The sequence below is a fragment of the Oculina patagonica genome, chromosome 13 (assembly GCF_052425735.1).
Source record: "Oculina patagonica isolate OP01 chromosome 13, crgOcupat, whole genome shotgun sequence".
In the NCBI taxonomy this organism is placed as follows: domain Eukaryota; kingdom Metazoa; phylum Cnidaria; class Anthozoa; order Scleractinia; family Oculinidae; genus Oculina; species Oculina patagonica.
The window spans coordinates 27,686,095-27,821,991 of NC_135770.1; the positions used below are offsets into that span (position 1 = coordinate 27,686,095).

General features: G+C 39.5%; 12 protein-coding genes, 3 long non-coding RNA genes and 3 other non-coding genes across 20 annotated transcripts; 10 read left to right on the forward strand and 8 right to left on the reverse strand.

Moving 5' to 3' along the window:
• The first annotated feature begins 369 nt into the window (after positions 1–369).
• On the forward strand, positions 370–9,792 carry LOC144636609 (epithelial discoidin domain-containing receptor 1-like). Its single transcript, XM_078495821.1, has 5 exons — positions 370–456; positions 1,048–1,355; positions 3,584–3,725; positions 7,565–7,903; positions 9,666–9,792. Exons 1-5 carry the CDS (start codon positions 393–395, stop codon positions 9,782–9,784), a joined length of 972 nt encoding a protein of 323 aa, XP_078351947.1. The 5' UTR covers positions 370–392; the 3' UTR covers positions 9,785–9,792.
• Positions 9,793–11,059: 1,267 nt separating this feature from the next.
• LOC144636317 (monocarboxylate transporter 13-like) lies at positions 11,060–21,454 on the forward strand. Of its 3 annotated transcripts, XR_013567504.1 has the most exons (6): positions 11,805–11,923; positions 13,235–13,536; positions 14,339–14,952; positions 15,494–15,869; positions 17,477–17,850; positions 21,050–21,454. XR_013567504.1 is itself a non-coding variant. In XM_078495496.1 (5 exons), the coding sequence occupies exons 2-5, from the start codon at positions 13,353–13,355 to the stop codon at positions 17,767–17,769; spliced, it is 1,467 nt and encodes a 488-aa protein (XP_078351622.1). In that variant the 5' UTR covers positions 11,060–11,298; positions 13,235–13,352; the 3' UTR covers positions 17,770–17,871. The 3 variants fall into 3 exon arrangements, 2 of the variants coding, with proteins under 2 accessions (XP_078351622.1, XP_078351621.1); XM_078495496.1 differs by lacking the exons at positions 11,805–11,923; positions 21,050–21,454 and adding an exon at positions 11,060–11,298 and having other exon boundaries at positions 17,477–17,871; XM_078495495.1 differs by lacking the exon at positions 21,050–21,454 and having other exon boundaries at positions 17,477–17,871.
• A 1,085-nt stretch (positions 21,455–22,539) lies between these two features.
• Positions 22,540–35,530, forward strand: LOC144636446 (epithelial discoidin domain-containing receptor 1-like). Its single transcript, XM_078495656.1, has 7 exons — positions 22,540–22,735; positions 24,718–24,809; positions 25,442–25,746; positions 28,497–28,638; positions 29,296–29,634; positions 31,586–31,736; positions 33,883–35,530. The coding sequence occupies exons 2-6, from the start codon at positions 24,746–24,748 to the stop codon at positions 31,693–31,695; spliced, it is 960 nt and encodes a 319-aa protein (XP_078351782.1). The 5' UTR covers positions 22,540–22,735; positions 24,718–24,745; the 3' UTR covers positions 31,696–31,736; positions 33,883–35,530.
• A 1,540-nt stretch (positions 35,531–37,070) lies between these two features.
• LOC144636124 (uncharacterized) lies at positions 37,071–39,577 on the forward strand. Its single transcript, XM_078495256.1, has 2 exons — positions 37,071–37,178; positions 39,133–39,577. Exons 1-2 carry the CDS (start codon positions 37,100–37,102, stop codon positions 39,468–39,470), a joined length of 417 nt encoding a protein of 138 aa, XP_078351382.1. The 5' UTR covers positions 37,071–37,099; the 3' UTR covers positions 39,471–39,577.
• A 698-nt stretch (positions 39,578–40,275) lies between these two features.
• On the reverse strand, positions 40,276–53,975 carry LOC144634818 (uncharacterized). The gene is made up of 18 exons (XM_078493851.1): positions 53,852–53,975; positions 52,772–53,008; positions 51,893–52,207; positions 50,763–51,194; positions 50,064–50,225; positions 49,299–49,511; positions 48,466–48,876; positions 47,755–47,919; positions 47,102–47,245; positions 46,226–46,387; positions 45,295–45,679; positions 44,450–44,652; positions 43,863–43,905; positions 43,608–43,679; positions 43,273–43,336; positions 42,807–42,899; positions 41,600–41,809; positions 40,276–40,871 (listed from the first exon to the last, which is right to left on the reverse strand). The coding sequence occupies exons 2-18, from the start codon at positions 52,896–52,898 to the stop codon at positions 40,683–40,685; spliced, it is 3,390 nt and encodes a 1,129-aa protein (XP_078349977.1). The 5' UTR covers positions 52,899–53,008; positions 53,852–53,975; the 3' UTR covers positions 40,276–40,682.
• Positions 53,976–58,560: 4,585 nt separating this feature from the next.
• LOC144635436 (uncharacterized) lies at positions 58,561–60,053 on the forward strand. Its single transcript, XR_013567362.1, has 3 exons — positions 58,561–58,664; positions 58,764–59,263; positions 59,840–60,053. It is a non-coding gene; the product is annotated as an uncharacterized LOC144635436 (long non-coding RNA).
• A 4,845-nt stretch (positions 60,054–64,898) lies between these two features.
• On the reverse strand, positions 64,899–67,564 carry LOC144636617 (uncharacterized). Its single transcript, XR_013567570.1, has 3 exons — positions 67,428–67,564; positions 65,431–65,467; positions 64,899–64,967 (listed from the first exon to the last, which is right to left on the reverse strand). It is a non-coding gene; the product is annotated as an uncharacterized LOC144636617 (long non-coding RNA).
• Positions 67,565–68,759: 1,195 nt separating this feature from the next.
• On the reverse strand, positions 68,760–68,831 carry Trnam-cau (transfer RNA methionine (anticodon CAU)). Its single transcript has one exon. It is a non-coding gene; the product is annotated as a tRNA-Met (tRNA).
• Positions 68,832–71,246: 2,415 nt separating this feature from the next.
• Positions 71,247–71,318, forward strand: Trnam-cau (transfer RNA methionine (anticodon CAU)). The gene has a single exon. It is a non-coding gene; the product is annotated as a tRNA-Met (tRNA).
• A 2,886-nt stretch (positions 71,319–74,204) lies between these two features.
• Trnam-cau (transfer RNA methionine (anticodon CAU)) lies at positions 74,205–74,276 on the reverse strand. The gene has a single exon. It is a non-coding gene; the product is annotated as a tRNA-Met (tRNA).
• Positions 74,277–78,846: 4,570 nt separating this feature from the next.
• On the reverse strand, positions 78,847–83,675 carry LOC144635762 (uncharacterized). Its single transcript, XM_078494846.1, has 4 exons — positions 83,450–83,675; positions 81,713–82,113; positions 81,091–81,256; positions 78,847–79,580 (listed from the first exon to the last, which is right to left on the reverse strand). The coding sequence occupies exons 1-3, from the start codon at positions 83,516–83,518 to the stop codon at positions 81,187–81,189; spliced, it is 540 nt and encodes a 179-aa protein (XP_078350972.1). The 5' UTR covers positions 83,519–83,675; the 3' UTR covers positions 78,847–79,580; positions 81,091–81,186.
• Positions 83,676–83,771: 96 nt separating this feature from the next.
• On the forward strand, positions 83,772–88,133 carry LOC144636569 (uncharacterized). The gene is made up of 4 exons (XR_013567523.1): positions 83,772–83,955; positions 84,995–85,074; positions 85,719–85,800; positions 87,143–88,133. It is a non-coding gene; the product is annotated as an uncharacterized LOC144636569 (long non-coding RNA).
• Positions 88,134–88,225: 92 nt separating this feature from the next.
• On the forward strand, positions 88,226–96,694 carry LOC144636390 (coiled-coil domain-containing protein 42 homolog). The gene is made up of 10 exons (XM_078495593.1): positions 88,226–88,585; positions 88,698–88,749; positions 89,863–90,039; positions 90,967–91,124; positions 91,653–91,735; positions 92,431–92,540; positions 92,963–93,022; positions 93,920–94,030; positions 94,564–94,680; positions 95,970–96,694. Exons 1-10 carry the CDS (start codon positions 88,515–88,517, stop codon positions 96,183–96,185), a joined length of 1,155 nt encoding a protein of 384 aa, XP_078351719.1. The 5' UTR covers positions 88,226–88,514; the 3' UTR covers positions 96,186–96,694.
• Positions 96,695–100,682: 3,988 nt separating this feature from the next.
• LOC144636289 (E3 ubiquitin-protein ligase RNF8-like) lies at positions 100,683–108,469 on the reverse strand. The gene is made up of 4 exons (XM_078495461.1): positions 108,242–108,469; positions 105,780–106,923; positions 101,341–101,706; positions 100,683–100,815 (listed from the first exon to the last, which is right to left on the reverse strand). Exons 1-4 carry the CDS (start codon positions 108,467–108,469, stop codon positions 100,772–100,774), a joined length of 1,782 nt encoding a protein of 593 aa, XP_078351587.1. The 3' UTR covers positions 100,683–100,771.
• Positions 108,470–108,849: 380 nt separating this feature from the next.
• On the forward strand, positions 108,850–112,559 carry LOC144636338 (monocarboxylate transporter 4-like). Its single transcript, XM_078495526.1, has 4 exons — positions 108,850–109,166; positions 110,060–110,676; positions 111,180–111,549; positions 112,271–112,559. The coding sequence occupies exons 1-4, from the start codon at positions 108,965–108,967 to the stop codon at positions 112,462–112,464; spliced, it is 1,383 nt and encodes a 460-aa protein (XP_078351652.1). The 5' UTR covers positions 108,850–108,964; the 3' UTR covers positions 112,465–112,559.
• Positions 112,560–118,821: 6,262 nt separating this feature from the next.
• On the forward strand, positions 118,822–122,662 carry LOC144636126 (chondroitin sulfate synthase 1-like). Its single transcript, XM_078495257.1, has 2 exons — positions 118,822–119,559; positions 121,183–122,662. The coding sequence occupies exons 1-2, from the start codon at positions 118,822–118,824 to the stop codon at positions 122,614–122,616; spliced, it is 2,172 nt and encodes a 723-aa protein (XP_078351383.1). The 3' UTR covers positions 122,617–122,662.
• Positions 122,663–125,867: 3,205 nt separating this feature from the next.
• Positions 125,868–127,832, reverse strand: LOC144634815 (uncharacterized). Its single transcript, XM_078493847.1, has 2 exons — positions 126,493–127,832; positions 125,868–126,330 (listed from the first exon to the last, which is right to left on the reverse strand). Exon 1 carries the CDS (start codon positions 127,830–127,832, stop codon positions 127,023–127,025), a length of 810 nt encoding a protein of 269 aa, XP_078349973.1. The 3' UTR covers positions 125,868–126,330; positions 126,493–127,022.
• Positions 127,833–131,048: 3,216 nt separating this feature from the next.
• Positions 131,049–132,524, reverse strand: LOC144637095 (chondroitin sulfate synthase 3-like). The gene has a single exon (XM_078496253.1). The coding sequence runs from the start codon at positions 132,522–132,524 to the stop codon at positions 131,049–131,051; it is 1,476 nt and encodes a 491-aa protein (XP_078352379.1).
• Positions 132,525–135,897: the final 3,373 nt, after the last annotated feature.

A 135,897-nucleotide genomic window follows, 5' to 3' on the forward strand; every position in this document is an offset into this window, starting at 1 on the left:
CATTATCATGTCCTGAAGAGAACCCTGAAGAGGTTGAAAGTTCTAGACGATGTAAATGTAACTTTTTCACGCTCCAAACGGTTGAAAACAAATAAATCTAGAAGAAAATGCTTACATCTGGAAACTACAAATTTACAAAAGCCAAAAATGAGCTGACTTTTAACTAGTGGCTGGCATGAGAAATCGCCGAAAATTTAACTGATAACTGAACTGGAATTCCAGCACTTCCAGCCAGACCTTTACACAGTGGTTCGCTGGACCAAACAAGACTTCAAGCCCTACTTCGAGCGCCTTTGTAGTTTATAGTTAACGTTACTTATAAACCTTTGATAAATAACTGTGGTCTGTTGGTTTTGGTTTGAAGTTGAGAGAGTTTGAAGACAACAACGAGAATGGGACACTTATCATGGTTAATAACACTAACACTTGTGCTCCTGAGTGGACGTACCGTGAGAGGTAGGAAAGTATTAATTAGCTTGATTTATTTTTACGCCTTAATAAGTGAGGATCACTTTTGATGGGGCCCACTTCGTAATCCAATTTAACTTGCAAACTACGCGCCGGACTGACGTTTATTGAGTCAGTCAGTCAATCAGTCAGTCATTCAGTCATTCAGTCAGTCAGTCAGTTAGTTAGTCAGTAAACGTTGGTAATCAATGGGAACTGGGTTTGTGAGGTAGTTAGCTAGCTAAGAATTAAGTCAGTCAGTCAGTCTGTCTGACAAGCAGTCATTCAGTCTGTCAGTCAGTCAGCAGTCAGTCAGTCAGTCAGATCAGTCAGTCAATCAGTCAAGCAGTCATTCAGTCTGTCAGTCAGTCAGTCAGTCAGTCAGTCAGCCAGTCTGTCTGACAAGCAGTCATTCAGTCTGTCTGTCTGTCTGTCAGTCAGTCAGTCAGTTTGTCTGTCAAGCAGTCATTCAGTCTGTCAGTCAGTCAGTCAGTCAGTCAGTCAGACATTTCGCTTGTTTGGTTGTTTGTTTGCTCATTGATTTCCTAAGGTGGAAATTCTGGGATTTTGCTCCAAACGCAATTGCTTTATTTTTTACAGGACAAGCATGTAACAGATTTGCCGTGGGGATAAGCAACAGAACAATAATTAGGGACGATCAGATAACCGCTTCGTCGTCTTTAGGCCCGGAAAACAGACCCTACCACGCCCGTATAGGTGCGACCAGGGGTGACGGATGGTGCGCGGCTTCTGGAGAACAAGACGGAGAATATCTTGAGATCGATTTGGAAAGAGATTATGTGTTCTGCGGTATAGACGTACAGGGTGGCTTTCATGGACACGTGGATACTTTCCAGCTGGCATTTGCTCTAAAGAGAGGAAATTCTTTTGTTCCATATAAAGGCAAGGTAAGTGATCATACTGGGAGGCGCGATGGCCTAATTGTAAGTGCGCCGGACTCCGGATCGACCGGTCCAGGTTCGAGCCCTGGTCGGGGTCATTTTGTTGTGTTCTTGGGCAAGACACTTTACTCTCATAGTGCCTCTCTCCACCCAGGTGTATAAATGGGTACCGGCAGGGGGTAATTCTGTACTAGCATCCCATTCAGGGGGGAATAGAAATATTCCTAGCCGCTCTGCCTAGCCGCTTAATGCTGCAAAATCGGATTTCCGGGATAAGCTCCGGCAGGAATGGGCCACTTAGCTCTAGGCTTCCCTTAAGTGATTATGTTAGAGCAATTTTGTTCAAGGTAATCCGGATTCATTTTTTGTTTTGCTTTTCTAAGCTAATTAACTTAAAGCATTGGTGCCTGGGTGTGTCGCTTTTCTGGTACTCACGATTAACGACCACTCGTTTCGAAATAGAATCAGTCTCCTAGTAGACTAGAACGAGTAGCGCATGTGTAGTTTTCGTCATCTAATCCACCGAGGATGAAGAGAAAACCGTAAACATGTAAACACCACACATATACGGTACAAAACCATGCATAAGTTAAGAAAACACGAGGTTATACTGGTAAGGAACGTGCACCCGTACAAAACGACATTTGTTCGGGTTATCGTGAGGTTGGAGGGTTTAAGGAATCGGAATTCAACTGTCAGTAGTACATTCTTACGCGGAGCCTGTAATAATGCGCTTTTCCCGCCAGGAACGTTTCATGCATCCCCGGGCGGGGGGAGGGGGGGGCGCTCACTTATATGGGCTCTATCGGCATGTGCGGCGGGATAGGGTATGGTTTTTTAGGTTCTCGAGCCTTAAATAGGGTGTTATTTTTGCCTCTTTTGACTTCGTTTTCCCGGGTGTGATCCTAAGATAGTGCGTAAACGTCTAGCTAAATGAATAAGAAATGCTCTGTATATAAAAAACAGAACTATCCGTTTAAGTATTAGTTTTACTTCCAATGTCACTTCACTTCACTTGTCCCCTGGCGCCAAGTTGGTGCATAGGGCCTCCACATGTGCTCTCCATCGATTCCTGTCTTGCGCTGCAGTTCGCACCTCTCTCCAGGACTGCCACCCTGCTTTGGACCTCTCCTTTTCTACTGTGCGCCGCCAGGTTGTTTTTGGCCTGCCTAGCTCTCTTTCTCTTTCCCTCTGGGGTCCATGTCAGGGCTGTAACACAGTCATTGTCAGGTTGTTGTCTGAGGATGTGTCCAATGAATCGCCATCTCCTTCTTCTTACCTCTTCACTTAACCTCTCCACGTTAGCCCTTTCCAGTAGCTCTCTATTACTAATCTTATCTTGCCATTTAATCTTCATTATCCTCCTCAGGCATCGGTTCTGAAACACATCGATTTTCTTAGCATCACCTTCGTTCATTTTCCATGTTTCGCAACCATACATGAGAACTGGTTTGACCAATGTTTTGTATAGCCTGATCTTCGTCTTCCTCGACACACTGCTGGAATTCCATACTCGATTTAGCTTCACAAACGCTCCCCTCGCTTTCCCTAGCCTAGCCTTGATGTCTTCTTCTCCGCCCCCTTGTTTACATACTGTGGCTCCTAGATAGATAAACTTCTCTACATCTTCCAACGCCAGACCATTCACTGTGATGGCTTCATTATTCTTTGCATTGACTCTCAAGACTTTGCACTTCCCGACATTTACCCGAAGGCCTGTCCTTTCTGCATTTTCTACCCGCCTGTTTGTTTTCAACTGCATGTGTCTTTGGGTTGAGGAAATTAAAGCTACATTGTCATCGTCAGTCTAGGTCCTCAAGTTTTGATGTGAATTTCCACCTCAGCCCGGTTCCCTCCTCTTTCACAGTATGCCTCATTACCCAGTCTACAATGAGCAGGAAAAGAAAGCCAGACATTGTACATCCTTGCTTGACACCATTCGTTAGTTCGAACCATTCTGAGGTTGCTTCTTCCTTTGTTCCAATGTAACAGAAACGAAATAGAGTTGACCCGTTCACGCCAATTTTAGTTTTTGTTTTTTCCTTGAATAGGGTGTCATTTTTCGAGTTTGGGCCTTAAAAAGGGTATCAATTTTCGTTTTCTTTATCCTTAAATAGACTCAGGGTTAAGAACCTTTGCAGCACACAACATCCGAAATTTACGGGAGTACACCCCCCCCCCCCCCCCCCTTACCGGGGTTTCACCTGATGCACATCGATTTTGGTTTTGTTTAGATTTTTAAAAGGAAGCTACAAGATGAGGAAGAAGAAGAATTCTATTCTCTAGTGCCGTTTCCTGTTGGAAGTGTTGTCCGGTTTTACCCTTTGTTAGTCACTGGCTTCACGTGCGCAAGAATTGAACTGTATGGGTTCCCAGGTACGGAACTACAAACGTAAAATGTGTGTAAGGAGCTATGTCACAACTTTTTAATTTTTTATGTACAAAATTTTTTTCAAAGCAAAGTAACCCCCGAAAAAAAAGTTTCCCAAATTAAAAAAAAGAAACCACTTAATAAGTAATATTATTAAATTCTCAACCTCGGATATTGCATTTCTAGCTTTGTGATTGGTTCACTGAATCCCGGTCATCAGCTCATATAACTATGTTTGACCTTATATGGGAAATGAGTGCGGCAAGTGCCGCTCAGCGTAAATTTTTCTGCGGGAAGCGACAGTTCAATCAGAAAAATGGTTGAAAAAGCAAATTTGGCGTGCTTTAGGGACCGGTCATTATTTATCGCCTGGGGGGGGGGGGGGGGGGGAAGCGGAGGATTTTGGGATAAACATGGTGAAATTTAGATGATCCCCCCTTTAGACGTTATTCCATGAAGTGATCCCCCCTCATTACTATTGATAACTTTCGTGATCCCCCCGCCGATGTCTTTGCACCCATATTCAGTTACCAGTAATGGAGCCCTGGCAAAAATACCTTCTGCCAAACCAACACTCCACGGAATTGAAGTTTTTTAACAATATTACCGTGAACAGATTTACGAGTCTGTGTTTCGTCGCAAGTAACCTGGGTTCAGGAACTAGCTGCTTGAACAATAGCAAATGCGATTGGCGCTAAACTTGTTAAGATAGAGGAGCTGTCAAACAAAGAGAATAATTTTCTAAAGAGTGAGAAATTTAATAAGTTCATTTTAGGCATAATAAAGAGTTGCATTTGAAGGCGATGAGTTCGCCTATTTAGAAAAAACACAAAGACGAATCACTGCGCTGCACACGGAACCTCAGTCCGCTCCCCGGGGGGACTCCTATATATGAAACGGACGGGGATGCTCGTCGTAAATTTTGAAAAGAACCCCTTAAAGAGACCAATCTGGGTGTGGCTCAAGCTTTTCTTGAGCCCTAAAAGATACCAGAAAACTAAGAATAGAATTTATATTTGTATATTTCTTTGTTTGTAACCCTAAACGAGACCATAATGGCTGAAAATTTAGCGTTTTGCCCGGAACACCCTAAGCGAGACCAAAAATCCGCAATTTTCAACCCCAAGCGAGACGACGAGCATCCCCGTCACTTTCATATGCGATTCCCCCCCGGGGGTCCGCACCTGTACAGGTTTACAAAAGCGCGGATCGATCCCCCCCGGAGAGGCGACAAATACTTCATGCTATTTCACAATGTTTCAGTTATCAGGAGTTATGGTTCACAATTTAGAATCAGCACCTGTCATGTTCAAAGATGAATATAAGCTAAGCATGTTTTAAAGGATAAATATAGACGTGTTAACACAAAACCTTCTCGATATAAATTGAAATGTGCACATTCCCCAGTATGACAGTTTCCGTTTTATAAAAAAAGTTGTGTTACCTTATTCTAACTTATTTTCGCGAGTACTAATTTTCGCGATTTCAAAATAATCGCGAAATTTAGTACGCGCGAAGAAAACATTGCGCGAAATTTAAACACGCGAAAATTAATACCATATTATATACGTCAACAGAACCAAAATTTTTAATGTTTGCAACTGCAACTATCTACCTCTGAAAATATCTTTCCGTCTTGTTTTTGACTATCAACCTTTCTCTGATTACTGTTTCGCTCTTGAACGTCTTAGTACAGTCACCAAAGTTTCCGTCTGCAGGCTCCTTGTAGTTACATTGAGCCAGACCTTTGTACATTTCCAGTAGTTCTTAGTCTTAGACGACTGCTCCATAAAACACTGACAAAATCGCGTAATACACTTTTTCTCTATTTTTTCTTGCAATCGCAAAATTTAATACTCGCGAAATTCGGCTCTCGAACTTTCGCGAAATTAAGTACGCGCGAAAATTAGTAAGAATAAGGTAGAACAAATTGAGACCGCAAATGCAATCATCTCCCAGTAGAAAAGGCGCGTTTATTCTGTATGCTCTTAATTAAACTTGCATTATCCAAACAGATTTGAGTGGTCCTGCATCTGAATCCTTCTAGAATTTTCAGTGATTCCCCCTTTTTGGCTCTCAAGTACGACTGATCCCCCCTCTGTTCATCTATAATTCAAGTGATCCCCCCCCCCCCCAAAAAAAAAAAAAATCCTCCGCTCCCCTTCAGGCGATAAATAATGGCCGGTCCCTTATGAACAAGAAATAAACAGCGGTTCCTACAAAAACCACAGAAATGCCATAGTAAAATTAACTACGCAAAACAAAAGGATTGATGCGAAAAGTTTAATTAATAATGCTTGTAAACACCCAAGAGCGAGTGAATAAATTACAAAAGCAGCAAATAATTTACGAAAGAACGGCAAACTGACACAGTTTCATTCAGTGTACGTCATAAAATTAGGCTTAGCACTTCTGTAAAGTTTGTTACCTTTCAATCTTGGTCTTATCCTTTTAGACTTCAATAAACCTGTTCCACTTTGAGCTCCATTTCGCTTCAAATAATATAGCAGTCTTGATGACAGCCGTGGAGCCGCGAACAAGTACAATGTAAACACTTGCTACGTTCGACTTGCACAAGACGTGTAGTTTCCAGAAAAGGTTTTGCTTCGGATCATCCCGTAAATCTTAACTGTTGTCACAATTTCCAGGATATAAAAAAAGACTTTAGAGGAGATTGTTTGATGAAAACCTTGGGAAGAAAACTCTCTCGCTCGCTTTCCTCGTGTTTCATTCAACTCAAGAAGTGAACACCGTGCCACAAATTTTCCCGCCTCCTCATACAATCACTTCGTTTACATCAAAATGAAATGTCCAGTCGATTTAAACTTAAAGAAGAATTTAATAAAACAATTATTCTATTCGCCCTTGTTGGATACAAGTCGTTATAGCTAACTCGGCGCTTCGCGCCTCGTTGGCTATTTACCACCTCGTATCCAACGCGGGCTCATAGAATAATTCTTAAATAAACACTGAACCTGCATGATAAACAAGGAAGATTAAAGATGGATTGCCAATGGCAAATGTGATAGGAGGGGCCCTGAAGGGGTAAAATGGGAACTGGGATTTGGGCAAAATCTTACAGGGAAATTAGGATTTGGATCACTGGGACTGGGAATCACAAACAAATAAACAATAGAACTGGGAATTGGATTTGGAAAATTGGGAAAACAATAGGCTGGGAAATGGTATTTGGGTAAAACGTGGGCTGGGAAATGGCCGCATTTTATACCCCCGTTCAGGACCCTATGATAATTTTATGGTCGCTCAAGTTTAATATCCCAGTTCAGGAATCTTATATGTCGCTCAGTTAGCGTCAATGGATTACGTCTGCGTTTTGGCATAATTCGCTTAGTGTGTCCCTAGTACGACTATTATCTCTGATGTTCTCACCATTGAGCTACAGAGAGACTGAGTCACGGGAAGGGAACACCCCCAAACAATTGGGTGGGGGTGTAAGGCGCGCTTCTTGCGTGTAAAACCCCTACTTTATTTACGACCAAAATATGCGATTTGCCCCATCCTATTTCAGACATGACCCAAAAACTGAAAACCTATTTCAGTCCGGTCCTGCACCCAAGAAGTACTCGGTCTGCTTAAAACTTTAAAAGGCTTTTTCGATATATTAAAATTCATCTAAGTAGCGTGGCCTAGCCGGGACACAGACAAGAGGAAATTTAACAAGAATGTGTATTCATTCTTTTTATTTGTATCCTCTAGGCCTCGCTGCCAAGTTGAATTTTAATATATCGAAAAAGCCTTTCAAAATTTTTGGAGAATGGCTTCAAATTCCCGATGTTGATGAAATCGCACATTTTGGTACAATACTAATTTGCTTTCCTTCCAGGTCCAAAGGTCACATGCGCACCTCAATACATAATTGTCGAATTCAAAAAGAGCTACTACACGGATCTTGAAGCTCCAGAGATGCATTTAATAAACACAAGCTGCTTGGCGGAGTCTGACAGCGACACTCACATTACTTTCCACATTCCTTTCCGAGGTTGTGGAACAGTGAGGATACAGACCAATGACTACCTGGAGTACAGAAATGAGATAATTCGTCACATAACAAAAGGAACAGTTACCTATAAGATGGATTTGAATTTCCCTATAACCTGCAAATATGACAGTAACGTGACCTTGAACGATGTGAATTTTGAAGCAGTTGAAGGTGAAACTACTGGTATGTAACGCTTTACTTTATAAGTCGTTATTATCCAACTCCGCTTCGGGGACCCGGGTGGGGGGTAGGCCTTTCTCGATTATGCTAGTAAAACTGGTATTTAAAAAATGCACTCCCATACATGAGCTATATAGGATGTGCCGCTGTGAAGGGTATGGTTTTCAAGGAGTTTAGTCTGGGATAGGATATAGAAATCACAGAGTTTTGGACTAGAACAGGGTAGTATTTACCGGGAAACTGATTGGTGGTATGACGAATTAAGTCCAGTTAATAGGAATAGAAACTCAGAAGAGAAAGAGGCTTTCCTAAACGTAAAAAAATCATCGCGGCATTGTTTTTGACAGATGGTTTTCCATTAAAACACTGATAGTGATACAGTTCTAAAAAAAGCAAGTCTGGGATAGGGTAGGGATTTTCGGTGTCCAGTCTAGTATAAGGTTGCAAAAATCAGCTGAACATGGTCTGGTATAGGGTAAGGGCTTCAAATTCTCAGCGGCACACCCCCACCCAAAAATATACAGGGTGCCCCCCCCCCCCCGGGTTCTTGGAGTACAGTCAAATATCTCACGATATTTGTACTCTACAAGTTCAGTTTCTCCTAACCGCATGAAATGTTCAAAAAACGGTGGAAAGACAGGATTTTGAGAAAAGAAAATGGCAATATATGAGGGTCGGGATGGTGTTATCTGCTAGGATCTTATGGCCTTGTCGAGAAATCAGATGCGTTTTCTTTAGCTGATAGCTGACATCTGAAATATGCAAAATTTATTGATGGAAATTTTATCTGATAGTTGAGATTCATTATTTGCTGTGAAAACTCAATCTCGTAAAGTCGACTTGTGGCAAGTCTATTGAGATTCCAGCACCCCCTCCAGACACTCGTATATCTCTTATTAGACATTTTGGTGTATAGTATCGCTGTAGATTTTTACTTGTCCGTGTGTTCTGACTGGCAGCCCGGCCATCCAGGCTCGTCAAAATACTTCAAGACTCCGGCGTCAAACTATACAGTGATGCTACACACCAAACATGTTAATTAACAATTAGACGGCAAGCTCGGGGTTTTTCCGGTTGTTAGTTGGGGGGGGGGGGCCCCCCCCAAACAAAAAAAAAAGGGAAGAAACAAAGGGGGGCCTTTTTTTATTTTGTACATCCCTCTTTCTCTTTTATTAAAATCTTATTTTTTTTTTATTTTTTTTTTTTTTTTTTTAAAAAAAAAAAATAAACCCACGCCCCCCCCCCCCCCCCTCCCTCTCTTATAGATACAAGCCCCCCTATCTATAAACATTAAATACAACAATAACAAAGGGGGGGGGGGGCTAATAACATATATGTTTTCTTGAAAAATTATTTAAATTTGGTCTAAAAGTTTAATTACGGTCATGTGCCGACGCCGTTTCAGTGCGTAATTCCAGTTTCTTTTAACGCCAAGTACCAGTACCATTTTGTTTCTCAACTCCTTCCAGTAGACTCACAAAAACTCGTGAAATAAGTACAGATCTGACAGATAGCCAGTGGTATCTGTACTTTATAGGAACCGGTTTAACAGGTAAATTATAGTTTTCTTAGTTCTCTTGAGCGCGCGCAGCATAAAAACCACAGATGATTAGAAATTTAGTTCCCCTTCCTCGCTAATAAAAAAACCTCCTATAATCTTAGGGTGCGTTTCTTTGGGAAAAATCCAAATCGTTTTTCCAAAAGTTTTTTTTTTTTTTACTTAGTGTAGTAATAATAACCAGAAATCCTTAATTCTTATCCACAGACGGACCAGCTGTTGCTGGTGCCCGACTGCACCCACTGCATTGTTGGCTGGTTACCCTGTGGTTATCTGGAGCTGTGCTCTACTGGGTTTCCGTTGCCAAACGTGGACAATTCTGTTGATTTGCCATTTTTTGCAATTGATTTATTAAAATCGTATACTTGTCTATGTAAACTAGCACTTGTGTTTGTTGTTTTCCACGTTTTAGCACGAGGACATTTTGCTGTCTGGAGAACGGCTGGCACAGCGAAGTGACTAAAGTGCCTCAGATACAAAGTAGTAATTTACACGGTTTTTCCACTTCTTTTGTCAAACAAGCGTTAAGCAATATATAATGCCTTTGGTTGGTCGGCAGCTGAGATTTGCAACCCATTGCATGACAGCGTTTTGCAACCCTAAAAGAGTTTTTGACGGCTAAAAATAATATTGGTGTTCACTCCTGAACATTATGAGATCAAAAACCGTAATTTGCACTCCCTAAGAGAGACGAAGATCATCCCCGTCCATACTGGAGTCCCCCTCCCCCACCCTCGGGTAAATCATCTCACCATTTTCGGCTTTGCGTTACATGCATACTACGTGACATTAGGGACGGACCATTAGTTTCTTGGGGGGGGGGGGAGGGGTGAAAAATTTTCCTCTGCAAACTTTCTTTTAGTTTATGCAACTCTGCAAACATTTTTTGTTATACATATTGTATTTGCAAACAATTTATTTTGTCTTTCTAGGCCCTGCAAACCTTTTTTTTTTTCAATATTTTTCATCCCCCCCCCCCCCTCCAAAAAATAATGGTCCGTCCCTTATAATTATTAACTGTGGCCAAAATTAAAGCGAGAAATTCGATCAGAGAAAGACATCACAGACACCTGGTGTGCTTGGGTGGGGCTGACCGATTTAAAGCTGTAAACAGTTATCAATAAGACAAACTGAAGGGACGCAAACGAAATGCTGCATCGAGGACACGAGAGATCGACAGCAAAAAAGAAAAACAAACAACGCAAGCAAGGCGACAACACGTGAAAAAGGCGCGAGACAACACCACGACGGAACCGAACAGGAGCAACCGCGGACAGCTGCGCATGGAACCACAGCGCGGTGAGCGAACAAAGACGCCAGCCCAAAGGCCAACGCAAAAAATGCCCAAAACCCGTACACTGCGCAAATGTTCGGAATGGCGTGCCACCACATGGCGGAGACCCATCGTGACACGAACGCCCCCGAAACACGTGATGTGGCAGCGCGTGAGGGGGAAGAGAAGACGGAACGATACAGTGTACGGGATGGGCAATGCGGGGGGGCGGACGCACACCCGGATGAGCCAAGAAGAAAGCGGCGGGAACGCGCGGCCAGCGTGGGGCCGCAGCCACGAGAGACAGGGCAGTGTTAGTTATCAATATTGAGCTCTGAATGAAGTCTCCAAGGTCACGAAATGAAAAATAGCGCGAATATCATCATTAACGATTACTTTTACAGTATCGAAGTTATGGGCAGACGAGACCTTTCGAGACGTGGAACCGGAATTGACCATGCCAGGTCATGCCACACACGGTGCTCGTCCGTAGCTAGCCGTCGCAGCCCACGATTACGTGACTCATTTCGTGCTCACAAGAGTTCAGCTGCAAATTATCTGTTGAAGGTCAGTAAACAATCTTTCGGTCAGTAAAACGAAAACCAGAACAGCTGGGTTCGCAAACGCTAAATAACAAGCAACAATGCAAAGTGCCCTTTTTGACCCGCATGATAAGTTTTGCGACCGCTGAAATTTTTCGACGGTGAAATTGATTGACGTTTTCGTTTTAACCCCATGGATGGAGCATTTTATTTTTTGGGGGGGAGGGGGTGGGGGGTTTGGAGGGGAGTGGAGTTGGGCATTTTTCTGAGCTTGCTGTTTTTCCGTCTTGTGTTTTTGCAAGAATTTTTTTTTACCTTGGCTTGCGCAGTTTCACCTTTGCTTGCTGTGCATGATTTTCTTCCCTATTTTTGCTGTGCAGGATTTTTTTGGGAATTGCCCGAATCCTCACCACTCGCTCCCCCCCCCCCCCCCCGAAAGTAAAATGGTCCGGCATCCCTTATTGAAATGCGACCGTGTAAACTCAAATAAATATTTGTTTCCGGTCATGCAATTTGATTTTCCAGCCGATTTTGCCAGCCAAAATAAAAGTTAGTCTGTAAAGCGCCTCGGTCTCAGTGAGGCTGGCGCTCAAATAAATCCACTGGTTTCGTTTTGGCCAAAGCTTGCTAGGAAGTTGATCCAGTCCCAGGTAAAAATTTAATTGTAACAAGGTTATTCTTAAAACGACAATAGCGTCAGTTTTGTTATATTAATAATAATTTATTCGTTTACCGTAAGGAATATTTTGTTATCGAGCGTCGGCCTTTGCCGGATCGCCTAGCGCATAATATTTCTTGTTCAAGGTTAAGGTCGGTTGCTAATCGCTGACAGAGCTCGAAATTGCAGTCGAATCCAGTGGAACACAATCGCATGATCGAGACCGATGGAACTTAAAGAGGCTAATGGTAAATTCCACTGAAGTCGTAGCTGAGGCGCTGGGTCCCTTGCATGGGAAAATCCGAGCCCGAGACTTACATGTATTGGTTTACATAAGGCATACGATCTTCTTCATAAATAGAAATTAAAACTGAACCAAGACCCTAAGCCAAAAATCTTAACAAATCCGAGACTCCACTGAAGACCTTGCGGCACGAAAACGCTCAAGTCTTCGAGAGGGACACACAGATGAAATTCCGTGACTCATCGCAAAAGCCTCTGAGATTCCGTGGTCTGATTGAAGAATATTCAGAAAACCACAATTTTACAAGTACATCTGCCAGCCCTGAACTTTAGACCCGGGATTTTAGATTCCGATTGATTGTATTTGATCGACTGTTATATTGAAACAAATACACTATTTTCTTTTTTCTATAAGAATATTGTTTTTTCGGGCCCAGGCTGAATATTCTTACTTTTTATGCCGATTTTAGACGGAAATATTGTTGTGAATATTTTTAGATTATAAGGTATGCCATTTTCGTTTGGGGTCCAAGCGTTTGGGGATTGGGGTATCAGTTACAAGTGTATATAACGAGTACGTACGTCTTGCAGGAATGTTGTTAGCATCAAACGGATAATGCTGCTTTTGTTGCTTTTAAGCTAGTTTTGTCAGTAAGAGAAAGGAAGAATTTTAACGGTTTAGTTAAAAACATATAATTGTATTTTATTTACACATTTTCAACACACAAAATTATGTTCTTTTCAAAATCTCAGCCTCGGGTTCATTCCTTAAATATTCTTAAAATTTGACAAATTTCTGCCTCAATATTTTTATTAAATATATTCTAATAGAAAAAAGAGTGTACTAGATTAAGAATGCTTGCAGTCTGTTTTTATCTCGAAAAAACGAAAGGAGAACGGGCGAAGAGCAGCGGATAAGCGGAGTGCAGGCAGTCCAGAACTGGCCTGAACAACAGAGAAAAAACTTAGCCCGAAAATGGGCTGCCATTGAGAGGTTCGACTTGATATTATGATTTTCAATTTTTTTTTCTGTTTTTTTTTTTTATTATTTTCTCTACAGTGAGTATTTTAAAGTTCCTGCTGGGATTTGCGTTCAGAGGATAAACCGCGAAAATTGCCTAAAAAGCCAAACGTGAACTTTATTCGGCTGTCAAGAATACTTTGATGCCATTCAAACCATGTGTACAGGGGAACACTGTACTAGACGAGAAATGCCACGAAAGCAAGATAGTCGTTGGTCTAATGTTGTCTGTCTGTGTGCTACATTGTCTCAAGCTCTAATTATGGGCATCGCTGTAGGCTCTTTTAGTGTGTTCTTGCCAGTTATTATGGAAGAGTTTGATTCCAGCAGGGGAGAAACAGGTGAGTATTAAAGCGGTTAAATAAATCATTCGATTCTTACATACATTCATTACCTGAGACCATTTAAAAAAACGCTTGATCGCAGGTTACCAGTTGAGGTTTATTTTATCTTCCACGGGTTGTGGTTATTTTAAATTTCATCGAGGTGAAAATGTGCGTCTTACGAAAGGGTTAAAATCCGGGATTCCCATGCACTAAACTGCCTCTTACTCCGCATGGGGTGGGGTACAAAAAAGATTTTTACATGAGTAGGCTCCGCCTCGAGGCCTAGACCCTTACCCTTTTATATACCATTTTTGACCGAAAAGTTAACCCTTTCGTATACCTTCGATAGAAAATGGTACCCCTTTCACATACCTACAGAAGAGAAATTGCATCTCTTTTCTTAATTTTTCACTTGAACAATCCCTTAAAGTTCAAAGATGAATCTACAGTTTGGTGAGTCTGTTAGAGACATTGCGAAAGGCTCTTTTACATACCTAATGACAGTTTTCCCTAGTACCCTTTTCTTACTTAAACCCGTGTACTGAATTACCTACCCTTCTATATAGCTATAGGTACAGCCTAAAAAGGGGAACTCATTCGGGCGGAGACCTCCTGTACAGTCTATGGTCTACTATGCTTAAGGCAGTATCTCCGCCCTGGAGAGGGGGGAGGGGCGGAGAACCTAAACTTTTCCACATACCGCTTCAGAGTTAGGTCCGGCACCGGAAACCGAGGTAAGCTCCGACGGTATGGAGCTTACTTTGGCCGATGTGCCCCGTTATACTTTTAAAACTGATTCAGCTTTATTCCTTAACAGCCTGGGTTGGCTCAGCAGCACTGGGACTGAGCTATTTTGCCGCTCCCTTGGCGGGACGCTTGTCAGAACGTTTCGGTTGCCGCGTCATCACCATATTTGGCGGTTTGACATGTGCAGTAAGCCTATTTATCACCTCCTTAGCCAAGACCATGATTCATATGTTCTTCTCGTACAGCCTGATGTTTGGTTTGGGGGCGGCTTGTGTTCGCACGTGCACATTCCTCATTGCAGCGAAATACTTTCATCGTCGACGTTCGTTTGCCACAGGCGTGGTATCATCTGGTCCAGGGATAGGTATGTTTGTGTATGGACCGCTCATTCAGCAGTTACTGGTTTGGATAGGTCTGCAAAACACGTATCGTGCCTTGACAGGTTTTTCGTTGCTCGTTTGCCTTCTTGCTGGAACTTTCAGTCCCAATGTCGATGAAGAAAAAGAAGAGCACAAATGTCGAATGGAAACCAGCCAAGGAGAAAACGATAGTAGTGAAAACAAGACGTCTTTTTCATGGAGGAACGTTTTAAACTGCTCAGCATGGAAAACGCCGACATTCACAATTATAACCATAACTTTTACGGTGATCGCGCTCGGAGATTATGTCCCTTTAACTCATTTGGTAAGTTGTATACATGCATGTTGGGTAACTTGAGCATTGCATTGCCAAATCTTTGTTGCTAATTAATGCAGATTTGAAGGACGCTTCTCAAATACCCCTCGCTGGATAGTAAGAAGTAAAAAAATGTACTTCAAATAACTTACAAAGAGTGGTCATGTGGTGGCCGAGTGGTTAGTTTGCGCTGGATCGGTCGGTCCGTAGTCGAGCCCTGCCCTGGGTCACTCCGTTGTGTACGATAGGCTCCGGCTGTATGGGCCACTTGGCTCGGGCACAGACTTTACCTTTTATAGTAATTTTAGTCCGAGAGTATGAGAAGATGAGCGTAAGGTTTCCCTATTTCAAACTTGTTACAGTTACAGTTACAGTACAATTGAACAATGTTTTGTTGTCGTAAAAATGTCTACCTTCGTCTTTGTGTCGGTAAAACATGTATCCGTGACTTTTTTATGAGACCTGCTTTGGTGTCCGTATTAACGGGGTTCCACTGTATTTATTATACCATAATTTATTTATTTTTTATTTGTTTCCAACATTTTTTAAGGTCAAACACTGCAAAGAACTTGGTATCCCAGGAGACAGCGCGTCCAGACTCATTATGTTCTTTGGCTTAGCCTCGTTCTCGAGTCGAATCCTAATTGGTAGACTAGGCGACTGTAAATGCGTCAACAATTTATCACTTCATGTGGTTCAGATTGGCTTGTTGACCATTGCTGTTGCCATTTTACTTCTTCCATTAGCACGGAGTTACTCAGCTTTTGTAGTTTTTTCAGTTGTTGACGGATTTTGTGACGGTGCCGTAGGTTCTCAGTTGAATCTTTTACTCTTAACAACTGTAAGTCCAAAACTGAGAGCGACTGCCTTCGGCTACGCCAATTGTTTGGTATCGTTATCTGTTGTGACGGGTCCTCCTTTGGCAGGTTTGTTTGTTTATTTGTTTGTTTTTATACATCGCTTACGTGACAAGTATGGACCGGAGATGCGGTGGCCACGTTGGACCCCGGATCGATTGCCGGGTTCGGCTTCGATTTTAACTCAGTCTTTTTCTGAGTATTTTCTCATAGGGATAACCCCAAAATTAAACGTCCTTTATAAGAGGTCTATTTTGCTCAAACCCTGGCCGAGCTGTGGCCAATTTTTTTTGTTCTTGCGCAAGGGTAGCCAGACATTTAGTCTCATAGGGCCGCCATCATCCACCCAGGAGTTTGAATGGGAACTAGCGAATGCTTGAGGGGATTTCACCGTGGTCAAACGTCTCAGGCAGCTTTCTTTTTCACTTCGACGTTTTTTGTTCATATTGAAGTGTTAGTACGAGCAAGGATAGATAAAATTGTTGCTGAGTGTAAGCATTATTCCATTTCCGCAGGTAAACAAGTGCTTTGACAAAATGGCGCCGACAAGTCCGCATATTGTTTTTTTCAAAAACGTAGAACTTTTTTTAGTAAAGCACCAAAAAATTTAGTAAACCCTTTGGATACCGGCTATGTATCGAACTTTGAACTGTGAAAATTAAAACCTTATCTGTGCAGTACTTTTCTTATTTTTTGCATATTTCTGTCGTTTGACCGCGGTCGATGAGGGGATAGGGTAACCCAACGTCCCAACCGGGGTAGACTACCTAGAGCAGTCCCTCTGCTTTTAGTCCGTCAAGCATGAGAGTGAAAAAAATGGCCAAGGGAAACCTGGAGGGGAGACGTGTCTCGCTCCCAGACTTTCTGCGGTCATTTTTTTTACGCGTCCTCTTTTTCGCTGGGAGGCGCGGTGGCCTTATTGTTAATGCACTAGACTTCAGATCGAGCTGTCTGGGTTCAAGCCTTGTAGGCCGGTGTCACTGCGTTGTGTTCTTGGGCAAAATACTTTACTCTTATAGTGCCTCTCTTCGCTCAGGTGTATACAGCTATTTCGAGAAAGGTTGTCGAAAAAAAGAACATCAAAGTGCACGCGACAAGACCGAAAGGTGGTCTGGGTATTCACTGGAATTTTGCATATTGGCCTAGAGGAAATTTACAAGTTTGTATTTTTTCACGTGGGGAATTTGTTTTTCTTCTCAGGAGGCCTATATCTGTAGCTTTATATTTACTGGCGCATGTCTTTGAGTGAGGAAAAATTCTTCTGAACTTCAGAGGGTCTAAACGTACCTTGTTTCTACATGTCTGAAAAGAAAGAAAACCTGAAAATTGCGCTTATTTTGTTGTTATATCTCATTAGTATTCAACACGTGCAGTAGCTCAATACGTCTACCCATACTACCTTTAGGGATTGGCTTGTGCAGTTTTGTGCTTTTTTCCGACAACGTTTCTCGAAATAGTTGTAAATGGGTACCGGCGAATTTAATGCTGGGGGGGAGAACCCTGCGATGCTGTAAGTAATACTTTTTTTGACGTTTTTTATAAGACGGCTGCGTAATAATTATAAGATGTCGAGACTTCCAAATATCCCACCGCGTGGCGAACGAGCTTGGATATAGCTTTCGTTAATCAATCAGTTTTCTATCTGTATATAATCCCTGTTTCTTATATTTTGACAGGTCTCATAGCAGACAAACTGGGATCTTATGCCCCTGCTTTTTACGTCGCTGGAAGTGAAGTTCTTCTTGGAACATGTATAACTGCTCTTTTGTTTTGCTTTAAATCGCCACCCGAGACTGAAGGCAAGGCAGAACTAGTTTCATTAACAACGACACATTGGAAAAATTCAGGAGAAATGGAGGTCGGTTTTAAAAGAACTGTTCGCCTAGTTGTTGAACTTCATCAAGAAGACCCAGTAGAAAAAATCTCAATTTTGCCCGCGTCTGACCACCACCGGAGTACAGATGTTTAGCACGGAACAGACACATGCAGCTTACTTCTGTTTTAATAACTGTTTAACGTGTTTCGTACCTTTTTATGCTGCTGTCCAAACGTTGTGCAAATTCTGGAAAGATTAATTCAGGACAACTCGGATAGTATTAATCGGATTAATATTAATCCTAATGATTATTATAATCCAGTAGCGGACTGGTATGCCTCAATTCTATAATTCAATGCTGCAATCCTTTCTTGAACTAAAATCCTCCAGAAACTGACTTTGGGCAAGATAGCTATTAACAATAAAATGACGAAAAGACTTTCTTTACAAATCGTGTTTAAAAAAGGAATTTTCCGTATACACGACCTCCAGAGGAAGGTCTCTCAAGTGAATTACCCAAAGTACTTAAAATGCAATTTCCTACATATCTGCAGTAGTTTCGCAACCGACGACGTGAAAAGGCAAAGCAAACTGATTAATTACTTCACCAGAACAGTCTTTCCAGCTATCACCAAAAGTGAACCAAAAAAAATTAGAGCAGATAAGGCACGAAGGATGTAGAAAAGGAAAGTTCTACTCATAAGACTGAAAGAAAAAACTATAGAGTGAGCTAGTAGAGGAGGTGCCCATCAGGTAAAAGTAATGACCCCCACTCAAATGAATGACCAATATGGAGTAGATCAAATAAGCACGTAACGGACGCTTTCTTCTTTTGCTATTAGAAAAAAGAATATTCCAAGCGTCGTCTTAATCAACAACTCAATCTAGTAAGCCAATTGATTCGATAGGCGGCCGCATTTTGACCCCTGTATCTAATATAAAATACCCTAACCCTAAAGATTTTTTTAATAAGTGCAACTGCTAAACAATTTAAATAAACGTATCCGTATAACTATTTTACACTTGCAGCTCAAATTGTATAGAAATTTGTATCACTCTCCTTTACAACAACAACAGCACCATCATCAACAGAATTTACACCGTTCATGCTTCTGATCTTCTCACTTCAAAGTCACTGAAGGCATTTTCTACTCGCTCGGCATCCCTTTCATGAACGTTAAACGCCACGCGTACTTTGGCGCCCTTGCAGGTCGACCGGAATCTCCCCTACTCCACTTTGCATCTTCAAGCACTAAGCTGGGAATAGATGAAGCTTGATGTAAACATACTTTATTGTTTGAAACAGCGGAATAGTTTTTTCGTGAACTTGACATCATAGCGGAGCTCCCAAGGCGCCCAAGGCGCCTTGTGCGGAGCCCCATAGGCAGGAAATGGTATGAAAGAAGGAACACTATCGAAATGAGTTCATGGTCAACATGGATAGCGGATGGTTCGCGGGCGCGTACGTACGGCGTACGGAGTTGCGCAACATGGCCGCCATAGTTTGATGGTAGAAATAGGAAGAAGAAGGCCGTATAAAGGCGGTGTATAAAGGCGGCCTGTAAAATTAAAGAGGTGAAAAGAAAAACAAGAAGAATGAAACAAAATGTGGCTGAAAATACGGAGAAAGTAATCGACCGCCAAAAAAGTGGACAGAGCCATAACGACGAGACTCGTGTCATCTGTAAAGCCAGCACGTACATGACGGAGACGAAAGTAAATCGGGTTGAAGAAAAACAAACCATTTTATGCTACGGGGGAAAAAAAGGAAAAAAAAAGGAAAAAAGAAAAAACAACTTGACCCTCTGGGATTTGAACTCACGACCTCCGGATCCGCAGACTGGCACCTTACCGATTGAGCTAATCCGACAGACTCTGTAAGGCACGTTGAATATATCCTATATCAATGTAATAGATATGTGGAGTCTACTAAACTGCTGCGAAACTATAACAGGATGCGAAATTTTATTGTAGAAAGAGATAATTTACTGTACTCTAAAGTAATTTTTCGTGCCATGAGTAATGATTTTGCCCCGCTTTAAGATTATTATTTCTGTCGTACTGCTGACATTCGGTTTAATGTGAGTATTTAAATTTGTCTTGAACCTATAAACCGCCATAAACATTAGTACTTTGGCCGCTTATTCACTAGAATGAAAACATTGTAAGCTCCAGTGAAAATTAAAGAGATTTGAAAAGAAAAAAAGAAGAATGAAACAAAATGTGGCTGAAAATTACGTGTAGACTGAGTAATCGACCGCCAAAAAAGTGGACATTGAGAGCCATAATCGATCGATGACTTTCGTGTCTATGTAAAGCCAGCATCGTACATGAAGGAGATGAAAGCTAAATCGGGTTGATATAATAAACAAACCATTTTATTGCTACGGGGTAAAAAAAAAAAAAAAAGAAAAGAAAAGAAAAGAAAAACTCGACCCTCTGGGACTTGAACTCACGACCTTCCGATCCGCAGACTGGCACCTTACCGATTGAGCTAATCCAACAGACTCTGCGTTACACGTTGAATATATCCTATATCAATGTAACAGATAGTGGAGTCTACTAAACTGCTGCGATATAACAGGATCGCGAAACTATTTTCTATTGCTAGAAAGAGATAATTTACTGTACTCTAAAGTAATTTTTCGTGCCATGAGTAATGATTTTGCACCGTTTAAGATTTTATTTGTGTACTGTGACATTCAGTTGTTTAACGTGAGTATTTAATTTGTCTTGAACCTATAAACCGCCATAAACATTAGTATTTGGCCGCTTATTCACTAGAATGAAAAATTGTAAGCTCCAGTGAAAATTAAATAATGGGGAGCTCCGTTTTAGGTTGTAAATTATATTTACATATGCTTACCATGTCAGTTCCAGATACTATTTTCATCAACAAAAGGCACCAAGAGAAGGAGAATTTTGTTCTAGTTGCATTGTGATATGCCGACTCTGAACCTGAAACAGTTGGTGTGTTTGGGATTGTCGCTATTTCTTCGCAGCTGGTAACGATTCCCTGTCGTTAGGTCTCCTTTTTTGTAAAAGAACATACTGACGGACGGATTCGCTGACCCAGAGGCGTTGATCCTTTTCTTTTACTTCTAGGGTCAACAACATCGTCTAATCTAGCTTTAGCATACGCAAAAGTGATCATCATGTGAGGAGTATAGCGAGTTGTGTTGTAGTCTCCAGTTTGATTGTATATACATATCTGTCAGATAGTAAATAGAATATCTGTTATCCGAACATTCACGGAATTTATCGGGATTATAATAGAGATTAATATTAATCTGATTATAATTTATAATATCTAATCCTTCCAATTTTTTGCCGTGCCTATCTTACTGGATTTTCTATTACTGATATATAATCCTTATAATCTTTATTTTTAATCGCGGATTAATATTAATCCGAGTTGTCCTGTTAATTGGAGGACGAGCGCTACTTCCAAATAAGCGTTCACGCAAATACAATACTTCCAAGTCTTTTTTCGTAGCTAGCGTGCTTTGAAGTTTTCTATTTATTTTCATGATGCCATGACATGTGATATCTAGCTTGCGTAGCTGGTGGGATTAGCGCGGGGTGTGGGCTCGACTCCTCCCCAATTTCCTCCGGCGCGGCTCCGTCTCTTCCGTTCGCTTAAAACAAAGCGACTCGCACTCGGTTCGCGAATTTCGCCAGCTACGCAGGCTATGTGATATTATGAAAACGTTAGGCTAGCTGCAAGGGTACTTAGCAACTTTTCCGTAACGAACTGTCCAATGAGAAGCGAAAATCCCGAGTAGAAAGCGGACCGCGCGGAAATTTCAGGATAACCGAGCAATTAGGGACGGACCATTATTTTCTTGGGGGAGGGGGGGGGGGGGTTTTTTTTTTTTTTTTTTTTTTTTTTTTTTTTTTTTCTTTTTTTTTTTTTTTTTTTTTTTTTTTTTTTTTTTATTTTTTTTTTTAAAATTATTTTTTTTTTTCTTCCCCCCATTTTTTTTTTTTTTTTTTTCTCCCCCCCCCCCCCCCACAAAAAAAACCCCCTTAGTTTCTCTCGAGCTTTATTAACCTTTAGATCGGTTGGTCTCTTTTTACCGCGAACACTGAGGCTTATATAAGAAAAGGCTAGGACTCATCGATTTAACAGGAATACACGTTTAACAAATGGTTGGACGACAGAAGGGGAATAAATTATGTTAAACACTTCTGCGAGCATTTAGTTAAAGCTATAAATAACTAAAAATATGCATACTTGTTTGTCATCAAGTTTTCTGTGTTTTTTTTAAGAATGTGTGCGTGTGTTGTTGCAGATTTCCACTGTGCCACTACGCTACTCATCGTCTTGCCCGTGTAAACATTTACTATTCTTGATATTTTCTTAACACACTATCTTAACGGAGAGCGAAACTTAATGTACTTGCTAAATACAATTACTCTACTTTATTCTTGTCAGACTAGTTACTTAACTACGACAAATAGAGGCAATTGATTTGAAGCAATTATGACCAACTGATAATTTCAATAGAAGGCGAACAATAACGGAAAACGAAACAATTGACAAAAGACCTTGGCATGAATGTTCGAGAGACATCGTTTGTTTATTTCTGTTGATAGCTTTCTATGACGATAACGGCTGAATGATTTTACATTTTTCACGGAAGAAGGAGCATTGGATGACTTTCAATTGATGAATATGAAATTAAGTTTGAAGTACTGCATATGTTTTGCTGCAAAACGTGTTTTTGACTTTTTTTTTACATGGCAGAAGCGATCTGAAGGAATTAAAAGTGCATTTTAAAAAACACAGTACATAAATGTACTTACTGCCTGCCGTTTAGGGTTTTATTGTTTTGTTGAGTTAATAACTGCAACTTACGTGGTCTCAGTTGGATAACCAGCCAAGCTCCAATCACGTCAACATTTCACAAGTTGATTAATTCCTATGTATTCAATTCCGCTCTGAAACCGCCTCGAGCTTGACAGGAAAGCACATATTTTGGAACTCAAATAATCCATTTTGAGAAGGAATACCGAATCGACCTTGAGGACTTTGAAAGAATCCACAAACTCCACGGTCGCCCCGTACGTGTAATAATCAGTCTTCAAAGCTCTACTTCGGTGAAGTTGAAATGCGGTGAGTTTTTGACGAGTTTGTCTTTTGAAAGTGATAAACAGTTCTAGAATTTTAAATAGCATAGTTGGGAGTTTGGTAACTGAGTTAATTTTGCTTATAAATACGGCTCAAGACAATGCAAAAGCTATCCAAAACGTTATTTCTTCCCCACTTTTCAAATGCGTGATCTTTTGAACAGTCAAACTTTTAACTTTTCGAAACATCACGCATTTGAAACTCGACAGGTAGTTGAGCATGACGAAGCTTCCCACAGAAAATGATTTCATGCGGGGTCAGTGTGAAATGATGGCATTTCGAGGCTTCTTGAGGAAACGAAAAATCTTTATTGCAAAATTTTTCATGCTTTGGGCCGGACAAATAAAAACGAAGGTTTTAGTTCTCGCTAATTCCAAGACTTCACTTACACCGAAATGCCCGTGAAGACTCTGTGAGTTGAAGCACAACACTCTTAAAATTCGTAGCTATAACACTTTAGCTTTAGCTTGAACATGACTTAAACATATTTTTAATCTTATGGTGTTCCATTTTCTTACAACCGTACACATAAATTAACATTCGAAAGATAAAACGCTAAAGCTAAATTCCATCGATACATTCTGTTCATACCATGGAGACCATTTGATGACATTTCGTATTTAATTACTTGAAACATGATTGAACATTGTTTCAAGCGAGAACGTCAACGTTTTTCGTAATCTCTTAGATGTTTCAAATCTGAGCTTATTAATACTGGGAGAATTGGATTTACAAACCCAAAATATCACTGCGGTTGTGTGTTTTGGTTGAATGCCTTCTCGTGGACACTACAAAAGACAACCTAAAAATCGGCATACAAGTGTAAAGTCTCAATTCTGTTAGATCAAATCAGTTTTTATTGCAATTCTTTTGGAAATAAAATGGAGTTTTGCAGCTGCTATACAAACAAACTATCACAAATAAAGGCTGGAAAAAATACAAACAACTCTGAAATTAATCAGTGGACCAGTTTAGCTTCGCACGTACGTATGTAAATTGCCCACTTAAGTGCATGTGGTACTCTCTAGAAAATTTTTTCCTTTATGTGTCTGAAAATTATTCATTTATTTCGACACAAATTTACTAAATTTGAAAGAAACAATTCTCAAGGATAACACCACATAGTCTGAAATGCGACAACAAACAAACAAACAACCGAGCTTATGAGGTATATTAGCCCGATCTAGGTTTTATATGCACCCACACAGCAAGCACAATCTTTACTCATCAGGGACAACAGCAGAAATTAAAAGACGTCACTGCTGAACACTTTGAAAACAAATTATTTTTAGTCGGGGTTTGTTGCGCAGTTTTCTTATCATCCATAGTAACTCAAAACTGCATGTATATGAGCCTACCGGATATTTGTACAGTAGAATCCTGTTATCTTAATCTTCAATTGCAAGCCAACATTGGCTAGAGACATCAAGGGTAAAAATGCAGTTTTGACTAACTAAACCGAAGCAAATCCAAGGAAAACGACTTTTGTTAGGTGATTCGAGAAATCAAGGCCGGGTTCGGGTTGAGATAATACAATAATTTAGCTAGCATCGAAATATTTTTGAAAGCTAACAGATTGAAAATATAAATAAAAAGTGACGTCCTACGTACGGCGTCTTATCGATGCCAATTTATGAAGAACCCCCATAAAGCGGCCACTAACAATGCACCATCATTATTTCCCCAAGAGTTGTCGCTTAACAGAGGGTCTGGGGACGGGGTTTCAACTTTCAAAAGTTTCAACTTTCAGGCTGAGAAATCGCCGACAATTTGACTGATAACTGGAATTCCAGAAACCCCCATGCAGACCCTCTACACACAGAGATTCGACTGTATTTAAATTTTTCAGCGTTTAACTTCAATGATGCAACACACAGGCCCTTTTTTGCGCGATTTTGTAGTTTATAGCTACTTATAACTTAAAAACTTTTGATAAATAATTGTGGTCCGTTGGTTTTGATTTGTAGTTGAGGGAGTTTGAAGACAACAACAAGAATGGGACATTTATCGTGGTTACTAGTACTAACAGTTGTGCTCCTGAGCGGACGTAAAGCTGAAGGTAGGCAAACAGATTGAAATTAGCTTAAGTAAATTTTATGGATCACTTTTTATGGGCTTCACTTTTCTAATTTGATTTAATTTGCAAACCGCGTGACGGTCTGACGTTTAGTTAGTTGGTTAGCCAGCCAGTTAGTCAGTCAGTCAGTCAGTCAGTCAGTCAGTCAGTCAGTCAGTCAGTCAGTCAGTCAGTCAGTCAGTAGTAGTGAGTAGTGAGTCAGTGAGTCAGTCAGTCGGTCAGTCAGTCAGTCATCCAGCCAGTCAGTCAGTCAGTTAGTCGGCCAGTCAGTCAGTCAGTCAGTCAGAAAGACAGACAGAGACCCAGCCAGTCCGTCAGTGAGTTTCGTTAGTCAGAGTATTTTAAGTATGTGAGCTTAGTATTAAAGTCAGTGATTCACTTTATTTACTTATCTAGTAAGTTGAGTTAGTTAAGTTAGTTTGGCTGACCACGGCTTTAGAGAGCGAATTTAGTTAGTAAACTTTGTAAGTCAGTTTGTTAAGTCGGAGGTTGTTAGCTAGCTAACAAGCAAGTCAGCCAGTCAGTCAGTTTGTCTGGTTGTTTTTTGTCAGTTAATTTTCAAAGACGGACATTCCGGGTTTTTTCTCTAAATGCAATTGATATATTTTTTACAGGACAAGGGTGCAGCAGATTTGCCGTGGGGATAAGCAACATAGAAAAAGTCAGGGATGATCAGATTACCGCCTCGTCGTCTTTAGGTGAGGTAAACAGACCCTGGCACGCCCGTTTAGGTGAGACCAGAGGCGACGGATGGTGTGCCGCGCAGGGAAGAGCACGCAGACAATATCTTGAGATCGATTTGGAGAAAGATTTTGTGTTCTGTGGTATAACCGTACAAGGTGGCTTCCATGGGCACGTGGATGATTTCGAGTTGGAATTTGCTCGACAGAAAGGAGGAGCTTTTACTCCCTATGGCAGGGTAAGCGGAGACCATGTTATGGAGCGGTTTTGTAAAACGTAATCCGAAATCACATTTGTATCGCTTTACCACCCTGTGTGGTTACTAAAAAAAGTCTCGCCGCTTTCTCAGCCGTGCAATCGGACGTAAAACGGTAGTGACTATTAAGCGCTAAGTTAATGTCGTGAGACTTCTTAGTTTTTTCATACACGAGGTGTAAATCACACCGGGTCGCCAGCATACCGAGCAGAAATGATATCCACTAAGCCACCGACCACCAGCTTCCAGAATCCTGATTTTTTTAGATGGAAATCCTAACCCTATTATAAAAGCTAACCGCAAGTAACCCAAGCTAAAGTAGGCTTTAGCTTACCGGAGTGCTTGGTACGATAACCAAACACTATTTAGGCTAACCGGAATGTTATTCAGGCTAACCGGAGTGCTAGTAAGGCTATCGCAGTGCTATTTAGTATTCACTTCATTGAACTTAGTGTTACGTGGAATAGACAATGATAGATATGTCATGAGGTGTCTCGCTATTGTCTCACGACATCAACTGAGTGCTAAATAGTTAGTCCTGATGTTAAACTATAATCAATCTCGACTTGACTGACACGCGTTTTCCCGCGGTGGCAGTGATCACGTGTTTCTACTTCAAGTTCTCATTGGTTCATTGTATTGTTTACCATTTGTTTGTGATTGGCTGATATTATTGCTTTGGGTTTGCTTTTAACACACTCAATGGAAAACCGCCCTATAACCGAGAATGCCTGATAAAATGCCTACTTTTTTTCCAAAAGGGATTTTTTCCGTTAAAAGTCAAACGAAAACCGACGATTTATCCCTTTTACAATGTCAGATGACGGACAATAAAGAAATCACAAACTTTTGATCAACAACATGTTAGCTTAAACAAAACAATCTAACACTAGGCGCTGAAAAACTTAATCTGAAAAAAAAAAAACAATATGACTGTTTCCTCGCCTAAGCCTTGGAAAATGTGAAATTGTGGGTTTCGTTTTATTGTTACCGTACCCAAATTCGCAAGTAGCCAATCAGAAGCACGATCTACCGTACTGATATCCTAAGATATCAAGTCACTGACCTGATATGCCACGATATCATGGCTACTTTCACGTAAAGTAGTGTTACCGTGCGATGTTACCGTGCGACGAAAAGAAAAGAGATTTTACCAATAAAACAGAACCTCGTATTTTAAGTTTAGCTGTTGTTTACCGGTCGTAACAGGAATAACTGAAACTTTCCCGCCAAACCCGGCTAAACTTGTGCGCGCTCTCCAGTTGCGCGATGTTTGCCGAAGTACTGAAACATTCAGCCTGAAGTCGAAGTTCCTAATTTTTTCGTTAAATTTTGATTATGAAACTGTACAGAATAAAACTTCAAACCAACGAGTCAAAAATTTTCAAAAGAGGAACTTGATAAAAGTTTCAAAGACACAAGAATTCTTCTCGCTGGCCACACGGGGAGACGCGTGACAGATTTCATTACCGTAACTACTAAAAATTTCACTGGATTTTTGGTTGAATTTGGGTACGGAAAATACCTAATCGTACCTCGTTTGGTCTCGCTATGGGTATTTTGGCGAGACGCAGTCGAGCCAAAATACGAGCCATGGCTCGACCAAACTTGCATGATATGCCGCCGAAGCGTACCAAAAAGGTACGATTAGGTATAAAAATCACAGTTAAAGATATACTTGTACAGTGCAGGGCCGTAACTAGCAAGAGGAAAGACGAGGCACTTGCCTCGTCTAGATTTTTTCCCAACATTAAAACAAAATATGTTTTGTTGGGAAAAGAATCCCTAGTTGAACAAGATTGATTTTTTTCCTCAAGAAATATCTCATGAAAAATGTCTTTGAAAGAAATTCAGAGCTTCTAGATTTCAATTTTTTCTGAAAGGCATGCCCCTAAACCCACAAGCAAGATCTTGCCTCGCCTATGGCAAAGGTCTGGTTACGGCCCTGCAGTGGAATCCCGATTTCTCGGTCCTCCAGGAGAATCACTGACGAGTTTGAGAAATTGGGTGTAAATATGGTGTTTATATATAGTAGCAGAATGACTCATACAGCTACGGGTTCACCCTGGCCCCTCTTGTGTCATTGTATTCGTTTACATGATACCAACACACAATTTAATACCACAATGAGTCATGAAGGTGCGAGCTCACCGCCAGGTCGCTGTACTGAGTCGTACATAAACTCGTAAAATGACGATCGACCACTCCTTTCGATATGAAATCATGTGATCAGTCTCCTGGAATTGCGGGGGGGGGGGGGGGGGGGGTGAGGGGTAGCGCATGCTTAAGTTTCGTCATTTAATCCTGGATGACGAAAAAACTGCAAACATGTAATGAAATCACCAAGTCAAACTGGTGTGACACTCGCACCAGAACGAGTTTTTAAATGTACACACCCCTTTAGTAAAGAAAACCTAACGGAAACGGCTTTTGGTTCGAGCTATCGAGAGGTTAGAAAAATCGAGGGCTTAGGCCCTGCCAGGGTAAACTCCGACAAGCGACATGGCCTTAGAAATAGCGACGGCACATAAAATAAAATTGCAATTAAAAACGACAACTCTTTTGGAGAATCTTAAATTCCGACAAGGACAAGCATTTTTTCTTCAATTCAATTACCAATAGCGACGTGAACTGCGATAAAACAGCGTCACGAAACATTTTTAAATTTAGACAAGTGACTGCGCCTCTCCCACCAGAAAGTTTTTAGGGTCATTGATGTTTGTTTTGTTTAGGTTTTTACAAGGGACCACCAAGACGAGGAAGAGGAAGAGTTCTATCCTATAGGGCCGTTTCCTGTTGGACGAATTATTCGGTTTTACCCTGTGTTAGTCACTGGCTTCACGTGCGCAAGAATCGAACTGTATGGGTTCCCAGGTATGTAACCTGCGATCAGGCGTTGATACGTAGGGAGGGAGTGCATAATCTCAGGTTACCAGGTATGGTACTATAAACGTAAAATGTTTGGTCCGTGTTTGCTGCTGCACAAATAATTTGGAGGGTCTCCCAAGGATTTTGGAAAATAAGGGGACATGATCATTTGTTTCAAGGGAAAAAGGGATATCGTTAGATTATTTTAAGGGAACACAAGTGATATCTCTAGAATCCACGAATAATTAAACTTTGGCGAAAATTTTTAATGACAGTGGAATTTAATAATGGGAAACAAGGGGGAAAATGAAACATTTTGTAAGGAATTAAGTTTCCCTTGGGAGGCCATAAATTTGAATGTAACAAACAAATTAATAATCCATTAAGACCCCGAGGGCCTCTTTCTTTTTAAGACCTCTTGATGGGGTGGTGGGGGTGGGGGTATTAGAAAGGTGGCTTTTTTCGAACCATATATCAGTTGGGGGTAAATTTTAACAATTAAAGAAAGTGGCCTCTTGAAATTTACAGTGTAGTTTGGGGCTAATTAAAAAGGGGGGGGGGGGGGGGGGGCTGTTAGAGAGGTTGGCTTAAAAGATAGGGGAACTTAATAAGAGCTTTAAAGGTGTGTGCCTCACTAAAAATATCAATCCGCTTTGTCTCCAGGTCCAAAGGTCACATGCGCACCTGAATACATGATTGCCGAATTCAAAAAGAGTTACTACCCGGATCTTGTAGCTCCAGAGATGAATCTTAAAAACACAAGCTGCTTGGCCGAGTCAGAGAATGCCACTTACATCACGTTCCACATTCCATTCCGAGCTTGTGGAACAATAAGGATACAGACCAATGACTACCTTGAGTACACAAATGAGGTCCTTCGTCACATAACAGTGGGAATAATTACCTATAAGATGAATTTGAATTTCCCTATAACTTGCAAATATGACCGAAATGTGACTTTGGACGATGTGAATTTTGAGGTCAGAGATGACGAAACCACCGGTATGTAAGCGCCGACAAAAATGGCCCTTTATGAACTTTCTGTTTTTAATTGTTCAAATCCGCTTCAGTTTATTCTAAAATGGCACTTTTTTTCTTTACGATAACGAAAAGGTAACTCCAAGATATGTTAGTTCCCAAAATTTCAGCTTTCAAAGAGTATTCAAACCCTATGAAATCCTTGTCTGAAGAAATCCGAAAATCGAGAACCGGCCGCCGCCATCTTGGAGTAACTTAGCATCCTGGCGATGTAAGCGTGCCGTCAAAGAGTTCAACCTGAAGTTTGGCGGGAAGTTTTAACATTTTTTAAATACTTGACACTCCTTGTTAATTTTGTTTTGGCTTGTTTTTCGAAATGCCTGTTTGTGCAGCATCATTTTGCACAAACTGAGCTCCAAGAGATAGTAAAAGTTGAGCTCTTTGACGTCACGTATACATTGCTAAGTTACTCCAAGATGGCGGCGGCCAGTTCTCGATTTTTGGACTACTTCATCAGGGAAGGATTTCATAGGGTTTGTCTACTCTTTGGAAGCTAAAACTTTGGTGAGTAACGTATCTTCGTCTTAACTTTTCATTGGCGTGAAAAATAGAAAGTGCCATTTTGGAATGAACTTTCCCTTTAAGGTCATTGCCCTGTATTGCATTGCGCATCCTTACTGCGCATAATTTTACGCGTAATAAGCGCGCGCGAGCGCGCGCACATAAACAAAATGGCGGCTTTTTTCTATGTGGCTTAGTCCGCGAGAGAAGTAAATTGTCGCATTCTCGTAAATGAGTCTGGTGACCTATCAATTTTTTCTCATATTTTGGGTGTAGCGATCAAATTCTTTCTGTAAAATGAAAACAGATCAATTCTTGTGTTTGAAAAATAAATTATCGCTAAAAACGTGTACTTTGCTGGTACTCACAGAGGAATTTTAAAGGAATTATATGGAATATACAAGGTCTTCCTGCTCCTAAACGAATCTGGTGACCCCCCTTTTTTATTTCAAAATTTAAGTTCCTTTAAAGTAATAAACCAGTAGGCGAAGTTTGGTAAAAAAATTGTGTTCAGTTCTATTTCAGGGCAATGACCTTAATAACTCGCAAAAAGGAAGTCAAAAATCACACGGTATTTGAACTCTACAAGAACGGTTTAACGGTGGAAAGTCAGGATTTCGTGAAAAGAAAGCGTTGGATAATAAATCTCTTGTAAAACATGTAAATGTGTAATATCACAGTGCAATTTTATTCGTTATTTGTATTTGACTTGCCATTCGGGCTCACCACAACTGCAAGACTCGTACAAATATAGAGCGGTACTACACACTGTCAAAAAAAATATCTGTACTCGCGTAAAATGGTTACTTGTTGTCTTGATAGAAATTATTATTACGGTCATTTGCAAATGCCTTTTCTACGCGTAACTCCGGTTTCTTAACATTTTTGTTGCCCAGCTCCACTCAGCGGACTCAAAACTTACTCGTGAAATAATTAACAACTATTCATCGAAGTGGAGCTGGCTAGTGGTGGATATTCACCACTAGCCAGCAACACTGAGGTGAATAGTTGTTTTAGTATATACTCAAACAGTGAGATCATATAGCCCGAAAGGATGACTTTTGATCAGTTTATTCCGTTAACGAGTGCAGTTTTTGCGTGCGAGTTGCTCGGAGGTGAATAGCAAAGGATATTCAGAGTTCGAGTAGCCAATAAGCACGCGCCAAAAACGCTGTCCACTGTTTGAGTATATACTAAGTACAAATATCCCATGGTGTATGTACTTAAGAAAACGGGCTTACGAGTTGTCAGTTGTAGTCCTCTTATTCAGGAAAAAGTAGAATACTTTCTATTTTCTTTAGAGTTCCCATCTTCTCTAAATAAACAATTTGTATTCAAATTGGCTGGTTAAACTCCTTTAATCTTATCGTAGTAAGTTAGTTTTTTTTAATGTTAACCTTATTGTTATCCACAGCATCCCCAACTACTGCCGGTGCCCGACTGCACCCACTGCATTGTTGGCTGGTTACCCTGTGGTTATCTGGAGCTGTGCTCTACCTGCTTTCGTTTGCCGAGCTTGGATAATTCTGTTGTTTTCACAGTTTTTGTACCTTGCACCTTTCCAGGTATATATCGTCTGGCTTTCCTTTATTTATGGCACATTACTATATTTCTATTAAAATGGGTAACTCATATCACATGTACCGTAATATTCCAATAACGTGCCTCCAAAAGTAAGCCCCCAAATCTCAAATGCAAAAACTTCCTTCCTCTATCGGGCCAGAGGGTACTCCCACATAAAAAGGACGGGGGTGCTCGTTGGAAGATCTGAATAAATCAATCTGGATGTGGTTCAAACTTTTTTTACCCTTAAATGATAAATAAAACCCAGGGCATATACAAAATTTTAGGGTTCTTGAATGATGATGATTTGCATTTATTTTCACTGCATTACAATGCTGATTATAAATCATCGTCGTCGTCATCATCATCATCATCATGTTCATCATCATCATCATCATATGTTCATCATCAATGTCAGTCTGTCTTCGTTATCATCATTATCAGCATCATCATTATCATCTTAATCATCATCGTATCGTATCATCATTTTGGGTTTTTGTTTAAAATAGGTCAATATTGTGTACATGTGGCTAATGTTCTTGAGGAAATATTATACACTTAAATGACTGGTCCGGAGGGAAACAGTTAATTCTGTTTCCCGAGAATCTCAATTTCACTTGAAACATTTAGATTCGAGGGAAACAAACCTAACTGGTTTCCCGATGGACCATACATTAAGTGATTTGTTAAAGTGTATATGACACGAAATCTTTTTATTGGCTTTTTTCTTTCGTTGATATGCTTAGATAAATGATTTATAGTTAATATTTGTCCAAAAAAATTTTTTCCGTCATTTTTTGCCTCCGTAATGTCGCACTCTCAGCCATCTTGAAATTTCATCAAACAAGTAGACGTCACAAAGGTGACGTGACGTACCTTTTGGCCGCGCGCCGCTATGACAAAAGGTACGTCACGTCACCTTTGTGACGTCTACTTGTTTGATGAATTTTCAAGATGGCTGAGAGTGCGACATTTCGGAGGCAAAAAATGACGGAAAAAATTTTTTTGGACAAATTTTAACTATGAATCCTTTATCTAAGCATATCAACGAAAAAAAAAAGCCAATAAAAGATTTCGTGTCATATACACTTTAAACAGCACAACGAAGTCTTGGAAAAAACGGCGGTCGTCGGTCAACATTCGCGGTTAACAGTACTGTTGATATTTTTGCAATGTTGCCCGCTCAGAGACTTTTGCCTGGAAACAGTTTTATTGTTAGATGTCATGTGACCTCGAAATAGCCAATAGGAGCGCGCTTTTGGCGAAAATATCCCAGCTATATAACAAATGCATCTGATTGACCAAGTGCGAGAGCAATACTGGGAGAATATCGGCCCGAGGCCTTGACAGTACGGACCGAGCGTAGAGAGATCTGTACAGAAAAGACCGAAGGCCATTATTTCCCTGTTACGGTCCCGAGTAAGCTTTGTTTAATAAGAGGCTTATTACTCGACTAAAAGAGATTTTTATAAATAGAAATAAATAGATAAAAGAGCGGTATTCTGACCGGGGACCCACCTGGTGTTTCAGTTATTTTTTTTTCATTTATATTAATGAAGTAAAGGGTAAACCGCCAAACTAAATATTGTATCGGCTACAGTCGAAGCTCTCGTAAGCGGACACCCTCGGGACGCGAAAAAAGTGTCCGTAACTGGAGCTGGCCGCTTACGAGAATGGTTCTCGTAAGCGGCCACTAGAGGTGAAGGGGATAGATGGCCGCTTACCGGAGCTTGCCTAGCTAACAAGTGGTGTTTCAAAATGTAACCTGACGTGGATGACGACAAAACAAACACTGAAATATGGTTCTGTAATAACTGTAAAATCATTGTGACGAACGGCGATGTAAAGTTAATAAGAAAAAACAAGATACAGAGGTTATTTATAGGATTTTCTTTTGGGTGTCCGCTTACGGGAGCTTAAAAACAAAGAAAAAGTCAAAGTCGTAATCTCTGAAAGTGTCCGCGGCCGCTTACGGGAATGTCCGCTTACGAGAATGTAAAAATACAGAGTTTGTATGGGAGTTAAAAACGGGGTTTGAAACAAGGCGGCCGTAAGTAGAGCTGTCCGCTTACGGGAGTGTCCGTTAAGAGAGCTTCGACTGTATTTTCAATTTTTTGTCACTCATACAAGATTTCTTCTTTCTTATAGGTGGCTTCACTGGAAAGTTTGAGTTTTCCTTTGAAATAAGTAGTTGATTTGATAGGGCTTTTTCCATAACTAAGCAAAACCTAGAATAGTTAGCACATCGTATGTTTTGTGAAAGACTCTAAGCGCGTCTGCAAATATAACTAGTAGTGCATTTTTTTTAGAAAGCACATTATGGACCGCACAATGAATAAATAAAGGATATTCAACGGACAGTTGTGTGCTACGGCTGACGAAATTTTTACTGGTCACTGACTTTCGCAGTTTCTTTGAAATCTGCGCACAGTTTTCCGATGAATACATTACATTGTTTTGTAATACAATTTCCTCATGGGAAGTCCATCTTTTGAATCGTGTTTGTGTTGCATGCGACCAGGGAACTAAGACCCGTGTAATACACATGTTATTATATTCCACTTAGGGGTACTCCTTGGAATTTTTTTTGCTGGAGATGTGCTGTCAAGCTCTTCGAATACTGACTCATTTTCATACCTGGCTCCCGTTTCGCGAAGGTCCCGAAAAGTTTTCGCACTCGGAAAGCCATAGCAAATCAATGATAACAAAGCTGTTTTATTCACATGTTTTTATCATAAACAGAGGTTCAGTGGAGGTCTCTTTATGAAACGTTTGAAGCCTATACACTTCTCTGTTTTTAAGATACAGATAACTCAAAAAAGGCTTTGCGGGCCTGAAAGTTTCCAGGGCTTCCTCGCGGATCGGGATTTCTGGCCTCTGAAGTCCATAAATCTGTTTGTTGGCGAATCTGGAAAACAAAGATAATTGAGGCAGATGGAATTTTTTGGTTACTTCTCTTGTTCTCTTTTCCTTTTGAAGATGAAACCTCCTTTAAAAAGCGATAATATGTTTATTCAAATACGCTATTGTTGTTTGTCCTAAGACTCATTCGCAATTCCAGACCAGAATGACAAAACAATTGAACCATTTTCAAACAAAAACATCTTAAGAACCATACCCTTTGGGACAGCACATTTATATAGTAGCTTGCATAAGAGATTCGCACTCCTAAAGCAAGTATTAATTTTTGTAACAAACAAGACTGCAAGGCTGACCATACAACGTGAATGATAGACTTTGCGAGACACAAACACGACTAAAACCGATACAGCAGGATTGCAATCGTGGACAGCTGTTTCGTCTTTATTGGGATTCTTCAGCACGGTGTAGCAAATCCAAATAACGTCAGCTCAAAGAGCCAACGCAGATAAATTGCCCAATAACCCGTACACTGTATAATCAGCCTTGCAGTCTTGTTTGTAATTTCGTTTTATTGTTGTTCAGATCTCTCAGCAGATCCTACGAATAGCAGCATTATCGTTTGCGTTCCCTTGCAGTTTTAGTATTATTTTTTGTACCCTATCGTGTAATAACCCGGACTCGGTTGTTCAAAGGATGGGTAACACATTCAACCGGATGTATCGCTATCAAAGGGATAGGTGTTCTCAAAACATGACTGGTATAAACTGGATAATGATTTATCCGCTGGGTAGAGTTATCCACCCTTTGAACACCCGCGACCAGAAGTATATATTCAAAACTTCTGTTACTTTTTGTTTTAAGTATAATTAATATTTGTCTTATAACTTTACCCTTAGTTTTACAACGCACGAATAAACTGTTTATTTGAAAAAAACCCTATATATCTGGTGTCGGGTTTATAATATACGTTATCACCCCTAGGTCTATTCTTCGCTCTGGTTCCGTGGGAGCTAACATGAATTGACCGCAGACTTGTCCCAAGGCTCCATCGTTTGTAGTGACGTCACCTAAAAGCACTCGCAAGCCCCCGGCCCAGGCTTTGCGTGGTTACCGAAACATGAGAGAACGCCTAGAACTTCGGTGAATACGAAGCATGTGACGCAACAACTGTGTGGAAAGTACTATAATAATACTATACTACCCATCATGTAGCGGGAGGGGAGGGGAGTGGGGAAAGGGGGGAGTGGCAGCTGCAGTAACCAGAAACGAAAGGCCTTGAAAAGTCTACTAAACGTAAGGGAGAAGAAAGCGAGAACAGGAGTTTCTGAGAAGACTGGGGGAAGTTGGGAAAATGGCGAAAACAATGCATTAGCTACTTTCGAATCCACCAGACCAAAAATTGTAACTCGATGATTTAACTCGAACTCGATTTTTGAACCCGAACTCGATATTTCTAACTCGAACTCATGAAATGGACGAACCCATTTACTACATGAACAACGTTATTGGGAAAGTAAAAATGTTAGGTCATTACTCAGTTGTCAGATTAAGCTGCGCCGGTTTTCAGTGCATTTAAGGGTGCTTTCCATTCACCACAAAAATTGGTTCTAGTTTTCGTTATTTTCGCGGCACGGCATATGGTCAAATGATGTGGTCACATGCGCTGTTATTTTTAGTCAGCTGTAAATGGCAGGAACAAATTAACAAAAACTTGCCTTTTGAGCACGACAAAGACAAACAGAAAGCCCCTGTGGCTCTATGTACAGTTGCGCGTAGAAGTAGAATTTGGTTGATTTTGGAGAGTTTTTTTTTTTCCTTTTTTTTTGTTCACGTGGAGCGTGCGCACGGCTAAGGAGACCAGGGATAGGGTCGGGAAGGCAAATCGAAAATAGAACACAAAAGCTTCGATAATTGTGGAAATTTTTTTAGAAAAGAGCTGAGCATGAATGGAAAGCGTGCAAATTTTAATAACTAAAATTTTATAAATCACACGAGGAAAAAACCTTGGTTAACGTTAAGTCTTCATTCGGTCTTTGAACAAGCAAGGCTTGATCATGATTTTCATTCTCAAAGCCTACGTCAATAGCAGACGCCGATTACGGCCAAGCAACCTATTTTAATATTAATGATTGACTAAAACAAAAATAACACTTGCTTAAAAACGGATTGCCCCCAACACATTAAAGGCTGTTCTCCAGATGGAAGCATATTGACTACCTGTAGACGAAATTTCAGAAAAATCTGTAAGAGCGTTTTTTAAGTAAATTTTTAACTGATGAAATGAGATAACTCAAACAAAATATTGACGTTCAATATCTTGCATCATGACGTAATAGTACTTCACAAATATTGATTGAATGTTGAAAATGTTTCAAAGGTCCTTACGTCTTAATGACAGCAATATTACGTTGTCAATCAAGATTTGCCTTTGCTGATAAATATTATTCGAATAGTTTGCATAATATGCCTACCCAAACTCCTTTAAACTGGAGGTAACGCCAAGATGCTATTTAGTAAGGGAAGCGATGTGAAGTTGCCAGCTATGGTGATTTGTTTTCTTATTCTCTTCGACATTCCACATGGTAAGGAATGACTACGACGACTACCTTTAAACGTGTGTGTTAGTGTATAGACGCTCCTTGATCTTAAAAGTATTGAACTTGTAAAACCAACTGAATATTTCTGTACACAATGTGACCACGAAGGTTACGTCATAAAATCTTAAATGGACTTTACAGTTAGTTTAGTAGGGTATCAAGTCACGTTTAAACGGCTCTTTTACTGTATAACATAATCGCTCATCGTTGTAGAACCTAACCTTCCCTTCTCAATTTGACTAAATCTTCCCTAAAAGTTCAAAAATGTTGGCCAGTCGCATTATGTTAAATTTTATGTCGATGGACGTTGAAAATAATATCGCAAAAAAAACTTATAATGAACGACTATTGACTAACGAAGCAGCGATAAACTCGTGCATTTGTTTTGACTCTCTCCGGAAAACTTGAAATAATTGTACATTGTAATCCGCTTCACTTTGTGACGCTATAAGAATCTAAGTCGGAGCCAAGCAAATATTTCAGCAAAGCACTTAAACAATCTTTCTTTAAATCGTCCTCCCAGCTAACGTCTGTTTATCTTAACAAGAGAATGTTTCAAACTATTGAGCCCAAAGATCAGAAAGTCCAGTTTCGCACTTAAAACTACAGTTGTTTATCGCTGGTCCAGATTTTATATGTAATAGTTAATGCTGAAAACTTTTCGTATGGATCAGTCGTGCAATATCGGACCATATTGTGCGGTTCTGTATGCATATTAATTTGCCGACAATTTATACCGAACAGTAACGCTGGTATAGCTGAGTAGCTCCGAGGGAGTGGCACTTTTTTTTAAATAGTGACGCTCATTTATGAGTTTTACTCATTTATTTCCATTTATGAGTTTTACTCATTTTAAGGGTTTCATTTGTAACGTAAAAGTTAAAAATCGACATTAACAGGGTAATCCAAGAAAACTGTACATGTTTGCTCAAGCGCGTTATAATAATCAAGCTAGCTATAAATAGAGTGACAATTTGGCTTTTTTCAGATATTAATGATAGAACATTCTCATCAAATGATCTGAGCTTGCCGTTTTCTAAATTCCATGTAAGTATAAAAAAGATGACCTGTAGAGAGACAATTTAGCCTTTTTCAGATATTAATGATAGAACATTCTCATCAAAGGATTTGAGCTTGCCGTTTTCTAAATTCCATTTAAGTACAAAAAAGATGACCTGTCGACCGCATGCTTTTTCAAGGGATACGATAGTGCCGGGCGGGGTGAGCTGGGAACAAATTCTGCTAGCGCTCCTTTCCATTTTCCCTACGACCACCCTCCCCGTTTTCGCGGGTTAATGTTGTAATTGTCAATAGTCGCGTTCTCCATCAAAGGCACTATGCCGTCTGACAAACGCTATTGAGCGAAATCATAATTGGGACGTTCAACACCTGGGGTCAAAGGCTAGTATTAAGAAAGTCCCGGTGGGATCGGAGCTACTGTTGCCACTAGGTAGCTCTCAAAAGTGCTCTGAAATGCCTACCGTCACAAAAAGGCTCTGCCAGCAAGTCATATGTCACACCTCTACGATTGTTGTCCCTGGTAATAGGATTTAGCTGAGTGACAATGCGAAAGGCGACCTTTCAGCGCCTTTAAATAGCTGGTACCTGTGGCTAAGGGAAGAACACCCCTATACAGAAAAACCCTGGACCTCCAGGTTGGGGATTGGGCATGGGCCAACCACCCCATCCCGTAAAAGTATCGGCGTACGAAAACCGAGAAGAAAAACTAGAAAGTAAAAAACAAGGCGACACCTGACGTTTTCGCCTTTCTTAGTAGCATACATCAACGGACCTTGCCTGTGTACATCCGCCCCCTCGGCTCAGGATAAAATGGACGCAAAAGCATGCACAAATTAAATTAAACTCATGTTTTGTTATGAATGTCTACGCAGAGTTTTAATTGTTAAATATCTCCTAACCATACTAATTTCCGTTGCAGCCTTTGGTCTGAATTGCCACCAATGTACAAGCACAGAATCTTGGGAAGAGTGCGACACCACGCGTTTATCACGTGTATTTTGTTCCGGAAGTGACGCAGTTTGCTACAAGGTTCACTACACGACTACTGACGGGACCATTCAACAGTTTGCAAAGTCCTGCGGACCGGAAAGCGTCTGCGATAAAGCTGCAAATCCCATATGTAAGATTCACCTTGATCCTTCAGACTGTAACATAGATTGTTGTGACGACGATATGTGCAACAGAAGCTCAGTGGCTGGTGTCAGCGGTATAATTGTGGTGCTGTTAAGTATTCTTGTGATGATTTTGTATTGGTAAAGACATTATATGAGCTTTCTTTTATTTTATGAATTTGTAACACCTCATTGAAATTGCAAAGGTTTAAAGTAAATAAGTATATCTAGTTTGGCATTTTAACGTGTCGATACTGCTGTCTATTTTATGGCAATTGATACGCTAGTTGTGGTGGAAAGGAACCCTTTGACGGGTTCTCCTTGCATTTCGCCGATTTTCATTTCGAACCTCTTAAACGGGAGTGTAAAAACTTTACTTCGCGGATTTCTTTTCTTAAAGCACTGTACAACAGACATGATACGTAGAAAAATATTCTATAAGGGGGCTAGGGTAGGGCAAGAAGTTCCCTAATTCGTCCTGGTCTGTTCTGATCTCTAAAGTGGTTACTAAGTTGATGAGATATGTAACTGCACTGATAGCGGAAGCCAGATGCACCTTTACATACACGGGTAGTGTAGGGAACTGGGGACTGTCCGGTAGTTTGTAGAGGTATAAAAGAAGAGTTTTGAGATGCTCGGTAAGATTTCGTTTGCACGGCTACGGCGCTGTTGAACCTAACGTCGTCCATAAGGGTAGGGCATCGCACGACACTTGTGTCTTCGTCTGACCTTATCTCCCTGGCTTTTGTAGGTAGGGCGGTTTAGCTGAGATCAAACGTTTTCTGATAGCAGGCAGTTATGGGAGATACGCCTTTACATGCTAGCGTCCAATGTCAATCGTGAACTATGTGCAAGTAAAAGGTACCGCGTCATTCAACCAAACATTGGCACTGAACTATGCAGGATACGGGGCTCCTAACCCAAAAAATACGAAAAACAAACTTTACGGCTCTGCTACTACAACGCGTTTATTAATGGTAAATGCAGATCGATCTTGTTACAAGTTTAAGGACAAGATAAAAAAGTGCTCTTATGGACATCACTACTGCTCACTAGGTCTACGGTTAAACCATACAGAGCTACTGATTTCAAAACACTTTATATAATAGTGTCAGTATAACGGAACTAAATAAGTTAAATAATCTTGGCTTATCGTGGTTACTAGTGGGGAATAGGCCAAGACAGATCTAAAGGAACTTCCTTAAAATGCCTGCTTAAGGAATATTTCTTTTAGTAAAGACAAAGTGTTGGAAGTCCCTTTAGACAGCACACCTACTTAACATAATTATAATTATATAATTATATGTCGATCGCTACAAGCTACAAATGATTACATAAGAAAGGTTCCCAGTTGAACCTAAACACTGGGCTCAGGCATGGCTGGAACTGCTTCAACAGCCTTGACACCAGGCAGAGGCGGATGACCAGGAGGGGTCGCACTGCTGGTCAGTGTTGGCCCAGGGTCTGGTATGGTGTACTGCACCTCCAGGGGTTTCTCCTTAACAACGTCCTTCCAGCCTTCAGGAGCTTCTTTCTTCCCTCGGAACTAGATCACGTGATAGGCAAAAAATGATTAAAGTTAATTAAGAGAACAACATATAAAAGCACAAATTTTAAGGATCAAAACAGGTGCATGTGATTACGCTAATGGTAAAATCTGCAACCGGCGAAAGCGTCCAAGACCATTGCAGTTTATCCCATTCCGGTTTCTGTAGCATTATTAAGGCAACTACAATGCTGCACTGGAAACACCGACAAAATGAGCATCAGAGTCCCACATAGAAACAGAAAGATACGCAGCTCACTCCCCCATTCAATGCAAAAGACAGCGAACATCCGTATAAAGAAATGATGGGGGAGAGGGGGGAAATGCAAACAAATCAAATGCACGACATAGATATGAGTGTTCAACTCTTTTCCAAAAGATTGTAGGAGTATGTCTTCCCGCCCCTATGTCCGGATATTCACCGGTACCCATTCACACACTACTAGGGTGGAGAGAGGCGACTTAGTGGGAATAAGTGTCTTACCAAAGAACAGAACGCAGTGACCCTGGCCAGAGCTCAAACCAAGACCGTTTGATCCGAAGTCCAGTGCGCTAACCATTTGGTCACCGCGTCTCCCACACACAATTATGGGATTAAACTGCTTAAGGCAAGGCTCCAAAGAAAACAAGACTTTAAGCTGAATGAGATACTAAAAAGAATCATTTTGGTGTTATTTAAACGATACCATCGACACATTTAACATTTGAACAGTGTTATGTTCACGTACATAGAACTTCCAGAAGAGCACCGCTGTCCCCAGAAGACAAACTGCCCCGCAAGAACCAATAGCAATGGCCTCAACTGGTGTCAGATGACGTTTGCTCGTATTAGCGTCAGCAGTGTCGTCATAATGCCGATTGTGCACCACAGCGTGGAAATCGCCATCGGAACGGTATTCCTTGTATGCAATCCTGACCACAAAGTTCTTAGATTTCACCTGGTATGTAAGTAGATTGTACAATTTAACAGCAGTTGAGAAAAGAACAGTTAAAAAGAGAAAAAGAGTAAAGAATAATTCTTTGTGTAAAAGGATAAAGTTTTTTATTTCTTTCTTTTAAATGTGGAAGACACTTGGCCCAACATTTCCAGGACTTATAAGCAAGTAATTCTTCTGCATACCTTAAATTTTAAAAATACATGTAAGCCCCCTCGCCCCGCTCCTTGTTAGGGAATGATCAGAGAGCGACTGTAGGACTTGTTTAAGGTTCCATATAGTTATGTTTAGAGAGTTTTACTATGTGGTATTCTTGTAGGCACCAAAAAGTTTAAGTAATAGTATTCCGTACAAATAGAAACCCCAAATTTTTGAAACGCAAATTTCCATCGGAAGGTACCCCCTCCTCCCCCTGTATATAAGCCCTCGCCGAAAATGAACCCACCTGAAAAGGACGTTGTTGAGCAAATATAATCCAAGGTCTAATTTTCGGAACTTTTTGATATCAGCGAATTGAGAATAAAACGAAAACCATCAACTAGGAAACAATGTTTTACTTTACCAATAAATTCTCAGAACCAATATAAAAGTTTTGCACAAGAAAGAGAATTTATGTGTTGAGACTGACGTCTAGACTACGTCCGTTCAGTGATCGGGAAGGGAGGGAGGGACTGGGGGAGTGAAGGTGGGGGATGTGGAGGCCGAACCACAGTGAGGATGACGACGTCCTGTCAAGGCATGTACGGGGAAAGGGGACCAGAAGGAAGAAAGGGGGAAATGGAAAAGGGAGGGGAGGCGGGGGGAGCCCCCGCTGAGGCCCCCCCCCCCCCGGGCAGTGATCTGTCTCTTAACGTCTCTTTACCATGACAATACACTGTAAAGCCAACATGTGATGCAAACATTGTCTTGATGTAGTAACAAATTCTCGCCTGGAATCAACATTAAAAGAAATGTATGGTAATCAGTATAGAGAACTTATCGTTTCGTATTCCATACAAACCTCCGTCTCCAGCCTCTCCACAATTTCTTCAAGTGGAGCCGAGTCACCCGCCTCGACAATCTCGAACTGCACTTTGATGCTTCCTCGTGAGATCTGAAAGAACAAGTGACAAGATTTCCATTAAGATTACTTGCTTACTTAGGCCCATCGCTCCAGGTGGAGCATAGGCCATCGAAAACACCTCGCCAGCGAGCTCGACCTTGGGCTTTTCGCACAGCTTCCTGCCAGGTGTAACCCATTATCTAAGCTCTGCATTTGTGTCGCGTCGCCAGCTGGTTTTGGGTCGACCTCTCCTTCTATTCCCCTGGGGGGTTCCAAGTCAAAGCTTGGCTGTTTTGTATTTAATGAATAACATAAACGTATTCACGTTTGGTGCGCGTGTGTTTTCTTCTTTTTTTTTGTTTGGGGAGGGGGGGAAGGAGGGTTGAGTTAGATAAGGGAAATAAAAGAAATTAAATTAATTTACCTCCACGTTCTGAATTTGCTCCTTCTTGACCTTGCTGATGCTGACCACTTCGTCTTTGAAGTTGCTAGAAAACGAATAAAACAACGAGCATAAATGTTTCGGCAGCTTCAGTAAAGAATGGACACGCAAAAAAAAACACTCTAAATGATTTGATAGTAAGCAAATCACAGTTTTTTGAGCGTGACACATAAATTTTGTAGTTGTCTCTCAGGACATGCAGAATTTTTTGGGGAACCCATGGTTCAGCTCAGAGAAGATTTTTTTGCATTTCTACATGTATAAACTTTTCCTTACTGGTTGTAATAATGCAATGCTAGCATTAAAATGATCCTTACTTGATAAACTGTTCTTTTTTCCCAATGACGTCATCGAAATTCCCCATCAGTCTTATGTTCATCCTCGCCACACTACGGAAAGGAAAAACAACGACAGTTAAGCAAACTAAAATTTTAACTCAATGAGGGAACAACAGTATCAATAAATGAACATAAGCTGCAACAAAGAGGGCTGGTCGAGGGCTTCAAAATCGCTTATTCAGGAAAAGTGCCTGTATAAGGACGGCTACCACTACAAAAGAAGAAAATACTTGCCTCTTTGTTTTCTGATGGTCTTCTTTCTTTCCACGGTGTACACCTTCAATAAAGCAGTCCAATAAGCAATAATAAATTATTTACTAATTTATAAGTCACTGCTAGAAGTTGGATTGCACAAAAATTAACTGTTCCACTGATCCCAAGCAGAGAACTCCAGGAAATAATTCTTCTAGTTTCTACTTAGTACTTCCTCTTAATTAACCCTGCTTACAAAATTGTCACGTGACCAGCCCATGTCACTGAGCCCTGCTAGGTTTTGATTATACAAGTGAAATATCCCAATATAAAAGGTTCGCCTCCGGTTACGATTACTGGGGAAAAGGCCAAAATTATAACGAAGTTCAACAAATTTATTTCTCCACACCATATTCATCCGAACCCCCCAACTGCCGGGGGGAAATGACCCAGAATTAGCTGGGGGAGCTGGCATTTCCACCATTATTCAGACTATCTGATATATCTAGCCTTAAATCGCCCCAACCAAACTGTAGCGTAATAATTCAATGAATGATTAACGTCAACGAAAAAGCTATTATTTGATTTCAACTGTTCAATTTAGTGTAAAACTACAAGTAATAAATTACCTTTGCTATGCTCATTTCCCTTGGTGTTAGCAGCACTGCAGTCCCTTGTTCCACGCTGCACCTGCGCACGCGTATTAGGCTTTTCACGCCCCTTTTCATCCACACACCAGCACACGCCAGCAGTGACGTTACACTGCTCCGATAAGAATGCTCCATTCTCTTGATTACACTCAGGAATGAAAACCCCAAGATCCGGCACCTGACTGTAAAAACAAACAACCGCAAATTAAAAGGAGAAGGGAAGCTAGCTCACTATTCAAGAAATAACGCTAACGTTTAAAACTTTTTTTTTTAAAAAAAATAATTTAAGGTTGATTTCTCTAATTAAGTCAACTCAGAAACTCATAAGGGGTTGAAACGTGTAGCGTGTGTTTACCGCGTTCAAATATTCAGTTTTTCCAAGTACCATTTTTGGAAACACGAAGAGTTTGTACGCGAATGCTTTATGACAAGTAACGACACATACAACAACATTTTCGGTTTTACCATCTTACTTGAATTCCGACCTAAACGCGGTAATTTTCCAACAGAAACTATAGAAATTGATTACGTATATTCAAGTGAAGTTCTCCAAACTACTGAATGACGATGAAACAGAAGTATTATATATAAACCAAATTTACCTTTAATTTCTTCAACCAAGCTTTGTTCAAAAACAATATTACGCCATCTAGCGCGAGCTACTGGCGCACGCTGTAAATTTAATTTAATTTTGATTGGTTCATTTCATCTCGTGATTTTCCAAATCTGGTACTTTATGGGAACAAATGAACAAACGCTCTGTAGGTACGAATCATAGGGAGTTACACGTTTCACCCTTGTGGGTTCCTAGTCAACTTTAATACCTTCTTTGGCCTCCATTTTGACGACCACGTCCCCTGTTTCCACCTCGTCTTTGGCCACTCCAGTGTCCCATGCCGCCTTGGTTCCCTCCATTTCCTCCCTGTTGATAGTCACCCGATCCACCACCTTCATCATCATCATGCCCTCCACTGTCGGCACTTTTACCTGACCTTCCGCCGCGGCCCCCTCCGTTACCATTCCCCTGCCGTCCACCTTGGTGGTCACCTTGCCTCCCTCCTTGGTTACCTCCATGGCCACCATCTTGCCCAGCTACATTCCTTTCGCCAAGAGTTCCTGGAACGTGCAATGGCATGGTACCATAGACCTGAAGAAACTTCCCTTTATATGTTTCCGTCGCTGCATGTCTCTGCTTCTGGCACTGGGTTGCTGCGACAAAATATAACAATTTGTTTTAATTTCAAAGAATACTTTATAATTTATCTTTAGGTAGAGGCATCGACATAAATAGGTCCATTTTGGAAATTTATTGCTCAAATTTAAAATTATTATTTCAAATTTAAAGATCACATGCTTAATGATAATAAAAATGATAATGATAATGCATTTATATAGCGGATATTCCATATGTATATGCTCAAATGCGCTGTACACATTCTGTAATTTACTACACACAAAGGCCAGACCAAAACAATGGGAGCTTCGTGCCCTACTCTTTGCGAATAGTGTGTGGGTTCTTTAACGTCCCCTGCTACAAGACTGAGAATACAGAAGACGGAACCTACGCTTTACCGACCTTTTCCGAGAAGACTAGATTGTATAACCATTTGTAGATGTAATTACAAAGGTAGCACATTCTCCTTATAAAGACACAATCATGATGACGTGACAATTTCCATCACCTCAGGTAAAAATTTGCATGTTAAATCGATGCACCGTAAAGTCATGTAAAAAGTGCAATATTTCCCTGCTTACCATTTGAACAGTCTATTTTATGACCACGTCCATCAAAATATTCAGCGGTACATTCTCCGCAGTAATTCATTCGGCAACAAGCTGATGGATGGCTGGGGCAGCCAGGGGATGACAGGCATTTGTCGTAGATGCACAGTTTGAATGGCTTGTCCTTTGGACACACTGTCATTTAAATGAAGAAACGTGTAATGTCAAAAAAGGTACAACTGTGTAGCGTTTTGCATCTATAAATGAACATATGAGCCAGAATCTGATTGCAAAATGAGAAGTTTTATATTAATTACGATCTTGTGACTCAGGAATGCCCGTGTTTGCGGAGTATCCCGTGAACGACTTAGGTACTGGTCTGAGTACGATCTTAACTTAGGGCGCTTTCCATTTGCCAGAATTGGCAGGCCGGTCCAGTGGTTTTAAATGTAAAATGGGCCTTTTGCACGAGATTTTCCCACAAGTCCACTATAAAAATGCAGATGTACTGACTGATTTCACAGGACAAATCTGACTAACAATGGAATTCTGTTCATGAATAACCGGCCTGGTTGGCCAGTTCGATTCTGACAAATGGGAAGCGCCCCTAGTTGCTCCTTTTTGGTTTATTTATGGCAAATCTGTTACCTTTGTCTTTGGCTTTACTTACAAGGTTTCTAACTTAATTTTGTGTTTTGATTCCTTGCCGTGAATTCTAACTTATCCAGGTTCAAGGTTCGATTATAACTGCTCCTCACTGACTGCACTGAGCAATATATTTCATCGAAGATCTACTTAAGAAAATTTGGAGGTAAATCGCAGACAATGTCTCCCAGTCAGATGATTTTCTTAATTTTCCTGTCTTGTTTCACCACTAATGTTGAATCACCAAACGCTTCCAACTTTTACCTGGTTTGTTAGCAGGAATGCATCTCTTTCCGCACCCAATCGCACAGCATTTCATGTCCCCACTGCAGTCTGCATCAGTCTTGCATTTAGATGTGCATGTGTAGTTGACCGACTTGGGAACAACTGGACACTTTCCCGGTTTGACTGAAAAGCAGAGAACATTAATACACTTGAACAAATTTTCCAATCGCTAGGCAAAATCAAATTATACAAAGTCTTCTATTTTTGCCAGAGCAATTCTTAATTTTTCTCCGGGTTATCAGATCGAGAAGCAAAAGCAAGAGGCTAGCATTCTCTATGAAAGCTTATGGAATACTCAATGGTATTTGTGACCAGTAACCTTGTTTATGTAACTGCAGAGATACTAGCTGCAACGTGTTCTCTAGATCTGAGATGTATTGTTTTAATTTTATTTTTGTTGTTAAGAGAAAAAATGTTTCAATTATAAATTAATTAATTAACTCCTGACGATTTGTTCACGGCTTTTAAAAATATCAATCAACTCACAAATCTTATATTAAGGGAAATTGTTACTTTAGGAGAAAAAATATTTATGTACCGCAAAGTCCGCACTTTATTTAGCAGAATCGTAAGTGGCACTTAAGAAAAATTCCATCCGGTTCTTTCTCCTGATGTACAAAGCTTTAACTTACCGTCTGGCATCTTTGGTGGCGGATCCACGCAGCGTCTCCCTCTAAGGTTGGTCTGGCAACACACTTTAGAATCTGAACAGTCTCTGTCGTTCCTGCACGGACGTGGTCTATTTTGCGCCCCACCTGCTCCGTAGCTCATCACAGAAGGGCAAACATTTGCTCGTCCTGTTTAATTTGCATTTAGGGAAACCATAAATACCGCACATAAATATTATACACAAAAAAGTGTGCATCATCTCTTGAACCCAAAACCGACTCAACTATAATAAAGCGTACTTCTAATTTGTAGAAATTAAAGGAACAGTGTCACGAGAATCTTCTAACTTTTTGTGTAAACTGTGGTAGAACTGTGAGGGGCACTCACTGATAACAAAATAACCTTCGAAACATAAAAGAAAGGCATAAATTCATTCTCCAAGATGTGAATAAACCGTAATCAATGGTTTCTATTTGATTTTATTCCAAGGAACACTGTCAAATAACTTGAAAACGGTCGGCCCGACTTTTTCAAGTTTTAGGCCACTTTCTCCCTACCCATCCATAGCGACACCACTTTTGAACAATCGCTATGAAAAGTATAGTATGTTTTAGCAAGGCCAGACCACTATTAGTGGATTTCCGATTAAAACCAACACCTTCATTGAATTTTCAAGTAGCACTAAAAATCGGTGACACTGCCCCTTTAAAAACACTTAAAAGAACGTTCCCTACCTATAACCGCGCTGGAACAGTTCAGCTTCTTCAGTGATTTTACACCGTATCCTACCATATTTCCGTTTTCATCAACGCACCAACACCGCTTTCCAGACGACTCACACTGAATGCTTTCGTAACTCCCATCTGCCGCACATTTCGGCTTAGTGACATACTTCTCCATTATCCTTGTAAATCTAGCTACCATGCGGCACATTGTTGCCCTGCCCATTTGATGTGTGATGTATTGCTGGTGATGACGCCGGCTTTGGTTCAGCTGTTGAATGGGTTGTTGTTGCAACCACTGGGTTGCATTTTCAGCTTTGGTTTTCAGATTGTTTGCTGTCTCGTTGTATTCTGCAATCTTCTTGCTCAAGTGTTCCTTCAGGTTCTTTACGTTTAGTTGGGAAGATTGACAAGGCGACAAAACTAAAACGACATTTAATGGTTTTACTAAATTGTAGTTAAGACTACGGTGCACCAGAGACGGGAGAGGGGGAGAAGAACCCCCAACCACCGCACGAGTGGACGAGCCCAGAGGACGAACAGCCACTGCAGTGGGCTGGAGATGAGAGAGGCACAACCAAGGCAATAAGTCGATTTTCACAATAGAAATAATTTCGAATAAATTTGTATATACAAGTAGGAATGATATGGAAGGCCATTTCATGCAAACGATTGAATATAAGATAGAAAAAAGAAGAATTAGGAAGATCGACCTTGAAAACGTAATTCTTAAAAGCTTTTGGTGCAAATCTTTAACAACAACAACATGCTCCGTAGCAAGCATTTCTAAACACTTTTAAACAGTTTACCAATGAAAAAATTGTCAAAATCGAAGTTCTTCCTACCTGGAACCAAGGCTTTGCAATTTGTTGGTTTTCCTTCCTGCCTAGTGCCATTTCTCTCGTTCCCATGTTCATCAACACACCAACAAATGTTCAGCTCAGGAAGGCACTGGATCTCAACAAAGCTTCCATCCTCGTTGCATCTCGGGACAGCGTTTATGTCATCAAAGTGGCGGTGCCTCATTTCCAGGCGTTTATACTCGCACTTTGTAAGGGCTGCAAAATGAAACAAAAGGCAGTTAACCGTTTTAGCCGTCTACTCGCAAAAGCCACCAAGTTTAATTAAATACACTTTTGAAAAGGCGAACTATTTACACCACGGTTTGATCCCGGGGGGGGAGGGGGGTACTCCCTAAAATTTACTACGAGGGGTGTGCCGCTGAGTCTCTGAGACTCTGGACCTGTTCCAGAGAAAACGAGCTGAAGTTACAACCCTGTTCCAGACAAACATTGCAAAATAGGTACCCTGTTCCATATCCACAATGGAAATATATGTAGATAGATATATAACAATGCGCTCACTTGACTTCGTCTGTGGCTTGGAGATAAAGCGATGAGAGGAGCGGAGTTTCATAGCTAAACCCGATCGTGTTTAATCAGGATTTTGGGGAAAAAAATCGACCCTGTTCCAGAGTCAAAAGGGTGATTTTTATACCCTGTTCCAGAGTCAGATAGGCAAAAAGCATACCCTTTTGAGCGGCACATACCCGTATATCCCTTATATGGGAGTACCCTCCGGGGGTTTGATGTATTGCTATTTTTACTGACCACGTGGACTTTGTACCCGATTTCCACTGACATCATAGCACTCTGGAGTGCAGGTACCACATGGGTTGACTCTACAGCTGAAGTTCTTGTCATCTCCACACTTCACAAGCTTGCAGAGGTTCGGATTGCAATTTGACTGCATCGGTCGATTTCTTGGACAAACTACAAAATAAAAGGTAAGGTAGGTATTTAATTTTTTTTCGAGCCAAGTGGCCCAAACCGCACAGCCTTTTCCCGGTTTCTTTATTTTAAGCCACTAGGGATTTTCCCCCCCCCCCCCCCCCCTTTTTTTTTTTTATCTCCCCCCCCCCCCCACCCCCCCCCCCCCCCCCCCCCCCCTCCTCTTTCATTTCTTTTCATTAAGGGATGAGAAGAGAAAGATATTAATTTTTCCAAAAACACCACCACCCCCCCCCCCCCCCCCTCCCCCCCCCCCCCCGCCCTTTTCTTTTAAACTCCCCTACGGAATAAGTAGATCAATAAATAATTAAGCAAAAAATACCACCACGTTTAGAGGCAGTTTTCCTCACCTCATATGTTTCATTTCCTAATTCTTAGATTAGCTTTAACTACAAATGTGTATTTACATTGTGTAAAGGACTGTTGATACTAAAATAATCGGCACTTTTAAATTATCCACTGATATTTAACTAGTGGCACATATTAACTTTTTTTTAAGAGGCAATTTGTTAACTTTACCTGAAGGAGGGTTGAAAGTAAATTCCTTGTACAAATCAGGCTGTTTAAACCAGTTTAGACGAGGACACTGTTGTCGTCCACGCCCCAAGTGGCGCATCGCACTGAAAAGGTGGCTGTCTCCCAAGAAAGCCATGGGCTGGAAACGAGCTACATCGTCTTCGAAAGTGTCTGTGTTGTCATCATTTTCATCCAAGACATCATCATCATCGTTGTTGTCGTCATAGTCATCATTATTGTAATCACCACCATCTTCATCATTATCGTCACCATCAGAGCCAATATCACTGCCATCACCACTGACAACGTCGTCACCGTCATCGTATTCGTCGTTGATGTCTTCATCGTCGTCATTGGTGCAGAAATGATCCATGTCGTACCATCGCCTGTACATTGCATATTCTTCTAGTCCTGATTCTTCAGTCATGTTACCTCCTGTGAATGTTTACACATCACATTATTTCAGTATTTGTAAGACATAAAAGCCTGTTTAAACCAGGAAGCATTGTTGCAGGAACATTATTATCCTTGTTATGTTTCCTAGGTGGCTAAATTGGCGGGAAGCGAGGAAAATGTTTATTGCTGCCCGGGTGGCTAAACCAGGAAACAATGTTCCGCGAACATAGTGTAACGCATGTGTATAAACTAATTAACATTGCTTCCATGGTGGCTAAACTGGGCAACATATGTTTCGAAAGTAAAATTTGTGTCCGGGAAGCAAAAATGTTTTTGACCTAACAGCTGATTTGAGGCAAAAGCATTTTCTTATTTCCGAAAAGCAAAATTTGTTTCCACAACACACGTCCCCGCGCGGCTAAACTGGGAAGCATTTGCCTCTGCAAAATGTTTCCTAGTTTAGCCAGGTCTTAAGTTTAGAGAAGGGTGAACCTTTTTACGTAAGATAATTGCTATAATATAAATCCAGTGTCTTTATCATTGAAAACTAAACCTCAAAGTCACCAACAAAAATTCTCATTGTTTGTCTCCAGCCATTTCATTGCTATATTTCCAATAACTTTGGAAGCATTTGTTCGACTTCATGTCAAAAAATTATTTAAAACGCGTTTGCTATAACACGCAACGACTAGAAAGACAATAGTACAAATTATAAATAGACCTTAAAAACCACTTACTTTGTTCACAAGTGAAATTGACCTGAAGAAACTTCACTTCCTTCACACACGCGCTTCCGAGGTGTCGTTCATTGAGACTGATCCAACATTCCTGTCTCCCTTGGCAACGCTTACGGACTTTCGCGATCACTTTGGTAACATTGCAGCGGTGATCATTTGGCAATGTGCTGTTGTCTTCGTTTCTAGCATGGTGTCGACATCTGTGACCAGGGGCTGGGCTGCGACTCAGTTTAATGTCCACAAAAGACAGAGCGGTTCCTCGTTTGCAACGGAATCTCTTTGCTCCGGGAATGCACACAAGCGTTTTCCTGAAAGCTAAATATCAAAGCCATTTCAACTCAGTTGCTTCATATCACTGGCATACTGCGGCCCAAACAGTTCGGACCATACCGTATCAAACGATATAAATGTAAGTAGAAGAATGGTTTTTAATCGCTTTACAAAATACTGTTCAAATTGAAATCGGATTCAGACTTTACGGCAATCTGACTGTTGGTTGAGTCAGACCCTGTTGATGTCACAAAACGCTCCGTCCGAAGTGAGATTTTAATTTGGATTTGATAAATATTTTCACTGAATACTTGTCTTAAACGTCGTTCCAGATAAAGAAGAGTTGGTTTATGACAGTTCTAACAACTCGCCCTTCTACTCATGAGTCAAAGCATTTAAAGAAGAAATTTATTCCCCAGTGAATAAATAATTTGATGCACTGCTGCCCCCGTGATCTTTAATAACCGGGCCCCGGTTTCATACGGGACCTTGGAAATTTGATTATTTAAATCACAGCAGGCCGGAGTGCCTTCTACAGACTAACATAAGTGAATTGTCTCTTGTTTGGATTTTTATTGAAATACCTTCATACTCCACAAAAGAGTTTACCTTTCTTCAGCGGACACTTGGGTTGTCCCTTGGTCAATGTGTTCTCCACCATGCGGCCCTGATTGTCTGCCCGCCATGATAAACCGAGTGCCGGCCATTCTTGGTGACATCTGAATCCGTCATCCATTCCACAGCGCGGAATGTACGAAGTAACATTGCTTGTTCGGGGTGCTCTGAATCCAGTTATAAAGGACGAGGCCTCTTCTAACAAGCACCTGGGAATTACTGGTACTTGGACTGGAAGACAAGCATACAGGTTGTTAGGTCAGTATTTTTTGTTCATTTTTATCGCATCTTTCAGACCGTTTAAAAGCCAACAAGTAGAGCATTAAAACTGTTGATGTGCACGTCTGATCGAGCACGTGCTGAGCACGTGAAGTGAAGTTGCAGAAAGTGATCAAGATCAGGAAGACAGTCACTTACTCGTCCCCAGTCGTCTTTTCTGTCCCTCCTGAGTCCAGGGAGACTGGGTCAAACTGAAAACGGAGGGAATCATGGGAAGGAAGAGAAGAAGCGAGGCAAAGCGTCTCCCTTCCTTCTTCCTTCCCATCACCCCTCGGGCTCCCCAACCGCGCTTCACACGTTAATATTTATAGGCGAGACTGAGAGATGACTTGGGACGAGTCAAAGATAGTCAAATGTTTTGCAGGTTCTATATAAATATTTTTATTCTATCAGTTCTGCCACCAAAACAAGATTACCACTACAAGTGTATGTACAAGTTTGATCTGGTTTGAAGGGTGGGATCTTGAACGTTGCTTTCCACTTTGGGTTGCTCACCTAAATAATGGACACATCATCTCTGACCGATCTGAATCTCACTTGCATTGTGGCGTTTTATTATTATTATTATTATTATTATTATTATTATTATTATTATTATTATTATTATTATTATTATTATTATTTTGTATCGCTGGGACTGATTAAATCCGTCTGAAGCTAATTATTCGAACAACCTCATAAAGAAATAGCAATGTCATCAAAAACTCTCACTGGCTCGTTATGTCTTTGGAAAAACTGCGCGAGGCCACCTTGATCTCGAAACAAACGTCTCAAGATTGTGGTTTTATTACTTACCGGACTCCTCCTTAGGTGGATGCCCCGGGGCGCTGGGAGGTCCGTGTCCCCCATCTGAGGTACCCCCCGGTGAACCTCCAGGAGGACCCCCACCATGGTGTCCGTGTCCCCCGCCGTGTGCTCCCCCGTGTCCTCCCCCGTGTCCTCCCATGTGTCCTCCCCCGTGCCCATGCCTCCACCGGGTCCTCCTCCATGCCCTCCTACAAAGTAAGTTGCAGACCAGACAGTGTTTTAGAAAAAAGTTTAGCCTTATATGTTTGTGAAAATCTTAGGTGACTGGTTTGATGATAGGGACTGAATAAGAGGGGGGAGAAAAAATAAAAAAATTGCCAAAAGAAAAAATTGCACACGAACGACAAAAAATATTAATCGAAAAATGTTGCGGGGCACTAAAAAAAAAGTTGAGAGGAATTTTTCACCCCCCCTTCAAGAAAATAATGGTCCGTCCCTAACAATGAGGCGTGTACCAGCAGAATTCAAATTTAATTCATCTCGATCTTATTTATCACGGTCTCCCTGTTCGAATGTCAATAGTGAGATCAATGAAGCATGGGTGTGTGGCTGAAACTGCGATCAGTGAATATATCTGGTCACTGTCTTATATGATTACGGCAATAGACCAAAAACGGACAGTAGGTTGGTTATGGAAGAGCTTGTTTAACCGTATTTTAAACTACTAAGTTCAAGCCAGAGATTCTTATGAGCTCTTATGCTGAAATAGCGGCGCTTATCATTGTACAAATAAACTTAGAAATAAAATTATATCTTTTCCCCATCCAATCTCACATCTGAGATCACACGAACCCCCGAGAACATGTCAAAGAAAGGGGAAAAAAGGGACAAGAGGAGACTGATGTCCCAGCAGAGAATCATTGAGGAAATGCGGCAAAAGAAAGAGAAAATCGAGATAATTGTGCTGAAAGAGTGACCAGTTTTATGTGACAACGTTAAGATGCGGTTAAGGTTTCACATGATCCGGTTGACCGGGCTGCCCAGTTACCAAGATCTCGGCTCACTCTATTTTTTTGTAAAATTTTGGAGTGTTCATATGAGAGGTGGGAGGTACCGATATCTCGGTTTCTGCAACCGAGACTCGGCAACCGGGAAGAATATTTTCCCATATGAACACTCCAGCCCGGTCGCCGGGACGCAACTTTTTTGAGAAAATAGCTTCCCTTTCGTAACTGGGTGGTCAAAATGGCTTAATTTTGCCTTGGTATCTATTTCCACTTCAGAAATATGCGAATTAGCTTTATTAATAAAGTTACAAGGGTCAATAAAGCTACGATAGTCGCGAAAGATGCAACTTTATGTGTCGCCATTTTGGCTTTGTTTCTTGAATTTTATCCCCGTCAACCGGGCTAAAATTTTCCATATGAACAGACGTCAAAATCCGTCCTGGTAACTGAGACAGCCCGTAAACCGGGCTCATGTGAAGAGGCCCTAATTTAGCCTATATTAAAAGTGTAGCAACACAATTTTACCCAATGCAAGATTTTTTCTTCTTGGGTATCAATTTTAGTAGTAGTTTCCCAATCAATAACAGCAAGGTTATACCTGCAATGTTTTACTTTTAGTTTTTTTAACCAGCTAAATCGCTATGACAATCATTTAAAGGGAACAACGTAACAGGTAGTTTGACCCGCTCTCAAATCTATTTCAGTCAGGCCGAGTTTGGAGTATCCTGTGAACGCAAACGAATTCCCGCTGTTGTTTCATGCCAAGGCCAAGTTCAGCGTATATAGTTGAGATATTTCAGTTTACGGGTAGACATGGTAGAGTCCTCGAGGGGGGTTGTAGATGTAACCGATACACAAACAAATATAATCCAGGCGAAATAATTGTCTATATGGAAAATATTAATAACAAAATTTCCGTTGTCAGGTACTAACGGTTAGGTTCATTCAGGGCCTCCACATCCCGGTTGACCGGGCGCCCAGACCAGATCCGGCTCGCTCCCATGATGGAGAGGCCCGGCATCTCGGCGACCGAGACCGCGGGGCCGCTGAACACCCAGCCCGGGCGGCGCATAGCCCGCGGGATGCTGCCACCCACCAGAGAGGGCAGCCGAGGATCAATGTGTCGCCATGGGTGACCCCGCACGGGCAATCCGAACAGACGGCTCCGCCGGAGCCCGAAACGGGCTCATGTGAAGAGGCCCTCAGTTCTACAATAGTCTCTTCCGTTCAGTCATAACACCCATCTAAAGGAGACCTGGTTCAGTGAAGCCTGGATTTTTGCTAGCAATTAATTTGAAACAAAGTTTGCAGTGGCAGAGAAACTCATCACAGTTGAGATGTTTTTTATTTTCTAACCACAAAAAATGCGGTGGCCACAAAAATAAATAATTATAATATAGTAAAATAAAAAAGTCCCCCTACAGAGGAATAAAAGGTTGTCCAATATCTAAAATTCCCCCTTTCCCCCACCCCGCTCAAAACTCTACCAACCATGAACGTACACTCTTCAAGCGGTTCGCTACAGGCGACTGGAACACGTTTGAGAAACATATACATCTTTATTTTTACGGCTACTGGAATTGTTTCCCGCGGGTGGCGCCTCCCACAAGGTAGTTTACATTTAACACAAGGGGAAAATAAAGCTCACCAGGGAATTTTTTTAAATCTACAACGACCAGAGAGGTAAAACTTTCACCTGGGAGGGCTTGTAATAACTCTCCAAGTTGAGTTTAACATAGTCTATTACAAACGGAGGTGTCATATATATTTTTTTTGAAAATTTGACCCAAAAGAATGCAATATAAAATATCTTTTAGGTGACCGTAAAAGATGTTCAAGAACCGTGACGTATCGCCCACTCCAATTTTAACTTATTTGCAAATCTGCGCTCAACCAGAAAGGTGCAAACATTTGTTTGTTTTCTTAACGCTATTTTATTACTAAAGATGGCGAAAAACGACCAATTTCTTGGAACTGGACAATATTGGTTCGAACACTTGGATATCAACGTATTATATAGATATATAGTTTCAGCAACTCCAAAGTCAATTAATCACCATTAAAACTATTAATACTATTGTATTGAAATGAGTTTTAAACGAGTTTTAACAGATTGTTCGCTGTCACTTTCCTGAGTTTTTGGAAGAGACGATTGACTCCTAAAATATTTCTTTTCAAGACTGAAACGAAAAGAACAACGGCTTTTCTTTAGAAGTTTAATTCTTACGAATGACGAAAGTGAAATTTCTCCCCACAGTACATAGCAGTTATTAAAGTGGGGTGTGGTTAGAAATTTTTCGACTCCGTTTTATTCCCACTTTTCCCAACACAGGAATTATTATAATCATGGTATATTTAAAGGGACATGGTCAGCATTGTCACGATAGCACTGATACCCATTGAAGGACCTCATGTGTAGAGGAAACACAGGACACCCGAAAAAACCATGGATGGCGCGGGCGGCGACTGACTTGCTGCCAGTTTCATGAGGACGGTGACTGAGTTCCTTTAATGTATCCCATGCTCGGTAAAGGCGCGCGCTAAAGCTAAGCATATACTTTCATTTCTTGGGCCAGTTTTGTGAAAGTTTAAACAAATTCGACCCACCAGGGATGATATAAAAAAGAAAACCTACTTAATAGCAAACTATATTTTTTTTCCTTTAGGTTAACTAATTCCTGAGTGGTTCGTCTTAGAGGGCAAAATTCAGACCGCTTAGTGATCGCGCCAAACAGATCATCGTGCACCAATTTGCCATATATAAAATAAAAGGCCAAATATACAGGTGTCAAGAACAAAACAAGCCGTCAACGTAAGAGTACTTTCTTGATGTACCACTGAATTCTCCGAACTAAAACTAAGAAAACGTATGAAAATAAGTTAGGAGAATCAATTTTTCGATCCAGCTTGGAGTTGACAGGGCCTTAAAACCGGGATGATGCGTTAAAATTCACTCGTTTAAATTCACAAGGTCTTCCAAAGTGTTGGAGGCAGTATCTAAATGGTCACATTTTTGTCAAACTCAAAGAAACAATCGTTTTCGCTATCTTTAAAAATAAAATGGCCTTACCAAAGCAAATGTTTACACTTTTCTGGGTGAGCGCAGATTTGCAAATAAGTTGAACTGAAGTGGGCGATGTGTCACGGCTCTTGAACATTTACACGGGTCGCTGCAGCTAAAAAGATTAATTGTGTAATTTTAAATCAGATTTTAAGAATACAAATGTGTCGATAAACCGAGATTTTTTTTATCTAAATGTGGAATGGATAAAGTTGGTATTATCAGACAATGGAAATTTTGTTATTAATTTTTTCGCCTTGTAGATAGTTAATTATTTCGTCTAGATTATTATTTGCTTGTGTATATGTTACATACAAGACCCGCTGGCGAACTCTACCAGTTAGAAAACAGCTAAACTATGCTGGACTCGCGAGTTAGCTAGTTTCCAATAACAGAAGAATTAAACGGCAATAAACGCTATCCGATTTCTTTATTATCAGATGTCCAACGCTTGGCAGACCTTAAAACTTTTCACTGTACATCTATGACACGACCACTTAGCAAAAACTGGTACTATGAATATCGGGGTAAATAAAACCCATAGCAACCTGCTATATTTGTCTTGACTGCACTTCAAGCAGTCATCCGCACAATCACGCATGAATTGATTATTACATCAACAAATACACCTTCTAGCCAATGAAAAGACGGTATTCAATGAGCATCAACAATGATTTCATCCTTAGTGAGCTATTGATATCTGTTGCGTAAACGGAGCTGACATTAGTCGCTTAAACTGTCACCAAGCGTCCACGCGGTGTCAACAGGGTCACCGATATCACACTAAAACCAGGTCAGTAAAAAACGATATTTTCGCATCTTTGACGTTTGTATTTATCATAACACATCAGTTCCGATAAGTGATATACAAATCTCTTTTTTTTACGAACAGAATGCCAAAGTATCGGCCATTATGACGAACAGGAACAGAAGTAGAGGATATCGTAGGCGAGAGACCATTCCTCCGAAGACAGTTTACAAGTGAGAACGTCCAGCAGTATTATGAGGTGTCTAACACTCTCAGAAAGAGCATAATTCAACACGCCCAGCTATCTGTGGGTTGAGCAATTTGAAAACCTACCAGCTACCAGATGTGAAAAACTTAGAGCGGACGCCCTCCAAAAATGAAACAGTTGCCATATGTATGATGCCGCCCTAGGGCAAAATGAGCCCCATAGACAATCTCAGTGTGCCTTGAAACGATTGAAAAAATGGAAGTAAGAAAAAGAAACTTTCGTCTAAACAACGAGAAGAATAACAATGGATGACGGTTGGTGAGAATTCAAAAGGCCATGAAAGTTTGTTAGCAGTCAACTGGGCGTAAAAGCCAACGGCAGGTGAATTATCAAAAGCCAGTGACTATGTTTGGTTTTGCATCGCGTTCATCAACAGGTGAGTGATAACAACAGAAGAATTAATCGTAAACAAAAACTTTCACGAATAGCTGGTTCATGATTTGAGCAGTTTATATTGTAGCTTTAAAGTCTTTTCGTTGTTTTGAAGCAATAAGAAGTTCTGTTTCTGCTGACATGAAAGTTACAATGGATCATGACATTTCTTTCATCTCGATAGTATTGGTGTAATTAAGAGAACTGAAACGTTATTCAAAGCCAAAAACGCCCATTACCTTTAATTGATATGAGAAAGAAAATTCCGGCTATAGAATAAGAGATACGACTGTTGAGCTATATATCGCTTTTAGCAACACCAGTGATTTCAAAAAGGAAGCTAGAAATTATTGTTAACAAATACGACAAGACAGGTATAAAGCTTGTTTCTGTGCAGAACGGGTTTCGTATTGATTCAAAAAGGTATCGTTTTCTCGTTTAAGAAGGTTAAATATTTTCTGTCAATGGAACAACAGAATTCAAACAAATCGAATGAACAAACTAATTATTTCAAACAACAAACCGGTAACAAGACTGCAAATATTAAAGGTCCTATATTTGTTTCATAATTCGATTGCAGGAAGTCCACGGCCCTAGTACGCTAAGTATGATTGGACAACACTAAGATCGGAGTGTCAGATCCAACCCATTTAAAGCATCTGATCATCTCATTTCAACGCTGATCTTGGAAGTACAAGAGCTTACTCAGGTATTCGCGTATTTTCAACACCTGGAAGTCTCCACTTACTTGTAAAAACATGTGGCAGATGGCTTGAAGCCCGGGGGGGGGGGGGGGGGGGCCCTATTTTGGGGGGGGCGCAGTAATGGCTTGAAGCCACACCCATTTCTTAGTTTACCATGCATAGTTTGGTTATTGAGAGGTTTCATCGTAGAATTGCACCACTTTTATCTGCTTATAATTGGGCCTCATTATGAGGCAACATGGTTATGTTCACAAAATATACATCGATAAAAATATCGTAGATAAATATTTCCTTCAGTAACAAGCTAATATTTAATCACATTGCCTGATCATACATGACAGACCTTCAAGCTGGATTAATCAGTAACAATTACATGCTGTAAAATCAGAATCTTAACATCACAATAATAAACATGTCTCGTCACTAATATTTGATTTACCGCACTTTATTAATTCCTTATCAAACACTTATCAGACACTTACTCCTTTTCACATACATCCCTTGCCACGCCTTTATTCCTTATCGCAAAGGTACTTATTCCTGGGTGACGGAACTAATTTCAAAAGCCACGTCAATCAATCAACTAATGGCCTGTCAGTATCTAACCAATCATTGCCATTCATTCTCGGTACACAATAGGATCTCTTCGTGCACATGCTAAGGCCAAAATATAACTTGGATATTAATAATTGCATCTGTAAACAAGAAGACATAAGTTTCACTAGCGGACATCCTGCCCATTCCGTCATTCACGTAAACATCACTTCAGATACTTCACTGCCACTAATGATTTAACAACACAACAGATTCTAAAACACTCACGCATTTCGTAAAACTACTAGGTGATAATTCAGTTAAAATACCAAACACTTCAAAACAAGCAAATTACAATCTACATCCACTTAGCAGTCTTAATGAAATGCAAAACATATGTACTAATGCTCATTGCTTGTATTCTCACTATTCCTGGCTGATACTCATTTATCAAGCAACCCAAAAGATATATTTAACATAACTAAAACTAATTGCTGCTTTATGTACTGCTAATGATAATGCTGCAAATAAGCTCTAAAATATTCAGTTTATCAGTACTGGTCGACACTTACATTTGATAACAATAATGCATGTAATACTACTAATATTATATAACGCCCAATCACTCGTCTTGCTAATGATGACATAGGTGCACATAATGTTGTACTATGATACTAATATTCATACTAATACTAATATAAACACAGATGCTGATGCCAGTGGCACTAATAAATCCTAATAACTTATTCTGCTTAAACTGAGGCAAGACACATCACTCACATATTTCTCCAGCCATAAACATAAATGGGTACCAGCAGATTGTTAGGACACCGACCTGTCTAGTATGCCACAGGTAGCTTGCTATAGACTAACAAGGAGTAGCTTTGCCTCCTTACTACTTGATTCTAAGGACACCGTCCGACAGACTTAACTTTCCACTTCTAGTCTCTTCTCAAATTTATCAAATTGAACCGCACGAAGTCCTATCACATATATTTTTCCTAAAATGCTAATACAGTAATAAACTGATAGTATACCATGCTAATGCTAATGCTGATGCTCATAGCAGTACTGAGAAATGCTCATAACAAATTTTCTGGATTTCTTTGAACGGCTTTTAAAAAAATTGTTATGAAATTTATTTGCAATGCTAACGCCAATAACAAAGCTAACAATATTTAACAACAAAATAGATAATTCAAGGATATTTATACCAACAATGTCGTTAACACTTAACACTAAAAAATAATGCTAATACTTATACTAATTGCTAATACAAATTGTCTCGTCACTACTAACAATAATAAATTGTAGTATGAATTAGAAATTCTGATATTTAGTTTAACAGTACACTGATTATTGACATTCTCATCGTTTCTAACAGTTAAATTCTTATGCTTTGTTACTAACAGTTAAACTTCTATGCTTTGCGCCGTTTAGCTAACACAAAATTTAAATATGTACCGCAAAATGAACCTTGTTGAAATTCTTCGCACTAAAACACCCCGTGCTACTGCTAATGATAATACTAATGCTAATACTATACGCTATTGCTTATACAATGTGCCAATTTTAATGCTTAAATGCTAATGCTCTTATACTAATGCTCATGTTGATACTGATATTCATGCTAATAGTAATAATCCATTAACGCTAGTGCTCGTGTTAATTGCTAATGCTAATCATGCTAATGCTTCATGCTAATACGAATACCAAAAATGCCAATGCCAATACTGGTGCTCGTGCTATCTCATCTTCTCTTGTGTTAATGCTCATGATAATGCTAATGCTAATGCTTAATATAATGCTCATACTATGCTAATGCTTAATGCTAATACCTATTCTAAGTAATGGTTAATGCAGTTGCTAATGTTAACGCTATCTCAAGCTATCGCTAATACTTATTTCTAATGCTAATACTTGTGCTCATGCACATGCTAATGCTTATGCTAATGTTAACGCTATCGCTAATACTTATTCGTTATGCTTATACTAATGCACATGCACATGCTAATGGCAATTCTTATGCTAATACAAACGCACATGCATATGCTAATGCTAATACAAACGCACATGATATGCTAATGCTTATACTAATGCACTTGCACATGCTAATGCTAATGTTTATGCACATAGTGCACATGCACATGCACATTCTAATACTAATGCTAATACTAATGCACATGCACATGCTTATGCTTATGCACATAGTGCGCATGCACATGCTAATACTAATACACATGCACATGCATGCTAATGCTAATGGACCTGATGCTAATGCTTATCATAGTGCACATGCACATCCTAATCCTAATACTAATACTTATGCTAATGCTAATGCTAATACCTAAAGATAAATATAGAAGATGTAATAGATTGATTTATTTATTGATTGATTGATTAATTGATCGATCGATCAATTGATTGATTGATGATGTAAAGCTAATGTCAAAGCTAATGTTAATGCTAATACCAGTACAAATATTATATACCCTTCTGACAATATAAATACTAACCATACCAATAATGGTGCTGATCTAAAACCATGTTGATACCGCTTGCCAACTTGATATTTTAATTTAATATTGTTACTTATGTAGGTGTCAGTCCAAACTATAATACTCATATTAATACGCTTACGATTGTGAATATGAAGCAATATTAAATGCTAATGCTAATAACAATGCCTATAGGTGCTAGGACTAAGTGCAGTCTAATTTTCAAAGAACATGAATAAATACCACGATGACTAACACTAAACTGCTGTGTAAACGCTGGCGGCTTTTTTTATTTATATTAAACTTCTTATGCTTTAATGCTGATATAATACTAACAAAAAAGCATTTTATAAGCAGAATGTAATTGAAAAAAAAAACAAATGCAACATTAATCAGTTAATTCCTATACAATAAACAATAACAAAATACTGTAAAAGTTTGTGCAATTAAAATCAATGCAATTGACAATAGAATTAATACTGCTGATACAGTAAAAATTGATTCTTACGAAGAAAGATTTGCTGCTATTTCGTGCTGATTCCAGTTGTAATGTGTGCTGTAATATACTGACTATATAGAATAGTAATAAATATCATTGAAAACTAACATTTTTGTAATACTTAAATAATACTGACGCTTATAGTAATACTAAAATTATATTACTAAGACATCGACAATGCTAATACTATAAATGTTAACGTGAATGCTAATGATAATGCTTATACAATATTAACGGTAATACAAAAAATACTGTTACTAATGCTGTAATGCCAGTCCAAACGCCAATATTTAGTGCTTATGCTTTCCATGCTTTGGCAAATACTAATACAACACTGACAGAATTCTGATAACTGAACTATTACTTATGCCGATGTAATTATTAATGCTAGGCTAACGTTTAGCCTAATACTAATGCCGTTGTATATAATAGTAATGCAATGCTGACAGTTATATTAATACTATGCATACTAATGCTATGCTTTTACAATGCTAACAACACACTACTAATCTTCACCAAATACACAAATGTCGGTCGATGACTTTTGGCTAACTGCAAAGTCATCGCGACGTGCTAATTCGAACCCTGCCTGAAAATCGTAACAGCATAACAATTACCAAACAGTGCCACAAAGTAAAGCTGTAGCCTATGAAATTAACTTGGCCATGCACCGGCCAACAATGGATATTGGTCATGGAAGAGTTTACTTTTTGTGTGAATTTGTTTTATTGAAATAGTCATCTCAGATCTTTAGCTTTTAGATAATTGTCAAAAGCTCGTGTTCAATAAGGAGGTTTGTTTTGGATTGTAATTATCGGTTGTAGAAGGTAGCTTCGTAGCACATTGTAATAATCACTTGAATAATATTAAACTAAGAAATATCACATCAATAACACTTCCTTCTCCCCCGGGGGGACTCCCATATGAAAGGCTGAATCATCCCCAGTCGTCTTCATATAGCACGCGGCAAAGATACAGCGGAGAGAGAGATGGGTACCGAGAAAGGGAGCGCAAGGGGAGATGGATAGGCATCCCCTGTTCCCCCACCTCGCGCGCGTGCTTCTCCTTTTGCCGCGTGCTATATGAAGACGACTGGGGACGAGTCAGTATGTAAGGGAAGGGGATGCTCGTCGGAAATTTTGAAAATAACCCCTAAAAGGGACCGATCTGGGCGTGACTCAAGCTTTTTTTTAGACCTCTAAAAGATACCAAAATTCAGAAAAGAGAATTTATATTTGTATATTTCTTTCAACCCGAAACGAGAACTGACGGCTAAAAATATTGCCATTTTGCCCGAAACACCCTAAGCGAGACCTAAAGTCCGAAATTTATACCCCTAAGCGAGACGACGAGCATCCCGTCTCTTTCATATGGGAGTCCCCCCGGGTCCTTTTCACCTCCATGTCCTTGATGATGCTGACTTCTTCCTGGTTCGTGAGTAAATGCCATGTCAAGGGAAACGGCGCCAATGAACTTATTAAAAAAAATGAAGTGATTTAGTATTATTACAATTATACAGTGCCAGTATAAGCCCTTGAGTTTCATATCAGAAATTGCCTTTAGATTATTACCGCTCCCTCTCCACTTTTACTATGAATACATCGAATACAGTGGCAGATGTAGTAATGTGACCATAACCACCCCACACCCCCTTCACCTCTTATTCTGTTTGGCTAAATGTATAAGGCCCTTGTATCGGAAAAAGAAAGAGCTCAGTTCACCTCGCCTGACAAATCTTCACTTCAGCCTACTCCTCTACCACCCCCTACCCCTCGTCCCACCCTATCCCTCTTGAACACCTCTGGATCCGGTGATTCCGTGCAAGGAGTTTCAGTTCAGTATATAAGAATTATGAGTCTTTCCGCCCTGAAAGATAAATTGTACGAAGACTAAAACATAACGCAAGACAAGCGACCTGAATTGTTGTGATACTTACAATTAGCAACATCAACTTCACTTGAGTCATTGTTTTCCTGAATAACAAAAAGGAATGTTAGATGCGGATTTTGGTCCCACGTAGGGCATTCAGGACAGAGCGCCAATATTTTTAGCAGTCGAGGTCTCGTTTTGGATTGCACGTGATGAAATGAAACACACCGTCATACTGTGTTGGCGGTTTAAACCGATCACGCGTGATAAAATGGTATCTTTTAGGGGACCAGAAAAGCTCGAGCCCCGGCCGTATTGGTCGCCTTTCAAGTTTTCCCGCAAGCATCCCCGTCCCTTTCCTATGAGAGTTTTCCCCCGGGCATTGCCAGTCCGCGACGGTATCCTTTGGAATAGTATATCCCACATCTTATAGCTATGCCTTGTTGTTTTAGGTTCATTATTTTGAAGAGGAAGAACAACCGTTGTCCCCGAGAAAATACACGAATCAAACTTGAGAAACATCCGCAAAGTGATCGTTTGCGATGAATTGAATCCATGACCATGATACAGAAGCGACCCCCCCCCCCCCCAAAAAAAAAAGAAAGAAAAACAAAGCTTACTAACTTGTATAAGCGGAGGTGCAAAAACCAGGGTTATACGGAATGAACATAATTTCCCTGCCTAACCGATATAGATGCGTGTGTTAAATTGGACAAACCGTTCAGTTTTGAATATTCATTGAGAAAAAACATATGCTAGTCTCATAACTGTTTTTTTTTTTGCGATGTTGTTAAATTCAAGAGCTTTTAAATGGATGTCTTTTTTACCATTTATAATAGTCTTCAAAATAATGCCTCAGCATAATTTACCTTCAATTAATTACCGCCGACCGGTTGGCTCAGTGGTAGAGCACCGGACTGCCGTGCGGGAGGTCTCGGGTTCGACTCCCAGACCGGACCAACACTCAGGGTCTTAATACTGAGGAGAATGCTGCCTTTGTATTCATCTGCAAATGGTTAGACATTCTAGTCTTCTCGGATAAGGACGATAAACCGTAGGCCCCGTCTCCTGCATCTTCAGTGTTATAATCAGCAGGGGACGTTAAAGAACCCACACACTCATCGCAAAGAGTAGGGCATAAAGTTCCCGGTGTTGTGGTCTGTTCTATTTCCATGGGTTGGATGGTGGGGTGAGATCATACACATGGACGGATAGCGGCTGCCATAGGCGCCTTATATGCTGATGTCCGATCTCATCTCATAATTCTAATTCTAATTGTGAAGCGCATTGAGCTTTGTAAATGCGCTATATAAGCACCTATATCATTCATCATTCATTCATCAATTATAAAACAAGAACGTAAGCATCAAAACTTATGAGCAGCACCCGGTCGATACGCGGCCCCGTACGAAAGTTTAATTTTGTTCTGTTTTGTTTTCCTATTCTTTTTTATTCTTTGTGTTTTTATCAGTATACTGTTGAACCAAGACAGAAATATAAGTTTCTCTTTATGGAAACAATTTATTCAAGGAAATAAATGTCGTATCTTTCCATGAGTCCACAAAAGACGTGTTAAAACGGAACTTTTCTAGACAGACGGCCATTCAAGACGAAACATTTGCAAAATTAAATGCAGAGCAGACTTCACTTCAAGCTCTTGTGGATGGTTGACATTTTCAAGAAAGACGCCGATTTTATGACTATTTATTGAAATTTGTACGAGTTGTGACAAGGTTTTTATAATGGAACCGAAGACTGATATTCAATCGTGAGAGAAGTTTAGTTTTGAGTTCCGTTCAGTTTTTCACCAACTTTCCTTAGCTGTACATGTTTATACCAAAAACGTATTTTCCCTGCTTCGATGCACTAAAATATGTTCTAACCTAATGTGAACTTTGAAAGTAAACTTAACTCAAAAGATACGAAAGCAAACTAAACATTTAAATAACTTGCGTGCAAAAATTTCTATGGAAAGTATTTCAAAATGTTCCTGTACTTTGCGCATTAACATCTGGTTGTAGAAATAAACGTTTGGCTAAGCTTGGAAAAAATAAAAATTCATACCTCAAATACTGTGACCTGGATAAGAAGCCCTGATGGTAAACTATAGTTCAAACGCCACCAACGTACAGTGAAATTTATAGCCCTGATCAAAATAATATTTTCTGTGCCCAATATGATATGCCAAATGCAGTCTCAAGGTTGCAGAACGGGGTCCAAATGCACAAACGTAATTGCCAAATCTCGTGATCAGGGAACGATTTCTGATTGGTTATTCATAATTTTGCATTTGAAAGGTTTCTTGGGAAGAAGATTGTGATTGGCTGATTCTACACCAGCTGCACTGAAAGTAAAAAGATAATTATAAAACCATCTTGAACTGATGTCCTAAAGGCTGAATAGTTTAAACTCCACGAGCTCTATTTTTCCTTTATGTCAAATATCATATTTTAAAGACATCAACTGTGGAGTTTGATAAGAACAATTGCTAATTTCGATAATCGTCGAAAGCTGGAGAGAAGCCGCAAACGCGCCTTATTAAGTTGGACAATTAAAAACTTGAATTAAAAACCTTTTTATTCTGTGCATATCTACTAATTTTAGTATACCTGCGCTAAATTTGGCTGAATTTTTTGTGCGTAATTCAGGTCGCTTGTAAAAACCAAGGCTTTTCTGTAGATTAGTGAACTGTTGACCGAAATATCGATTTATAGTAGAGGCTGGAATTCTGAGGATCCGAGACTAGTTCGGTTCGTTGCGGAGTTGTACCAACTGGGCTATGAAACAGATTCAGTATTATAACAGCCAGACTATTTATTTAAAATGTCAAACAGTGGTATACAAAGAAGCTATTCATAGTAAAGTGAATAATCCGGATGGGATTTTTATAAATCAGTTCCCATTTGTTTTTCCTTGAGCTTTTTAAAAGGCCAGGAAAAAATTAAAACTAAATAAAAGTATGAGCAAATTAAATAATCAACTTTCTACTAAATAAGTTGTTTAATAAATTCAATTAATACACAATTAAGTAAGTCAGCCGATGTCTATTGACTAAAATCAACTATTCAGATGACTCCATTACCGCTCCAATATTTTCTCCAGTATTAGACCGGGTGCAGTCCCGAATGGTCCCGCGCAAACCCGCGAAATGTTTGTTTGGCTTACAGAAGTAAATAATACATTTTGACTCGCATTAAACCCTCTCGTAAGTAAACATTGCATGAACTCCTTTGCGATATCTACTTTACAACAACGTCCAGTGTTACTTGCCTGACAATATCACTCCATCGTTTTCTTGTTTGCCGGGGAATATCGCAGAATAAAAACTTATCCAATACAAGATTTTAGAATTCAATTCTGTAGGCCTGGAATAAATAATCGAAAAAAAGTTAATGTTAGCAGAGCGAGGTTTTGATCCTCGGACCTCTGGGTTATGGGCCCAGCACGCTTCCACTGCGCCACTCTGCTATCATGTGCAAAACAGGTGACGAAACCGTTGTCTTGGGTCTAGTTTAGTCTTAAATGTCAGCCGTCCTCTCGTCCTAACCCCCCAGAGAAGGGGCGCGGGCGACAGGACTAGGGTTTAGTTCAGTAACGCACTGAATTAGGATAAATGATAAAACACAGCAAGCCCGGGGGGGGGGGGGTGCACTCAAAAAGGTTTTATACGGGGAGGCTCCGCCCAAAGCTCTAACTCCTTACCCTTTTATATACCATTCTAAAAGAAATTGTATACCCCTTTCATATATACCTGAAAGACTTGGAATAGATATAGAACACGACGTTTTCTTATCATTTTCATGTAGCGCTTAATAAATTAAAATAATACTGCCATAGATTGCATCTGGTCGAAGTATTTTAATTAAAGGCCCTTTTAAAAACCTAAATGACAGATCTTCATACCTTTTCGTATATATCTAAACTTGTGAAATCCCTAACTTTTTATACAGCTATTTCAATAAACGTTGTCGGGTCAAAGCTTAAAGCTAAAAGACAATACCGTATAGCGTTCTGGGTATTCACTACAAATTTGCATATAAGCTTCATTTAATGATTTGTATTTCGCATGTGGAGAATTCACGATTTTTTTTTTTTTCTCTTAGGAGGCCTTCCAGTGTAGCTTAACTTTCACTGTCGCTTAGCTCTGACTTTTGAAAATTCTTCTAAAATTCAGTGTTACTAAAAGCACCTTGTTTCTTATAAATAAATAAACAGAAAACGTGCAAATTCGCGTTTGTCATGTCACTGGCAGCGGTCACATCTACGACGTAACTAAAGTTTAACTATAGTTAGTCTCAAGTTACGTGACGTCATACCTAACTATAGTTAGTGCTTTCGGTCGTCTTTGCGGTCACACCAATGCAGTTAACAATAGTTAGTTCTGATTAGCTTTTCAGGCTTTTGAATAGTTTCGAATTTAAATTAGTTCATGACAGGGAAAGCAAAAGAAGCTGGAAATCGCGAGGAGCCGAACACAAGCCCGGAACAAACGGAAATATCAACTCCGCGATTAAACATCATGCAGAAATCGGCCACGACATACATCCAAGTTACGCCGAAATTCTTGAAACAGGTGTAAGCAGCAAGAACAAAAGACTGTTTCTGGAGTCTTTACATTCTTTCCTCGACAAAAACACTATAAACGAAAGAGCGCCCTTCCCAAGGGTTTACGCATCGCTAGTTGCTCCCCAGGGGGGCAACGAACGACAACGTCAATGCAACTTATTAGAATTCTGCGAACCTTGCAAAATCCATCATTCTCTGAAGAAGACCGCAGAAGGCGATCGAAAATTTAGAGTATCCTTTTTATATTAAACACTGCTTTGTAACACGCATGCGTCCTTAACAGTTGCATGGTCTGACGAAAGGTACACTTCTTTGTTTAACAAGAAATTAAGAATCAAGATAAGGCCTATACCGTGAAAGATTTTTTTAAGGTTTTAAGACGTGTAGAAGCAAAAGAGGTTTAATCTTCAGCGTGGTCAACGGTTGAAAATCGGTCACCATTTTTTCGTGTTTTGTTAATACAAACGTGGACAAAGACAGTAGGATCACATGTTACTATTTTACAGAAATCAGACTGGGACATCATTGTTTAAGGTATTTTATATATTTTAAAAATAAAAATGCCACAAAACTAGTATGGCGATGTAACTTGTTCTGGAGTCACTGATTCAAAAATATTATTAGACGCAATAATGAAAATTTAATTAGGGGATTCCCCGATTTTAAAGTTTGATATCATATTCGCATATTTCAGTTTCCTACAACAACATCTTTGCGTGACCTTACAGTGTTTTATATCAAGTTTTCTTTCCATTTTCTTAACTTTTCCACCAGTATCTTGAAAACAGTTATCTGCATGCAGTGATCCCTTAAACCTCTAAAAGAATGTTACTTTTTGCTGCATATGGTGTTTTTTAATAGAAGACTAGAAGTAGGTTTTATGAGAGGAACGAGTGGTCCGGTGTAAGTTTATTTTTAAATGCACATGATCGAAACAGCAGTGAAGCCTAGACGCTAAAATGCACTCACTTTCTCTCTTGAATATGAAAAATATAGCTCCAATTTAATCCGAAACCCCATAATTTTCTCTTTAACAGCTGTTTCACGCGGCACGGTACTCCTTTTGGCAGTTAAATGTGCAAAAGTGACAATTTTAACTTCACTTACCCCATAATTTGCCATGTCTAATCTATCGTCAGAAATAACATTTTTTGTTTACGACTACCAAGTGAAGTTGTCTTCCAGTCGTCTTAAGAGTGTAATTTTTCTAGCATCATTTGCCGGGGTTAAAAAATCGCTAATTATAAAAATTAACGTAGGGCTGATCACCGGTTATTCTTGTCTTTGACTATATATTTGTTACCTTATACATTCGTCAGCAGAGTGGCGCAGCGGAAGCGTGCTGGGCCCATAACCCAGAGGTCCGAGGATCAAAACCTCGCTCTGCTAGATTTTTTCTTATTTTTTATTTTCTTTTTCAGAAAACGTTTTTTAGAAATATTAGTTCGGTTACCTTTACTGGATGAGTTTTATGCGATGACTGCTGTCAATATTCAATGGCTCCAAGTATTATTTTTAGTTATAGTGTATACTGTGTATACCACTAGAAAAAGAAAGTTAACTCAACCAGTAATTGTTAAAAAAAATAACTACCTTATTACATGAAATTTTCGCGACACGTTAATTTCGCGATTCCAAAAAAAAAACGCGAAATTAAAGTGACGCGAATAATAAGTGTCGCGAACATAACATGACGCGAAAATTTAGTGAATCACATGTCAATAATCAATAAGCTAAGTTTAGTTTCACTGAAGAAAGTAATTTTCAATAAAGGGATGTTGTCGTCAATTGACTCAAGAACAATAACTCACGAACAAGCATGATCTACTTGTCGACATTGTGAGAACTGCTCTGTTGTTGCTATTGCCAAGATTTTGCCCTGCCCTTGCGTTTTTGTAAATTTTTACGTTATTGTTCCCTTGATGAAGTCATTTTATTTAATTCAAAGGCATGTTAAACAATATAACCAAGAAAATGTAAATTGTGTCTTACTCAAAAACGCGAAATTAAAGTGATTCAAAATACAAAATTTTGGCAAAATCGCGAAATTTAAGTGCCGCGAAATATGCGCAACTTAAAATCGCGAAATTAACGTGTCGCGAAAATTTCATGTAATAAGGTACCTAAACCTAAATATTCCAGAATAACAGTTCGATAAAAGAAAATACGCACCTGTGAGCTACAAAAAATTCTCAACAGAACGGAATATTTTTAATTAAAGTCCAAAAATACAGTGTATACAAAGAGAAAAATAACTCACAAATAAACCAATATATGATCATGAGGTGCTAAAAAATAGACTCACAAGACAATTCCACTTGGTAACCTTACACACTCAAGGCAGGCTAAGCCGTTTCATTGTTTTCTTCTGTTTTTTTTTTTTTTTAAGTTCCCCTTCATTGTTTAAATGATGTAGGAAGAAGACGTCGCTGTTATACAATTAACTGCAAAAAGAGCAAATTATGAAAAAGCAGATTATGCTGAAAAGCAAACTTTGGGGTCCCCCTTGGTGCAATGATCTTTCTTTCGCGGTCAATTTAGAAAGCGCGCGCTTTTTACCGTTTTGGCTGTTTCGATCATGTAGTCGCTTAAAAAACAAATCAAAGTTATGATATTGTAAAGAAACTGTTTTGCTGCGTCAGCGGGCAAGTGAAACACCAAGTTGATTATCAACTGGAAGTTGAAAAAGGTAAATAAACCGCCGTAGTGAATTTGGAAAAGCTGACGTTCCGAGCGTTTATAGCCATTCGGAGCAAGTTGCCCTCGATGAAGGGCTACCGCGCGCTTGAAACGTCAGCTTTTGCAAATTCACTCACAGACCACTTGTTTAGGAAAAAAATCTGCTTCCTATTATGAAGAACATTTTGAACGCGCTTTTAAAGGTTTTTCAGGATGGTGATTGAAAACATAACGGAAAGAAAACTTGACAAAACCAATGAATCAACGTAACGCAAGCATGTTTATTGCAGGTGCTGAAATATGCAAATTTATATTGTATGCGTTTTCTAAATAGGGGAAACCCCCTATTTCATTTTCGATTTGAATTGGAGTTATATTTCAATATTTATAAGCATCGTCTATATGTGCTACCTTCAATTTTGGACAGTATCACATACGTTAAAACCTATGAATACATTTGGCTTCCAAAAGCGAAGAAGTGAAAAGCTTCACCAATGTCCCTGTCTGCTATATATATTTTTCAGATGACCAAGAATCTGTTAGCATATCCCACTGTCTTCGTCCACTTTTGTAATGAGATCTGGCTACAAAGTTTTAGGTGACCGATTCAACATCGAATACAGTAAAGATTTAATTTCGTAAAAAAAAGTCTTAATAGAAACGGAAGCTGAAAACTAAGAAATCTTGCAGGATAAACCTTGATTTCTTGTTAAACACTAAAGAAGTGTGCCTTTCGTCAATCAAATTCAAAGAGCGCATGCGTGTAACAAAGCAGTTGTAAGTTTATCCCATATGTGGCATATCGCTAGCTCTGATCATTATAAATAGGTGAAGCAACCGATAAGTTAAATCGAGGTCCGGATTAGGGGAGGGTTACCTCCTCATTGTGACTCGTCACACCCCTCCCCGCTCATTGACCTCACTTTTTTCTGTATTCAAATGCTGAAGATCTAGGAAAATGTAGCACAAGTAAGAAGGAAATAAAATAAGAAGTTATCTCGATATAAACAGCCAGTTAGGGAAGGAAATCTGCTAGAAGAACTAGGAACTTGAAGCTACTTGCCAGGTACTTGAGATCCGGGAAATAGTCTACTAGTCTACTTCCTGCATTGTCAGTTGGGATTTTAACCATATTATGTTCATTACAATATTTGTTTCAGAGTTTGTTCGCCTTGGCAATGAAAAGCCTCATTCGGGAAGTGGTCAATTTAGTATATAATGATCCGCACTGCACTCTCAATGGAGCTACTCAAAAAAAAATACAAGGAATTTTTTAAAATTCTAAGATAGAATCTAAACCAGTTGAGTGGCGCAGTGGATGCGTGCTTGACCCATCACTCAGAGGTACGATCGAGGAGCAAAACCTCGCTGTGCTAGATCTGTTATTTGTTTTCCATTATTATTTTTTTAAAATGTCATTTCCCAATCAGAAATAAAAGTTCAGTTATCTTTCATTAATTGGATAAGCTTAATGCAATGTCAAATTGTAATTGTGGAGACCACACTGAAAAAGAACTTATCTAATAGTTGTATAAAAGAAAAATAATTTAACTGACATATTCTGGAGAAATACTGAAAAACAAGGAAAGAAAAAGTTAGCAGAGCGAGGTCTTGATCCTCGGACCTCTGGGTTATGGGCCCAGCACGCTTCCGCTGCGCCACTCTGCTGCTGAACGAGAAAAATTGAAAAAATATGAAAGATGTGATATTCATCGTCACGAGCGTGGGACAAAGAAAAATCTAAGTCCCCGGCAGGAATCGAACCCATGACCTCCTAAAGAAAATAACTTGCGATCAGACCAACACTCATGTAAGATTCTAAAAAGACTCACAAGACACACAACTCCACTTGTTAACCTTACACAGTCTGGTAGTCTTAGCCGTTCGATTGTTTTCTTCTATTTTTTTTTTAATTAACCTTCACTGTTTAAATGATGTTGAAAAAACGTCGCTGTTATAAAATCACCCGTCAAAGGAGCAAATTATGAAGAAGCAGATTATGCTGTAGAGAAAATCATGGGGCAACCCCGTTTGAATATTGGCGCCCTCTCTCTTTCCTCATCAATTGATATAGAAAGCGCGCGCTTTTCACCGTCTTGTCCACAAGTACACTTATGAACCCTTATGAGCTTCACTGCTGTTTTGATCATGTAGTTGTTTATGGATTTAGACCACTCGTCCGGTCATAAAGTCCACTTCCCGTGTCATATAAGGAAAACATTGAAGCGATCGTGTCGGTTTTGTCATAATCTATACAAAAAAAACTCTTTTAGAGGAGCAGCTCAGAGGATTAGATGAGATGGTTGTTTTTCAGGATGCTGATTGGAAAGTTAAAAAGAAAAGAGAGCTTGAGAAAGCCACTGAAACAGAACGATTTTTGTTGTAGGAAACTCAAATATGCAAATATATTGTATGCGTTTCAAGTGGTCTAAGATTGGGGGAACCCCCTAATTTCATTTTCGTAATGGCGTCGTATTTCAATGTTTCCAGAACCCGTCGTCTAGTGTCTATTTTGTGGCAATTTATTTTTGGTCAGTAGCGCGCGTATACGATAAAGCTGTGAAAATCAGCTTGTGAAGGACGTGAAATATCCCTGTCCTTTATTTCAGTAAAATATGGTAACTTGTAATTTAGATGACTAACTATCCGTATGCATATCCTACTGTCTTTGTCCACGTTTGCAATGGAACCTGACCACAAAAATTGACTGCACTAAAGATTTAAATCTTTTCGCGAAGTCTTACAACCAAAAGATGAAACCTAAAATATCTTGAGTTATACATTGATTTCTACCCAAGAAGCTTACTGTTTCGAAAAATCAACTTCAAAGAGCGCATGCGTGTACGAAAGCAGTGTCAAGTTTGCCCCATATGTGATAAGTCGCTAGCTCTGATCATTATAAATAGGCAAATCAACTAGTAACTTAAATTGAGGTCCGGATTAGGGGAGGGTTACCCCTCATTGTGACTCGTCACACCCCTCCCCGCTCATTGACCTCATTTTCTTTTTTGCCTTCAAATACTGAAAATCTAAATTAAAATCCAACACAAGTGAAAAAGGAAGCGAAAAAAGAAATCGTCTCAACCGCAACCAGCTGGTTAGGGAAGCAGGCAAAGTGGACCCACTCTCTCAACGGAACTAACGTAAAAGTTACCTTGAGTCCCCTGGCGGGCGGTGGGCTAATTTCATTTCAAAACTATTGGAGGGGGGCGGGGGGGGGGGGCTTGATAGGGTCGGATAGCAGCTCTCGCGAGGTCTCCCACGAATGGCTCGCTACCCTTCGAGATCAATAAAACAAACAAAAGGAACAACTGAACTTTCACAGTATATATTAAATGGAAAAATACAAGAAATTGTTTCAAAGTTTAAGCCAACTATGACCCAACTATAGCGAAATTATAAGTTGAAGTTTATGGATCACGTCAAAATGTTGCACACCTGTTTTATTTTTACTTATTTATTTTTGGAGTGGGGGAAGGGGCTGTCCTTAAGCATGCATAGATATCACCCGATGTTATGTAATCCAAATCTGAGCTGTGTCATGTTGTTTGTGAAACTTTGCTTCTATACTCTGCTGTAACATCTGGGTGGATCATGCAGGAAACCTTTTCTCCTTGTTTTTCTTTTTTCTTTTTTTTTTCTTTTTTTACTATTCAACCAGAATGGGCCGAACAACCAGAACAAGAACAAGACTTTGTCACATTTTACAATCTAAATCAATGAAGTAGCAGACCCGGGGTAGCAGAGCATGTGGCGCAGTGGAAGCGTGCTGGGCCCATAACCCAGAGGTCCGAGGATCAAAACCTCGCTCTGCTAGCTTGATATTTTATTTTTATTTTTTGCTTGACTGTGACTCCCTGGCAAAGTTCAATGAGTGGTTTATTTGTAAGCTTGGTTTGTAATTTCGTCAATTTTACTTGCGCGCGCTCCTAGGGTAGTCTATTTAACAATTAGACAGCAAGCCCGAGGTTTCTATTTAACAATTAGACGGCGAGCTCGAGGTTTCTATCGGCTGATAGTTGGCGAGGGGCGAAGCCCCGAGTCAACTATCAAAAGCCAGTAGAAACCGAGAGCGAGCCGTCTAATTGTGTTAGCATAACCCACTGACCTATCTATTAAACACAAAATATAGCTAGAGTTGATTTATTGAAGGTTTTGATTGATAAAATTCAGCGAAGACTAAGCGCGCGCTCCGAGAGCCTTCTACGGATCGATAGTAGGCACCTGTTTAGCCAATCAGATTGCGCGATTACCAATAGTAGGTCAGTGTGGTTATGCTAATTAACAATTAGACGGCAAGCTCGAGGTTTCTATCGGCTGATAGTTGGCGAGGGGCGAAGCCCCGAGTCAACTATCAAAAGCCGGTAGAAACCGAGAGCGAGCCGTCTAATTGTGTTAGCATAACCCACTGACCGATCTATTAAACTCAGAATATCACTAGAATTGATTTATTGAAGGTTTTGATTGATAAAATTATGCGAAAACTAAGCGCGCGCTCCGAGAGCCTTCTACGGATCGATAGTAGGCACCTGTGTAGCCAATCAGATTGCGCGATTACCAATAGTAGGTCAGTGTGGTTATGCTAACGGCTGATAGTTGGCGAGGGGTGAAGCCCTGAGTCAACTATCAAAAGCCGGTAGATACCGAGAGCGAGCCGTCTAATTGTTTCAGTATAACCCAGCTGCCGATCTTTTAAACACAAAATCTAGCTAGAGTTGATTATTTGAATGTTTTGTTGATAAAATTCTGGAAAAAACTGAGCGCGCGCACCAAGAGCCGTGCAACGATCGATAGAAGGCACCTGTGTAGCCAATCAGATCACGCGTTTTGCCAATAGACGGCCGCTGGGTTATGCTAACGAACGCCCTTGCGTAGCCAACCAGATTGCGAAGTTTGCCTAATAGTCGGTCACTGGGCTACGCTAAAAACATTTATATACGGTAGAGAGAGAGTTTAAGACGAACAGAAACAAGTGGAAAATTCTGACAAACAACACGTGAACTTAATCGTCAAGAAACAACACATGGACAGCACTGATGTAGTAGTAAAAATTTAATGGATGTTTGCTATCATTTTCCCCACGCTGTCGACACCAGCGATGAAATTACAAATAAATCCTTACATTTTGGTCATTTAGTACAAAAGTTGTGTTGTGAGTTAGCCCTTGTGAGGAGCTTGAGAATTCAAAATAATTACGTACAAACGTTGATCTTAGAATTCTGATTGAAGTGAATGCAAGTTAAATAGTATAAAAAGAAATGCTTTTTCATGACTGAAAAACAATTCTTGGTATTGTAAAGCGAATAGATTATGATGTAATTGTGTTTTACAAATGTATAGTTATGCCCTTTCAAGCTCGATTTAAATATTGATATTAAATCGTTTTATTCATTTATTTGCAACTTGTTTATTTCTCATAAGCAAAGCATAAAGAGATCTTTTTCCACAAGCATATCAGTTTGTGAATGAATGAATGAAGCCATTTCATCAAGCAGTGACCTTATAAAGTGTTTCAGTCAAAGCCATCATTCTTCGCTTCTTGTAATTCGTGAACTGTATATGCTTGTGACCGCAGTATCCTTTTCTTTACTTCTGTAGAAGTAAAAGAAATCACAAAGGTTTAAAGGAGATTCGTCATGGATGAAGCCGTTTATCCTAAATTCGTAACCCGTCTTCATCTTCCCCAATCTTAAAGCAGTTTTCAATTGAGAGCGTAAAACCAAGAGCAAAGTAATCGCTCTGGCCAATCACAAAGGACACAGACAATCCAGTGAACCAATCAAAACAAGAAACAAAAACCTGTAGCCGGAACGAAGGGCGGGAAAACGTGCGCGAGCGAGACACGATTGGTTATGGTCTTAGAACTGATTGGCTGAAAAAGTGAAAAGTGGCGCGAGATTTTTTAAAACCTTAACGACTTAGTGTTGTAACGCAAAACCAAAGCAATCGCAAATTACCCCTTTGACACTCAAGTGAAAACCGCTCTATCCATGATTGTTCCTATTTGGCTTATTATTGCTTCTCATCATTCTTTTGTGTTAAGAGCGGTTGGCACTTGAGTGTCGAAAGTAGTTCGTATTGTCCTGGTTCCGTGTTACTACACACGCTTGGTGATTGGTTTAAAACTCTCGCGCCAATTTCTCAACCAAACAAAAGATAACCTTAAACCAATCGTGACTCGCTCACACACGTTTTCCCGCGTTTTGCACCGGCTACGCGTATATACATGTATTTGCTTCGAGTTTTGATTGGTTCCCTGGATTGCCTGCATCTTTTGTGATTGGCTGGAGTGATTACTTTGGCCGGTTTTGGTTTTACGAAACTCAGTTGAAAACTGCTCTATCTATCTCAGTAATTTGTTGTTTCATGTTTTTCTCGATTTTTGATGGTTATTTTGCACGCATCAATAATGACTTACTATTTTCCGACACAGCTCCTTTAACAAATGTGTTTGTTGCCCACTTTTTGGTTATTTTTATTCTAATGTGGTGAAATTGCTGCAAATGGCGCCAAGTGCTTACCACTTGTTAGCTAATATCACATTGAGATAATTAGCAGCATTTCTGTTCTCACTAATCTGCCTGCACTGTGAGCTTCTCAAAATCTTGTCAAGCTGCCAGTGCCCCTTTAAATATTCTTCTCAGTTTTGAGTGTATTAAGACCCTTTACACATTTCAGGAGGTCCTCCACTGAGGGCCTGTCAGTTGCTATCTTACTGCGGTGAATAAGTGCCAAGTTCCCGTGTTCATCAAGAACAAAATCTCCACCCATCTGTGTTGGATCATCTTCTTCAAGCATCGCCACAAGTTTCCTGCCAGCCCGCTTCTGCTCTGCATAGTAAACAAGGGCAGGGATACTCCACACTTTTGCCACCGATCGTTTTAGACCAAGCGCATTGTACAACTGGCGCTCTGGGTCAACAAACATCCCAAACTCACATTTGGTGTCTTGAAGCCATTTCTTTGCTCCTTCCTAATAATTGAGAGACATGGAAACGTGTCAGGTCAGTATGAGAGATACAGTCAACTCTCTCTAAGACGGACACCTTTGGGATCGGTCGTAACTGTCCGTTTTAGAGAGGTGTCCGCTCTGTAGAGAGTCGAGGCAACATGACACCAGTAAATTTGAGATAATAAAGCTAGACCTTTGCACAATGCAACAAACCTTTGCTAACTGCAACAAGACTAAAATAATAAAAGGACCGTATTTGCTTGTAAAAGCAAAAATTGAGAGCTTCTACAAACTGTAATACTGTAAGTAGAAAACAACCTCTTTAGTGTCCATACACATAAGCGGAGAAGTAATCCGTTAAAGCGTCATTGTTTGTGGTTAGTAACCTTGGTATACACGTATCCTTAGGGCGCAGACTAACTTTGCTTTAGGTGGATATGAAGTTTGGCAGTATGTTCAAAAATTAAACATGATACAAAACACTTCTCAAGTGTCCGTTAATGATTTCAAAGTGTCCGTTGTCCGTCTTAGAGAGGTGTCCATCTTATAGGGAGTTTGGTTACAGTATTTAATGACTGAAAAACGGCAGGGACCATCACCAGGTGTCCGTCTTATGAAGGTGTCCGTCTAATAGAGGTGTCTGTTAACAGACAGTTGACTGTACCGGTAATATGATGGGAAGACAGAAATGATGAACATTTAGCACAAGAAAGTAAAAGAAGTGTGCAGTTTCTTAATTTACCTTGGAGATGAATAAACATTTATATAAAAATTAAAATGAAGATAAGTCGACTGACTCTAAGGAGAGGTAGACTACATGTTACTTTGCTGGAAATAAACGTGACTTAAAATAACGAAGCAGTAGAAAAGTATAATTTTAATTAACAATAAATTTAGGTGCATAGAATTAACACAAAATGTTTGAAATTTGCGTTAATAATATGCATCGGTAATTTCCTGTAATAAGGTACAGCACAAAGTGCATAATGTTGCTAACAACTCTAACAAAGCCATGGTCCCAGTCAATGCACAATGCAATGCAATTCAATGCAATGCACAATGCAATTAAAAACTTAATTATTAATCTGGGACAAAGGATTCCACTGAAAATAAATTTCTTTTTCTTTTTTGTCTGCAGTGTGTTGGGAATGGTATTTACTGGAAAAACTTGCCCAATTGGCAAGATGCTGGAATGGAAGGCTAACATCAAACTCTAATGATATATAAGAAATCTGCTAGATTTCCAATTTTTTAGGGGAGGCAGCAGTTGAACAATGGTAATGGTAATAGATAGTGCTTTCAGACAGAGAAACAAAACCTGGGTCAACTATAGATCCAAACTAGCAACAGTCGCTTTACAAACAATTATGCCATCTAGACGTACCAAAAACAGCAACAACAGGAAATTAAGAATCTTTATTTGATTGATACAAGGATAACAGTAATCCATTAATGCTAACTACTCTAGAAATTAAAATAATTATATTATATGCATGTATTAATTACAAGTAGATATGCACAATCTACTCACCACATTTCCAAAGCTTACAACTATGACCTCTCCATTCTGAGCCTCAAATTCTGCCTTGCTTGACTGAATCTGGGCCACATGGTCACGTCATGGTAGTCATGCAAAGTGACGCAAAAGTATCAGAACTGTGGATGTTGAAGTTAACAAGTCTTGAATGGAGAAATCTCTAAAAAAAAATAAAGAGTTAAAATTGAAATGTAAAACAAAATATTGATTATAACAATAATATAAGTGCTACCGCAGTCAATTTCTTAGAGGTTGGTGTATTACTTACCCTTATGACATGTAAGTGTAAAATTACAGAATACTGATTGGTTTAAGCCGAGGTTTCTTTGTTAATTTTTGTTTGCAATGGATAAAAACAATCTTAGGATTACAGTTTGAGCTTAAACTACGGTACAATCCCGATTTCTCGGACCTCCAGGGCAAACGAAAATTGCTTCTAGAAATCAGGAGTTTCGAGAAATTGGGGGTTAAATTACAGAGAAGTACTATCCAGGGGAAACAAAATTGATTGAAGAAATCAGGAGTTTCAAGTTACCTAGGGTTTCAAGAAATCAAGATTCTACTGTATACGCAAAGACATAAACATAACACTTCAATCTATTTCTATTTTACCAACCTTCCTGAAGAAACTTCAGTTACTTTGAGCTCACACGGACCATGCGAGCCTACAACAAGGTCTTCTGTTGTGGTATTGCATGAAGGATCCATCTTAACATCTGTTTCTTCCAGAAAGGTGTTCCAGTCATCTTCAGCTTGTAAAAGATCTTCGGCTGCATCCTGGATGCTTTGAGACCTGTACATCTTTGCAACTGCTTCATCCACGCCTTTCCTTGACATGACATTCAGTGCTTGAAATGCGTTAAAGTAGTGGCCTATCATTGCTCCCATTTTCCGCACTTTGTCTGCAACAAAGTCCTCAATTGATTCTCTAGCATTTTCTTGGGCTTCTGCCAAAATTTTTGTAAGCATGTTGTGTAGTTGTTCCAGCTGCTGTAACAGGTTTTTCTGCGTGGCTGTCTGACAAACAAAAGTGGAACAACAGGCTTTCAGTGAACACTACTAAATTGGTGTTTTATTTGTGTTATATTTGGAACTGCATGATTCAAATCTGGTCATCTGGATATACAATATAATAATTTCTGTGAGATTGAAAATTATTGATAACAGCAGGATACTAGGACACAATTAAGAACGCCATAACACAAACAACCCCTGCAATTTTTTTGAGCGGAGCGGGACGGCTGTACACAGGCTATGAACACTACTAAAATGCTGTTTTAGATTGTGTACATTATAGTGGTGATTTGCATGATTCAGTGCCTGAGTTCTGAGTGCAGTAGCAGTTCCCAGTAAGAGGCTTATCAGGGGAGGGGGGACCCTTTATGAGATAAAAGTATGTCAGTCATCTTATTTTCAATCTGACCCCACCATTTTCAGCATTATGCTCTGTCTTGTATAATTCAAGTCTTGATCCAGCTCACCAATGGAATGTACCAATGCCTGGGCACTGTTCATGTGCCATATGGCACACACACACTCAGGGGCCAGGCACAAGGCAAGAACATAGCCTGGGGGGGGGGGGGTTGGGTAGGTACTCAAAAAATTTTTTGTACACAAAGGCACTTACCCTAAGTTCCAAACCCTCACCCTTGATCACCCTTTACCTTCCTTTTCTATTCATGAAAATTCTTACCCTTTTAGACACCTCCAGCATGAAAAAGGTGCCCTTTTCGGGCAGAGACTCCCTGTATAGTGCACTGTAGGGTGTACCTCACCCCACCCCCTCAGGGGGGAACACAGCCTAAAATTCCTGAAAATACACGCACACTTCCCTACTATGGAGGGTATTCATGTATTTTTGGTTGATATTAAATAACTTAAGTCCCCAGGGGGGTACTCCGGCTTGTAAATGACGGGGATGATCGAAGGATTTTTTTGGGTTTGAAATTTTCGATTCCGGGATTTTTTTGGGTTGGAAAATTTGGCAAGTATTTTTTGGGTGACTTGATTTGAATAGAGGATTTTTTGGGTATTAAAAACGAACTAAAGTGCCTTGGCGTGGCCTTGGAGTATTTATGGTATGATGAATAAAAAAAACACGAGCGTTCAATTTTTTATGATTTTCTTTGTGTTATATTATTTACCCTCCTGGCAATTTAGGGGTAATTTGACAAGGACTTTTTGGGGGGTTATTTTTTGGTCCAGGGATTTTTTTGGGTGATGTCGGAAGACTTAGGGATTTTTTTGGGTCCTGAGTTTTGCCTCTATTCGATCATCCCCGTCATTTACAAGCCGGAGTACCCCCCTGGGCTTAAGTCAAACTTTTCTGAAATTTAGTTTAATAAGCACTAACCTGATCGTTCGGCTTCTCACTTCGTTCCAGTCTAGCTTGCTTTTTCTTCGGTTCGTCCGCCTCCGACATATTTCAAACTTTATTTCCACGAGAAAAGCTTAATAAGACGAAGGAGCTTACTGAGATGCTTTCATCTGGTTAAGAAATCATTACAGCAGATCACGATGCAAAGAAAAGCTGTAAAATACCTCACAACCCTCCAGCCGATTTGCCCGCCATCTTTGCTCTGTCAGTCAGAGAGGGACTAGGCTCGAAGAAATAGTCCTGCGCCTTCTATTGGTCAGCGTTACCGCGTCAAAAAATAATGGCGGCACCGATGGCGGCACCGCTATCGTTCTGAGAAGCTCCTTTTGCGATCAGAAAATCTCTTGAAATGAATCCTTGGTTGCGATGGCGTCATTTCGCAGATAGATACAACAACTATCTTCTTTACTCCATGATGACAATGATGACTTGTGTCCAAGGCTACATAGTTTACAAGCATTGGAAAGGCGAGAGAATCCAACGTGGGTATCATCCTGAATTAATGTAATGTTTCACATTTTGCCAGTAATGAGCTCACGATTATAACTTAGATTAGATTATTAGATTAGTTTATAAATGTTTCAAGATGCCAATATAGTATTTTCTTTAGCGTGTGGAATTAACAGGGAAATGCCATGGCGTACATTTCTAAAATGACAGCCCCTCCCCACCCCCCACCCCCTAAAGATTTGCAGGTCATCTTTTTATACAGAAGGGTCCAGCTTTTAATTCAAAGAAGCTGTGATATTGTAGAACCTCGCTCTTCTATCATCATTGGTTTCAGGATGAGGAAGGGTTCAAGATGGAAAATTGAAGTGGGTCTGGTCCCAAATGAATCTGGGCCGGGACCACATCTGTTTACTTGGGATCAATATTGTTTTATGACCATCTGTTGGCATGGATTAATATAGTAGTTAGTCGGTGCTCAGAAGACACGGAAGTGATCTCAAGCCAGATCCATGCAGCACTGGTCCCATGTGATTATACCCTAAATTGCTTAGCCATTTTCGTGTACACAGACCAGTCTGGGTGTTCGCACCAGACAACCCTCGGGACCATCGAAATGGTTCCGAGAAAATCTATCCGCTTGGAATGTTCCCAGTCCCATGTAAACATAGCCTTAATGTCCCATTATTCTCCCTATGACAAGTTAATCTGATACACTATCTAGAGCAGAACGCTGTAATAAGACAGAGACCTGGACACTAAATATGATTTTCCCAATAGGGGCCTGGTACGAGTTGTTCATACCACGTTGTTCTTTTTATGTGTTCTCGTCATTCTTAAGTGAGAATGCTCATTTATATTGAATGTATATCTCTGTGAAATGGATTACCCACTTTGTAAAGTTTGTTTAAAGCTTGACATTTGCATCAAGAAAATGCAAGTTTTTTTTTCAAACCATTCCCACTTAAGGAAAAAAAATTATTTACTTAAGCTTATGCAAATACGAGAGAAATTACAAACATGCAAATTACATGTATATGTGGATGAAATACTGAAAGTATTTTTATTTTGCAGCAACTGAAGAAGAGTTATATAAGAAAGGACCTATTATAATAAAAATGGAAGAGTACCTCAGGGCAATAGCACAAAGCTCAGTAAGTTTTAAAACATTATTAAGGTTTTTTTATCAAAATTGAATGGATAAAGAGAATGTGGACCTTCTACCTCCGTTGCCCCTTCCTATGGTGTTGAAAGGTTTAACAAGCTTGAAATAATCATATAATTCCCTTAAATGATTATTTGTCAGAGAAAGAGAATTTGAACATTATTAGGCTTTGTGGTACAGCTCATTTCCATAGCATGCATCAACTCCTAGTATTGCTACACTAGATGGGACATTAGTCCTTTGCAGGTTGTTCCCCCCCCCCCTCCCACCCCCTCACACATCATCCCCTGCATTCAAGCAGGTAACCCTAGCATTTAACTGTTAAAGAGACACTACAAGAGTTCAGTGCCTTACCCAAGAACAAAACACAATGATCAGCACTTTAGCCTGGATCGCAGGATCCAGATTCCAGATTCACCAACCATAGAGGTCAAAATTATTATTAGTTTAATAGTGCTTATCACATCGAAATTTGTCTAACCTGCAATCTGCTTTTTTTTTTTCATGTATTGCACAAAAAATAAGTTTTCAAAACTCACCTAAATTAAAGAGTATTATGAAGGGTGCATAAAAACTAGTCTTGTTGCAGGTTAATATTTGCCACATGTTCACATTGATTATGATTCTATTTAGTTCTTAACAAAGAAAAGAAAAGATCCATTTAAAGAAGATGAGGACCAGTAGCCTTGGTAGAAGCCACGGCAACAATAATCAGGTAGCCTGCGTAGCAGGCGTCTGTGTAGTTTTTAGCGCTTTTAAAAGAGTGCGCGATCACGAGTCGCGAGAAGGCCGCGCGAGGAAAAATCGAGAAGACGCCTGCCCGGAAACCCCCCAAAATACGTTTTTTTTCGTTCTCTGAGAGAACGAAAATTATCCCATTGGCTAGAATGGCCGCCAGGGAATAACCCGTAAATTTTGATTGGCTCTGAACGTCTCGAGGGATTAATTCAAACGCTTTGCGAAAGAAATCTATCTGTCATCGGAAATGTGAGAGTTGTATTCTGTCTGTCATCGCAAATTTGACTCATGTATATTGTAAACACTGGAGCACGTGCATGTCTACGGAGAGCTTTTCGAGTTCTAGTGCCTGCAGGACATTTTGAACAATTTGCAGAGCTGAGGTCAAAACTATTCTTTGAAATGCGAACAGAGACAAGCATCACGTCACCTTTTCGAAGGAAAAGATGTAATGGCGGCGTTACCGACCGTAGTCCCTTGACGTGTCTAAATCGTCGACATTCAACTTTTCCACCATCGCATCCTCCATGCTCTATTTTCTTTGGTCAACAGTGTCCGCGAAAAGTTCCTTCCGTCGATGAATTGTGTTTTCCGCGTTTTTTTAGAGGCGAACCAACGTGTTTTTTGCCTTCGAACGTCTGGACTTCTCCAGAGAGTTAGTTGACTGCTTTTAAATTTTTAAGCGACTTGTCCTTCCGCTGTCTCGCTAGGCGCATCGCCCAAACATTCCCTTGCAAAAACTTCAGACACAGTGGTAAATGTGTCACACAGATTGACAAGTTTGCGTCACGTTTACCTCACGTTTATTTGCTTGTATGTTGATCTTCCCGAGACTTGTCGCAATTGCACATTCACTAATGATATTCTTGTGTGCCGATGGCTTGAACAGATTGAAATACGAAGCAAATCCTGCTTTCTCACCACACTGACCTTAAGTAATCCTCAAATTTTTATTGCAAAGACAGCAGAAAGTTTGATTTTCATTCCTTTTTCTGCCGCATTTCTACGGATTCGAAACCATAGATCGACCGCTCACAGCGAAATTGGCGCTATGTTTGTTTCATTCCGCGAAAGTGGAGGGTTTCAGTTTTCGCTACCGCGAGAATGGAGACTGTTCTCACTCATTTATTTTGACAGTTGACCCAGCGCTGTCACCTAATTCTAATTAAATTTAATTGTGGGCGGCAAACACGTTTTGGTGGGTTTCCGGGCAGGCGCCTCCTCGATTTTTTCCTCGCGTGGCTCTCTCGCGCCTTTCGCGTTTCTCCCATACGCGCGCTAGAAACTATACGGCGCCTGCTACGCAGGCTAATAATCAGGTTGTCAATACTACAAACATCACGACACAAGACACAGTTACAGAGAGCACATCATCATGCCAAGAATAGAAGCTGTCATAATGTCAATCAATGACCAGTTTGTGTGCTCCATTAGAGTGGTCCTGCCTGGCCTCTCTTACTAGCAAATGGCAACCTTTGAATGAACTTAAGTTATGGCATCACAAAAATGAAAGAATTATTTGGAATTATGGTATTTCATCACTTGCTGAGAAATAATAAAACTGTATCTAATAATGCTCCACTAACCAAATTTAACTGGTACCTGATTATTTTATCATTTAGAGAGAATGTAGATTTTGAGGTTTAAAAAAAATTGTTTGACATAGGTTGATGTCACACTTCGCTGCTATTATTATAAAAAAGGGTTAAGGCATGAATGGATTAAATTATTTATGAAAAACAAAATTTTCATGGCTATAAATGCTCAAAAGTAGTTTGGTCAGTGCCTTAGCTTGATGATTTGTTTGCATTCATAAGTGGGTCACATTCCCAAGGATTATTCCTTTGAACTTTTAAAGAGAATTTAACTGCCAGTAATAAAATCATTTGGAAATTTTGGAATTGCACAAGCTTACTAAATTTTAATTTTTACATTCTAAAAAAATCATGTATTGTTTAAACATGCAATACTTAAACCTTGAACCTCTGGTCCTAGGTGTTTTCTTTATTCTTTCTTCACGTCATAGTACAGTAGAACTTTGATATATAACAAAGAGCCAGGACTAGCAAATTAAAATATGTTCACTGTAATGAGGTTTCATTACATTGAGGTTCTATATTATTAATATTTTACTATTTCTGGGGTGAGAATATTGTTTGTTATGTACTGAAGACTTTGTTATAAAGAGGTTCGTTAAAATTATCAATGTTCCACTTGAAGTTATGTTTATTACAATAAAAAAATGCAAATCCTTATTTTAAAAATTAAATCTTAAATACATAATTTTCTGGGACTTTCATTTCCTCCCAAAAACTTGGACTCCCGAAAGCTAGGATTGGCCTTTGTGCTGTAAAAAATTGATACTTAATTAACCAAACAAAAACAGAAAAGTTTGATACAGTGTGCGCTTTTTCAATTTACCTTTTATAATTCTTTCCCGTTTAGAAATTGGAAATTTCAAACAGAATTTTTTTTTTTTCGAATTCCATTGTCCTGTAGTCCATTTCACGTTGGCAGTTCTCAAGAAGTCAATTAGGAGATCCGTTGCTATGGTAACCACGCATCCGATTCTAGAAGGAAACATCGTGGAACGTTAGTACAGCTGGGTTTTTGAAGTCTTTCCTCCTCGTTGTTTGATAGTGTAACATTGCATCCATTCGATTCTACAAACCAGTGTTTTTACCGGCGAACATGGCTACCGAAGGAGCATACAGACTTGAACTAGAACCACAGAAACAAAACGTCTTTGTAACGCAGTTGAGGTAAGCTCTGCAATTCAATTTTTTAGTTAACTTTAGATGTCGTTGCATTATTTAGTAGACTTGAGATTACTCCTGATCTTCTCTTTGACGTTGCGGTTTTTTCTTTCTACAGAGAAGACGACGAAGATGACAGCGACGTTCGCAAATTCCCCATCGTTAAAGAGGTATCTGTAACTCGTTCATTCTGATCATATTCAGTGTTTCCGCAGTTTTAATTGAGCGCGTATATCAGATCTGTCGCGTTTAGTAAACAATCTTTGTTGAAACCTCTGTAGGAATCCAAAAGATTTTTTGTGCTTATAATTTGTTATTTGAGTGATTCTTGACTCAATAAACTCGAATCGACTCGTTGAAGTGCACTTGTACAAAATATTATTGCAAGTGATGAACTTCGTAATCGAATCAACGATCAACGTCAGCTTGTTACGTATTTAATACATTTATATTTTATTATTTAACTTTGCGTTCTATTTCACACATTCGTCGCGATTCTTGTACCACAACATTTCGGGGGAAAAATGTATTGGGAAACAGTATTTAATGAACTCTGTAGTTAATAAAAATATGCGTGCATTTCAAACTGTTGGTTTGCGTGACGGATTTACCGTCGATACATTTTCGAATCATTTCAGTCCATGTCCTGAATAGATAGAAATTCTTTAAAGGATAATTTTTTGCGCCAAATGCCTTGCAGTTAACATTCACATTGTGTAAAATAGGTCAACAAGGTTCCCCAAATTTGAGGTGTCGTATTAGCTCGTATTTATTTTCATGCATCATCATCAGTCCTTTATAATATGACACCTGCCTCTCCATCGGCTTTTCCAGGGGATGAGGGGTACAAAACGCCACGTGAGCATGGGAATGAGTCGAAATTGTGAGCAGGGCGAACCATCTTTCCCTGTACCCCCAATTTGTTTCTGGGTTTATTTTCAATTATTATAATATAATGTTTCCCTTTTGTCACGTGGGCGATTGGGGAAAGGCAGATAAGACACATGTGGCACATAGGGGATCAGCAAGTCAAGGCCTCTCAATTCTTGCTGGTCCCTTGCCAGTCGTGAAGCCTGTGCCCAGTTAGGATTTCAAGCCTGGAATTCTGCCCCTGCAGTGACTGCAGTCTCCTCCTACGCGTATGCGTATTTATGCATACAAGCTACGTATGCGATGGACGCTTATTTCTGAGAGGTACTGTAGATTTGGGATGTGCCTTTTAAATTTACTCTTGACAAAAGAACTCATTACCATTCATTTTATTCTCCCTTTATGAAATATAGTCGGCAAGCAAACTGCTTGATACTGGCCTCAACACAGTGCAGTCCACTCTACTCCTCAAAAAACAAGTTGAAGTGGAAAAGGTTCAAGAAGACTTAGATATCAAAAGGCGTCAGTTTGCAGAACGCATGGCAGCCTGCAAGGCCAAGGAGGAAGAACTTAAAAAGAAACAAACTCAGGTATATTAACACTATTTATAATAAGATTATAGTGCTCAACAGCTGGGTAACAAATAGCGATTAAATTACATCCTGGGCCCAGTAGTTCAAGCATGGATAACGTTATCCAACAGATAAATCACTATCCAGTGGATAACTGTTATACAAACCTTCTTCGCTATCCACTGGATAGTTATATTATCTGGGCCCAGTTGTTTGAAGGGCAGATAAAACTATCCACCTGATAAGTCGCTATCCAGTGGATAAATGCTAACAAAACATACCACGCTATCCACTGGATAGCAATTTATTCAGCAGATAGCTCTAACCACCCTTTGAACAACAGGGCCCTGGTGGATATAGCATTATCCAACCTTTGAACAACTGGGGCCTGGCATCTCTGAACCAAACAGGTCAAGATACCTGATAAAGTGCTAGCCATATCATCAGACAAGTATGGATTTTCTCTATTCTGATTTCAGATAGCTTTGTTTGGGATGAAGGAAGTAGTTCATCTGGAGTACGATATTGCTTGTGTTTTAGGCTTTAACTGAGTTCTGGCTTCTAGGGCAGCATGGTGGACATCTGTGCCCAGTTGTTCTTGGGGAGTTAAAATAAATACATTCAAGATATAAAGTAAATTGTAATAGACCTAATGTGATGGACTACCATATTCCTTGGATCCAGGAGTTCTTATTTATTAACCCACAGAAATTAAAGATAATTAAGCAATAGCATGCTGATTTAAGCCAAGATGGGCACTGTACATGTTTTCCTGGGCCACTACCCTTGACTCAAGATACAACCTTCGATCTCGCCCCTTCACCAAATCTCTTGCAGTTCATTCCCATGTTTTTTTCTTTCTGTTTTTTGTTTTCTTATCTCCAAGCTTGATAACACATCCTGCTGCTGTCCATTTATTAGAATGATGTTGAATTGTTTCCACAGATTCGTGAAAGAGTTGGCAAATTTGAGAAGTTTATTGAAGAAAATGATGCTAAAAGGAGGCGAGCAATCCAGAAGTACCAGACAGAATTAAAGCTTAAAACCCAGAAAAACAGGGAGCTTGACATTCTATCCACTGAATTAGAGCAACTCAAAGCAAGGTGTGTGTGTTAACTGCTGACCTTTTTCCACCAGTTTCTCCATAGAGGTTTTGGCATGGCCAGTTGTCAGCTATCACCATTGATCGGACCATTTGTAGCAATTGAAATACGTGTAACTGCAGACAATAGCTCACCGATTATATGTACATATGCATTAGAGGGCTGTTATCATTTATTTTCAGTGTAAGTTTTATGTCACCATCAATCTGGCAAATCAACCATCAATATGTGTATGACCTCCTCCAAGAAGTTTTTAAGTTTCAGATGAGATTGGCACCTAGTAGTATGATGAATTTCATTACTCTGGTGTATTACAGTTAAATTAATATATTTAACTCCAAATATTATGAGAATTTCTGATTTCCGACTCCCAATATCAAGTGACAAAGTGTACTAAATAAAGCCTTTATCACGCAGAAGCAGTACCTTTGCTCTCTGATCTGAGTGCCCATAGTGCATTCACATAATTTAAAAAGTTGATTTCATTATGCAAACTATATTTTTCACTTCTTTGCTTACAATTACTAGAAATGGTGCTCTGCAGGCAAAGCTGGCAAAGTCTTCAGTTTATGAAAAATTCCTGATGAAAGTGCTTGATCAGCTACCAGAAGGTAAACATTAATTTATAAATTTGATATTTAGAAAGTTGTCAATTTTTAAATTTTTATTCTAAAAGTATGGTTATTGTTATGATGGAGATGAAGATGTATTCAAACTGTGGGCATTTTTGTTATCAACTCTCAGTTAAATTACATGTATTTACTTTACAGTTACATGCAGTTCCTTTATCAATATTCTAGAGTTTCAAGTCAGATTGTACATAATTTATTGTTGTTTAGTAAGTTGTTTATTTTCTTGTAAAATATTAAAATGCGATCTCTGGTTAAAAATATGATTAGAAAACGAGCTTTAGACTACCAGTCTGTAGCCTTTGACAAGTAATGAATAAAAAGCGCGAATGTTAAAATATATACTATAAAAAGTGTGAAAAAGCAAAATTATATTAAAAACAATAAAAATGTTTGTGTGCGGGTAAAAATGCTAATGTTAGGTTCAAAATAAAATTGAATATTGTCTTGGTAATTGTTTTGCATTATTGTCAGCATGGTTCGTAATTGCTGTGTGCCAGGATTCCAAAGTTTTTCTAACGCAAAAATTTCCCTTATCAATCACACGCGCACTGTCAAAGTCGATGGAATGGTCGTTCAACCAGGCATGTGAGGCGACGTTAGAACCTCTTTTAAAGGTTTTTGTGTTTCTAATAATATGTTCTTTTTTCCTTGTTTTTAAACATCTTCCTCACTAGACTATCTTGAGGCAAACGACTCCATGTTAATGGGAATCATGATGAGGTTTAGAACACTGAGTGCAACAAATCAATCACTTGTACAGATGTTAGGGGACACTTCAGATCAGGTATGTTAAGTGAAAGGTTTTCATACTGACTATTATATTACACATTAGTGACGGTTGAAGTGGAAAGTTACATCACTAAGATATTCAGAGGCCCAATACCGGTATAACTAAACTCAGCCAATCAAATTGCTCCATTGCCAGTCCAATATCTTCTAAGTATTGGACTGGGTGCAGTGTCCCAAATGATCCCATGCAAACCCAGGCAACGTTTGTTTGTCTTACAAAAGTATAAAAGTAAACTTGACTTGCAAGAAAAACCTTTGTTGCCGTAATGAATTCCTTGTTGTTTTCAAAATTTGGCGTTAATTTCAGTGAGTTGTTTTCGTTCTGCACTGTTCCTCTTGATAAGACTTGTACATAAGACTTTCAAATTTTTAAAATGCCAGTGGAACTTAACTTAAAAAGTTTTTTTGAAATCTCAGGTTGAAAGCGAGCAACAGAGGCTACAGGACTTGAATCAGGAACATACCCAAAACTTGTTGGTGAGTGATTATTTTCAACATGTACATAATTTACGTTTTACTCCGTAGAGTGAGTCTAGTCCCCTGGGGTGCAGTCTTCTCTCAGTCGTTATTTGGGTTGTGTGGAGAAGCATTGCATAACGACCAAAATAACTGCTGCAAAGGAGACTATAGCCTGCGAATACAGCCACCTCTCACGCTCCGATCCGCTTTCTGCGTTCCTCTCTGAGCGTGAAAGGGGGCTGTATTCGCAGGCTAAGGAGACTACTGGGGGGAATTCTCTTTGGAAATTCTGGAGGGGTTTACATCGTGATTCTGGACACTCACCTCCTATTTTAGACCCAAAAAAAAACATTATTTTTCATACACTACTTCAGAACTGGCCCCGGTTGTTCGAAAGCTGGATAACGCTATCCACCGGATAAATCGCTATCCAGCGGATAAGCATTAGCAAAACATACTACGCTATCCACTGGATAGCGATATACCCGGTTGATAGCGTTATCCAGCTTTCGAACAACCGGGGCCTGATCTATAAAATCGGTACCTATATAATTTCAACCCAGATCTTAATTATTTTAAAATCTGTGCCCTATTTTATATTCTGGTGGCATCTGATTGCATAATATCAAATCCAGTGACTTTTCTTTGCTTTTTTTTTTTTCTTGTAAATTTTTTGGAATGTCCAATGATATATCCGTTAAAAAGCAGGTCTCTCTTCAGATCAATAAGACAAGATCCATTGCCCTATTTCAGACTAAAAATGGCTTCAAATTAGTTATACCGCATGAAGCGGCACATGCCTTTATGGCTTATGTGGATAGTACCTCGAGTAATGTACCATGATTGTATTCCACAGGCAGCGTGATTGTTAAAAGAAAAAAACTTAAAATGTTTCAATTGATCTTCTTTTTGTAGCTGATGAACAGTGAACTGGCGGCTCTTCAGGATAAACTTGAGGACACCGTGCAAAGGAAAGAGAAAATTGAACAGTTCTTAATCAATAGCAAAGGCATTTTCAGGCAACAGGTGAGAGAGCAAACAATAAATCTTGGCCGTTTGTAGGTATAATTGAAAGGTCTAGGACGTCTAGCCTTAAAAAGGATAGTTAAGTCTGCATACGAGCCTAGTGGCCCATCAGGTCAGGGCTTATCTCGGTTTCTGTAGCATGAAACAACTAGGAGTATTTCTACTCCTCCCTGGAATGGGTTGCTAGTCCATCACTGGGTTTATACCCCCGAAATTAATTCACGGCCGGTGCCCATTCATACGCCTGAGTGGAGAGAGGCGCTGTGAGGGTTAAGTGTTTTTCCTAAGAACACAACACAAGTGACCCCTGCCAGGACTTGAACACGGACCGCTCGATCCAGAGTCCTGCGCACTAACCATTAGGCCACTGCGCCTCGCTAGATCGTAGCAATTTACTCTGTATATATACTAGTACCAAGACAAACGTAACCGTTCTTACCGATCGACTTCTCTATCCTTAAAAGAATGTTTGATACAACCCCAGTAGTTTTAATGTAGCTGAATAAACATGTTTCCTTTTGGTTCCTTTACAGAGTGAAATGCTTGGCTGTATCAGACTAGCAATCGACAACATCGCTGAAAAGTGTCAAAGGCTCCGAGGGACACCGGTAGAAAAGCTTGACGTTGATTCCAAGTTGAAAGTAATTCAGGTTGGTATGAGATAATAGTTTCTTTTATAAAGTATGAACTGACTATCCCTTGCTGAAAGTTAGTTAAAATCAGCACCAAATTCGCCAGGGTTAAGCAAAGAGTTAACTTCGATGCAGTGTTACACGAGGCAATGTTTCTTTGCAACTTGTATTGCATTGTCTTTTGCGATCTGATTTTTACAAAACCGAATTGCTTTACAACGTTTTTTGTTGCGCAAACATGGTGAAGATAGAACTCGGTTCAGCTTTAAATTTCAACGGTAAAATCGGAAACTCCTCCGACAGTACTCGATATTACTCCTGGTGAGATGATAAAAGCAAATGTTCTCTTTTCTTTTCCAACCTTTTTTTGTTCAATCACGGGGCGTGAAATTCCAGAGTCCTTGGTTGTTTTACCATTTACAAAAAGTTCTACAAATTCCAGTTGGGAACACACGAGTTTTTGGGTCATTCCGTTCTCGGTTGGGATGTTGCGAGTGGAAATTCGTTTGCATCTTTTGCAGCAGTCCCAGGCCTTTTGGCTTTCATGACCATGCCAAATTTCGCGGTTTAACCTAAAGCCTGGTTTTCACTAGCGACGCAAGCACAAGCGCAAGGACAACAACACTTATTTCACCGTACCGTGAAAACGGCTTCGAATCAAGCAAAAACACAAGCGCATTGCATTTTGATTCTTGTTCTTGTGCTTGTGCTTGCGGCAAGCACAAGCACAAGGATCAAAATTTGTCCTTTTTGCGTGATTGCGCTTGTGCTTGCACTTGTGCTTGCGTTGCTAGTGAAAACCAGGCTTAAATGGCAGGTTCTTCAGGGAAGTACCAAATGCAACTGTATTCCCAAATGGAAATTCTTAACCCAAATTTCCGGAATTTTTTGTAAATGTTAAGTAATATGTCAAACACGAGCGACAGTGTTTCATCGGGATATCCAAATTCCAAAAACACCAAGGAGAGAGTTGAAAATACGACGCGCAGCGGAGAATTTTGGACGAAATTCGAGGTGTTTAGATAGCCGATGAAACACTGTCTCGAGTGTTTGATATATCTTCTCAATCGAAACAAAAACTACGGAGTAAACGGAGAAATATAATTGTAAAAATCTATGCTCATAAAGAGCAGGTATCCAAACCTTCACGGTTATGATTTTTTTCTTTGTTTTAACTTGATGAATTATTAATGAGTTTGAGAAACAACTTTCACCGCTACCTGTGTGGTACTGTTGGTGATAGTCATCTGTCTTGGTGACCAAAGATCAAGGTAAAATCTTGTGTTTATCATGTTTTTACCTCATAGGAACACATTCTAGAACACACTGACATCGTCAAATTAGCAAGACTCCCAGAATCAGCCGCGGCCTCTGAAGGACTACAACCCAGTCCCTCGAGCATCCTCAAGAATAGAGTATCCCGGCATGCACTGTTAGACTCGCCATTCAAGTCCAGTCCTTCCAGAGGACTTAAAAATGTCCAAACCGCCTTGAGATTCGCCGCCGATGTCAAGCAGTCGTAGCAATGGCCAAAACTAAGAAGAAAACTACAAAAATAGTCTCCCTTGAACCCTGTTAGACTACGAGAAGTCCTTCATGTTTCTCATGGTCAGTCGAGTAGATTAGCACACCAGCACGCGAGAAAATCACTTCGTGCGTAGTTTTCATGAAGTGAAACTTCGTGAAGTAATTTTCTAACGCACTCGAGTGCTCGCCCACGCGACTGACTTACCCACTCGACTCGACTGACCCTGTACTCTCCAGCAGTAATAGGCCATTTCCGAGTTACCATTTGCCTCCATTTCAAAACGAGTCTACGTGCGAAACCGTTCAAATGAAAATGAGTTTTACCTTCAGGTCCATTTTCATGCAAATCAAACTCATTTCCATTTGAATGGTTTCGCACGAAGACTCGTCTTGAAACAGAGGCAAAGGGTAACTCGGAAATGGCCTTTTGATTTCTATGACTTCTTTTCTTTTTTAACCGATCTTAGTCGGCGGGATATGAGAATGAACAGCCAGAAAGTCTCTGCAAGGATCATACAGGGTGAGATCATACAAAATGTATGAAATGATAAGTGTTTATGTTGAGGCTTAGTAATCCAAAGACCTTACTCGAGTTCGAGGGAGAAGGGAGAGGAAATTGCTGTGCTCTCTTGAATATTTTAACGAATTCGCATTGATTGACCTTAACACAAATTAGTTGAATTTCTTGGTTGATCTAATTACACCATTTTGTTACAAATATGCAGCTTTTTCCAACTGCTCGTTTTTAAAACTTTTAAGTCTTTAATGGCACTGAAGATTTGTAAGTAAATTTTGTACATAGGCTAGTGTTAACAAATTTAGTACATAATACAATGAACCTTTTTAGTAAACAATGAAAATTATATTTAATGTGTATATATAAAATATTGTTCGGGAAGAAATAAACTATTTTGATGTGTTTATTGGTCTGTTTGGTTTCTCAGTTAAGGACCGCGTTAACAACGAATCCCATTACTTCCCATGCAAGACTTATGACCTTAAACAAAGAGAGTCCTTTCTTGCTTGAAGGAAAGGAGTAAAATGGCAACTGAGACTGGGAATCACAAACAAAAAACTAAAAATAGGAGTGCGCGATTTGGGCAAAAAATAGACTGGAAAATGAACTTTAGATTAAAGGAGCTACGATGCGGACATCTCAATTTGAAAAAATTGTCAAATGTTTTCAAGTTTGTTGCTCATAATCCGTCTTGATCTTCGTCAGTCGAGACCATCTTTGTTTATTTCTGGGTTTTAATTACTCTGCAGGTGTTTTTCTACCTTAGAAAACAACCATTTTAAGGATTCCTTCATTTTGAAGCTAGTCAGAAAAATGACTTAAAATACCGTGACATAGCTCCTTCAAAAAATGGGATTTATATCCCCCAACCCCTTTCGGGACCCTGAATCTCTCTCCTCCGCAGAGGCCTCTTTCGTGGGGGAACGCGAAAAAACACGGGGGGAGGAAGGCGAAAACACGAAAAATGAAAAATAGGGGGGTGCCCCGCGCGCTTTCGTTTCGATTCTCTCCAGGCTCCGCGCGCTTACTTTTCACCTCTCCCCGTTCCTCTCCCTATTTCCCAGCCCGAAACACGAAAGAGACCTCTGCGGAGGAGAGAGACCCTGAATGAACCTTATGTGGAAAGATCTTTGGAAACAGAACTTGTGTGTACGGAAAGTCCTTCCAAAGTGTGGCCGTATTCTCAACCCTGAAAAATGCGTCAATTCAGCACACCGTCCGCTGGCCGCTTACATTTGAGATAAAATAATACAAGTGAGAAACTCCAGCATTCCGCGGTCACGTGACCCAGAACCGCTATTTTACACGAGCTTTGATTCGTTAAAACGAAATTACCCCAAATCTAATTTGCAACATTTGATTCACACAAAAGAAATGTATGCGTACCTTCCCGGTTTCCACAAAGTTATAAAAGCACTTGTGAAAAGTTTGAAAGTACGAGTCGAAACATAACGTTATTGATGGAAACTTAACACATTAAATAAACGGCATGCAGTGCATGCAGAGCCGATGACGTTTCCAAGGGGGTCTTAACTAATTTTCAGGAATTTTGTAAAGAAATTAACGTATATTAATGCCAAATAAAAGTAGCTGACAACTTCTGTGTTGAATGATTGTTGCGTTTTCTTGTAGTGTGACATTCGATATACGATACGGCAATACTTCTCGCGCGCGAGCGACACGCAAGGTCAAGCGTTTCCATTGTACAGCATTGTATTAGAAAATGCAGAGATGTGATCATGTCTGTCCACTGAATTCAATAAAACTAACAAATACATAATTTGTCTCTTTCGTTTATACATTGTATCAGTCTTTTCTAACTTTCCAGGAGTAGTTTGCTTTGTGCTTTTGCGGCGATTTCTTTTAAACTCATTCGGTTCTATTGAGTCTTATTGATGGGTCGATCGCAACAGAAAGTGGTACAAATTCCGCCCACTGCCTCTAGCCTAAGGCTTGACTGACGTCATCGCCTAAAAAGACTCAAAAGAAACTGACAATGCCACCACATGAAAATAGAACTGCTGATGACAAGAGCAGTTGTTTACGCAAAGCCCTGGCTATAGACACCAAAAACCGGAAAATATGGTTAATTTCTTAGTTTTCAAGAGACTTCTTCTCAGTAGTGAAAAGAAACGAGTTACGAGGACACTTTAAATCCACAAACTTTTATTTTATCCCAACGTTACAAATATTTACACAGCAATAAGTTAAATATTTTTTTGTGTTAGTCTATAATCCGATGCCGCAAGCGATATTTACAGTATTTCAAAAGTTCTGCAATTCCTTTTTTCAAGATAAACAGTTTCAGGAAGATCAACTAGATCATGCTATTTTGGCGATTATACTGGTATTAAAAATCACGAGAAGCCTTTACGGATTTGAGTAGTCAAAATATGAGAAATACTTGAGAACCATTCGGGAAAAAAGATTTGCCAAAATTGACGCCGGCCAATCTTGTTCTATATAACGTCACTTTTGTGGGGCTCTGGTGGACCTAATTCAGCTACTTTTTCGAAAATGTCTTCTCGATCAAGTGTTGGGCGATGTATTCTTTACGATAACCACGTAAACAACTCGTTGATTCATAGCGAGTCACGAGTGGTTGATGGAATGGTACAGTGCAGCATATATTTCACGGAAATACAAATTTCTCTGCAGGTTATTTTCAACAGACAATTGAAATGTGCCAAACGTACTTGCACTTTTCGAAAGTTCATGTGTCAGTAATATCAGCAAATTAATCTCCTTGCAGGCTTGTTCTTGCCATTAAAACCAAATCTCCGGTTGAACTTTGCATGCAATAACCGCCAAAAATAGCATGGCCTAGTAGTTAGTATAAGAAACCAGCTTCAATATCAAAATTATTTAATGTGTTCAATTCAGTTTTTTTGTCCCCTTACACTGGCAGTCGAAGGTCTCTAACGTTCAAATGCCTAACTTGCTGTAAATCGTCGTGTAGGGATTCATAAGAAGTTCGAAACAAGATCCGAAAACAAGACAAAATATACCGGAATAGCAAAATGTGCAAGCACCTCCCTTACGCAATAATCACAGAAAAAACACGATTTTAACTCATTCCCCATGCACTGGAGATGAATTGCCAATACCAAGTACTGTACTTTAATTAATACACGTATAACACCTGATTTAATAATGTCATAATTATGTATAAATTTGTCCTTAATATTAATTCAACTGTTACTTTAGAGCCAAATCTCATCCGCTCCAAAACCTGCTTCCATCTACCCCCTTTTTAGGGCGTGGTCTTTAGAAGGAGGTTGCGAGGGGAGGGAATACCGTAGATGGTGCCAGTTTTCACATCCCCAAATAGAGTGCTTTTTAACACGTCTATGAAGTCAGAGGTTGGTAGTATAAAGTCTGTAATTACTTCGATCAGTCCAGTTTGGGACTGCTAACAGTCTTGAATAGAACTTTCAGCTATTTCAATATTCCACCCTTATTTGAGAGATTGTACCTTACTATACTTCAAGTTTTCACTGGTCTCAAGATTACTATTAATTTTGATACCTTTTTCTTGAATAACCTTTTGTGCCAGTGATTCTTTATACAGTACAACAACCCCGCCTTGTATGAAAAATAGCATTACTTACAACCATTAAATTTAGGAACAATTGACTTAAATTTTCTTTGCTAATTCTGCAAAAACCTTAATCACACAAAATAACATTGAAAACATCCCATTTACAATATTGTTCCTTTTATATAAAGCTGATTTACATAACATTTAGATTAATACCCTTATTAATTATCAAATTTAGTAAGATATCGGCTTAGCAGTTTCTTTATCTGGGTATACTAAATTATTACTTTATTAACATGCTTATTTAATAAATGCACTGACTGACAGCAACAAACCAGCTAACAATTATTATAATTCAGTATAAGCACTTAATTCTCTTATATCACATACATGTATCCTCAAAAATTAGATTGATGTGATGTACATTTACATGTATAGTATTTTACATTCCAGAGTTCCCGGCAAGCCATATCTTGTGTAGCTGGACTACCTTGATAGCCTGTCACTTGCTCATCATTCCAGTTCTAATGATTGAGTGGACAACCCCTTGCCCAGTGGCCTCTCATCCCTACCAACAAATTACATTCCTAACTTTATACTGTATTGTTTTCCATAAAATGCTGTCATAAAAATTATATAACAGAGCATAAACTGAAAAAAACTTTTCCCATCCAGTAGTACTGCAGACCAGTAGTTTGGAATTTTGAGGGGTGATTAGTTTCCTCCCGAATTTTTTTTTTTTTTTTTTTTTTGGGGGGGGGGGGGATGAAACATCCTTAAAGAATATTTCTTTAGATTAACAGTTCTGATGTTTCATGGAATGTTTTTGGGGAGTTGAAAAAGTCAAGGCACGGTATTCTTTGGCCAACAGTTAGCATTAAGTGGCTCCAGAAAATATCCATTTGCATTTCCCAACCAAGAGATATCCAGCCATCTTGACCAAACCAAATTGATCAATTAAGTATTTATGGCATAATGAACACCATTTTTCAAGCAGGACACAGCAGGCAAGCCCCATCCTGCCCAATCAGGTAGCCAAATTGTTTCATCTTACCAACAGAGTTAGCCATACAATGACAGGGCTTACACTTACCACACAAATGGCAATGACCATAACCTGGATAGAATGCTCCTGGTGCACCGTGCATGTAATTCTGCTGATGAGGTTGCCTGTCATAATCACCGCCATTGTAACGATATCCACCACCACCACCACCATGGTTTCCATGGTGACCATAATACCTGTTTTCATAATATCTGTTATAGTTATTTCTCTGGTGGGCAGCTGGGCGTTGCTCTTGGATTTGAATTCCTCGAACATAAGGTTCCCTGACTCTTACGTGCCGAGTCGTGTTCTGTGCTGTTCCTGGGATAGCGCTACCCTGCCCCTGGCGGCCTTGATCGCCATCATTCAAGGTGATAGGATGGTCTCGTGAACCAGGCGTGGCTCGAGAAGCAGCTGTACAGTAAATCAATGGGAAAGTTAGCATGCTCTCATCATTTGTTTTTTTTCCTGACTTCAAGAATGTTTTAAAGAACCAGTGTGATGCAAAAAAATCTGAGTTTAATATTGTAATAATGCACCTCACAAGCAATCAACAGTGTGCCCCTGACCCTCCCTAGGAAAGGTGAGGGATTGAACACTTACAACAAGTAACTACAATATAACTTTGGTCAACAGCACTGCATTGAATAAATTAAAAAAAATAAATAATGGAACTTGTGCCTACTGATGTGTGAATAAAAAGTCAATGTAGTTGTAGCTCCAATCAGTGGTAAAAAATGCTACTGACAGTGTTTCAGTACATTGCAAGCAGACAAGGAAAATACCACTGTATTGTTTAATTGTAAGCTAAATAATTATTACCCTCAGCAAACTCGTTTTACTGTTCACACTTTAAAACTTGAGAATTAAGCCCCCCTTCCAAGCTAATTTACACTAAATTTTTTGGAATGGCCAATTTAGTAGTGTCATAGGAAGTCTAAGCATAAGTAAGTGGACCAATTATTTTAATCTAAACCAAAGAAAAAATCCAATGCGGTCAATGGTCCAACAGCTATGGTTACTGTTGCTCCTGCTAGCAGAACTATTGTGACTGAAAGGTTGGGCCTGAACATTTTCTTGCACCCTTTTTCTATTTCCATTCATGCACTGACACTTTCATTCCTTAAAGGCCAAAAGATAGCCAAAAGCTTATGTTTTTAACTTTTTAACAAGAGAACGTTTTTACCATTTTGATATCTCTTATCCTGGTTACAGTTCTTTTTTCACCACTATTTTTTATTTGTTTAGTTATGCAAGGTTAATTTTGCTGGTAAATGGGTGGGAAGAGAGGAGAGGGACAAGAGAGATGGCCCAAACATTTTTTCAGCCCACCGTGCAATCTGAGGCCCTGTCAAACTTATCAAAAAGAGAGAAACATTTCGAGAAAAAATTTACAATGACTGCAATCCAAAGTGTTACACAGCAACAATTAATTAAATTATTTTTGGGAATTGGTAAACAAATTGTCTGGAGATACATGTACTATACACTGTTCTGTATACTTTATTCTAGCACTGAGCGCACAAGAGCATTCAATCAGTAATAAATGTAAATGGAACCTGAGAGTGCCCCCACAAAAGCTCCATCCCTTTATTAATATTTAAACCTCAATAATGATTTGTCCACGGGCAGTCTTCTTAAAACTGCCAGGCTCCATGCACTAACTGTACAGTTGGTTTGCCACTGTTATTAGCTCAAAACAATCATAAAAACCTTGCCTAGATTGTGCCATAATGAGTCACTTGGGCAATGGGGTGGACAAGGGTACTTATAAAAATAAAACAAACCACTGATTCTTTAAATTATTGCAAATACCGGTACCAGTAATTTTATTCCAAATGATCTTGACATTTCTATAAATGGTGGATCTGCTTCAAAAAGAAACTGAACCACTGTTTACGGAAATGTATACAGTGTATGTAAAATTTGACTACAACATATAAGTGCATCTATCTAACAGTTAACCATTCCTGGCCATGGATTAGCTCTTATTTTATGGCTAAAGCCGAAAAAATTTGCACCTTAACATTGTATCAAAGACCAGCCCAGCAATGCATAGCTGCCCAAGTGGAAAAAAATTGCCACATACTTGAAAAAATTATATTATTCTCATTCAACAAGGAAATTCTTTCCCATAGTTTTTTGTTGCAAACCACACACAAAAACACTTGTTCCCTTAAAGTATGAATTTATTTTCTTAAAAATCTGAAAAATATTGTAAAAATTTAGGAATAAACAAAATAAATAGTTTCATAATACCACTGGATGTTTGCGAGAACAGGTTGGTGAAGGGGGGGGGGGGGGTGGGTTAATGTTATTTTTCTTTTCTTCTATAATTTCCATTATTTAAACCATTTGTTCATGAAGTAATGCTACATTGCTTTTCACTGTATTACTGAACCTTGTAGGTTGATTTATTGATGTGAGACTTTCCTTCGAGTGCTACTGTGTTAGTTAGCACCACGAATTTGGCAGAAAATGTACATCATTAAGACACTACTAGTTTGTGATTTTTTTCTTTATTTTTATCACTCGCCTGTCTGCTTTGCAATGTATTGTCATTGTAAAGTGAACTTAGATGTCAATCACTTGTGCAAATTCTTGAAATAAACCCTTTCACCACTATAAAATTATATATTAATTTAAATGCTGCATGACAACCACAAAGGACCCAAAACACAAAGTACTAAGTAAAAAAAATAAAGAAAATAAAGAAAAAGCAGACACCGCTTTGATGATGGATCACCATTTGTATACCTTAGAGTTAGCATTACAGTTACGGTTAGTTTTAAGGAATACGATTTTGTAGGTTTACATTTGTGGTTTAGTCTATGGTTATGGTTAGGGTTAACCAAAGGATTTGAGTTAGACAATGAATTATTATTCTAGTTGCATAAATTTGACTTGGGAGGTTTAGTGGAAGGCTTGCACTAGAACTACCTACTTTGTTTGGCCTCCTGGGCTCTTTTTATTTCACATTATGCAAAACTAATTACATTGTATGCAGTCGGCTGTGGCTTTTTATTTACTGAATAATTTAAGAAGCCTTGAAAATAAACACTTTTTTAAGAACAATTCTAAAGACAATTCTATAGACCAAAACATTTTAAGTTCAATTCTTCAAGTAGATGTCCTGATAACTGTAATCAGTTCATAAAAATTGTTTAGTGGTCATGGTTTCAACAACAAAATAAACCAATCAAGATGGTGGAAGACCACGCATTTGAAGCTTTGCAATCCAAGTCACACTCTTGGCTTATGTTCACCCAATGTCTTGCATGGTTTATTTTGCGCAGCCGGGAGAGGTTCAAATAAAAATATGCCACTGGAACGGTAACCTTAAAAATTCATTCAAGATAGTTGCATCCTGCTGAAGTAGTAAAAGTATCAAGATTGAAAAAATCTAACAAAATGTTTACTTTCCTTTGAAAACATGACTTGTCTTTGTTGTTATATGCATTTCTTATTACTGGAATTTAATCATGTTGAACTTTTATGTTGCTTTGACTAGTAACTACTTTTAAAGTCAGTACTTTAAGTGCCGAATGATTTTCATTTTAAACAGCCTATGTAAGTGGTGAAAGGGTTATAAAACAGAATGTAGTTTGCATGAATGGATGTACAGAAATGACAAAAAGCAGAAATGTGATGAATCCTATCTTTAGTTAACAAACCATGAGTTTGGACGTCTATCATGCCTTACTTACCGACAATAGAAACACAATTTCAATGGTCACGGTTTCAGCGTGAATACTTTCGCTTTGATAGAAATCTTCAGTTACATCTTAGATGGATGGAAAGGGATAAAGCCAATGCAGAATTATTTGTCAGACTCCTTCATCTATTTCAGATACTCATGATCATGTTTTCTCACTAAGCCACAAATTACATGTACGCACGATAGTTGCGTCACTGTTTCATACGGTATCTGACTGCGTCACCGAAACTAGAAGTAATAATTGCATATTGAAGAAATTGGTAAGTAATAGCTTGGAATTGATACTCATACTTCAATCTGTCTTCGACAAACTTGTTACTCCTTTTTTGGCAGGTTTTTGCAAGGATTGTAATGTTGCATACTGAAGAAATTTGCCGCAAATAAACTTGGCAAGGCTTCTTGTACTTTAATCTGTCTGACAAGTTAGGGTGACTGCCTATTTCGGCATATTCTGATGCAGTACACTCAACTCTTATGAAGTGCAGACTTCTCATTCTCTTTGTTCTTTGAGAACATAACAAGACTACATTGTACTTACAATGGTCTTAATTTTGAACGACATGAACCATGCAAAGAGAAATCACTTCACTGGGCAAGCCGTCATTTTCTCTTCGGCAACAGATTATTATTTTTCCCTCATACACTGGCACAGATTTTAGTTACACCTAGTCAAAAGGCAAGGTTGAGTGGTCGTAGATAAGGGGTTTTGCACAGGAGCACAGCCTCACTTAGCCATCAATGATGATCACTGCATTTTGTACCATATTACCTCTTTTCAACTGTTCCCTTTCCTGGCTGACTGTCTGCCGTCTTGTCTTGGTCTCCTCATCCATAGATTCCACCATTTTGGCAATGGCGTTATCAAGAACAAGAGACCTGACTGGTCTTCCCATTATGGGTTGACGGCAGATCGGGCAGTTGTTCTTCTTCTGAAGCCAGGATTGCAAGCAGTATTCACAGAAGGAGTGGGCACATGGCAAAGTAGTAGAATTAATGAAAAGGTCTTGGCATATAATGCATGTAAACTCATCCTCCATCTGTTCTATAACTGTTTTCCTTGTGGCTTCTTCAACCCTCTTGGTCTCTTCTTGCTGCTTAAGAAGCTCTTCATTTTTGGACTCCACAATCTGCCGCAGTTCCTGTAATGTGGATTCCATCCTTCTTTCATTGGCTTCCAAGTCTTGCATTCGAGCTTGGGAAGCTTTATAGTTTTCTAATTCCACGTGCAGCATATTCTGCCGAGCTTCTTTTTCAGCAATCACTTTCTCTAGTGCTTCCTTTTGCCTAGTCAGCTTATTTTCTAGCTCTTTGTCTTTTTCTTCCAACTTTCTGTTCAATTCCTCTTGCAGCTGAACCTCCACTTGCTCCTTTTCTGCAATCAGACTTTCTTTTTGGCTTTTTAACTCCTGGTTCAGTTGTTCTTCCTTCTGAACCAACTTTTCTGCAAACAGTGTTTTAAGTGCATTTTCAAGCTCCTGTTTTTCCTGTTCTAATGTAGCCTTCTGGTCTAACAGCTTGGCTTGCAAATCTTTTTCTGTTTGTTCCAACTGCAGGACCACATCAGCATGACATTTTTCCTTTTCCTCTAAAGAAACCTTCAACTTTTGAATCTTTTCTTCAGCTTTGCTGATGGCTTCATGTACAGCAGGATGATCTGTACTTGATGACAATAAGTTTACATTGCTTCCACTTTCTGCCAAAATCTTTCTTTGTTTAACTGAACTGCCTTTGCTACTCGACAGAGCTGTATCTGCACAACGTTTCCGACCTTTTCCTGCATGTTCGAACATATACTCAAACTCTGGTGGACTAGTGTCTATTCCTACACCAAACGCTATTTTGTCACCAGGTTCTAGCACATGGTGGGTGTTGGGCTGAATCCTACTGCCATTGATAAAGACTCCGTTCAAACTCTGAAACACAAATTAAAACAAATGCAATAAAAATGTATTAGTTGACTCAAGGGGTGATGATAAATTAGTATTTCATGAGAATAGACATAGACATAGACAGAGTTTATTTCACCAAGAAGAGCTCAGGAGCTGTAGCTTGTTAAAACGCTCTGGTAAAATAAAAAGGTTTAAATTATAAACTTCTTCCAATTCCCTTGTTCGTACAAGTGCATAATTATATACAATACCTTGTTGCTGACTTTAGGCCTTTTGGTTGATTAAATATGTAAATGGGATATCTACATATACCTAACTTCAAAAAGTGCTTGCAATTTAGGCTGAAATCATGCCAGAAATTTAAAAAGTTCTAAGCTTCCTGTCAGCATTTCGCTCTCATACTCACTGGCTGATAGTCACTTCCAAATTACAGGAACTTCAAACACAAATAAAAGAAATGGGGGTGAAAATGACTTTAAAGCTGAAATTTAGACATGGCTGGGATAATAACATTCTTGGCAATTTGTCGCAGAATCTATTGTGTTGATAAATTTTTGTTCTGTGTTGGGGTTTTGGGGTTTGGGGGGGGGGGGGGGGGGTAAACAAGTAGACAACAACTAAGGTTTGTGGCAAGAATTCTGTCCATACAATATTTTTCATCAAATGAACTAAAGGAAAATAAGTAATATTTTTTATTATTATTTATTAATAAGTATAAGTAACAATCTTCAAAGCTAGTCTTCAATATCCCATGCCATATCCCATCACAAAGGTATCACACTAACATAAAAGCACAGTGATCTGAACATAGTACACTTCAAGGACAAACAATTGACTTTCTCTGCGAACAAATTCATTTCGCATATATTTACGGTCATCTAAACATTTACTCAAACTCGTCGTAACAAGATATTAGCAAAATAAGAAGGGAGAGAAAGTTCAGTATCCCCTCTGCTTAGTGGAAAAGCTAAAAGCTTAAAGGTTATGACCAATATTCTTAAGCCAGCTGTTTAAAGTGCAATTTAAACTGCGTAAGAAACCTTTGTTCGAAAGTCAAATTTTAATTTAAGGTGGTCTTTTGTGTGTTATCCAACCAGCTGCATCCTATCTAAACTCATTGAATATTCATCAACGAAAAACAACAACAAACGCTGCCAAAAACCCTCCTTCGCTCCCTGCAAATATAAATTTTCAATCGAGCTCCTAAACTAAACCAAAGCCCAGACAAAAATCAGTAAGGAAATATCACAATGAGAAACGTTTCCAAATAAAAATATTAAGCTAAATTATCCTTTCATTTTTAACTTCCCTTATAAAAAATGTTAAAAGCTGTATACTTTACCTCATGGTCAGTTATGGTCCATTTGCCCGCCGAAACAGAAACCGTGGCATGTCTTCGAGAAATCATAAGCGGGGTAGTTTTAGACATTAAACGGACATTTGTATCCGGAGATATTATTCTACCAAAGGTTGTCGGTCTGTCAGGCAAAAGTAAGATGCTGTTTGGGCATAAGGAATCGTTTTTCCCGCTAACGGGAACCGTTTTCCGAAGACAAGCTTCGTGCGCCATTAGCAGTGTTTACTAGATGACGTAACAGTGCGCATGTCTGAATATCTGAGCAACAAGAGAATTTGAGGGAGGGGTAGACAGTGTGTCAAGAATTAATCCAGAGGGGTGGGGGAGTAGTTAAAGGTGGTGGACTGCCATTATTTCCGAAACAAAAAAAAACAGGCAAGAAAAAATGTGAAAGTTTGCGATAAAATAATAAAACCTTTGAAAAAAAGACAGATTTGTAAACGACAGATAACGCGCTGTTTAAAGAACAAAACGGGTAAACTTGTCCTTCTCCACCCACCTCTCCCTCGTGATGAAAATAATTCTTCACATCACACGTCACGCAATAGTTGGTTGTGCACACTTCTGATGCCAGCGGATACTTTGGATTATGCAAGAAGCAATGCATAAGATACGTTAGAAATTGTAGTTGAACAACGATTTATTATAACAATTCAAGATTAGAAACAAAGTTTGTGCAGATCAGATTCTTTGTTTACTCTCGTTGGAATGAAGTGCTGTAGAATTTTCGGGTCAACTTCACCCGTACAATGCAAAAGCATTTGCAGAAAAGAACTTGACAGTCCTCGGTCGTGGCTGGTTTGTTTTTGTGCCACTATAATCATTGCTTTAATGTTTGGTGTCTCGCTCAATTTTGGCGTTCTGTTCCCAGTGTTAATGGACTACTTTCAAGAGTCACGGGAGCGTACAGGTAAGAAAACGTAATAACATAGAACTAGAGCCGCCTAGCTTTGCAGCTTTGCGCCACAGGAAAGTACAGAAAAGTGTAGAAAGGACAAATTATTTAATGAGCACCTATGCACCTATGCATCTATCAGTGTTAAGCCGCAGGAGGGGAAGGCCGGGCAAAGGATAGGCATTTGAACTTGTAGCCGAGACTGTATGTTCAAATGCCCCACCACGAGGCATTTGTGGATGGTCAAAACAACTTCTTTAACATTGTGTTAGAAAGTCCACAAAGATGGTCAAAAGTCCCCACTGTGGGCAGACAGTTGCTGCCACATCCCCTGCCCCCCACATCCCCACCCCTGTGCATTTTACGGGGTGGCCAGTGATCGATTTCCATTGCACAGCAATTTCTAAGTAAAAAATGTATATGTAAAATTAATACCCCAATCACAGTTTTTGGAAGCCATCTTGAAAGGTAAGCAATACCCGATTCCCTCTATTCCGCTGGTTTGTGTTTTTTCATGTAGGCAATTGCAACATCGTCAGAAATTTCAGTGTTTGTATGGGAATCTAATGGCAAATAATTTTTCCATGAACCTCACCCCTACAACGTGAGAGTTGCTTAATCTGGTGGCCAAAACAAAAGTTTACCCTCACTCTCCCCCCCTCCCCCCACCACCAACCACTTTCCCATCAAATGCATGTGAACACTTTGTCCCCTTACCCCCTTACCCCCTCCCTGCCCTTTGGCACCTCTGGATCAGTTCTGCCACACTGTTATTAGAATACCATAGGTAGCATTCTAGCATAAAATCATGGTTTGTTTTAATCACGTGAGCAGGAAAATCACATAAGCAGGGAACGTTTAGTAAGCTAATTCCCATAATAGCAGTATTTTTTTTGTGTCTTACATAGCCTGGGCTGGTTCAATTGGAATAGCATTTACATTTGCCCTGGGCCCTTTGACCAGTGCATTGGTGAATCGACTTGGCTGCCGCTTAACTGCCATCATTGGTGGATTGTCATGTGTCAGTAGCCTGTTGCTGTCATCTCTTGCCTCGAGTATCTTCATCATATATATAACTTACAGCGTTTTGTTTGGATTTGGTGGCAGCTGCCTTTTTGTTTCATCCTATGTGATAACATCACTGTACTTTGATAACAACCGTTCTATAGCAACTGGCATTTTAGCATCTGGGACAGGGCTGGGTGTTTTTGCTGTTGCGCCAATCCTACAAGCCTTGCTGGACTCCTTTGATTGGAGAAAGACTTATCGCATAACTGCAGGAATCTTTTCCATTGTTTGCGTTCTCTGCTTGACATTTGATCCTACTGTTACAAAGAAAGGAGAAAGCCAAGACACTGAAGGGGAGAAAGAAGAATTGGAATATCAAGCTGAGCAAGAAGAGAGGACAGTAAAAATCCCAAACAAGTGGATGGACTTTTCTGTATTTAAAGAGAAGATGGTTGTTGTGTTAACACTTTCATTCACTGTGGCATTTTTAGGACACCACACTCCAAGGTTACATTTGGTAAGGTTCTGTTGTACTATAGTATGTAAATCTACTGACCGAGCCCAGGAGGCGCAAGCTTCTTGGGGGATCCGGGGGCATGCTTCCCTGGGGATTTTCAAATCTCCCAGGAAGAAGGAAAACCAGAGAACCCAGAGAAAAACCCTTGAAGCAAGGACAAGAACCAACAACAAACTCAACCCACATATGGCGCCAGCTCCGAGAATCGAACCTGGGCCACATTGGTGGGGGGGGAGGGTGCACTCTCACCACTTCACCACCCATGCTCCCCTATATTTCAAAAGGGATAAATAATTTAGGCTTAAAAATACCTAAAATTGTAGGTTTCTGATGAATTGACTATCACTTAAAGAAAATGTGGGAAGTAGTTTGTTATTGCCAGTAAATAAAAAAAAATGTGGCTCATAGAAAACTGTTGAATAGTCCACAGTAGGTTTAATAAGGAATTTCAAAAACCTTCTGTCGTTAAACAAATTATAATCTTCATTCTTAAAATTTTGCAGGTAAAATTCTCAGAAGACCTCCATGTGTCAGCAGATGCTGCGTCAAGGCTTTTCATTTATATTGGTATTACCACGTTCATTGGTAGACTGCTCAGTGGATTCCTGTGTAACATGCGCTGTGTAAATCCCATCTATGTGTTCATGGCTGGACTCATTCTAGATGGCTCATCTGTTGCCTTTCTTTCTCAAGCTAAAAACTATGGGCAGCTTATAGCATTTGCCTTTTCCTATGGTTTGGCAGATGGTCTTCTAATTGGCACTTTTAATATTACCATTCTCAATTGTGTAGAGCCTAGAAAAAGAGCATCAGCATTTGGTTTAAGTGCCATCTTCTACGGGATAATGGTTGCAACTGGCCCTCCTTTAGCAGGTACTTTTTATTATTTATTACAGTAGAAGCCCATCTGTAGGGTGGTGTGTTGGCCTAATGGTAAGTCATTGGACTCAGGATGGTTTAAGCCGTGCTCAAGGGCACTGTTTTGTCTTCTTGGGCAAGACACTTTACTCTCATATAGTGCCTCTCACCATGACCCAGGTGCTGGGGGTAACCCTGTGATGGACTAGTATCCCATCTATAGCGGAATAGAAACACTCCTAGGCTAGTTGTTTTATGAGACCAGGATAAGCTCCAGCATGACAAGTTACTAGGCTTAGTTCAATCACATTCTCTAAACACAACAGGGACATTACATTATTTTGAAGTTTGTATGCAAGTATCTAGGTAGTCATATAGTAACAAATAAAGGAAGCTCCTCAACCATCATGTAGGGAGGCGCTTAATGGTTAGCGTCCTCGACTCCGAGTTGAACGGCCCGGATTGAGTCCTCTCTGGGGCCCTGCATTGTGTTCTTGGGCAAAACACTTTACTTTCACAGTTCCTCTCTCCACCCAGGTGTATAAATGGGTACCAGCGAATTTACTGCTGGGAGGTACCCTGCGATGGACTGGCATCTCATCCAGGGGGGAGTAGCAATACTCTCAGTTGCTAAATGCTACGGAAACTGGGATAAGCTCCGACTGTATGGGCCACTTGGCTCAGACACATACTTCACCTTTTACCTCAACCATTGTGCCTTCTTTTTCTTTTGCAGGTTTTATGACAGATCGTCTCCATACTTATACGCCATCTTTTATCCTGGCTGCTGTCTCAGAATTTACAGGAGCGGCGTTGCTTCTAATTCTTGTGTGTGACAAAAAGAAGATGCAGAAACACGACTTATTGGAATCTGGAGAAGGCTTTCAAAACGAACATTTTGATGTTATGGTGTGGGAGACACATGTGTAAATGTCAATGGCGCCATGTACTAATGTCATGCCTTGAGTCCTCAATCATTTTGGTCAGCGGATTGAATGTTTGGTGCTGACCAAAAAAATTGAGGGCTCTGAGTACAAGAGCGTTGATCTAACCAGCCAGGTTCTAAGGATACTTATAAACTTGCCTGTTATTTTAAGCAAAACAATCTCTTATTTCATTTCAGAATAGTTTCAACTTGTCCCGTGATCTATGATTGCAATGAAAGTGTCCACATTATGGAGGTTTTCGTATTACAGAGGTATAGCTTATATGAATTTTGATCTTTTTCGGAACATTGAAATGAACTGTCAACTCTTCATAGTAGGGTCGGTCCATATTATAGAGGTATCCATACAGAGAGGTTTGACTGTACTGACATCAAGTTCTTTTTAACCAAAAAAATTTAAGAAAACTCATTCACGAAAAAACAAAAAATGTGTAAGGAGAGATCTCTAAATATTTTTTACACTTAAGATATAAAATATTTTTTTTCAAAGGAATTCCATTTATAATTGGTAAAAAGTTAATATTTATTTATTGCAACATACTCTAATTTTTCTGTCATAATTGTTATTTAAAATTTGTTTAAAATGCATAATAGCCGGATTATTGTTTTTCAGTCTTCAGTCAAGGTATGAATTTTACCTCTATATAAGACAAACAAATGATAGCATCAAGTTATAGGAGGCATTGCAACTTGTAACTTACATCGTTTCAAAAACATTGCGAACATGTACAATCAGATGGTGAATAGAGTGTTTTCATGGCAGCCATGATAAAGGAGTGAAACAATTTAAGATATTTGCATTAAAAAAAAATTTCCCAAAGGAAAATCGTTCTATTGTTTCACTCCTCCAATATGGCTGCCATGAACACACTGTATAGACTCAGGAGTTTCTTTACAAAAAGTACTGATTAAGTTTGTGAGATATTCTGTTACAAAGAACTCATTTGTAGTTGAATTGGGTGAAACTTTAATTTTCAATCTGATCTAGTCTGTTAAATACGTAAGATAATTGACTTCCTGGAAAATTACCACCTTTAATCTAGATAATGATTGTGCCAATAAAGGGCAAAGACAAAAGTACATCGACTGTTAATGTTGTAAGTCTGTTAAGTCTACATCTCTACACATAAGCCCCTCTCTTTCATAACCACCCTCTAGAATTTCATTTTTTTTTTTAATAAGACCTACCCCCTCTTACTAAACGCATTTGCCTTTAGGCTTTTCCATAACGACTCCTGTGACAAAAACGTCGCAATGCAACGCGTGCTGACTACTTAAGGTAAAAGTGATTAGGGATCAAAGGCATGAGATCGAGGATCACAGGCAATGTGATCAGCTTGTGAGAGAATCATGGATCACGGGTTTTTTTTTGCAGCACCTCAACCCGGTGCCTCTCTAGCCTCCGTTGCAACCGGCGATGGGTCTTTCAATCAGTCGCGGACTGGAGAGAATATTTTCGCGGGGTCGTCTATAATAATAATAATAATAATAATAAAAGATTTATTTCATCTACTCCCCCAGTCCGCGCTCGCTGATTTTCTTTTCGCCCTACATACTACTAGGTAGCCTGATATAAGGATCCCATCCACAGGCTAATGTAGTGTTGCACATTTGTATAGACATCCGGGACCCTGTCCGGGACTCTCATAGCGCGGGAAACGGTGGTCACGTGTCGAGCGAAGGAGTGTGTTTTGTATGCTTAGTGCGTATGTGAAGTGCTACTTTGTGAGATCGAGTTGCTGGCCTTTGTGGCCTTTAGGAATACTACAGCTAACTTTTCCATTGGCTTTTCCGTTTCGCGTGGTATGATACAGAAACTATAGAATGAGTTCTCAAGCTTAAGAAGCTTGACTCCCGGAAATTTCCCCCAAAACGTAAATTTAAGCTACACATGCCTATTTCTGGCTTCGAACGATTGCAGCCAAATTGTACAAAACGTGATTTGACGGTGGAAAGAAACATTTTTAAATTTTTAGTTTGGGGCACGTTTTTTTTATTTTTTTTCGTTATCTTTTTCTTTCTTTTGTTGTTTTGTTGGCCTATCATTCGCCTTTGTTCGCAATGGAAACATTTTGACTGAAACGTCAAGGAAACTCAAAGTGTCAATGATATAGGGAAGGTCGCGTTTTTCGTTTTTTAAAAGGACAAAATTCGTTAGTTTATTGTGTGAATCCATGGCTTTTCACCTCACGATGCGGTTCTGGCATACCGTTGTAAGACTTTCCCACTTTTTTAGCCAGTTGATTAACAAAAAAACTTCGGGCGTGAAAGGTGACGTTAGCGACGGACCATTATTTTCTTGGAGGGGGGGAATGAAAAATTTTCCTCTGCAAACTTTTTTTTTTTAGTTTATGCACCTCTGCAAACATTTTTTTCAAAATTCTTACTATTTTTGTCATACATATCGTGTTTGCAAACAATTTATTTTGTCTTTCCAGGCCCTGCAAACAATTTTTTCAAAATTTTTCATCCCCCCCCCCCCTCCAAAAAAATAATGGTCCGTCCCTTACAAGCCGCATTAAGGACCGTGCTCCCTCAAGGCTGGTTTTTGGCCGGTTTGAAGTCAATGGGTTAACTGTAATTTTTATCTGTCCGGGATCTGTAATTTGAATGTATATACTGTTATTGGCCGTAATTTCAAATAAGCAGTATAATAGGATTAAAATTAAAAATATGGAATATTTGTTTCGGATACTTTATTATCTATCACAGGTTCACTGATAGCAACTGATATTAAAGTAATAGATTGGCTCTATAAAGTATGAATAACAAAAGAAATAATACGTAGTTATAGCAAGACAAAATAATATGTTCTAATTACAAGTGTTGATTATAGGAACATGTTGCTATTTTCCAAACACAATTAAGAAAGAAGAGGTTTTTCTATTAAATCAGTATACCCAGCTTACTAGCAAACAGTCGCTCTTATTGTCAAGACAGTGGCGAGTGGACCAGTTTGCCTCAGCTTGTTGTGGATCTGATTTTCTTCAAGGTAAGTCTATCTTCTAGCTAGTTTTAAGTTAACTTAAAAATATTGCGGTATCGACCTTCACCGGCCACGCTAGCTAGGAGGCCCTCGCTGATACTTTAGCTTCTCGCGAGATGTACACGAACGGAAAGCACGGCGCGAGTTTAGACTATGCGGATTTTTAAAAATTAAAAAGGGTTAATTTGACGGAGCTTAGTTTTAAAATTCAGTTCTTTGCGGAACGGCGGTACTTAAATCTATTCTGCGAGCCCAAGACTTTGTTAGCCTTCAAAAACTGAAAAGGGTAGCGAAAAAATTCAAGACGGCGAGACCCGTAACACAAGTTGACTAAAATTCTAAAATTCTGCCAAGTAGTTTTTAAAGGACCATTTACCACACTTTTCAATGATTCCTGAATAGGTTAGTGATTGTTTAAACTATACTTCTAGTTCTATGAATGTACTGGAAGAGTAGCAATGTGAAACCCTCTAGTTTCGTTGTAGCATTGCAAAACTGAAGCAAAATAAACAGCAGCTTTTTGCGAAAGGAAGATGAAAAAACTTTTGAGTTTGAAGTGATAATGTTTCTGAAAGTGATAAGGCAAAATAATATGTACTGTTATAAGTGTTGATTACGGAACGATATAATTAGTGCTCAAGACTATCAAACTAATTACGAGACGAAAAAATGTTGCTAGTTTTAAATGACAAAACGGTGAATGCTAATTACAGGTAACAAGGTGCGAATATCATGTAACAACGGATTTTATCAGATTTTTGAACAGCCAAAATTTATATTTGTGTCGCCGGAAACTTAAAAATAATAGTCCATTTTTATTTAAAATTGCTATATTAGAGCTGTCTGAAACTGTCAACGAGCACCTTTGGCTGCGGATGGCTCGGGTGGAAACTTATTGCAACTTGAAAATGTAAGGCTTACTTTTTCAAGTTGTTTTCGGGCTTCTTCAAAAAATCAATATTTGTAGCCGTAGCTTAATTGATTTCTATCCGCAAATTAAGATTAAATCTACATTTAGATGTTCAAAGATAATGTTTTTCATAGGTTAAGTTGCCTACCATTAATTTTAGAAAGTTGACATGTTCAAGTTGTTTGTTCAGCGAGGGTCGCTGCGTTCGGTGTAGAGGGCTTCTTTTATTTTTACCAGTCGGTGGAATAAGTGCCAGGTTTGGCAAGTCTTTGTTAAAGCACTCGAAGAGTTTCCGAATATTCCATCCAAACAAAACTAGCGAGAGCGCTCACGAGTACTCCGAAAGCAATCGCGCGAATAATTACGTCACGTTGCTTAGCAAATTCTGGGACGAAAACCGCGGGCTCAGTCCCGTCTCGGAGGCTGTCATCGTAAAGTTCCTAAAGTAACCACTCTCGTTTACATGTAATACTTTCAGATTTAACAGCTTTTTCCTGCCGCTTCTTGCGGGGGAGGGGACGGGATTCGCTATTTTCGCGCAGCTAAAACGAGTACCGATATGTGGGTCAGTCCATCTTGATAAAGTAACATTATGTTTTGAATTAAACTTCTAGATGACAATTAGTCTTTGTTTTATGTTTTTATGAAACTTGTTTAATTTCCGTACCTTATCAGATCAGAACAGAGCACTTTATTATCTTTTGAATAAGGGGCATCCAAAACTAACATCAGATTACTTTGGTACATGTACAGCCTTCAATCAGTTTTTCTTTTTTTTTTTTTGTTTGTTTGTTTTGTTTCAATAACCAGTTAATTTAGTTTTCTTTTAAAAAGGTCTAAAGTTCTATCTCTCACCTTTCATAGTCAGGATCGCTACTTATTGTTACGAAGTGTCTTAGCTGAGCATAGTTCTTCAAAATTAACTTATTTTGAAATCGCAACCATCCACAAAACTCGTTTCATCTTAAAAATTCAACATCACTAAACATCCTTAAACAACAATGAGGTAGTTATTGCTTTATTTTTTGAAAAACTATCGAATGTTAATTATACAAAACCCTTGGCAAATATTCACAGTCATTTTCCTCAAACTTGCCCCTGTGGCAGATTTGGTCATTATGGCGTAGATTGGCAAAACTCTAAGACTGGCTTCTGAACGAATTTTAATTTTTAAACCGCGCCCCTTAGGCTTAAAAACTACATTGAGCATCCTAATGTGCTTTTGAGCTGATTTCGTCAAAAATAACAAAGCAATGATCATGCTCGGTGTCTGAATCACTCGCCAAAGCTTGTACATCACGAGAAATTAGGGAAGTGGTCATAACAAGTGTACTCGACGAGGACCCACCTTTTGTAGGGGTAGGGGGCTATGCAAGATACCACCTGTCTGGTAAGCCAAATGGACAAAATTTATTGGTCTTAAAATTTGAGTTGAGACTTTCATATTAGGTGTGCATGAAGTTTGTATTGCTGGAGAAATTGCACAAGGAGGTTTGAATCTTTTTCTTAGTTTGTACTCCTGATAGAGTGGGGGGTACAATACAAACAATAAGGGGGTTACATAAAGAGAACACCTGTCTTTTTACAGAGTGGTGGGTCCTGTCTAAGTACAATAGTTTTGACCATTTCCCTAATAGGCTCGTGATTTACAATGGCTCGCGTTTTGTTTTGGTTCTTTTTGCATGTAAAACCATGAAAAGTATGTAAATTGTTTATTTCAAACCATTCAATATGATGTTCTCTGGAGAGTTGTCCTTTATCTATCTTAAAATTAATGATTTTGTTTGAACATTGATGTATTTGAACTTGAAAAAACTATTTCTCAAGGGTAACATGCGTAGTCTGGAATGGGTCAAGAACGAATCAGATCTAAAGATGCCTTATCAGTATTAAATACAGTAAAAACCCGCGAGTAAGAACCTAGTTTTTTTTTCAGGTTAGCCTAAACAGGTTCTTACATAAATGGTTGTTAACACAAACTAGTTTATTTAGGTTCTTAATAGGTTCTTAATATTTTCTGTAAAAAAGTTCATTGTTGCTGATAGAGCTTTAAGTGATATTCGGCCTATTATTTGTATAAGATTTGCATACCAGACAAGTGTTAATGTAAAAATGAAGCACTAATCATTCAGAACATGACATTGTATACATGTACAGTAAAGCCTTGTCCAAACTTATTTTCGCAAAAGAAAAATTTTTTTATCAATTTTAGAAAATTAGAACCTGTTTTTAAATTTTAGGCTTAACTATAGGTTCTTATAAAAATGGGGTCTAATTTGCAAATTTTAGCCAAACAGGTTCTTAAATGTTAGGTTCTTACTTGCGGGTTTTTACTGTATGGCATAAACGTGTTTAACACATGTCGCTTGTCGTTTGGTATCTCTATTAATTTTTTTACATTATTTGTTTCCCGCCCTTTTAGAGCAAAAACAGCCTTTCCTTCAGATGGAGCAAGTCCTTTATAAATGCATATTATTTCTGTTTGGATTGATTGTTGGTTTCCAGATTACGTTGTTCATACAACATAATCAATGTCATTTAATTTACAAAAGAACGTTTGGAGCAAGGACATTGACGAAGCCGGAGAAGACTAACCTTGAAAACCAGCAACTTATCTTTGTTGGTGTGATGACAGCTGAGCAATTTCTGGAGACTCGAGCTAAAGCAGTGTTTGATACATGGGGCAGAAACGTTGCCGGAACACTGACGTTTTTTTCAAGCTTACGCGAGACTCCTAAAACGTTAAAAGCGCCAGTGATCAGTTTACCCGGCGTAGATGACTCGCAGTATCCACCACTGAAAAAGTCGCTAATGATGGTTAAATACATGTTCGATCATCACATCGACGAATACGAATGGTTCATGCGAGCCGACGACGATGCTTACGTTCGAAATGACAAGTTAGAACGCTTCCTACGTTCGTTGAACAGCTCCGATGATATCTACCTGGGTCATGCAGGAATCGGCAAGAAGGAAGAGAGAGAAATGCTGAACCTGTCGCCCGGAGAGAACTATTGCATCGGGGGACCGGGGATGATCCTGAGCCGAAGTGTGTTGAGAAAAGTTGGTCCACATCTTGAACATTGTTTTCAAAGAGCACCAAAGGCACACATGCATGAAGACCTTGCGCTTGGCCAATGTATACAACATTATGTTGGAGTTGCTTGCACTCGAGCTTATGAGGTAAGTTGCTAATTAATTATCACAAGTTAAAGGTACACCTGCCTGAGCTTTACTTAACCATCGGACGGGGGAGGGGTGGCATCCACCCCCCCCCCCCCCATAAGGTATTTTCCAAATTTTGAAAAAAAGGATTTACTCTACAATGCTGAAACTTTCAGTAGCTGTTCATCCATCCTTTGCAGAAATTGATATGTCAACCATGTGTCCATGATATTTGACGTTGCCATGGCAACGTCATAAATACAAGCAAGTCTTGCCAAACATCATTATTTTTAATATTTTTCTTTATTTTTCCAGTTTTTTGAAACAGAAATGCGCGATTTCTTTATTTTTACATTCCATATGCATTGTGACATGATTTTGCATCAATTACCGTTATTTTGTGACTTTCTAAGAAAATGTTGAAATCCAAGATGGCGAATCCAAGATGGCGGCTCTAATGACGTCACGTGACGTTACAGGCAATGAAAATTATGTCATCTTGTTGAGTAAGTTACGGGCTTTCTTCTCAGTGCAAAATAATTTCGCTACGCCTTAATATAAAGAAAACTCCGGAGAGGGGTTACATCAACCCCCCCTGTACGAGGGTGGGGGTATGAATTTGCTTTTACGTCGGTTGAAAAATTGAAATTTGCAAAACCCGTCGGAACACTGAAAAGATCGTTCAACTTCTTAACTGAAAACTCATTAAAGCTATGTCTACAGCTTTTAGGTTAACGTACACGTTTACGTCAGGAAACATCGGAAAATCATTAAACAAATGCAAATTTGTTTTCCTCCACACGAGTTCGGCGATCGTTTACGCATCGCTTAGACCTGTCTAAACGATAAACTGATATGAAAAAAGCTCAAATATCTTTTAAACGAAGACGGCTGGGTACGAGCGTAAATTACTTGTTGTGACGTCAGCATTGCAAATGTATACGCTTAAGCTTATATTTGTACACACGAAAATAAAAGATAGTTCTCCGAGTTTCGAAGTTGTTCACTTTGGATATAGCCTGAATTTCAGACATCCCTCTGTGCTCGCCTACTCGCCAGAAGGGTTTTGCCACACGTGAAGCATTGTTTCCAGCGTCAATTTTTGTTAATTCCAATAAGCAAAATTTGCTTCTGCTACACCGCAGAAAGATTCCGTGTTTCAGCACGACATGGAACCATGCCAAACGAGGAAACAATTATTGAAAAATGTTTCTTGAAACTTGTTTTGTTTCCTCGTTCTGTCAGGCCTTTACTGCGCATAATTTCACGCGCAATTTGCACGCGCAAACCAAAATGGTGAATTTTCGTAACGGATTAGCACGCAAGAGACAGATTGTCATTTACTCAAAAACGAGTATAGTGACTTATCGATTGTTTTCCTTACATTTTGTGTCTGTTAGTCACCTCCTTTCTGTAGAATGAATATGAGCAATTTCTATTGCAGAAATCGTGAATGCGCAGTGTTCTCGTGAACAGCTAAAAAATGTTATGGAATTTATCATGGCGAACAAATGAAGTTCCCGGTTTCTTAGCGAATACGGGGTGTCCCCCCCCCCCCGAAAATCTTTTGCAAGTTTTATTTCCTAAATTACTTAATAGATAAAGATTGTGATTAATTATTTGGCTTCTTATTTCTTTCAGATGAATACTCTTTTCTTTCACCAATACACTGGTGATGGATCAATGTTTAAAGGTAACCTGAACACAAAGACCATTAATGAAGCCATTACTCTCCACCCTATTAAACAACCTGCCTACATGTACCGCCTTCACTCGCACTTTATGAACGAACGCATTCAAGATCTTCAACATGAAGCAGTAAAGCTCCAACGGGTTTTAAGGAACATGGATCGACTGCTTCAAGCAAATGGCAACGAACTCTCTCTTCAAGAGAAACGAAGTCTTCAGGATGAAAGAGATTTCCATCATCAGTTGGCCAAAAATAACATTGAAAAATGGGACATGTTTACTTCAAAATCGCTTTACGGTGATAATAACTTAAAACTACCCCGTGGAACATTGAAAATTGAAGCAACCAATTCACTGGAGAAAACAAAGGAACTTGTAGATGAAGAAGCTAGGAAGAATCAAAATATTAAACATCTGAAGGTCCAGAAAATAAATCATGGCTATAGGCGTATTCACCCTCTATATGGCTTGCAACAAATCGTAGAAGTAACAGTCAATGGAAAGATACAAAGCAATGACCCAAGTGGTAGCACGAAGATTACTTACACTTCACAAAGAAGACTCTACTATACACAACAGCCGTTTGGAAACTTGGTATACAAAACTGAGCCCGTTGACGGCATGCCCCCTTATGTACACTTTATTGTCCCCTTGGCAGAGCGTCTGGAAACGTTTCGCCGTTTCATGAAGAATTTTGAATTGGTCTGCCTCAGAAAACTTCAGAGAGTTAAGCTGGTAGTCGCATATTCTTCCTTTGTGTCTTCTTCTCTTGAACACGAAGTTATAATGAAGGAATATCAATATAAATACCCCCAAGCAGAGCTCATTTGGCTTGATGTTGCGGGTAACTTTTCCCGCGGGATAGCCCTTTCTCTCGCAGCCGATAAATTTGATCATACAGCTCTGTTGTTCTTGTGTGATGTTGACTTGATCTTTAACTCGGAGTTTATTGATCGCTGCCGAATGAACACGGCACTTGGTAAACGAGTTTACTTTCCAATAATGTTTAGTCAATTTGATCCTGAATTAACTTATAAAAACAAAATCAAGCCAGACACGCACTTTACCATTAACAAAGATTCAGGAATTTGGAGGTCATACTCGTACGGACCCGTGTGTATTTACCATCAAGATTTGGATTCTGTTGGAGGGTTTGACACAAGTATTAAAGGCTGGGGATTGGAAGATGTGGATCTGTTTGAAAGATTTGTAAACCACACAGAGATTGAGGTGTTTCGTGCAGCGGATCCTGGTCTAATACATGTTTATCATCGCGTTATATGTGATCCAAACCTTCCTGCTCGTCAACTTTTTCTTTGCCAAGGTTCAAAAGCCTCTGGACGAGCCTCTCAAAAGTCATTAACCAGAGCTATGCTTTCCTTTTAGAATGTAACACACGACTAAAAAAGGGAAGCTGTAATGATTCAGTTTAAGCCGCTCTGGAGCCAATCGAACATAACCATAGATGGACAGTTCTAAAATCAAGTAGGTAGCTTTCAGGCCATATCGGCACAGAAAGGACGTTTTTCAGTGAATTTTCTATAAACCCTTCATGGTTTTAATTTGTTAGGTTTAGGATTTAAGTGATTCATTGTCGCGTCGTTTAATCGAGTTTAATCAACTAGAAGTCAGCGGAAGCGAGCCGGTTACAAAGTATAAACCTGATTTGTTAACCACGAATCCTTCAAAGTTGCAAGCGTTTGCAACCCAGGCAAAGAGAATATGAAAATAAGTCAGTGGCGTTTTTGAGTATACAAAGACTTAAATATGCTTATAAGTAAAGACCTTGGAGAGCAACAAATATATTTTGTAATGGTTTGCTTATTACACTGAGCAGTTTGTACAAGAATGTCCTGTGCTATGCAAACAACACAGTATTTAAGGCGTGTATGTATGAATTGCGTGTCAGAGATATCCTCTAAGATTAGTGATTGGAGTTTGTATTAAGTTATTCAAGAATCATTGAAAGGTATCTCTTTCTACTCCATTTAGGTTTTGTGTATTAATATATTTCATAAAAATAAATACGGTACTTAGTTCTTTTTTCAGATCTGTAATGTCTTGGTTAAATGTTAAGAGATCCTTAAACTAAAAATTTCCAAACAAAATAATTTATTTGTTCTTTTGTTGTTTGTTACGTGTTGAGTTGTTTCTTTTCAAAGGCGCTGAATTGTTATTTTGTCGAACTTTCGTCGACCTTCGTTCAAAATTGCTACAGTAGATCCCACACTTTTGTAGCCATAAACCTAAAATTCAGTGACTGGACTCTCTTTGGCTAAAATATCAGAAGATTTAATAAAACTAAAGCACTACCGGTCATTTATGTAAGAACCTGTTTAGGCTTACTTGGGAAAATGCAGGTTCTTACTCACGGGTTTTTACTGTATTGCTTGCACAGTATGAAGAGAAGGCTCAAAAAAATTTTAAACATTAAATATTACATTAACCTGCATATCTTGCCAGTCCTAATCCAAAAGAAAAGTCCAAATAAACTCAGAAGTACAGGGGCGGATCCAGGAATTTTTTATTGGAGGGGTCCAAACTACGATTCAGAAAACACTGTTGATTTTTTTGTAGCAAATTACTTCTCCCCACACACCCCCCACCTCACAGTCGCGATTGCACGTTATAATCCTGATTTAACGTCAAGTTTACTTGGCCCCTCGTTAAGGACGCACCCTTTGAATATCCTCCTCTTCAGCTCTGTAGCCTGTAGCAAAGATTGAGAAAATTATTACATTTCTGGAAACGCCTGGAATTTAGTTAAGTGACAATATACGAAGCGCGTTTCATTAAAAAATCAACCAGTTTATCAGTGATATACGATCCCGTCGATGCAAGACTGACTTCTGGATCCGCTACTAAAGCAGAGGTGACAGTACCCTGGATGCCAAAGGCTTTCGTGTGCGGTTTCCAGTTTTCGTCACGATTAAGTTGACAAAGCCTCCTTTGCCATAATTGATGGTAAATTATAATCATTTAATACACCTGATTGAAAAACGGTTGCAAAGAAAAAGGTATAAACCATAAACATTGTTATATATCTGAAATTGTTCCCCAACAGTCCATGCTCTCATTGGGTACTTCGAGGTCAAATGGCATCTAACAATGAAACTAATTCCCACCAAAAGTCTCTGAGAGGGCAACATTGCAAAATCTATTATAGATTTAGCCAAGCCTAAAAGTGGAGCTCCACACATATTTTCTTGTTCTTAAAATTTTGTAGAAATACTCTCATCAGTTGAAAATAGTGTTAGTATAGGAAATCGCACAGCCTTCTCGTACAATTCGTGATTAATAGGTACTCGTAATGTTTTAAAAGTTTTAAAATTGCACTGGCCTTTTATGTTTTGAGAGTTTTCAAAATTGCATGAGCTTTTTTTATCACGAGTACCTATTTTCGTGATTAAAATCACGAATTGTACGAGAAAGTCGTGCGATATTTTATTTATAGTATACTAAACAAAATTACACTTGGGAACAGTAAGCTTTATATCTCCTTGGTCTGGTCTTCAGAATACTTCAGGTAAACCTCAAATTCTGAAACCTTCCCAAGTCTTCGGGCCGACATTGGAAATCTTCGGAAGAGTTCAGTTCAACTCTAAAAGTCTTCGAATCAACTTCCAAAATAATCGGAAGTCTTCGGGTCAACTTCGGAAATCTTCGGAACTGTTCAGGTCAACTTCGGAAATCTTCGGAGACTTCAGGTCAACTTTGGAAATCTTCGAATTTTGACTGACGTCCGCTGTTTTTCTGAACCTTTGTTGTGTTATATAACATTCACTTAATGACTGGTCCCTGGTTTCCCTGCCTTGGGAAACCAGTTAATCTTGTTTCCCTTGAATCTCAATGTTTCCCTTGGCTCCACCTCAAGAAACATTGAAACTCTCACGAAACAAAAGTTATCTGTTTCCTTCAGGGCCAGTCATTAAGTGTTCAATATGGACCATTGTTAACTATTAGGCTCAATTTCCTGCCATGGGTGTTTTGGTGTGCCTGGGACACACTGTAGGTGCATCAGAACACCTAAAGCTGGAAACTGAACCTAGTAAACTATTATATAGTTGCGTAGTTGCTATAAGGAAGGGGACAAGCCTCAAGTGGCCCATACTGCTGGAGCTTATCCCGGTCTCTGTAGCATTAAGCAGCTAGGAATATTTCTACTCCCCCCTGTATGGGATGCTAGTCCATCGCAAGGTACCCCCAGCATTATTTCACTGGTACCCATTTATACACCTGGATGGAGACAGGCACTATGGAGAGAGCAAAGTGTCTTGCCCAAGAACACAACACAGTGACCCTGGCCAGGGCTCAAACTCGGATCGTTCACTCCAGAGTCCGGGGCGCTAACCATTTGGCTATCGTGCCTTCAATGCATAGTTACTATACTTGTACTTAAAGCCAAGTTTACAAGATCAGTACTGACCAGTGATCATTTTAAAATGTCAGGAAAAAATACAAAAAATACACCCACAACATAATTTGAGCTCCCCTGGCTGTTCTTGCTAATTAACATTTGTGGTCTATGGTTTATGAGCTCATACCATGGCCTGTAAACCAATCAAAACTGAGAAATTGCAATGTACCATGGCTTGTTTTTAATAAAAATTATTAACCACATCAAATTTTGCCCATTCGTCATTTTTAACCATCATAGAGCCCCCACTGGAAATCCCATTATTACCATCACATTTAATTCTACTTCAGAAAAAGTCAAGAAAGATTAAATCTGTTTCAAAAGTCAAATCCAAGCTAAGCCCAAGTCAAATGCTTGGATCACTGCTGATTGGTCAGTCACTGGTATATCCCACTTCTCATGATGCGAACATGGTGAATAGATGAGTAACTAAATACAGGATTTGCTCCAAACAATGTAAAATAAAATAAAACCTTGTTTTAGCCAAAAATTACACCATTTAACCTAGATACCACTCGGCTTAACTTAAATACCCACCAGCTAGCCTGAATAGCACTGACTTAAGACAGGAGCACATAACGTACTCCTGCCCCATGAATGGCTAACTCTTACATGTAAGGGTTAATCAACATGACTTAGCCATTTGACTCGGACTTAGACATCTGACTTGGCAAACCGATTAACTCTGTCAAGAAACAATTCTTGGTTTGCAACCACGTGACAAGGCGGCCATGTTGGTTGACAAAACAATAAAACATGTTTTTGGGAAATTTGCATCATACAAAAGTTTAGTTCCCAATGGAGGAGAACGCTTTGTTCCTGTCATCCAACATGGCTGCTGTGACGTCAGCTGTAAACCAGCAATACAACATTCTTATGTGGTGCGTTAATTAATTAAAGTTACTGTCTCTTTATCATCATTTTTTGTGCTGTATAACAAGAGATGGCTCCTGTTGGGAAAAAGGGAGGGTGTAAACAATCAGGTCTATATGAAATGTTGGAGGAGATATTTCATAACTCAGTCTATGCATAATCAAGCTTGTTTCATGCATATTGACTTCATGCATGTTGAACTCCTTATTGCTACTACATAGCAGTTAGCACTACCCATAACTAAATAGGATCACATTATCATATAGGGTGTTTCAATCCCTACATTGGTCGATATGTCAGTTGCTATAACAGTTGTTATATGGACCAATATTTGAAAATACAGACCGAGTATTGGTTGATTATCTGTCATTATGTCAACCGGGTATCAGTCGAGTATCGGTCAATGTCACGACCAATAAAGCAACCAACATATCAACTGATGTAGTGATCAAGACACCCTATAAGATACATGGGTATTTAGAGATCCTGGGAGACCTGTGACTCAGCGAGTCTTTCTCTTCCGCTTGTTAAAGACTTCATGTATCGAAAGAAACACTGATTCTTCAGAGGAGCTGGGAAACCTTGCTTCACATGAACACGTGTCCAAGCGATTCTCCAAGAATTTCATTCTTTCCTCCATTATCTTTATGCTGGTCTGGGGCTCAAGCTGAGAAAAAAGCGCATTTGTCTTCAGACTTTTCCAACGAGTATCCTGTGACACAAACGTGGTGATGCAACGCTCAACGACTTTCTCGCTCAGTTGATGTCGCTGTGACATTACGACAAACTGCAAAGCTTCCTCGCGTAACTTTTTCACCGCAGAAGAACGTTCAGTTCGTTTAGTAGTCATGTTTGGCATGTATGTGTCGAATACGAATTCCTCGCAGCGATCCTTGAGTTCGTCCATTTGATATTCACAAGACAATTCCAGCAACGCGCAGCAATTTTGACGAGTAATGGCGTTCTTACAAGAAGGGTAAATGGCTCGAAGCAGGTCTTCTATCTCTCCCACTTTCTTGCCTGGAAGTGGAATTTCCTTCGCGTTCTTTTCCTTGAAGTTAGACGACAGCATTGTCTCAAAGACGGGAGAAGAAATCGCTAAAATGGCTCGGTGCACGTGGAGTTTTTTCCCCTGTACCGACAGCACGAGGTCGCTCATCTTCCAAGGTTTGGAGAAATCCAATGTTTTCTCTGGCTGAGTGGGCGGTTGGCTACATTTTGGCTGGGTAAAGGTAACAGGTTCGTAGTCCCAATCAGAGGAACTACTACTGCTTCTCCTACATGTACTCCTAAGAGCCCTTCCTTGTGACATTTCGGAGTATAAAACCGCGCGTCACGCACTTCGAGTCCTTGCTCGCCCTTCACCTCAATCTCGCCTCAATCTCGAGCCCAGAGTCCGTCGGTCAGCGGTACAGGACGGACTCGGGGAAAATGGAATTGATCAGAAACTTTGGTCTTCCGGTTTTTATTGCGCATGCTTAAAGCGGCATTCACACGACAAACTACTGGCCAACTCGTGTTGGCAAACTCAAGTTGGTGTGTGTGAACGATACAACAACGGCAAACAAGTTAGCCAGCTGTTGGCGACAAAACAGAACTTGTCTCTATTCTCGCCAACCGTTTGCCAACTTGTTTGCCAACTGTTGTTGTGTCGTTCACACATACCAACTTGAGTTTGCCAACTTGAGTTTGCCAACTTTAGTTTGGCGTGTGAAGGCCGCTTAAGACTCTCGCGGAAGTAAAAATCCCCAGAACGGAAATAAATTGAGAAAGGGAGGCCATGGGTTCCATGGGTTGTCTGGGAGGCCATGGGTTCGATTCCGGTGGGGGCTCAGAATTTTTCTTTGTCCCATGCTCGTGTCATGTTGAACATCTCATCTTCATTAAATCGAAAAAGTTTAACTACATTTCTAACACACTATCGACGTAAGACAGCGACAGCATCCACAAAGCTAGGGAGGCGTACTTAATCTCCAAAGGAAAAATACGTGAACCTTGCGGCATGAATAGACGAGATGAAACTTAATATCGTTTATGTTTGACAGCTGTATGCTATTTCTATTTTCTACCGTTATTTGTTTTCTTATTTTTAAATTTTGTAACCGTTTGTTTCCATACTCACTTAGCATTGTATGCCCCTGATGAAGGTTGGTTTTGTTCAACCGAAATATTGGGCCAAAATAAATTTAGCTTCAGTCCCTGGCTGTTTAATCAGCCCTGCATTTGAAGTTTGTTTAATAAGTCTACTGTTGATCCTGATCTACGCCAAGATCCGGCTACATTTTGCTCCTGTTTGTCAGAGTGGTCCTTTCAAAGTTACTTTATCGAGGTAACAAAAGTAACAGTAATGTCCTGCAAGAAAGAAGAATAATGAGTAAACTACAGAGCGTCTGGTGCTTGGATTTTGATTTCTTGAGCATTCTGCTATATTTGTTTGAAATAAAAGGTCTTGTTAGACTTCCAGGATTCCGTCTGCGAAGACTGCGTGCGTGTGTGCGTAGTTGTTTTGCAGAGGACGGCTAAGAAATTTACAAGATGCACAACGCACGAGCAAGCTATTGTTCTGTTCATTATACTTTTTGTTTGGCGACTTTCGTCTTTCGCAAATTTAAAAGGCTTCTCGATGACAGCGCAACTTAAACGCAATTTTCATAAAAACGGCTTTCCAGAATAGATCGCATGTTTTCAAGCAAGCAATTTTTTTCTTGACGAATGACGGTAATAATAACTAGGACGTTTAAGGTGCATTCCTTATTGCATTGAACCTATGATAATTGTAGCCCACAAGTTTACTCTATATTGTGTTTGAAATACGAGACGTAATTTCAACGACTTGCAGTGTTAGGTTATGCACCAATTGTTACCCAAGTACTGGCTTACAAGATAATTTAGCTTAGCTTTTGTTTGGCCTCAGCCCCTTTGCATGATTTTTTTTCTTGGCATTTTCTCTTGCATAATTAAGAAACATAATAAGCCCCCGGGCGCGAGACTCAATTTCCGCCGCTCTCTTGCCGTTCTTTGTTTTGGGCGTGGGCTCATTCCCCGAACGGCGACTGGTTATCGACTCTACCTGGGAGCTAACAGATCCTTTTAGTAAATAAACTAGAGAGAGACACAACATACAAACTCGTAGCAATTTTAATAATTCCAGAGGTTACCTCACGCATGACGTACATACACGTTCAATTTTAATAATTCCAGAGGTTACCTCACGCATGACGTACATACACGTTCAATTTTAATAATTCCAGAGGTTACCTCACGCATGACGTACATACACGTTCAATTTTAATAATTCCAGAGGTTACCTCACGCATGACGTACATACACGTTCAATTTTAATAATTCCAGAGGTTACCTCACGCATGACGTACATACACGTTCAATTTTAATAATTCCAGAGGTTACCTCACGCATGACGTACATACACGTTCAATTTTAATAATTCCAGAGGTTACCTCACGCATGACGTACATACACGTTCAATTTTAATAATTCCAGAGGTTACCTCACGCATGACGTACATACACGTCAAAAAAATACTTATTTACATGGCGCAGTGCATTATCGTACTGAAACGCCTTATATCAGCAAACCATTGCAAAATATATATTTTTTGTTTAAAGTCAGTCATTTTCTCTTTGCCTAGATTAGCAAAAGCTTCCGTCTTTAAGGAATCCCTGGTGGCTGTTTAACACGTGTAATAACAAATCGGATTTACATTTTTGACTCGATTCTGCTGCCTTGTAGTAGCTGAAGGACATGACACGCATGAGCACGAGTGTTCTTCTACGTTTCTCCACAGGGAGCCCAGGCTCACGCTCTGACAACTCGGTCAAAATGGCGGCGTCAAAATTATAAGGATTTGTATGAAACTTTAGAGGAAAAAAATCTATCGTACGGAAATGAAATAAACCGCTAGTAAAGCTCACATTTCACATCATATGTTGTCTATGTGACGTTTCTTGACTGTTCTAAAGCATTTTAACCCTATTTAACCGATATTTTTAATTTTAGTTTACTCTTACCTAAATATATGCAAGGGTGAACACTTCCGACGCTAGATAAACACTACTGTTCGACAAAAATGGGCCAAAACTTGCTTTTAATTTGGTCCACTCACTCCAAAACCTCGCATGGGCATAGTTCGAAGACCATTCTTTAACTGCAGCAAATTTTTGATTCGCCTGCCTCTCTTCGCGATTTAAGAATACGGGAAAAATAACCATGGTCTACAAACTTTTAGCTTTCTCCAACACCTTGAACCAGAGAGAGTGGACGCATTTTTAATAAGCCTTGCCTTTCACGTGCAGCCTCACGCTATTATTGGGCGATAGTTGTCAGGGCGACGATACTTTTTTTTTCCCGTAGGGGAGGAAGGCAAACGAGACCGTCGAGGGTGCTCTGCCATTTCTGTACCGAGATGAAGTGAGGACTACATCTACATACTTCATAGTCAAAAGCGTTCATCTATATGAAGCTCACGGCAATTGGCTCCAAAGTACCTTGAACTAAAATTAATTGCAATTTATATACTTAAGTCGTGTGTTACATTCTCAATGGAGAGCATAGCTCTGATTAGTGACTTTTGAGAGGCTCGTCGAGAGGCTTTTGAGCCTTGGCAAAGAAACAGTTGACGAGCAGGAAGGTTTGAATCACATATTACACGATGATAAACATGTATTAGACCAGGATCCGCTGCACGAAACACCTCAATCTCTGTGTGGTTTACAAATCTCTCATACAGATCCACATCTTCCCATCCCCAGCCTTTGATGCTTGTGTTAAACCCTCCAACAGCATCCAAATCTTGATGATAAATGCATGCAATTTCGTACGCGTATGACCTCCAAAATCCTGCATCTTTGTTAATGGTAAACTGTGTGTAAGGGTTGGTTTTGTTGATGTATGTTAACTCAGGATCAAACTGACTAAATACTTTTGGAAAGTAAACTCGTTTTCCGAGCGCCGTGTTCATTCGGCAGCGATCAATAAACTCCGAGTTAAAGATCAAGTCAACATCACACAAGAATAACAAAGCTGTTTGATCAAATTTATCGGCTGCGAGAGAAAGGGCTATCCCTCGGGAAAAGTTACCCGAAACATCAAGCCATATAAGCTCTGCTTGGGGGTATTTATCTTGATATTCCTTCATTATAACTTTGTGTTCATGAGGGGAAGACACGAAAGAAGAATATGCGACTACCAGCTTAACTCTCTGAAGTTTTTTGAGGCAGACCAATTCAAAATTCTTCATGAAACGGCGAAACGTTTCCAGACGCTCTGCCAAGGGGACAATAAAGTGTACATAAGGGGGCATGCTGTCAAGGGGCTCAGTCTTGTATAACAAGTTTCCAAATAGCTGTTGGGTATAATAGAGTCTTCTTTGTGAAGTGTAAGTAATCTTCGTGCTACCACTTGGGTCATTGCTTTGTATCTTTCCGTTGACTGTTACTTCTACGATTTGTTGTAAGCCGTATAGTGGGTGAATACGCCTATAGCCATAATTTAATTTATGGACCTTCAGCTTTTTAATATTTTGATTCTTCCTAGCTTCTTCATCTACAAGTTCCTTTGTGTTCTCCAGTGAATTGTTGACTTCAATATTCAATGTTCCAAGGGATATTTTTAGGCTATTGTCACCGTAATAATGAAATTTACTGTGCGATTTTGAAGTAAACATGTCCCATTTTTCAGTGTTATTTATTGCCAACTGATGATTGTAATCTTTTTCATCGTGAAGACTTCGTTTCTCTTGAAGAGAGAGTTCGTTGCCATTTGCTTGAAGCAGTCGATCCATGTTCCTTAAAACCCGTTGGAGCTTTACTGATTTATGTTGAAGATCTTGAATGCGTTCGTTCATAAAGTGCGAGTGAAGGCGGTACATGTAGGCAGGTTGTTTAATAGGGTGAAGAGTAATGGCTTCATTAATGGTCTTTGTGTTCAGGTCACCTTTAAACATTGATCCATCACCAGTGTATTGGTGAAAGAAAAGAGTATTCATCTGAAAGAAATAATAAGCCAAATAGTTAATTGTAACCTTTTTCTTTCAACCCTTTTTAACCCTTAATATGCTAAGTCCGGATTATTCCGGGATTTGGAGGAAAGGCCATTCAACCACTTATGACGTCGCCAATTTACACGTCAGCAGATTTTTGTGACGTGCAACTTATAGAGTTTGGATAGATGTTTCCACAGGAGTGTCCGTCTTGACTATTGACTGCATTCTGACAGAGCTAATCGAAAAAAACGTGATCAGTTTTTGGGGTAAAATTGGTGCTAAAACAGGCCAATATACCCGTACTTGATCATGGTTTCCTTTCCAGGGTTTTCCATTGATTAAGATCAAAACTTTTCAGGCCAGTAGAAGTTCGAAGCACTTGCTCCATCTGAAGAAAAGGCTGTCTTTGCTCTGAACTGGGCGGCAAACAAATAGTGTAAAAGAATTTATAGAGGTACCAAACGAAGAAGGGGTGCACAGATAGAGAAAGGGACAATTCTCTAGAGGACATCAAATGGTCCGTACTTAATAATAATAACATACTTTCGGTGGGTTTACCAGCGGAAAAAAAACACGCAAGATGTTGGGAGTCACTGAGATGCAAGCTTTGGCGAGTGATTCAGACACTAAGTATAATGCTTTGCTATTTTTTTGACTACTTCGGCTTGTAATATACCTAATTATAGGAAATTAGCGATGCATGTTTTTAATTTTATGCACCTTAATCTACGTCACTATAAAGCCTGGTTTTCACAAGCGACGCAAGCACAAGCGCGATCACGCAAAAAGGACAAAGTTTGATCCTTGTGCTTGTGTTTGCTGCAAGAACAAGCACAAGCTTTCAAATACAATGCGCTGCAGCTGGTGATTTTGCTTGAGTCGAAGCCTTTTTCACGGAGAGATAAGAGCTGTTATTCTTCGCATGTGCTTGCGATTGTGCTTGCGTCGCTAGTGAATACCAGGCTTTAATTTAAATCACAATATTTTACAGCATCGTTATTTTAAAACACCTTTATTTCGAGTGTTAAGCCACTGTAGCGACGCAAGCACAAGCGCAAGCCCAAGCGCAATCACGCAAAAAGGACAAATTTTGACCCTTGTGCTTGTGCTTGCCGTAAGCACAAGCACAAGCATCAAAATGCAATGCGCTTGTGCTTTTGCTTGTGTCGAAGCCGTTTTCACGGTGAAATAAGACCTGTTATCCTTGCGCTTGTGCTTGCGTCGCTAGTGAAAACCAGGCTTTATCTACCCCCTCTGTGTCAGAGTCAGTGGCCACATCGTCATTAGATATTGATTTTAAAAAATTTTTCTACTTTCATTTCTTCTACTTTCTTATTTCTTCTTTCTAAATGCCCATCGCGTTTCTATTTTCTCGGAATTCTGTTGTTGGACATTATTGTTTTGTCTCGTGAAAATCACAGGTAGCTATAGGAATCATCACGCATAAAGCACCAAACTCGCGTTAATTAAATGCATGTGAATGTACAGCACACGAAAAATCGCGTTAGTAAACACAACGCGTTAATTTTTTTACACGTAGATTTTTTTCGCGTTGTTATATTCCAATTATAAAGTATAAGAAGTCTCGATATAGTTTTTTGACCTTAGGGTGCGGGTTTTGAAAATAAAAATTCGTTTGGAAGCCAATCTTAGTTTTTTGCTAAACTACACAAAAATGATCACATATTTTATTCTATACGGGTTTCCTGGCAACGGTAGTTACCACAGCAACGATTGCTTTGTGGAATTTGTTTTCGAACAGGGCTGATCGGGTAAACTTCTGAAGCAAAAGCTCAACAAACAGAGCGACGTGCTCAGCGCGAAATTATTTGTCTTGTTACATTTTGATATTTTAATATTTTTACTCTCGTCGTCTTATACGCTTTTAATAATTGCGGGCTCAAGAGAGGCCCGCAACCCTAATCTTGACAGTGACCAGCGGATTACGTACCAAGCGTGCGCGACACGTTATGTGGTCGTGATTTTGCCCATAAAAGACTTTTTCAATGCCAATTCAGCCAATTTGAAGTTTAGAGCTTTAACTTAACGAAAATAAATAGAATAACCTAAAATACCGTGACCTAGCCCTTTAATATGCAAAAGTATATAGTGATAAGACTACTTGAAGTCGAAATGTAATAAAAACGGCCACCCCTATAAATAAGCGGCCGCGGCCACCTTTGTGCCGTCCTGATAAGCGGGATGATGGATCTAAAAACATTTATCAGTTACTGCTACAAAAATGGTTTCAAGCAAATGCCCAAATTTTTGATAAACAAATTGTGGTTTTTTCTTGACGTCACTGGTAACCATAATTTTTGTTTTAAACATATCAATGATATCATCAAAGATTTTCGGTCTAAACTGATCTGAAATCAGTGGTAGGCAACCTAACTCCCTCCGGAGTAGTAGTAACACCCTCCCCCCCCCCCCTTCAAGTGTAATCTGGGACGCGAAGAAGTAAGTAGTAACGGAAATACGATTTCAAATAACCTATTTTCTCTAATAAGCTCCCTTCTGTTTCGCTAGCTGCGGTTTATCATTCCCCCGTTATCAAAGACTCCACTCCGTGATCCCACTCAATTTTTTTATTCACAAAGCAAGTGGCTTCGAAGCCTAAAATAATTTACAAAAATATCAAGTCTAATAATAACAACTGTGACATGAAGAAAACAAGCAAAACACGACGCTAAATAAATGATATTTACCCAGAGGCTCTTATATCACAGCAGAACGAAACCTCCAGATCTTCGATATATAATCATCTTGTCGTTACAAAATAACGAACTGAAATACTAAACCGACAGGAAAATTCAAATAACTAATGCACACCCACACTATGTAAAATTCGTATCACGCACGTGCGCGAAGTTGCGCGCGCTATTTTGTGGTCAATAAAAACCTCCCCCCCCCCTCCCCCCGCCCCCAACCCCTTCAAAACGCCTTAAAAAGAAATAGAGCCCGAGGGGGAGGGCTAAAAGAACTTTTACGGTAAATAAAATTGAAAGAGCTACCTCCCAAAGATCCTCGAATAACTTACAATCTCCTATCAGTAATACCAGAGATAACCTCACGCATTTCATAATAAATAATAATAATAAATAATAATAATAATAATAATAATAATAATAATAATAAAATATTTGCATAGCGCCAATATCCTAAAAGTTCAAAAGCGCTTTACAGAAGTAACGTTAAAAATATTAAAAACACTATTAAAAAAAATAAATATAAAAAAGGTAAAAAAGTTACAAAAATGCTTTTAAAAATCTTAAGACTAATAATACGGCCTAATAAGGCCAAAATACTTTTTACATGGCACAGTACATTAATTATGGTACATACGCCTTATATCAGCAAACTATTACAAAATATA

Bases quoted from the DNA above. Each gene is read 5' to 3' on its own strand.
- LOC144636609 (XM_078495821.1), top strand. From the start codon at position 393: ATGGGACACTTATCATGGTTAATAACACTAACACTTGTGCTCCTGAGT. The intron at 457-1,047 runs GTAGGAAAGTAT...TATTTTTTACAG, and splicing joins GAGTGGACGTACCGTGAGAG to GACAAGCATGTAACAGATTT. The intron at 1,356-3,583 runs GTAAGTGATCAT...GGTTTTGTTTAG, and splicing joins TTGTTCCATATAAAGGCAAG to ATTTTTAAAAGGAAGCTACA.
- LOC144636317 (XM_078495496.1), top strand. From the start codon at position 13,353: ATGTGTACAGGGGAACACTGTACTAGACGAGAAATGCCACGAAAGCAA. The intron at 14,953-15,493 runs GTAAGTTGTATA...ACATTTTTTAAG, and splicing joins ATGTCCCTTTAACTCATTTG to GTCAAACACTGCAAAGAACT. The intron at 15,870-17,476 runs GTTTGTTTGTTT...ATATTTTGACAG, and splicing joins GACGGGTCCTCCTTTGGCAG to GTCTCATAGCAGACAAACTG.
- LOC144636446 (XM_078495656.1), top strand. From the start codon at position 24,746: ATGGGACATTTATCGTGGTTACTAGTACTAACAGTTGTGCTCCTGAGC. The intron at 24,810-25,441 runs GTAGGCAAACAG...TATTTTTTACAG, and splicing joins GAGCGGACGTAAAGCTGAAG to GACAAGGGTGCAGCAGATTT. The intron at 25,747-28,496 runs GTAAGCGGAGAC...TGTTTTGTTTAG, and splicing joins CTTTTACTCCCTATGGCAGG to GTTTTTACAAGGGACCACCA.
- LOC144636124 (XM_078495256.1), top strand. From the start codon at position 37,100: ATGCTATTTAGTAAGGGAAGCGATGTGAAGTTGCCAGCTATGGTGATT. The intron at 37,179-39,132 runs GTAAGGAATGAC...TTTCCGTTGCAG, and splicing joins TCTCTTCGACATTCCACATG to CCTTTGGTCTGAATTGCCAC.
- LOC144634818 (XM_078493851.1), bottom strand. From the start codon at position 52,898: ATGGATGACGGATTCAGATGTCACCAAGAATGGCCGGCACTCGGTTTA. The intron at 47,920-48,465 runs GTAGGGAACGTT...CAAATTAAACAG, and splicing joins CTGTTCCAGCGCGGTTATAG to GACGAGCAAATGTTTGCCCT. The intron at 40,872-41,599 runs GTACGTGAACAT...CACGTGATCTAG, and splicing joins TGCTCTTCTGGAAGTTCTAT to TTCCGAGGGAAGAAAGAAGC.
- LOC144635762 (XM_078494846.1), bottom strand. From the start codon at position 83,518: ATGTCGGAGGCGGACGAACCGAAGAAAAAGCAAGCTAGACTGGAACGA. The intron at 82,114-83,449 runs GTTAGTGCTTAT...TTTGTTTGTCAG, and splicing joins GTGAGAAGCCGAACGATCAG to ACAGCCACGCAGAAAAACCT. The intron at 81,257-81,712 runs GTTGGTAAAATA...ATTTTTTTTTAG, and splicing joins ACTGAAGTTTCTTCAGGAAG to AGATTTCTCCATTCAAGACT.
- LOC144636390 (XM_078495593.1), top strand. From the start codon at position 88,515: ATGGCTACCGAAGGAGCATACAGACTTGAACTAGAACCACAGAAACAA. The intron at 93,023-93,919 runs GTGAGTGATTAT...TTCTTTTTGTAG, and splicing joins AACATACCCAAAACTTGTTG to CTGATGAACAGTGAACTGGC. The intron at 94,031-94,563 runs GTGAGAGAGCAA...GTTCCTTTACAG, and splicing joins AAGGCATTTTCAGGCAACAG to AGTGAAATGCTTGGCTGTAT.
- LOC144636289 (XM_078495461.1), bottom strand. From the start codon at position 108,469: ATGGCGCACGAAGCTTGTCTTCGGAAAACGGTTCCCGTTAGCGGGAAA. The intron at 106,924-108,241 runs GTAAAGTATACA...TTTGTGTTTCAG, and splicing joins GGACCATAACTGACCATGAG to AGTTTGAACGGAGTCTTTAT. The intron at 101,707-105,779 runs GTAATATGGTAC...TTTACTGTACAG, and splicing joins AAGGGAACAGTTGAAAAGAG to CTGCTTCTCGAGCCACGCCT.
- LOC144636338 (XM_078495526.1), top strand. From the start codon at position 108,965: ATGAAGTGCTGTAGAATTTTCGGGTCAACTTCACCCGTACAATGCAAA. The intron at 109,167-110,059 runs GTAAGAAAACGT...TGTCTTACATAG, and splicing joins AGAGTCACGGGAGCGTACAG to CCTGGGCTGGTTCAATTGGA. The intron at 110,677-111,179 runs GTAAGGTTCTGT...AAAATTTTGCAG, and splicing joins ACACTCCAAGGTTACATTTG to GTAAAATTCTCAGAAGACCT.
- LOC144636126 (XM_078495257.1), top strand. From the start codon at position 118,822: ATGGAGCAAGTCCTTTATAAATGCATATTATTTCTGTTTGGATTGATT. The intron at 119,560-121,182 runs GTAAGTTGCTAA...TATTTCTTTCAG, and splicing joins CTTGCACTCGAGCTTATGAG to ATGAATACTCTTTTCTTTCA.
- LOC144634815 (XM_078493847.1), bottom strand. From the start codon at position 127,832: ATGTCACAAGGAAGGGCTCTTAGGAGTACATGTAGGAGAAGCAGTAGT.
- LOC144637095 (XM_078496253.1), bottom strand. From the start codon at position 132,524: ATGAATACTCTTTTCTTTCACCAATACACTGGTGATGGATCAATGTTT.